General features: G+C 46.6%; 2 protein-coding genes and 1 long non-coding RNA gene across 7 annotated transcripts; 2 read left to right on the plus strand and 1 right to left on the minus strand.

The window, feature by feature from the left end:
* Positions 1 to 21,624: 21,624 nt before the first annotated feature.
* Positions 21,625 to 93,126, plus strand: SUMF1 (sulfatase modifying factor 1). Of its 3 annotated transcripts, XM_060180790.1 has the most exons (10): positions 21,625 to 21,935; positions 39,548 to 39,721; positions 41,386 to 41,460; positions 61,036 to 61,118; positions 63,062 to 63,184; positions 64,929 to 65,043; positions 71,142 to 71,255; positions 80,403 to 80,462; positions 86,094 to 86,157; positions 88,120 to 88,546. In XM_060180790.1, the coding sequence occupies exons 1-9, from the start codon at positions 21,648 to 21,650 to the stop codon at positions 86,145 to 86,147; spliced, it is 1,086 nt and encodes a 361-aa protein (XP_060036773.1). In that variant the 5' UTR covers positions 21,625 to 21,647; the 3' UTR covers positions 86,148 to 86,157; positions 88,120 to 88,546. The 3 variants fall into 3 exon arrangements, with proteins under 3 accessions (XP_060036773.1, XP_060036774.1, XP_016046686.1); XM_060180791.1 differs by lacking the exons at positions 86,094 to 86,157; positions 88,120 to 88,546 and adding an exon at positions 93,041 to 93,126; XM_016191200.2 differs by lacking the exon at positions 86,094 to 86,157.
* A 29,191-nt stretch (positions 93,127 to 122,317) lies between these two features.
* On the plus strand, positions 122,318 to 132,499 carry LOC132535308 (uncharacterized). 3 transcript variants are annotated; one of them, XR_009547103.1, is made up of 5 exons: positions 122,318 to 122,413; positions 124,816 to 124,956; positions 128,611 to 128,745; positions 129,925 to 129,979; positions 132,033 to 132,499. It is a non-coding gene; the product is annotated as an uncharacterized LOC132535308 (long non-coding RNA). The 3 variants fall into 3 exon arrangements; XR_009547102.1 differs by having other exon boundaries at positions 122,324 to 122,481; XR_009547101.1 differs by having other exon boundaries at positions 122,324 to 124,956; positions 132,033 to 132,497.
* Positions 125,621 to 138,480, minus strand: LOC103119863 (histone-lysine N-methyltransferase SETMAR). Its single transcript, XM_007530197.3, has 2 exons — positions 138,298 to 138,480; positions 125,621 to 127,195 (listed from the first exon to the last, which is right to left on the minus strand). Exons 1-2 carry the CDS (start codon positions 138,445 to 138,447, stop codon positions 126,338 to 126,340), a joined length of 1,008 nt encoding a protein of 335 aa, XP_007530259.1. The 5' UTR covers positions 138,448 to 138,480; the 3' UTR covers positions 125,621 to 126,337.
* Between the last annotated feature and the right edge of the window lie 4,191 nt (positions 138,481 to 142,671).

The raw sequence follows: 142,671 nt of genomic DNA on the forward strand, positions 1-142,671 counted from the left end.
TAGTGATGGAGCAGTGCTGCAGGTGTCTGTCTCTTTTCTCTCTCTCTCTGTCTTCCTCTGTCTCTCAACCTCAATGAAAAAGAAAGAACAACGTCTGTGGTGGGAAAAAAAGTGGTGGAGGGGTGAAGGTACTAAGCCCTCATGCCAAAGAAAGAAAGAGAGAAACATGTTTCTATGAAAACTTCCCACTCAGATAAAAAGCAAGGTCTACATATCTTTGTTTCTGCAAATACTATTTTGAGAAAACATTACATAAAGCCCAGTGAAAAGATCTCCATGTAGAAACAAGGAAGTCTGATCTTTCAAAAAAAATTCAGAGAAGAAATTGCTAGTTATGTTTAACTTGTGCGTTAGTGAACAATCGTTGGCTTTCAGGAAGAGCAAAATGTCCAAGTTCATTTGTCTTTGGAAAAGTTCACCAGGCTAGAGAAATAGAGTTAGGACATTCTATGTAGAAGACACTTATATTATAATAATGAGGGCAACAAAAGGGGGGGGGGATGGCCTCCAGGAGCAGTGGATTCATGGTGCAGGCACTGAGCCCCAGCAATAATCCTGGAGGCAAAAAAAAAAAAAAAAGACGCTTATATTAGAGTTACTGTCCTTGCTTTATTTTTGAAGTGTAGATTCTGACCTAAAATCAGCTTTAGAAATTAGGTTCTCAGATTAAAGTAGCCTTTATTTCTCTTCCACTTAACCTTTTTTTTCCAGAACATTATCACAAGGGAAGAGACACCAATATGAAAAAGGAAAGGCAGAGTTTTTTGTAATGCTAACCTACTTTGGAGCAGTGTTTTGAAATAGCTGAGTGGCCCTTGGTGACACCATCAGTCTGTATTACAAAATAAAGGAAGAAGACACTTCATGACTCCCTGTGTCTCTTGGAGTAAGTGTGTGCGTGTGTTTTGCCTCCAAAAGTTATATTGCTGGGGCTTGTGCTGGCACTACAAATCCACTGCTCCTGGCAGCTATTTTTTTCCATTTTTTTTAATTGAATAAGACCAAGAGAAATTGAGAGAGGAGGGGAAGATAGAGAGGAAGAGAGAAAGATAGACACCTGCAGACCTGCTTCAGTTGGGGAGCCTAGGGCTCAAACTGTGATCCTTGTGCCGGTCCTTGTGCTCCGTACTATGTGCGCTTAACCCAGTGCACCACTGCTCCAGCCCCAAGTTTATCATTCTCCACAGAGAAGAAGCCTGTTTGGAGACACTGCTCCTGAGGTCTCCTGAGGTGGGGGATGGAGTGGGTCCCTGTGAAAAATGGGTGTCTGGACAACCAGGGTCTGCATAAGGCACAGCAAAGAGGGTCGCCAAGCTTGGGTAGAATTTAGAAAGCACAGGTAGCTTTCAGAATGATTATCATTGCTTTGCCTTTTTGTTTTAAAGTTTTATTTGCAGGCAACATCCAGTAGAATGTACGTTACATGAGCAAGAACCCAGGATCAGTCCCCCAATTGCCACTTGCAGGGGCGACGCTTTCAAGAGTGGTGGAACAGTGCTGAAGCTCTCTCTCTCTCTCTGTGTATCTCCTCCCCTCTCAATTTTCCCTGTCTCTTATAAAAAGAAGAAGAGAAAAAAAAAAAAAAACAAAGGATACCAAGAGTGGTGGATTCATCATACAGGCACTGAGCCCCAGTGGTAACCCTGGTGGCAATAAAAACAAAAATCATTTGCTATGGAACAAAAATTTTAAAAAGAAAATTTTTAATTGAAAAAAAAATTAAGGGAGTTGGGTGGTAGTTCAGTGGGTTAACCACAGGTGGTGCAAAGTGCAAGAATCCGCATAAGGATCCTGGTTCGAGCCCCCGGCTCCCCACCTGCAGAGGAGTCCCTTCCCAGGCGGTCAAGTAGGTCTGCAGGTGTCTTTCTCTCCCCCTCTCTGTCTTCCCCTCCTCCCTCCATTTCTCTCTGTCCTATCCAACAATGACAACATTAATAACAATAATAACTACAACAACAATGAAAAACAAGGGCAACAAAAGGGAAAATAAATAAATTTAAAAATTAAAAAAATTAAATTAGAAAATCAAATTTAAGAGGGGGCTGGGCTGGACGGTGGCACACCCAGTTAAGCAGCATATATTACCAGGCACAAAGACTCGGGTTCGAGCCCCTGCTCCCACCTGCAATGGGGGATACTTCATGAGTAGTAAAGCAGGTCTGTAGGTGTCTCTCTTGTTCTCCCCTCCCCATTTTTCACCTCCTCTCTCAACTTCTCTCTGTCCTATTTAATAAAAATTAGGGGGAAAAGGGGGACTGCCAGGAGTGGTGAATTCAAAGTGTAGGCACAGAGCCCCAGTGTTAACCCTGGTGGAAATAATAATAATCACAAAAAATTAATTTAATTTTAATGAAAATGGAAATTAATACAATTTAAAATAAACAAAACACAAAAAACTATTTATTAACAAGTGCGAGCAAGGGCATTGCTCTGGTGTATTTGGTGCCAGGGCTCAAATTCAGGAGTTCATGTTTGCCTCCCACCCAGCCATGTGTTACCTCCTGGGCAGCAATGATCTTTTGTTCTGCTGTGGGATTCCGGGAGCCTCCAGCAGTGTCTCTAATGAAAAGACCCAGCCCCATCAGGTTGTTGCCCTCTGAGTTTCCCTGGATAAACTGGGGGAGAAGACTGAGAGTCTTAAATACTCTAGGTCACAGGGCTGAGGGGGTCTGTGGGACAAAGATCCAAGAGGGCTAAGACTGACTGTGGGGAACAAGGGGACTGGGAAGAGTGGCCAAGGGAGGAGGGACAGGCCAGGACAAAGTTGATGGTGGCCAATCTCCCTTGGTGAGATTGTGTCCACATCTCCCTTGTCCAGCCTGAGCTACCTGCCACCTGCCATATCCTACTACCATGGGCAGTGAGTGACCAAGTGCTCAAGGACATTGGGTATGTCACTTTCCAGGGACCCAGGACTCTGAGTTGGGAGACAGCCTGGGCCCCTGCTCACCACCAGCCAGCTCCATCAGCCCCTTTGCCCAGCAGTGAGTCACCTGCGATCTTGGTGTCTCTATACAGAGCTCCCTCTCCTGTTATCCTCGGGGCGGAGGGACAGAGGGGAGCTGGCACCCAAGGACTTAGCACCCAAGAGGTCTCAGTGAGCAGGAGGGCAGGGCCCTTATTTATATCACAGGCTTTACTGTCAGTGTAACCTCACTTCTTGTAAGCAAAGGCATGTGGTGAAATAGTTGACTCTATACATAGTTATGGACTGTGGAGCCCATGAGCAGAAAGATACACTGTAGGGCTGAGAGACAGTTCACCCAGAACAGCACAGGCCTCCCGTGTGTGAAGCCCTGGGTTCAAGCCCCGGCACCACAGGTGAGCTCCATGGACAACACTCAGGGAAATGTCAGAGACGATGTCTCTCCCTTCTGTATCTCCCTCTCCTCTTGCTCAGTCTCATTCACCTCTCTTTTGCTCTTCCTCTTTCTCCAAAAAAATACATAGAAAATTGTGCTGGGAGAGATTCTTGGTATATCCCACATGTGAAAGGTCTGGAGTTCATTCCGTGGGACTGCATGAAAGAGAGAAAAAGAGAAGGGGGCCCTAGTGATGGTTCATCTGGTAAAGCACACATGTTACCATGCAGAAGGACTCAGATTCAAGCCCCTGGTACCCAGCTGCAGGGAGGAAAGCTTCACAAGTGGTGAGGCAGATCGGCAGGAGACTCTCTCTCTCTACAACTTTATCTCTCTTTTCCCTCTCAACTTACCTCTGTCTCTATCCAATAAATAAATAAAGTGTTTTTAAAAAGAAAAGGAGAGGGAGTTGGGTGGTAGCACAGCAGGTTAAGCACACGTGGCGCAAAGCGCAAGGACCGGCATAAGAATCCCAGTTTGAGTCCCCGGCTTCCCACCTGCAGGGGAGGCGCTTCACAGGCGGTGAAGCAGGTCTGCAGGTGTCTGTCTTTCTCTCCCCCTCTGTCTTGCCCTCCTCTCTCCATTTCTCTCTGTCCTATCCAACGACGACAACATCAACAACAATAACTACAATAATAATAAAAAACAGCAAGGGCAACAAAAAGGAAAATAAATAACAGTAAAAAAGAAAAAAGAAAAAGAAAAGGAGAGATGGGGGGAGGACATGGACAGAATATTCACCACAGAAGAGATCCAAAAGGCCAAGAAACACATGAAAAAATGCCCCAAGTCTTTGATTGTCAGAGAAATGCAAATACAGACAATAATGAGATATCACTTCACTCCTGTGAGAATGTCAGACATCAGAAAAGGTAACAGCAGCAAATGCTGGAGAGGTTGTGGGGTCAAAGGAACCCTCCTGCACTGCTAGTGGGAATGTCAATTGGTCCAACCTCTGTGGAGAACAGTCTGGAGAACTCTCAGAAGGTTAGAAATGGACCTGCCCTCTGGTCCTGCAATTCCTCTCCTGGGGATATATGCTAAGGAACCCAACACACCCATCCAAAAAGATCTGTGTACACATATGTTCTTGGCAGCACAATTTGTAATAGCCAAAACCTGGAAGCAACCCAGGTGTCCAACAACAGACGAGTGGCTGAGCAAGTTGTGGTCTATACACACAATGGAATACTACTCAGCTATAAAAAATGGTGACTTTATCATTTTCAGCCAATCTTGGATGGACCTTGAAAAATTCATGTTAAGTGAAATAAGTCAAAAACAAAAGGATGAACATGGAATGATCTCACTCTCAGGCAGAAGTTGAAAAACAAGATCAGAAGAGAAAACACAAGCAGAACCTGAACTGGAATTGGTGTATTGCACCATAGTAAAAGACTCTGGGGTTTGTGGGGGTGGGGGAGAACACAGGTCCAAAAAGGATGATAAAGGACCTAGTGGGGATGTATAGTTATATGGGAAACTGGGGAATGCTATGCATGTACAAACTATTGTATTTACTGTTGAATGTAGAACATTAATTCCCCAATAAAGAAATTTTAAAAAAGAGAAAAGGAGAGAGAATCTGAAAAAGAGAAACAAGCATCTAGATGCTTAGCATAGAATAATAAGTACTCAGTGAAGGAGAGATTCCTAACCTAATTCATGTTACAATCTTCAAAAATGATTAATGTAACTTGATTCCTTGGAAGCAAAGACATGGAATGAAACAGCTCATTAAGGTTATGAAATCCTTTCTTTGAAAGGTAAGTTATTTGGAAGGACATGTGGGAGTGAAAATTTCAACAATGAGGGGCCGGGTAGTGGTGTGCATGGTAGAGTGCAGACATCATCATGAGCAAGGACCTGGGTTCAAGTCCCCAGTTTTTCACCTGCAGGGGAGAGAAGCTTCTGGAGAAGCACAGCAGTGGTGTAGATGTCTTCCCTTTCTCTCTCTCTCTCTCTCTCTCTCTCTCTCCTCTCTCTCTCTCTCTCTCTCTCTCTCTGTCATTTTCTATTTTAAAAAATGCTCCCAGGCATTGAGACATTGAGAGCTAGTAATAACCCTGGTAGCAAAAATAAATAAATAACTGAATAAATAAATAAATTAGAAAAAAGTGATCTCTGTCCTTTCTTTTGCTGATGAGTTCAGGGCCATCTAAGGGCTCTCAGTCTCTGTAGGTCACATAGCCCAGCAGAGGCTCACAGGGCACGGAAATCAGAGCCCCAAGCTCAGACCACAGGGACTGCACTTGCTAACTTGAATTAGCAAATGAAAGATTTATTTATGTTTACAACGGAGTGGGGAATGAGGCCAGAGCACTGCTCAGCTCTGGCATATGACAGTGCCAAGGATTGAACTTGGGACCTCTGGGGTTCTCAGTACTTTTTTTTTTTTTGAGATCTATTTATTTATTTTCTGCCACTGAGGGATTTGCTGGGACTTCACGTCTGCATGATTACAACCCACCAACAGACTCTCTATTTTAGATAAATGTGAGATAGAGGAAGAGACAGAGACAGAGGGAGAGGCACCCCAGCCCTGCTTCCATTCATGTAAGTTCCCCTTTGCATGGTGCTCCCTTGTGGTGGCTAGGGGCTCAAACTTTGGGCACCATCGAGCATGCACTATACTTGGTAAGCTCTCTCCTGGGCCCTGCCCACATACACTCTTACCCAGTTCTTTTATACTAGTTTGCTAAACAGAAGACTGCAGTGTTTTAATGATCCTGGCTTTTTTCCCCCCCTCTTTCATTATACAAATCATAGCAATTTAAATCTATTCTATTGCAGTGGGGTCATAGTCTATTGAGTTTTGGGCTTGTCCATCCGTAGGCCATGTTCTCCCATGAAAGAGAACTGTTTTTCCTAGAAGAATTACAGGAACATTTTGGCTTCCCAGTTATCTGACTTATTCTTCTATTGCTGTGCCACAGAGAATAAATGCCTCATAGAGGAAGGACAACAAAGTCATTCCAAAGGTAACTTTTCTTTTCACATGATGGCAATATCAATTATCCTAGAACTGGGAGGGGAAACACACACACACACACACACACACACACACACACACACAGAGAAACTTTCCTTTCTTGTCAGATTTCCCAGAGGAGTAAGCTGGGCACAGTTCCTTTTTTTTTCTGCAATTATTTCCAAATTAATTTTCTCCTGGCCCAGTTAATTTCTATTCTCTGACCTTGCATCACACCCAAAAATGAGCTTCCTCTTTCTATTGTTGGAGAAATTCTCTCCAAATATTTTAAAACTTTCTGCTTCCTCTGTGTTTCATTTTCTGGGTGAAATGCTGTGTTCAGACTTGATGTATTTTTTCCCCAGACCCTTGTTGACTGACAAGGTAGAATGTTGGCCTGTGGAAGTTGGGGGGTGGCTTTTTGACTGATAGAGTGACAGCGAGAGGTGACACTGTCTGTCTGCTGTTGGCTTCTTGTGCATTGTCTGCTGTGTCTTCTATGTCACCCCCGTAACTTGTCATCAACTATAACATAAAGCCCTTGTGATTAAATCCGATTACTGAGACCTTCCCGGGTGCTGAGGGCTTTGCTGGGCTTATTCTCCATAATCCCCAGCCTTGCTTTAAGAACCAGGTCTTATTAATCCATAGTTGATAGATCAAAGAATGTTAAGAATTCCAGATTCTGTGACTGGGAAAATTAGCTTCAAGGATAGAGCAGTGAATTTACCTGCCTAAGACCCCCATGTCTGCCCTTGGAACTGTGTGTACCTGAGTGATGCTCATGTCTCTCTCTCCATATAGACATATAGACATTCTCATCTGTAATAAATAAATAAAATACATCTTTTTAAAAGAGAACTCCATATTTTAAGTAAGCTTCCTGAGATTATTCATCTTGTTATTTACTTTTATTTTTTGCTATCAAGGTGATGCATAGTGAATCTACTGTTCCTGGTGCTCTTTCTTTCTTTTTCTTCCTTCCTTTCTTTCTTTCTTTCTTTCTTTCTTTCTTTCTTTCTTTCTTTCATTAGGACAGAAAGAAACTGAGAGTGAAGGGGGGAGATAGAGATAGAAAGAAAGAGAGGGAAGTCATGCGGTGGCGCAGCGGGTTAAGCACACGTGGCACAAAGCACAAGGACCGGAGTAAGGATCCCGGTTCAAGCCCCTGGCTCCCCACCTGCAGGGGAGTCGCTCCACAGTTGGTGAAGCAGGTCTGCAGGTGTCTGTCTTTCTCTTCCCCTCTCTGTCTTCCCCTCCTCTCTCCATGTCTCTCTGTCCTATCCAACAACGACGACATCAATAACAGCAATAACCACAACAATAAAACAACAAGGGCAACAAAAGGGAATAAATGAATAAAATTTTAAAAAGAAAGAAAGAAAGAGAGATACCTGAAGACCTGCTTCACCATTCTTGAAACTTTCCCCCTGTAGGAGAGGAGCGGGAACTCAAACCCTGGTTCTTGAGCCTGGTAATGTGTGTGCTCAACCGGTTGCACCACCTGTTTATTCAACTTGCTATTGACCCAGTGCACTGTGTATGTGGAAAGGCCCTGAAGGACCTCCTGTCCCTAATTTTTTTTTTGCCTCCAGCGTTATTGCTGGGAGTCGGTGCCTGCACTACGAGTCCACTGCTCCTAGAGCCTATTTCCCCCCTTTTGTTGCGCTTGTTGTTTATCATTGTTGTTGTTGCTGCTGTTGTTGCTGTGGTTGTTGTTGGATAGGACAGAGAGAAATGGAGAGAGGAGGGGAAGACAGAGGAGGGAGAGAAAGACAGACACCTGCAGACCTGCTTCACTGCTTGTGAAGCTAACTCCCTGCAGGTGGGGAGCTGGGGGCTTAAACGGGGATCCTTACACCGGTCCTTGCACTTTGTGCCATGTGTGTTTAACCTGCTGCACTACTGCCCAGTCCCCATTTCTTTCTTTTCTTTAAAGAAAGGAGAGAGAAAAGAGAACAAGAAAGGTGAGACATCCCAGGATGGCTCCATCATTCATGGAATGTTCTACTGGGTGAGCCCCACAGCCAGTGGTCTTGGAAGCAGCAGGACACCTGCTGCCATGCCCAGGGCTCTCACACAGTGGCCTCACAGCAGCAGCAGGACACCTGCTGCCATGCCCAGGGCTCTTACACAGTGGCCTCACAGCAGCAGTAGGACACCTGGAAATGCAAACCCCCAGCTGTGCTCTTGACCTACTGAGCCAGAACCTGGGGGAGGAGGCAGGCTCCTGCACTCTAAGCAGCCCCAGGGTGCCTGATGGGTCCTGACTTCAGGGCATGGGCCTCACACAAGTGTGCTTTCCAGGCATGAAAGCAGGGTACCTGTGAAGAGGGAATGGGGAACCTCTGTCAGGAAGTGACTCCAGGAACAGGCTGGGACCTGTGGCTTCCTGCCTCAGGGAGGGAGAAAAAGAGATTTCTCCCAGGTCCAACATCCTCCCCCACCTCTACTCTGTGATCTATCTGTGTCTCAGTCACAGCATGGCGGTAGACCCTGCAGAGGAACAGCTGCTGGCCTTCCCAGAGGTCAACCTGCACCTGGTGACCTGGAGGGACTGAGGGATGTACTTGTGTTAGCTTTTGATGGCTGCCAAAACAAAGGATCATAGTCTTAGTGGCTTCTGCTACCTTACAGTTCTGTAGGGCAGAAGTTCAATTGGGATCTCATTGATCCAACTGGGATCTCATTGAGGTCCAATCAAGATGTGAAGGGGCATGTTGTTAAAATTCGGAGGCTCTTGCTGGCCGGGCTGGCTTCACGGGTGGGTAACAGAGACGACCAGACACACGGCTGGGCAGGGAAGCTGTATTTCTTTATTCAGGAACAACGATTCATAAACTAAGACAAACTAATCACCAAACAGAACTCTGCTGTCTCTTTGCGGCGGCACAAGCACTCTCTCTTACTCTGCCACTCTGGAACCCTCGAACTCTGCAACTCTTCAACTCTGGAACTCTGGCGGGGTTCTCCTTGGGGCGGGGCCAAGCGGCCCGCGAAATTAGCAGGACTGATCCAATTATCTTGGCGGGGGAGAACTACCCAATGTAAAGCATACAACAGGGGCACTTTCCTGTTCCCTAGGTACTATGGAAGATTCTGTCTCCTTGTCTTCTCTAGCTCCCAGGGCTGCCTACATTCCTTGGCTTATGGCCCCTTCCTTCTCCTTCCACTTACCAACCTTGCATCTCTCTGGGCATTCTGCTGTAGGCCCCTCTCTCCATGACCAGGCCAGGATGTCCTCCTGCATTTCAAGACCTATGTGGGTCAACTGGGCCCATGCTGATGGTCCAGGGCAATCTCCCCAAGTCAAGGACTGTTACTTAGTCACATCTGCAAAGCCACCTTTGCCCTTTGAGTTTACCTGTTTGCTGGTTCTGAATCAGGACACAAACATTTTGGGGGCAGTAACTCTGTCAACTGGAGCCTTCTCTAGAAGCAGAGGGCAAACTTCTCTTCTAGAGATTATAGTAGCACATTTTAAACAATGTGGTGGAAAAGAAGATTAAGATTTATGTATCACTAGTGAATGTGTGTTTGTGTGCACGTGTGTGTGTGGTGGGTAGACTTGTGCAAGAACGATTTCCCATTTGCAGGTTGGCTTTCTGCATCTGGAGAGAGAGAGGAGAACAGCATGGGAGCTTCCTCTGGTGCCCTGGCAACTCCCTTGTGGTGTCAGGGCTCAAATCTCGGCTGTACCATGGTAAGGCCAAACACCCCACCCAGTAGCTATCATAGCCTCTACTATTTGCTAGCTAGAAAAATATGTAAAGCCCATTTCCTGGATTCTAAGTTCTATTGAGTAAAATGTGCACAATTGCTTTTAAACTATTGTTTTGAGTAAAAGGAAGCCCCACCACAGCGTAAATATCTGCAGCACAAAAAATACACCCAGATTTCAGACACAGTGTGTCTCAGAATCAAAGTGACATCATAGCAACACTGAGAAATGCTGTGTCTCCCCCCCCCCTTCTTTGTGAAAGGGGGAATAAATTTAGGGTCTTAAAAGCTCACAGTACCACAGAGCCACCTTCCTGGCCCAACTAAAATTATAATTATTATTACTACATTTATTTTTTACCAGACGCTGTTCAGGCCTAGGTTATGGTGGTGTATTAAACATGCAGAAGAATGAGGAAAACTCAGCTAATAAAAATGGTGATTTTACCTTCTTCACCCCATCTTGGATGGAGCTTGAAGAAATCATGTTGACATAAGTCAGAAACAAAAGGATGAATGTGGGATGATCTCACTCACAGACAGAAGTTGAAAAACAAGAACAGAAGAGAAAACACTAAGCAGAATTTGGACTGGAATTGGTGTATTGCACCAAAGTAAAAGACTCTGGGGTGGTGGGGGATGGGTTCAGGTCGTGGAATGTGATGGCAGAGGAGGACCTGAAAAAAAGAAAAGAAAAGAAGAAAAGAAAAGACAGATGAGGAGACACCATAGCACTGCCTCACCACTATTTGTCTTACTACTTTTGTCTGATAGATGGCGTATAAAGATCTTCTCCCATTCTGTAAGAAGTCTTTCTGTTTGGGTGGTGGTTTCTTTTGCTGTGCAGAAACGTTTCAATTTGATATAGTCCCAACCCCCTCCCGTCTCCCATCCTCCCGTATCTCCAAACTCAGTGGCCAGTCACCTAACTCAAGTTGGATGTGCTAAGATCGACCCAGTCTGGAAAAGAGAAATTTCCCATGAGTGGTCATCCCACTTCCGGTTATCTTGTCCATCTCCAAAACTCTCTCCCTTTACACTGTCTGAACTGGAAGACGCTTTGAAGAGGGTTAAACCAGGAACAGCTGCTGGCTATGATAACATCACCTCAGAACTCATTCTTAACCTGGGCCCCACGGCAAAGAAGTGGCTCACTTCATTCCTGTCCCACATCTTGGAATCTGAATCTATGCCCAAAATTTGGCGTCGTGCGAAGATAATAGCAGTTTTGAAACCAAAGAAAGACCCAACACTGGCTGCCAGCTATAGACCAATTTCTCTCCTCTCCGTGTGTTACAAACTCCTTGAGAGGCTGCTTCTGTCACGTATTTCTCCTCTTACAGAGAAATCCCTATCACCCGCCCAAGCTGGTTTCCGCCCAGGAAGATCTACCTGCAAACAAGTCCTGGCCCTCTCAACTTACATTGAAAAATGGATTCCAGAAGAATTTAAAGACGGGTGCTGTCTTTGTTGATCTCACAGCAGCCTATGACACAGTCTGGCACCGTGGTCTCCTAGTCAAGATCTCAAGATGCCTGCCTCCATGGGTGGCCAACACTATATCATTTCTTCTCCAAAACAGAAGATTCCGGGTGCATCTGGGTGACAAGTCTAGCAGACAAGGAGACTTGTCTCAAGTGGCCTCCCCCAGGGCTCTGTTCTGGCTCCTACGCTATTTAATATTTACATCAATGACCTCCCAGAAACTTCTTCAAGGAAGTTCATCTACGCCGATGACATCTGCTGTGCAACTCAGACATCAAAGTTCGAATCCTCGAGGAAACACTCACGAAAGACATGTCTCTGATATCTGATTACTGTAAAAAATGGCGACTAATCCCTAGCACTGCAAAAACGGTATCATCTGTTTTCCATCTACACCATGCCTCGGCCTCGCGTGAGCTTAATGTGCAGCTTGGCGATACGAGAATCTGGCATGAAGCCCAGCCAGTCTATCTTGGCGTTACTCTCGATCGCACTCTGTCATTTCACAAACATCTCATAAAAACTGCAGCAAAGGTGGGCGCGAGGAATAACATCATTGCAAGACTGGCCAGCTCCTCATGGGGCGCGAGCGCTTCCATTCTACAATCATCCTCTCTGGCATTATGCTATTCCACTGCAGAATACTGTGCCCCAGTATGGTTCCGTAGCCCCCATGTCCACTTGGTCGATTCCAAATTATATTCCTCCATGAGGATCATTTCTGGAACCATCCGTTCCACTCCGGTTCCATGGCTGCCAGTTCTTAGCAACATCGCCCTGCCAGATATTCGTCGGGATGCGGCATCATCTAAGTTCATTTCCCACGTCTTTGCTCGACCGGACCTGCCAATATACGCGGATATCTTTGCCCACCCTGTCCAACGCTTGACGTCTCGTCACCCAATCTGGTCCCCTACGCCTACACTGAACTTCTCTGTTCCAGACTCTTGGAAACAGAGTTGGCAGTCAGCTGAGGTAAAGAACAAACACCTCATCACAGACCCCTGCAAGCGTCAACCCGGCTTTGACCTAGCACGTTATGATTGGGCCCTCCTCAATCGCTATCGAACAGGCCATGGCCGGTGCGCCGCTATTCTCCATCGCTGGGGAGCCAGAGACAATCCGAACTGCCCCTGCGGCTACAGACAGACTATGACCCACATAGTCAACGACTGCCACCTCTCCAGATTCAAAGGAGGTCTTGAAACTTTACATCAGGCTCAACCTGACGCTGTTGACTGGCTATGGAGAAGGGCAAACACTAGAAGAAGAATTGTTGTTTTTATCTTCTTTGAGATTGTACTTGAGTCACTGAAGATGTCTATAAAATATAGATTGACGAGTGCTGCTAATATTTCCCTCTAAGTATTTGATAGTTTCTATTCTAACATCCAAGTCATTGATCCATTTAGAGTTAACTTTTGTGTGTGGTAAAATGGAGTGGTTCAGTTTCATTCTACTGCATGTTTCAACCCAATTTTCCCAGCACCAGGTCCTTGCACAAGGTAAGGTGTATATTCTACTAGCTGGGTTCTCTCTTTGCTCTCCTTTCTTCCTTTCTTCCTCCTCTTCCTCCTTTGAATTGTCCCCCCCCTCCAGGGTTACCACTGGGGCTCTGTGCCAGCACTATGAATCCACTGCTCCTGGTGGGTATTTTTCCACTTTATTTGACAGCACAGAGAGAAACTGAGAGGGGAGGTGGACATAGACAAGGACAGACCTGCTTCACCACTTGTGAAGCATCTCCCCTGCAGGTAGGGAGTGGGGGGGCCTAGAACCAGGATCCCTACTCTGGTCCTTGTGCTTAGTTCTATGAGTGCTTAGCCAGGTACACCACTACTCAGCCACCTCTTCTTTTTATGAGAGAAAGGCAGAAATACCAGAGTACTGCTCCTCTCTGGCATATGCAGTGAGGCTTGAATCTGGGCCTCAAGCCTGCAAGTCCAGTGCTCTGGCACTGAGTTAACTCCCTACCCTGACTGTGGTATCTTCTGTTGCTTCCCCTCCCTCTTTTGGCTTCTCTTTGCTCTAAATTTTTTTTTGAGGGGGCCACTCTGGCTTCTTCTCAGCCTTCTTTTCAATGGTGGTTGCTCTGAAGGAGGATAAAGGGGTGGTGGGACTGAGGCAGGGAAACACAGGGTGTCAGGCAGAGTGTGGGGTGGGGGCTCTACTTACTGGGGGTTGGGGAGTATCCTGCAGGGCACGTTCTGCTTCCCCATTTATACACTGTCCCCGTGAGCAACATTTTTGGAACTGTCCACAAATGTAGGTTCTTCACAGCTCAAGTCCTACTGAATCGGTTCAGAAATGGTCATTTATGGGGGCCAGGAGGTAGTGCACCAGGTTAACAATAGTGCTCATTGCAAGGATCTGGGTTCAAGCCCAACCTGCAGGGGAGTCGCTTCACAGGCGGTGAAGCAGGTCTGCAGGTGTCTATCTTTCTTTCCCCTTCTCTGTCTTACCCTCCTCTCTCCATTTCTCTCTGTCCTATCCAACAACAACAACAACAACAATACTAACAGCAACAACAATGGAAAAAAGATAGCCTCCAGGAGCAGTGGATTCATAATGCAGGTACTGAACCCCAGCAATAACCCTGGAGGAAAAAAAGAAAAAGAAAGAAAGAAATAAAAAAGAAATAGCTATTTATTTCATGATAGGGAGGGGAGAAGGAGAGGGAGAAGGAGAAGGAGGGGGAGAGGGAGAGGAGAGAGAGGGAAGAGAGAGAAAATGCGAGATGGGGGGAGAGACAGGAGTGCTTTGGCACATTCAGTGCCAGGGATTGAACCTGCAGCCTCAGACACTCAAGTCCTGCCCTCTATCTGCTGTGCCATTTCCCCAGTCACCCCACTAGATTTTGGGGAGCCTCCCTGCCCTGGCAGATGCCCTCACAGAGCTCAATGGTGCCTAGATGGGGTGGAAGCACAGGCCCACCACTGGCTGTGCTGTGGTCCAGGGGGCTTCCTCCTTGTGACAGTTGAGAGGAAATGGCCCCAATGAGTGAGTAGCAGCCCAGCCAGGGCTGAGGGGGGCCGGCGTGGGGGCCACTGAGGAAGGTCAGAGGAGGCGGAGACAGGAAGTACAGGGTGACTCAGCAGAGCTGGAAGGAAGGCCACTGCGGACCTTAGAGACAGCCCCACTGCCAACAGCCAGGGGAGACTGTGGGAAGCTGCTGGAGAGGGCTAAAGAGGGGCCTGAGGTAGAGCTCAAGGTCACTGCAAAAGGCAGAAACACCCTCCACCCCCCCCCCCAGCTGTTGCAGGTTCCCTAGGTTCTGACTCTGTTTGCAACAAGAATTTTACTCCGTTCTCAACAAGAGTTTCAGTTCCTTCTGAAACTGAAAAGCTGCCTGCAGCCCCTGGTGGGTGGCCTTAGAGTGACTCTCCCCTGCCCTTTCTTTAGGGGAGACTTTGTATTCCTGGAGGGCTTTTGAGGACAGAGAAAAGTAAGAAGAAACCATATCGGCAAAAAGAGTGGCATAAACCAACACAGAAGGAAGCTTCTGGCTGTGCGTGCATGTCTCCTCAGCTCAGCAGAGAAGCAAAACCAAAAGGCCCAAGGGAGCAGGGAGTGGGTTTGCCAATCTAGGTCTTTCATCAGCCAGAGAATGTCACACGGTTCCGCATGGCCTCTGTGACTTCTCATTTCTCTCTCTCTCTCTTTTAAATATTTATTTATTTATTTATTTCCTTTTGTTCTCCTTGTTTTTTATTGTTGTAGTTATTATTGATGTTGTTGTTGTTGGATAGGACAGAAAGAAATAGAGAGAGAAGGGGAAGACAGAGAGGAGGAGAGAAAGACAAACACCTGCAGACCTGCTTCTCCGCCTGTGAAGTGACTCCCTTGGAGTTGAGGAGCCAGGGGCTCAAACCAGGATCCTTACGCTGGTCCTTGCGCTTTGCATCACGTGCTCTTAACCCACTGTACTACCGCCTGACTCCCTCATTTCACTCTCAAAATACAGAGGAAAGTACCCTGTTGGGAGGCGGGGGGACCTTTAGAAACCCCAATCCAGATATTAAAGGAGTTGATCATTGTAATCATCATAATGAAAACTTCTTGGCTACGTCCCAGCTGTGTTCTAAATGGTCTGTGATGTAAATATCAAATGTCCACTCAGCCAGGCCCAGAGCTGCTAAGTGTTTTGCTTGCTGCTGTGCCCTTGGCACCTAGCCAGTGCCTGGATGTATTAAAGTGGATGAATTAAGACTGGGGGGGACAGCATAGTGGTGATGCAAAGAGACAATTCTGCCTGAGACTAAGGTCCTAAGTTCAATCCACAGCACCACCATCAGCTAGAGCTGAGCAGGGCTCTGGAAAAGGAGGAGATGGAGAAAGAGGAGGAGGAGGAGGAGGAGGAGGAGGAGGAGAGGAGGAGAAGAATAATAAAAGTGGATTCACAAGCTCTGGAGCAGAGAGAAGTGCCCTCGTAGCCACCTCCTTCCTGGCCCTTCTAAGGGTAGGATGACAAGGACAGGCTACATTTCCAGTGTCTACCCAATTGCCAGGCAGCTAGCTTCTATTGTGACAAAGATCCCGACCTCCAGAATTGGTCTCACTTTTTTTTTTTTTTTTTTTGCAGCCCCAGGACCTCACTCAGGTGTGACCCCACTGCCCCAGGCCAACTTTTTTATTCTTCTCATTTTAGACAGAAAGGGGGTGGCACCACAGCCCTGCTCCTCTCTCTGTGGAGCTCTTCCTGGTGTTGTGGTGCTCCCCTGTGGTGTCTGCTTTCAAACCCAGGGGATGCACTCTCCCTGGGGCGGTATCTCCTGGCCCCTCACCAATGTTTTGAGCTCTTTTGTTTGAGAATGCCAGTGATTCTACAGTCTTATCAGAGTCTGAAGTTGTTCATTCTTCTTCTCCTTCTCCTCCTCCTCCTCCTTCTTCTTTTTCTTCTTTTCCTTCTCCTTCTTCTCCTCCTTCTGGGCCAGGCCAGAGCTCCAGGCTCCACCCTCTAATGGGCACCCTTGGCTCCAGAGCACCCCTTGGACTGGCCTGTGCGGCACCTCACACCTGTGTGTGCATGTGTGTTCATTCATGTAGGTATCCACCTGCCTACTATTGAGTACCTCTTCATCAGCCTAATGAGGTCATCCATCACAGGGAGCTGCCATCTGCATTTTTTTTTTTTTGGCCACTTAGGTTATCATTGGGGCTCAATGCCTACACAAAAAGTCCACTACTCCTGGTGGACAGTTTCCCTTTCTCTCTTTTCTTTTTTTTAAAAAGACACCTTTTTTTGCCTGCAGGGTTATTGCTGGGGCTCAGTGCCTGCACCATGAATCCACAGCTCCTGGAGGCCACTTTCCCCCCTTTTGTTGCCCTTGTTGTTGTAGCCTTGTTGTGGTTATTATTGTTATTGTTGATGTCGTTCGTTGTTGGATAGGACAGAGAGAAATGGAGAGAGGAGGGGAAGACAGAAAGGGAGAGAGAAAGACAGACACCTGCAGACCTGCTTCACCGCCTGTGAAGTGACTCCCCTGCAGGTGGTAAGCTGTGGGCTCAGACCAGGATCCTTACACCGGTCCTTGAGCTTTGCGCAACGTGCGCTTAACCCACTGCGCTACCACCCGACCCCCAAGACATCTTATTTTTAATTAATTAATTTTGCCTCCAGGGTATCTCTGGGGCTTGGTGCTGGCACTATAAATTCACTGCTCCTGGTGGCCATTTTTCCATTTTATTGGAATGAATAGAGAGAAATTGAGAGAGGAGGGGGAGATAGAGAAGGAGAGAGAAAGACACCTGCAGACCTGCTTCACTGCTTGTGAAGCATCCCTCCTGCAGGTGGCGAGTGGGGGGCTCGAAGTGCAAGAACCTTACACGGGTTCTTGCACTTTGTACTATGTGTGCTTAACTGGGTGTACCACTGCCTGTCCCCCCATCTTAGTTTTTTGATAGGACAAAAGAAACTGAGAAGGGAGAAAGAGAGACATCTGCAGCACTGTTTCACCACTTGGAAGCTTCTCCCCCTGTAGGTGAGGGGCTGCCGGGCTCCATATGAGATTCTTGAGAATGAAATCTCAGCATCTGCCACCTATAGGTTGGAGACCCAGGAAAGTTGGAGTGTGTCACTCAGACCAGCATCAGGAGAGTGATGGAGGTGATCCCAGTTCAACCCAGGAGCTCAGAGAGCAGAAGGGCAGAGCTGATCTCCCTTCATTCCTGGAGGACTGGAGTCCCCATATTGGGGAGCAGCCCTCTGCTTTTTCAGTCCTCCAAATCAAATGCTCTTCTCCTCCAGATATACCCTGAAAGAATGTCCCAGAAGGAATGTGGGCACCTGTGGCCCATCAAGTGGGCACAGCTCTCCATGCTAAGCTGTAGACCCGAGGCTCTGCCCACCAGGTTTCTAGCCGTCTTCCTCAGGCTCAGGTGTGGCTGTGCTGTGGTCAGGCTGGCCTGCCCACTCCTCATCAGCCACCGGGAGTCTCAGCGACATTTACCTGGCAGGTTTTGAGTCCTGAGTGTATTTGGCTCTGGGCCTAAAGAACTACACTCATGGGAGTCAGGGCAGTAGCACAGCGGGTTAAGTGCACATGGCACAAAGTGTAAGGACCGGTGTAAGGATCCCGGTTCAAGCCCCCGGCTCCCCACCTGCAGGGGATTCGTTTCACAAGCAGTGAAGCAGGTCTGCAGGTGTCTATCTTTCTCTCCCCCTCTCTGTCTTCCCCTCCTCTCTCCATTTCTCTCTGTCCTATCCAACAACAATGACATCAATAACAACAATAATAGCAACAACAACAATAACAAAAAACAAGGACAACAAAAGGGAAAATAAATAAATAAATAAATAACAAAAAGAACTGCACTCATGCAGGTGAAACAGGTGGACAGAGTGCCTAGACCAACTTCTTGCTGACACAGAGGAGGAGGGGGATGAGGTAGCTGACTTGAGGATCCCAGCTTTGTGAAGCAAATGGTAAGGATGGCCCCTGACTGATCACAATTCCTGGTGGGTGAGGAAACTTGTCAGTGTCCACTTGAAAGGGAACATGAGACATGGCAGATTCCAGAATTTGAAGACAAAAATGCATGGGAAAGGGAGTGTTTATTGTTAAAATAGAGAGAAAGTGAAGGATTGTAACTGCTCAAATATACTCAAAGTCCTCACAATGTAGTTGGTAAGTTTTTAGAAACTATGAGTTTCAGTGAAGCAGGATTTGAGGAAATTGATTTAACTACAGGCTAATGGATAAGAGCTAAGTTCCTAAGCAGATTACTCTCTCTTTCCATTTCTTCATTTCCCTCTTTTCTTCCTCCTCCTCTCCCTCTCCCTCTCCCTCCTCCCCTTTTTCCATGCAGTGCTACAGAATGAACCCAGGGCCTTCCAATTATGCAGTACAGCCTTCTGTTCCCAGCCCTAATATTTTTATTCTATATAAATACTTAGCTGGGAAGAGGGGACAGAAGAAAGGGAAAGACACCACAGCACCGTTACACCAAACATATAATTCCCTTGGTGCTGTTCATGGTGCTGGGGACCAAACACAGGACCTCATGCATGGTAAAACATGAGCTCTACCCACTGAACTATCTTTCGGTCATAGGAAGGGATTTTTTTTTTTTTTTTTTTTTTTTTTTTTTTTGCTTCCAGGGTTATTGCTGGGGCTTGTGCCTGCACTACGAATCCACTGCTCCTGGAAGCCACTTTTTCCCTTTTGTTGCCCTTGTAGTTTATCGTCATTATTATTATTATTGTTAGTGCTGTCCTTGTTGTTGGATAGGACAAAGAGAAAATGAGAGAGGAGGGGAAGACTGAGAGGGGGAGAGAAAGACACCTGCAGCCCCCCCACCCCCGCAGATGGCCAGTTGGGGACTGGAACCGGGATCCTTGCGCGGGTTATTGTGCTTTGCTGCCACGTGCGCTTGACCCTCTAGTCCCCAGGAAGGGATTCTTTTAAAGAACATAAATATAAGGGCTGGATGGTAGCTCACCCAGTGGAGTGCACGTGGGACTGTGTACAAGGACCTGGACACAAGCTCCTGGTTCCTACATGCAGGATGTCGTTCCTTCTCTGTATGTCTTTTTTATCCTCAAGAAAAGAGAAAAGAAAAAAAGAAAAATGACTTGTGGGGAATGGTTGAATGATAACCTTGGTGGCAAAACAAAAACAAAAGCGAAAAAACATGAACATAAACACCATCACCTCTTTAAAAATAACTAAAAACAAAATGGGTAGTCTTTGTTTAATTTAATAAAAATAATAAGATCTGGGAGGTGGTTCAGTGGACAAAAACCTGGACCCTCAAGCATGAGATCCCGAATTCAATCCCTGGCAGCTCATGTACCAGAGTAATGCCTGGTTCTTTCTCTCTCTCCTCCTGCTCTTCCTGTCTTTCTCACCTATAAATAAATAAAATGTTAAAAAATAAACATGATAATTTGATTTTGTGCTATTTCCCTAATTATCTCCAACACTTTAAGACCACTTTTAAAAATATTTATTCATTTATTCCATTTTGTTACCCTTGTTTTATTGTTGTAGTTATTGTTGTTGTTGGATAGGACAGAGAGAAATGGAGAGAAGAGGAGAAGACAGAGAGGGGGAGAGAAAGATAGACACCTGCAGACCTGCTTCACCGCTTGTGAAGTGACTCCCCTGCCGGTAGGGAGCCGGGGCTGGAACCGGGATCCTTATGCCAGTCCTTGCATTTAGCGCCAAGTGTGATTAACACGCCATGTTACCACCCGACTCCCTTAAGACCACTTTTTTTGAATATGCATTTAGATCAAGTACATTTATTACATTTTTCTGAGATAACTTTAAATCTGTAAGTTTCTGTCTCATTTTTTATCTTCTTGGTTTGTTTTGCATTTTGTTTTTGCTGAAGAAACAGCATTCTGAGGGTTGAGGGGACAGCATAATTATTATGCAAAAAGACTTTCAAGCCTGAGGCTCTGAGTTCCTAAATTCAATCTACAGCACCACTATAACTAGAGTTGAACTGGTGAGAAAAACAAAAACAAACAAACGAAAAGCAAACCCTTAGCCTGGGAGCCCTGTGGTTTTCAAACTTTACTTTGTGTCAACATGTGTTAGAATAGTGTGGCGAACATGTTTAAAAAAAAAAAAAAGAGGAGTTGAAGTACAAGGATCCATACAAGGATCCCAGTTCAAGCCCCTGGCTCCCCACCTGTAAGGGGGTCGCTTCACAGGCTGTGAAGCAGGTCTGCAGGTGTCTTTCTCTCTCCCTATCTTCTCCCCTTTCAACTTCTCTCTTCCCTACCCAATAAAATGGGGGGGGGGAATGGCCTCCAGAAGCAGTGGATTGTAGTGCAGGCACAGAGCTCCAGCGATAGATAACCCTGGAGGCAAAACAAACAAAAAACAAAGAAACAAACAAAAAAACACTAACGTGTCCTCTTCCTAGCATTTCTGGTTTAGTACTGCACTTTTTCCATTTCTCTTCCCCTCTCCTCTCCTCTCCTTTCCTCTCTCCCCTCCCCTCCCCTCTCCTCTCCTCTCTCCGGCACCCCTTTTAGCTCTGCTTTTTGGTGATGCTGGGGGTTGAATCTGAGACTTCTGGAGCCTTAAACACGAAAGCCTTTTTGCATAACCATTATGCTATCTCCTCCAACTCTGTACTACTTTTCTAAATTTCCAGGTGACCTGAGGTGCAGTCCCTACAATCTGGACCTCCCAGCCTGCACCCCAATGCTGCAGTCCTCCCCACTCCCCATTAAGAAAAGTTTACTTAACTGGCTTAGTAATGCGTAGGTGTTAAAACTCTGGCTTTGGAGTTAGCTGTCTGGTTTTAAAGCTCCTTTTTGATGCTTATTGGCCATGTGCCTTTGAGCAGGTCATTCCCTGCTGTAGTATTCTGTATTCCTGGTGAGAATTCAGGAATTGCGGTCCCTGGTACCTAGCAAATGCTCAATACATTTAAATGCATTTTTCCCCCACCCAGGAAATAAGTAAGGAGTGCACAATCTGCTGGCAGGCCTTGACTTTTGCATGATTTGGAGCATTATGACTTCAGCCCAGTCCGGGAGTTGTCAGGCTAGAAGAGGACGGGTATCTCTCACGGGTACTTTCCAGATGCCGCTCCTTTAAGGAGGTTGGGTCACGTGACGGGCTGGGCCATGTGACTGCAGGGCCAATATGGCTGCGCCCGCTCGCGGACCGACTGGTGGGAGCCGCGCGGGGCTTAGGCTGGTCCTCGTGCTGCAGCTGCTGCTGCTGCTGCGGCCTCGCGGGGCGGCGGCGGGGGGCGACGAGACCGGAGTGGCGACCCCCACGGGCGCCTGCGGCTGCGGCACCCCTCAGCGGCCCGGGGCTCAGGGCAGCACGGCGGCTGCTCACCGCTACTCCTGGGAGGCGAATGCCCCGGGCCCCGACCCTGACCCCGGCCCCGACCCGAGCCCAGACCCTCGGCCGCAGCCTGCCAAGGTGCGCCCGGGTCCCCTGAGGCGGGTGGGGGCTCCGGGCGCTGGGCGGGCTCGGGACGGCGAGCAAACATGAGCGCCCAAAGTTCCTAGTGGAAATCCTCCTCCTCTTCCTCTTCCTTTCCTTCTTTCCCTCCTCCCCTCTTCTCTTTCCCTTCTCCTCTTCCTCCTCCTCTTCCTCCCTTTTCCTTTTTTCTTCCTCCTCTGCTGCCCCATATCCTGTAGGACGTCCGAGTTTGGGGAGGGGGCAAGTTGGTGCCCGGGTACAATCTGAGGACATCCCCCTCAATCTCCTTTTCTTGTCCCTAACTCCCTGTTTCCTCCTTCCACTCTGTTTTCTTGAAGAGTTTCTCAGAATTTTTAAGGCAGACAAACTCCTGTTTATTTAAGTCTTGGTTTCCCTCCTTCCTGGCAGAGGAGGAGTCAGGATATTCGATCTCTGTCACTTAACACAGTTGTGCACCCATCTCTTTTAAGAGTCTTGGCTCTCTAGTACAGAAGAAGGACACAGGTTAGGGCAGGATTTGTTATTATTATTTATCTGTGTTTCTCACAGTGCTCCGATGTGTTAGAAGCAGTATCATTAAGAGCTACGACGACATTGTTCATTCTGTCAGGTACTTTGACAGGTACTTTGCTATGTCTGTGGAGACTATTGGTGGGACTAAAACCCAGGCCTCCTGATCCCTAAGGTACTGCTTCTTCACCCAGAGGCAGTATATACTTTCTTGTTCTTGGGACCTCCTCCTCTACCTCTTCGTTTAGTATTCCTATATGCTGCTACGGTAGTCAGGTTTACTTGAACATAAATCGTGTTTGGTGTTCTCTCTGGGCTCAGCTGAATTGATTCTAAGAGGTTCGAGATGGGTGTGTGTGTGACAGGAGCTCTTTGTTTTGCGTTTTTATTATTATCCTGAATTTATTTATTTATTTACCGGAGCACTGCTCAGCTCTGGCTTATGGCAGTGCCGGGGATTGAATTTGGGACTTTGGAGCCTCAGGTATGAGAGTCTGTTTGTATAACCATTATGCTATCTACTCCCACCCTGTTTTGCGTTTTTTAGTTGGCAACTGATGTGGTGGTCTGGTGTGCTCCTGTGCTCACTCACTTATCCAGCAGTTTTTGGTATAATCACATGCTGTCTCTTCCAGGAGGTAGTTAGTTTTCCAGCCTTAAAATTTCCCATGTCATTCGTGGCCATGTGTCACTTTCTTTAAACAGTGCTATTGTTCTCTGATGTCTACATGGCTGGTTTTCAGACCTGTTTTAATCTCTACACCTCCCCCCCCCCAACACAAACATATACCACACACACTGGGCACTGGGCATTCTGCTGCAAGTTCTTAATCTGTTACCTGGTTTCAGTGAGCACAATAGTGAAATGATACCTCAGGGGGAATAAAGGATATCTGACATTTTCTTTTCCTTCCTTCCTTCCTTCCTTCCTTCCTTCCTTCCTTCCTCTCTTTCCCCCTTTCTCTCTTTTGAGGAAGAGAGACAGAAGCAGAGGTTAAAGAGATAGGAGAGACACCTGTAGCACTGTCCCAATGCTGGTGAGACTTCTCTCCCTGTAGGTGAGGACTAGGATCTTGAACTCTGTGCATAGTAACTCATATGCTCTGTAGGTGAGCCGTCACCTGGCCCCATATCTGATTCTTTTACAGGAAAAACTGTTGTGAAATCCTCCTGTGTTGCCACTTGTCTTCCCAGCCACCCTGTGAGGGATGTTATATCTCATTTTAAAGACGACTTCTGAGGCTTACTAGAATCTTAAGTCTCAGGACTTGAAGGTATCTGAGTGAGGTTCCATCTGTGACTTGTGCAGGAGGGAGGGGGAGAGAACCATGGAGGGGGAGAAGCCTTGTCAGGTGGATGGGTGGGGCAGCCTTTGGGAGCAGACCCAGAAAACGCACTTCTTGAGCTGATAGCTTTTTGTATTAGTTTTTTTTTTTAATTTAATTTGCCAACAGGGTTATCACTGGAGTTTGGTGCCTGCACTATGAATCCACTGCTCCTGGCAGCCTTTTTATGTTTTTTTTTTCTTTCTTTCTTTCTTTCTATTTTTCTTAGATAGGACAGATAGAAACTGAGAGGGGAAGGGAAGATAGAGAGGGAGAGAGACAGAGAGACACTTGCAAACCTGCTTCACTTGTGAAGCATACCTCTTCAGGCAGGGAGTGGGGGCTTGAACCTGGGTCCTTGAGCATGGTAATATGCATCTTTAACTGTTACCATGCTCAAGGACTTGAGTTTGAGCTTCTGTTCCTTACCTTTATGGGGGAAGCTTCCCAAGTGAAGCAGTGATGCAGGTATCTCCCTCTCTCTCTCCTCCACTTCCCCTTGATTTCTATTTGTCCCTATCTTATAAATACAATTAATAAAATAATTTTTAAAACAATAACACTCGTCTTTTTATTTTTTCCTCCAGGGTTATTGGCTGGGCTCGGTGCCTGCACCATGAATCCACTGCTCCTGGAGGCCATTTTTTCCCCTTTTTGTTGCCCTAGTTGTTGCAGCCTTGTTGCGGTTATTATTGCCATTGTTGACGTTGCTTTGTTGTTGGATAGGACAGAGAAAAATGGAGAGAGGAGGGGAAGACAGAGAGAGAGGGGAGAGAAAGATAGACACCTGCAGACCTGCTTCACCGCCCATGAAGTGACTCCCCTGCAGGTGGGGAGCTGGGGGCTCGAACCGGGATCCTTACGCCGGTCCTTCCGCTTTGCACCACGTGCGCTTAACCCACTGCACCACCGCCCAACTCCCAATAACACTAGTCTTAAAAAAGGCTTCTTGGAGCAGTGGATTCACTGTGCTGCCATCAAGTCTCCGTGATAACCCTTCTTCTTCTAGCGTTTGCTCTTCTTCCGTAGCCAGTCAACAGCGTCAGGTTGAGCCTGATGTAAAGTTTCGAGACCTCCTTTGAATCTGGAGAGGTGGCAGTCGTTGACTATGTGGGTCATAGTCTATCTGTAGCCACAGGGGCAGTTCGGGTCGTCTCTGGCTCCCCAGCGGTGGAACATAGCGGCGCACCGGCCATGGCATGTTCGATAGCGATTGAGGAGGGCCCAATCATAACGTGCTAGGTCAAAGCCGGGTTGACGCTTGCAGGGGTCTGTGATGAGATGTTTGTTCTTTACCTCAGCTGACTGCCATCTCTGTTTCCAAGAGTCTGGAACAGAGAAGTTCAGTGTAGGCGTAGGGGACCAGATTGGGTGACGAGACGTCAAGCGTTGGACAGGGTGGGCAAAGATATCCGCGTATATTGGCAGGTCTGGTCGAGCAAAGATGTGGGAAATGAACTTAGATGATGCCGCATCCCGACGAATATCTGGCAGGGCGATGTTGCTAAGAACTGGCAGCCATGGAACTGGGGTGGAACGGATGGTTCCAGAAATTATCCTCATGGAGGAATATAATTTGGAATCGACCAAGTGGACACCATACTGGGGCACAGTATTCTGCAGTGGAATAGCATAATGCCAGAGATGATGATCGTAGTGTGGAAGCGCTCGCGCCCCATGAGGAGCTGGCCAGTCTTGCAATGATGTTATTCCTCGCGCCCACCTTTGCTGCAGTTTTTATGAGATGTTCGTGAAATGACAGAGTGCGATCGAGAGTAACGCCAAGATAGACTGGCTGGGCTTCATGCTGGATTCTCGTATTGTCAAGTTGTACGTTAAGCTCACGCGAGGCCGAGGCATGGTGTAGATGGAAAACAGATGATACAGCTTTTGCAGTGCTGGGGATTAGTCGCCATTTTTTACAGTAATCAGATATCAGAGACATGTCTTTCGTGAGTGTTTCCTCGAGGATGTCGAACTTGGATGCCTGAGTTGCACAGCAGATGTCATCGGCGTAGATGAACTTCCTTGAAGAAGTTTCTGGGAGGTCATTGATGTAAATATTAAATAGCGTAGGAGCCAGAACAGAGCCCTGGGGGAGGCCACTTGAGACAAGTCTCCATCTGCTAGACTTGTCACCCAGATGCACCCGGAATCTTCTGTTTTGGAGAAGAAACGATATAGTGTTGGCCACCCATGGAGGCAGGCATCTTGAGATCTTGACTAGGAGACCACGGTGCCAGACCGTGTCATAGGCTGCTGTGAGATCAACAAAGACAGCACCCGTCTTTAAATTCTTCTGGAATCCATTTTCAATGTAAGTTGAGAGGGCCAGGGCTTGTTCGCAGGTAGATCTTCCTGGGCGGAAACCAGCTTGGGCGGGTGATAGGGATTTCTCTGTAAGAGGAGAAATACGTGACAGAAGCAGCCTCTCAAGGAGTTTGTAACACACGGAGAGGAGAGAAATTGGTCTATAACCCTGGTAGCAATTAAAAAGAATATATGCATGTGATGTGCCAGGGAATGAACACAGGGCCTCGTGTGTGTACAACGTCAATTGAGTAGTCCCTGGCTCTTTTCTTCCTTCCTCTCCTCTCCCCTCCCCTTCAGTCTCCTCCCCTTCTCTCCTCTCCTCTTTTCTTTTCTCTTTTACTAGAGCACTGCTCAGCTCTGGCTTATGGTGGTGTGGGGCGTTGAACCCAGGACCTTAGAGCCTCAAACATGAAAATCTGTTTGCATGACCCTTATACTGTATCCTCCCCTTTTTTTCCTTCTCCCTCTCTCTCCCCCTTCCTTCCTCTCTCTTTCTTTTATGTAATAGTTCATGCCCGAGGCTCTAAATTCCCAGCTTCAGTCCCCAGTACCACCGTTAATTGGATCTGAATAGTACTCTGGTCTCTCTCCCTCTCTCTCTTTCTCTTTATCGCTCTTTCATTAATGCATAGATTTTTTTTTTCCTCCTCCAGGGTTATTGCTGGGCTCGGTGCCTGCACCATGAATCCACCGCTCCTGGAGGCCATTTTTTCCCCCTTTTGTTGCCCTTGTTGTAGCTTAGTTGTGGCTATTATTATTGCCCTTGTTGACGCAATTCGTTGTTGGATAGGACAGAGAGAAATGGAGAGAGGAGGGGAAGACAGAGAGGAGGAGAGAAAGATAGACACACCTGCAGACCTGCTTCACCGCCTGTGAAGCGACTCCCCTGCAGGTGGGGAGCCGGGGGCTCGAACCGGGATCCTTACGCCGGTCCCTGCGCTTTGCGCCACATGCGCTTTAACCCACTGCGCCACCGCCCGACCCCCTAATGCATAGATTTTAAAGCTGTTTTATTTAAGAGAACCAGAGTATCACTCTGGTGCATATGATGCTGGGAAATGAACTTAGGACCTTCTGTTTCAGAGATCCACTGTGCCAGCTGGCCCATTTTTAAAAACTATTTGTTTTTATTTATTGATGCATCTTTGCCACCAGGATTTTTGCCGGGGTTCTTTACTTGCATGATGAATCCATTGCTCCTGGTGGCCCTTTTTCTTTCCTTTAAAAATATATATATAATTTATTTGTTTATTTATCTATTTTTTTTGTTTATTTGCTTGTTTATTTTTACCAGAGCACTGCTCAGCTCTGGCTCCTTTTTCTTTTCTTTTTCCTCCCTCCCTCTCTCCCTCCCTTCCTTCCTTCCTTTCATAGGACAGAGAGGAAAAGGGGAGATAGAGAGGGAGAGAGAGAGAAAGAGAGATCTGCAGACCTGCTTCACCACTTGTTCATTCTCCCCCTGCAGATGGGGAGCTGGGGTTTAAACCTGGGTCCTTGTTCACTGGAATGTGTGTGCTCGACTGGCTGTGTCACTGCCCACCCCCTACCCTCCCCCCCACCTCTCTATATGTCTCTCACCCTCTCTAAGAAAAAAATAAAAGAAATGGTTGCTTGGTCCAGTGGAGTCATGCAGGCCCTGAGCCTCATGATAGCTCTGATGGGAGTGGGTATGCCTGTTCTCCCTGTACTTGGCTGAGCCACCTGAGCTGGCTCCTGTCCTGCCCCATTCCAGGCAGAGCTGGATTCGTCCCCCTGGCATTGCAGGAGGTTCAGGCTGGGTTTCTAGCTTGGAAGGAAGGAAGGAAGGAAGGATGGAATGGGACATTAATGGCTGAGAGAGGAGTGAGAAGGGGAGGAAGCAGGAGGTACAAAAGGGACCTTTTGGGAGGCCCCTGTTTGGGACAGAAGAGAGGCAAAGGCCAGGGGGTACAAGGCAGGCAAACCAGTGGTCTCTGCCATCAACATTCTGGAGGCCGGTGTGAGCTCGTGGACTGGCAATGGCACTGGAACCTTCTCCCAGCCCATGTCGCGGCTGGACAGAACTCTGCTTTCACTGGGAGACCTGGCACTTCCTAGGCTGGGGAGGGAAAGCGGGGAGCAGTGACCCGCCACCCCCCCCCCCGGGCTGCTGTCAGCTTGTCTGGCTGTCTCTCCTTCTTGCTCTGGCTACCTTAAAGCCACGTTCTTTCTTTTCTGTCCTGCTCCTTGTCTCTCTCTGGCTTCCGCTGCTGTCCCTCTCTTCACTTGGACCCTTGTTTGTACAGATCAGAGATGATTTCTAGGCTACCGAGAAGCTCCGAGTGGATTCATCCCTCTGATGAGAAAGTGTGTCCTTGTGTGCACAGACGGTGCTTCTCTGGTGGTCTGATGGTCCTCTTTTGTTGAAAATACTGAGATAGGAATGTCATCTCGTGGAAGTCACCCCAGGGGCCCTGAGGAGCCTCCTCTTTGTTGGGGTTCAGGATGTTCAGGCCTGAATCCTGTCTTCATCACCGGCTCCACCTATGCTGCTCTGCTCTCTTGTAAGAGTAAATTTTAAAAAATCACCCCTTGAAAGTATCCAGTTTAGTTTAGTGGGTTTTAAATTTTTTTTTTTTTTTTAGGAAAGGATTGAGATAAGAATTCCTTTTGGGGGGCAGTGTGGTTGTGTATATCACCATGCTCAATGACCTGGGTTCAAGCCCCCTGCTCCCCATCTCCATGAAGAGAAGCTTTTGTTTTCTCTCTCTCCTTCTCTCTCTTCCTTCTCAGTTTCTGTCTCTATCAAAAAAAGAAGGAAAACAAAAGTGACTGTCAGGAGCAATAAATTTGTTGTGCAGGCATTGAAATCTAGTAATAACTCTGGAGGGAGGGGAGATCCTTGAAAGATAGTGAGAGGGACAAATAATTCATTTGTTTCTTTTGTTTTCTCTTTCTTTCTTCTTCTTGTTCTTTGTTTTTTACCAGAGTTTTTGCTAGGACTTAACAGACATACAATTCCATTGCTCTACGAAATCTCTTCTTTTTTCTTATCTTTTTTGGTTTTTTGGATAGAGGGTGAAAAACAGAGGAGAGAGAGAGAAAGAGAGAGAGAGAGAAAGAGAGAGAGAGAGAGAGAGGAGTTAACATATCACTCCACTACTGTGAAGCTCCCTTTCTCACTCCTGTATCCTGCACGCTAACTTATTACACCACTGGAGCTCCTCCTTTCTCACTCCTGTTGGTACTCTTACGTGATTGGTTAGGGGCTCTGTGTCTTCAGTCCTGGTAACATGTGTGCACTACCAGGAAAGCCATCTCCTTACTGTCCAATTTCTTCTTAAATGTTGACTTTTAGTCAGTAGACATATCAATAGAGTTGGTAGAAAAATGGCTTCATTGGCTGGGGAGGTGGAATAGCTGGTAGAGTGTAGGACTTGCATGCTTGAGACCCATTGGTACTAACTAAGCGTTATGTGTGCTCTAGTATGACCTTTCATCCCTTTATTTCATTAAATATGTACGTATATAAAAAAAGAAAAATGTGTTCAGAGTGGTATGCATTGGAGACAAAACTTTGGAAGAGTAGTTGAGTAACATGTTGAAAGGATTTTAAAAAGTTCATTTTTTAAAATTGATCTACCTCTTACATTAAATTCCAATAGCATTTGGTCACTTGATAATCCAATGGAAATATTTTATAGTATAATTTTTTTAAATAATTTATTTCTTTATTGGGGAATTAATGTTTTACATTCAACAGTAAATACAATAGTTTGTACATGCATAACATTCCCCAGTTTCCCATTTAACAATACAACCCCCACTATGTCATTCATCATCTTTCATGGACCTGTATTCTCCCCACGCACCCACCCAGAGTCTTTTACTTTGGTGTAATACACAAATTTCATTTCAGGTTCGACTTGTGTTTTCTTTTCTAATCTTGTTTTTCAACTTCTGCCTGAGAGTGAGATCATCCCATATTCATCCTTCAGTCTTTGACTTATTTCACTCAACATGAATTTTTCAAGGTCCATCCAAGATCGGCTGAAAACGGTGAAGTCACCATTTTTTACAGCTGAGTAGTATTCCATTGTGTATATATACCACAACTTGCTCAGCCACTCATCTGTTGTTGGACACCTGGGTTGCTTCCAGGTTTTGGCTATTACAAATTGTGCTGCCAAGAACATATGTGTACACAGATCTTTTTGGATGGATGTGTTGGGTTCCTTAGGATATATCCCCAGGAAAGGAATTGCAGGGTCATAGGGTAGATCCATTTCTAGCCTTCTGAGAGTTCTCCAGACTGTTCTCCACAGAGGTTGGACCAATTGACATTCCCACCAGCAGTGCAGGAGGGTTCCTTTGACCCCACACCCTCTCCAGCATTTGCTGTTGTTCCCTTTTCTGATGTATGACATTCTCACAGGAGTGAAGTGATATCTCATTGTTGTCTTGATTTGCATTTCTCTGACAATCAGAGACTTGGAGCATTTTTTCATGTGTTTCTCGGCCTTTTGGATCTCTTCTGTGGTGAATATTCTGTCCAAGTTCTCCCCCCATTTTTGGATGGGGTTATTTGTTGTCTTGTTGTTGAGTCTGGCAAGCTCTTTATATATGTTGGTTATTAAACTCTTATCTGATGTATGGCATGTAAAGATCTTCTCCCATTCTGTGAGGGGTCTCTTGGTTTGGGTAGTGGTTTCTTTTGCTGTGAAGAAGCTTTTTAATTTGATGTAGTCCCATAGGTTTATACTTGCCTTAGTCTTCCTTGTAATTGGATTTGTTTCATTGAAAATGTCTTTAAAATTTATGTGGAAAAGAGTTCTGCCAATATTTTCCTCTAAGTATCTGATAGTTTCTGGTCTCACATCCAAGTCCTTGATCCACTTGGAATTTACTTTTGTATTTGGTGAAATACAGTGATTCAGTTTCATTCTTCTGCATGTTTCAACCCATTGTTTCCAACACCATTTGTTGAAGAGACTCTGCTTTCCCCATGTAATAGTCTGGGCCCCTTTGTCAAAGATTAGATGTCCATACGTGTGGGGCCTCATTTCTGGGCTCTCAATTCTATTCCACTGGTCAGTATGTCTGTTCATGTTCCAGTACCAAGCAGTTTTGATGACAATGGCCCTATAATACAGTTTGAGATCTGGGAGTGTGATGCCTCCGGTTCTGTTCTTTTTTCTCAAGATTGTTTTGGCAATTCTAGGTCTTTTCTGGTTCCAGATAAACATTTGTAGCATTTTTTCTATTCTCCTAAAAAATGTGCTTGGGATCTTGATGGGGATAGCATTAAATTTGTAGATGGCTCTGGGTAATATATTCATTTTGATGATGTTAATTCTTCCAACCCATGAACATGGAATATCTTTCCACTTCTTTGTGTCTTTTTCAATTTCTTTGAGTAGTGAGTCATAATTTTCAGTATACAAGTCTTTCACTTCTTTGGTTAGGTTTACTCCTAGATATTTTATTGTTTTTGTTGCTATAGAAAAAGGAACTGATTTCTGGATTTCAATTTCTTCTAACTTAGTGTTTGCATAGAGGAATGCCACTGACTTTTGAATGTTAATTTTATAGCCTGACACCTTACTGTATTGCCTGATGATTTCCAAAAGCTTTTTGCTGGATTCCTTAGGTTTTTCCCTGTATACCATCATGTCATCTGCAAATAAGGAGAGTTTGACTTCTTCTCTTCTAATCTGTATGCCTTTAATTCCTTGCTCCTGCCTGATTGCTATGGCAAGAACATCCAACACTATGTTGAATAGTAATGGTGATAGTGGTCATCCCTGTCTAGTACCTGATCTGAGTGGAAATGCTTCCAGTTTTTCACCATTGAGTATGATGTTGGCTGTAGGTTTGCTATATATAGACTCCACTATCTTGAGGAATTTTCCATCTATTCCCATTTTTTGTAGTGTTTTGATCATAAAGGGATGTTGTATTTTGTCAAAGGCTTTCTCTGCATCTATTGATATGACCATGTGGTTTTTGGTCTTGCTTTTGTTGATGTGGTGGATCACATTGATTGATTTACGTATATTAAACCAACCTTGCATGGCTGGGATAAACCTCACTTGGTCATGATGAACAATCTTTTTGATATACTGCTGTATCTGGTTGGCTAGAATTTTGTTCAATATTTTCGCATCTATGTTCATCAGAGATATTGGTCTGTAGTTTTCTTTTTTGGTTGTGTCCCTGTCTGCTTTTGGTATCAGGGTGATGTTGGCTTCATAGAAGCTGGCAGGGAGTATTCCAGTGTCTTCAATCTTCTGGAAGACTTTTAAAAGTAGAGGTATTAGTTCTTCTTTGAAAGTTTTGTAGAATTCATTTGTAAAACCATCTGGTCCAGGACTTTTATTTTTGGGAAGATTTTTGATAACTGTTTCAATTTCATTAGCTGTGATGGGCCTGTTCATGTTATCCACTTCCTCTTTACTCAGTTTTGGAAGTTGGTAGGTATCTAGGAAATCATTCATTTCTTCCAGGTTCTCTAGCTTGGTGGCATATAGTTGTTCATAGAAGCCTCGCACGATATGTTGAATTTCTGCAGTGTCTGTTGTGATATCTCCTCTTTCATTTACTATCCGATTTATTTGGGTCTTCTCCCTTTTTTGTTTTGTGAGTCTGGCTAAAGGTTTGTCGATTTTGTTTACTCTTTCGAAGAACCAACATTTACTTTCATTGATCTTGTGTATGGTTTTCCTATTCTCAATGTTATTTATTTCTGCCCTAACTTTAGTGATTTCTGTCCTTCTGGTTGCTTTAGGATTCCTTTGTTGTTCTTCTTCCAGGTCTTTAAGATGTGCAATCAGGCTGTTTACTTGTGCTTTTTCTTGTTTCCTAATGTGTGCTTGTATAGCTATGAACTTCCCTCTTAGGACTGCTTTAGCTGTGTCCCAAATATTTTGATAGCTTGTGCCTTCATTTTCATTGAACTCTCGAAACATTTTGATTTCTTCCTTGATTTCCTCTTTGACCCAGAAGTTGTTAAGAAGTGTACTGTTGAGCTTCCACATTTTGGGACTGTTACTTATCTTTTGTTGATTGTTAAGTGTTAGTTTAATTCCACTGTGGTCTGAGAAGATGCTTGGGATGATTTCAGTGCTCTTGAATTGGCTGATGCTGTCTTTGTGGCCTAACATATGGTCTATCCTTGAGAATGATCCATGTGGATTTGAGTAAAATGTGTATTCCAGCTTCTTGGGATGAATGGCTCTGAAAATGTCCAATAGTTCTAGTTTATCTATCTCTTCTTTTAGCTCCCTTATGTCTTTACTGATTCTCTGCCTGGATGATCTGTCAAGTTGAGACAGTGGGGTGTTGAAGTCCCCTACTATGATTGTGTTACTGTTAATATATTGCTGTAGCTCTTTCAGTAGAAGTTTGATGTATTTAGATGGCTTCTCATTGGGTGCATAGATATTAATAATTGTTAAGTCCTCTTGATTGACTGATCCTCTGAGCATTAAGTAGTGTCCATTCCTATCTTTTTTAATCTTATCTATTTTCAGGTCTATCATGTCAGATATGAGAATAGCTGTTCCTGCCCTTTTTTGTGGGCCATTGGCTTGTATGATAGTTTTCCATCCTTTCAGTTTAAGTCTGTGTTTGTCTTGTTGAGTTAGGTGAGTTTCCTGTAGACAACATATTGTTGGGTTGTCTTTTCTGACCCATCTTCCTACTCTGTGTCTTTAAATAGGTGAATTCAGGCCATTGACATTTGTTGATATCAAAGATTGAAGATATTTTAACGCCATTCTTGTAGAGTTTTAGAGTGTTTTGATATATGTCCTATTTGTGGTGGTCTGGTTGTTTATAGGAGACCTTTCAGAACTTCTTTCAGGGCAGGCTTGGTGATGGTTGATTCCTTCAACTGTTGCTTGTCTGAGAAGGTTTTGATGCTTCCATCTAGTCTGAATGACAGTCTAGCAGGATATAGTATTCTTGGCTGAAAGCCTTTCTCATTGAGCACTCGATAGATATCTTGCCATTCTCTTCTGGCCTGTAGTGTTTGTATGGAGAAGTCTGCTGCTAATCTTATGGGTTTTCCTTTGTAGGTGACTCTTTGTTTTTCTCTTGCAGCCTTGAGGATCCTTTCTTTATCCTTATTCCTTTCCATTCTAAGTATGACATGTCTTGGTGTCTTTAGGTCTGGGTTAATTCTGTTTGGGACCCTCTGGGCTTCTTGAATCTTTATGTCTTTGGTGTTGTCTAGACTAGAGAAATTTTCAGCTATTATGGCCTGGAGAATGCTTTCTTCCTCTCCTTCTCTTTCTTCCTCTGATAAGCCAATAATGCGTATGTTGTTTCTTTTGAAGTCATCCCATAGGATTCTGTTGTTGTTTTCAGCATCTCTTAATCTCTTTTTGAGATCTCTTACTTCTTTTTTAGTTGTCTCTAATTCATCCTCAATCTTGCTAATTCTGTCTTCAGCCTCATAGATTCTATTCTCTCTGCCCTCTACTGCTTTCTGGAGTTCATCTATTTTGTTGCCCTGCTCTGATACTGTTTTAGCTTGTTCAGCTAGTTGCCTTCTTAGCTCAGCGATTTCAGCTTTCAGCTCTCTAATAACCATGAGATTATTAGAATTTTCTTCATATTCTCATTTGTTGTTCCTGCATTTCTGATTACAATTTTTTCAAATTCTTTACTCACTCCAGTTATTATTTCCTTAGCTAATGTTTGGATGTTGAACTCGTTGTTTGTGCTTCACCCTCTGGAGGACTTTTACCTGGACTCTTGTCCTGGTTCGAGTCTCCAATATTTTTTTGTTGTTTTAACCATTTTGTATATTATGTTATGAGTTCCCTTTATCAGTACTTTTCAAATTATTGATCACTATTGCCTGGATTGACTTGTGTCTAAGTAATTTAATTAAAGGTTTTACCGTGGTGAAAGTTAATAGTTTTTTCAATCCCTGAGTTGGAGCTCAGTGGTATAAAAGCCTCTTTTTTTTCTTCCCTGTAGGCTATGGGAGCCTGAGGGCTTTTAAACTATCAATAGGCTTTTTAGCTTAATCACTGACTCCTGACCAAGAGATAAAGCAGGGTGTGGCAGAGATAATCCAGTGGTTATGCAAAGAGACTTTCACAGCCCCTCAGCAATGCCACCGAGGTATAGGTCTTCTCCTGAGTTTCCCAGTTAGATCTCTGTCCCCTGGTGTCCCTCCCTGTTGCTGCTCCAGATTCTGCGGGTAGTAGCAATGGAGACTCAGAGTTGCACTTGGTGAGTCTCTGGGGAGTCCTTTCCTCCCTTCAGCTGTCCCCTTGTTGTGGAGCAGACTGGAGGTGGTGTCTCCACTGATAAACTGTTGAACTGTTAGCAGTCACTTAATCTCTCCTTAGGGCCCTCTCTCCTCTCTGTCACCAGCCACGCATGTTTGTACTCACGGGTGATTTACTGGGTTCCTGTGGTCATTCTAGTCCTGTCTTGTTTCGGTCCGGGTGGTCTCCTTTGGTATTCCTAGTTGATCCGGGAGAGGAGAGGAGAGGAGAGAAAGCGATCTGCTGCTAGTAGCTCCGCCTCCAGAAGTCGAATCTAAATTTTTTTTTAATTATCTTTATTTATTGGATAGAGATAGCCAGAAATAAAGAGGGAAGGGGGTGGTAGATAGGGAGAGAGACAGAGGGAGACACCTGCAGCCCTGCTTCACCACTCATGAAGCTTTCCCCCTGCAGGTGGGGGCCAGGGGCTAGTGTTTTTTTTTTAATTAATTTTTAGTACAGTTACAACAAGGAAGGCTTTTACAACCACCACCGCTAACTCTCGAACATCCTGTCACCCTAGAAAGAAACCCACTAGCAATCCTTGCTCATTCCCACCCTCCTCCAGCCTCACTAAATTGTCTTTTTCTGTTTTCTTTTATTTTTTTACTATTATCTTTATTTGTTTATTGAATAGAGACAGCCAGAAATTGAGAGGAAGGGAGAGATAAGAGAGAGAGACACTTGCAACCTTGCTTCACCACTCGCAAAGCTTCCTTCTGCGGGGTGGGTACAGGGGGCTTGAACCCAAGTCCTTACGCATTGTAACGTGCGCTCAACGAGTTGCACCACCGCTCGGCCCTGTGTCTTTTTCTTTCTGTTTTAAGACCTATTTATTTTTTTGCCTTTGTCTCCAGGGTTATCTCTGGGGCACGGTGCCTGCACTAGGAATCCACTGCTCCTAGCAGCCATTTTTTTTTGTCCATTTTTGTTTTTGTTGGATACAGAGAGAAATTGAGAGAAGAGGGGAGACAGAGGAGGAGAGAAAGACAGACACCTGCAGACCTGCTTTGCTGCCTGTAAAGTGACTCTCCTGCTGGTGGGAAGCCAGGGCTCGAACCGGGATCCGGGAACCACGCTGGTCCTTGCGCTTTGTACTCTGTGCTTAACCTGCTGTGCTACTGCCCAGCCCCCTTAAGATTCATTTATTATTTGCTACCATGGTTATTGCTGGGTTTCTGAGCCTGAACAATTCTACCTCCTTTGGTGAACTTTTTTTTTTTTTTTTAATTTCCTTATTGGGAAGTTAATGTTTTACATTCTACAGTAAATACAATAGTTTGTACTTGCATCACATTTGCCAGTTTTCCATATAACAATACAACCCCCACTAGGTCCTCTGAATACAGGTCCTCTTTGGACCTGTATTCTCCCCGCCCCCACCCCAGAGTCTTTTACTTTGGTGCAATACGCCAATTCCAGTTCAGGTTCTACTTGTGTTTATAACAGAGAGAGAAACAGGAGGAGAGACACTACAGTATCGCTCTGCTGCTTGTGATGTCCTCACATGGTGGCTGGGGGCTCAAACCTGGGTCCTCATGCATAGTAATATGTGAACTAAACTGGGTGAGCTGTCTTCTGGCAAGAGACAGAAAGAGAGACCAAGAGAGAGGCCAGAGCATTGCTCTGAGTCATGTGGGTTCTGGGATTGAACCAGGGATCCTGCGCATGCAAGCCTGATGCTTTACCAGCTGAACTATCTCCCTGAACATCCCATGGATCTTCTTTCTGTCTCTTTGGATCTACCTGCTCTAGGTAGATTGTCTGACTGGACTTGTCAATCTAACGGGTGAACGGATGGTCTCAGGGAGCATTATAGTCAAGGTGGGGGGGGCCTCCTTTCTCTTTTATTTATTTAGGTTTTTATTGTCACCAGGGTTATTGCTGGGGCTCAGTGCTGGCACTATAAATTCACCACTCCTGGCAGCCTTTTTAAAAAATTTTAAAACTTTCCTTCCTATTCTACTTGATAAGACAAAGAGAAATGCAGAGGGGAGGGGCTGATAGAGCGGTAGAGAGACAGAGAGACACTTGCAGCCCTGCTTCACCACCTCTGAAGCTTTCCCCCCAGCAGGTGGGGGGCAGGGCCTTGAACCCTGATCTTTGTACACTGTAACTAGTGAGCTCTACCAGATGCACCACCGCCTGGCCCTGGTCCACATTTTACCTAGCCTGAACCTTGTGACATGTAAGCAGTGAAAGTGAAGTGGCCCTCACCACCACTTTGCTCCCCCCCCCCCCAAGAACTCCTGGACCCCAGGCCTGGAGCATGGATTCTGCCTGTGTCAAGTGGACATTGTGCTCAGGGCTGGGGACACAGGCATGGGGAAGCTGGTCTCTGTCTCCCCGGAGTCTGCAGCTATATGGGACAGGAGGGAGGGAGGGAGCCGCTGCAGTGAGGATTCTATCAAGGAACTCATTAAGGACAAGGACGGAATCAGGACAGGACACAGTCCCTGATATGTCCCCTCAGATTTTCCATTTCTGTGGTGGAAGTCCTTTTCCATTATCACTGGAGGTCAAGATTCATTCCATGGGCTTTATCTTTATTTTGCTTTTCTCCCCCCCCCCTTTATATTTTTTGGAATGAGGAGAACAAGAGATAGAGACAGAGCAAAGCACTGCTCCAGGGTTCTCCTTGCTGCTTCCGTGTGGTACTGAGAATCAAACCCAGAGCCTCACATGTGGGTGAGGGGTGCTTCACTGCTGAGCCACTGCCCTGCCCTCAATGAGTCTTTTTTATTAAAAAAAAAAAAAAGCAATTTTTTTATTGCCTTCAGGGTTATCTCTGGGGCTCAGTGCCTGCACTACAAATCCACTGCTCCTGTTGGCCGTTCCCCCCCCCCATTTTTGTTGCCCTTGTTGTTATTGCTATTGTTGCTGTTGGATGGAAGAGAAATTGAGAGAGGAGGGGAAGACAGAGAGGGGGGAGAGAAAGATAGACACCTGCAGACCTGCTTCACCGCTTGTGAAGCGACCCCTGTGCAGATGAGGAGTCCGGGGCTCGAGCTGGGATCCTTGCACCAGTCCTTGCGAGTCACACCAAGTGCACTTAACACGCTGTTCTACTGCCTGGGCCCCTAAAAAACTTTTTAAAAATTTATTTTCAAGTGGCAGCAAAAAATGACCTAGGGAATCTTACATATGCACCCAGTGCTGAGCCGCCTCCTGGTCCAGGTTTTCATTCCATTTGTATTGTTGTTATTATTTTCCCACCATGGTGCTTGGTGCCAGTACTCTGAATCCACTGCTCCCAGCAGCTGCTTTTTCTTTTCTTTTCTCTATATGTTCTACTTGCTAGAACAGAGAAATTGAGAGGGGGAGGGGGAATTGAGAGGGAGACAGAGGGACACCTGCAGACCTGCTTCACCTGATGCATGTGAAACATGCCCTCTTTAGGTGAGGAGCAGGGACTTGAACCCAGACCCTTATGCATGGTAAAGTGGGTTCTCAATCAGGTGCACCATGACCTGGCCCCATATTTTATTTATTTTTTTCCAGAGCATTGCTTAGCTCTGGCTTATGGTGGGGAGGGAGATTGAAGCTGGGACTTTGGAGCCTGAGGCATGAGAGTCTCCTTGGATAACCATCATGCTCTCAGCCCCATTTCTTTCTTTTTTTCTTTCTTTCTTTCTTTCTTTCTTTCTTTCTTTCTTTCTTTCTTTCTTTCTTTCTTTCCTTCCTTCCTTCCTTCCTTCCTTCCTTCTTTCTTTCTTTCTTTCTTTCTTTCTTTCTGAGAGAGGTTGTGAGAGAGATAGAGGTGACACCACAACATCTCTGCACCTTTCGTGGTGTTCCCACCATGGACCTGGTACCAGGACTTGAGCCTAGGATCTTAAGCACGGGAGGGTATGCTTTCTGTGGGTGAACAATCTCCTAGCCCCTTTCCCTGACCCATGTTTTTTTTTTTCCACATTTTTCACTACTAAGGTAATTCAAAGGAAATGACCTTATTCCAGGAAGAATGTAACCCATGTAGAATGAGGCGACACTTCCTGACCCTGCACCCCACAGCAGGGCAGGTGGCAGTTGTGTCCCCCCTCTTGCTGTGCCCTCCCCTCGGGGAGCAGTCTGAGTAAAGAGTCTGTAGTCCCCAGATCCCTTCTGTGTGGGGTGTGGGGTGTGGGGTATGCCCCCCGATCGGCCTGGGTTTCCAGGGCCCAGGGCACAAGCCCTTTGCTCTGCCAGCTCCAGTGCCTGCATGTCCCTCTCCCTGCAGATGGTGCCCCTCCCCGCGGGCCTCTTCACCATGGGCACAGACGAGCCGCAGATCCGGCAGGATGGGGAGGCGCCTGCCCGAAGGGTGGCTGTGGACGCCTTCTACATGGATGCCTTCGAGGTCAGCAACGCAGACTTCCAGAAGTTTGTGAACGCCACAGGCTATGTGACAGAGGTGAGCAGGGCAGATGCCAGGGCATGTGTAATGGAGGTGAGGAGGGCAGTAAACTCCAGGGCCTCTGTGATGGAGGTGAGCAGAGCATGCACAGTACTACTGAGCTTCCTCCCTGGCCCAATATTTATTCATTGGGAGAGAAGAGACTGAGAGGGACAGAGAGGAGAGACACCATGGCCTCTCTCCACCATCCATGGAGCTCCCCTTTGCCATCTGCGGTGCTCTCATGTGGTGCCAGGGCTCAAACCCAGGGCCTCCAGAACAGAAAGACATGTGCTTCAGCTGCTGAGCTCAACTCTGTGGAGCAAATGTATGCCTGAACATCAACACTGAAGCCATGGGAGTCGCTTCTCTTTTTTGTCTTCCAAGGTGCCAGCACTATGAATCCACCACCCCTGGCAGCCATTTTTTTCCCCTTCTTTCTTTCTTTTCTTTTTTTTTTTTTAAATAATTTTTTCCTCATATTTATTTATTACCTTTTGTTGCCCTAGTTGTTTTTTATTGTTATAGTTATTGTTATTGATGTCCTCGTTGTTGGATAGAACAGAGAGAAATGGACAGAGGAGGGGAAGACAGAGAGGGGAGAGAAAGACAGACACCTGCAGACCTGCTTTCACCGCCTGTGTAGCGACTCCCCTGCAGGTGGGGAGCCGGGGGCTCGAACTGGGATCCTTATGCCGGTCCTACCACGTGCACTTAACCCGCTGCGCTACCGCCCGACTCCCATCCTTCTCTTTCTTTATTTGACAGGACAGAGAGACATTGAGAAGGGGGAGGGAGACAGAGAGATAAAGATAGACACCTGTACACCTGCTTCACCACACGAGGCATCTTCCCTGCAGGTGGAAACTGAGGCTCGAATCTGGATCCTTGCACATGGTGATATGTGTGCTTAACTAGGTGTGCCATCTCCTGGACCCTCCTTTATTATTTTTTTTTAAACATGGTGCCAGGACCTCATGCCTACATGGAGCCACCATTCTGTGGCCTTCCCTGGGCCAGTTTTCTCAGTCATTTATTTTTTAGAGTCCGGAAAGAGAAGGAAGGGGAAGAAACAGAGAGGAGAGACTCAAGGGCACCCCCGCCCACCATCTGTGGGCTCCCTGGTGCTGTCCATGGTGCTCCTGTGTGATGCCAGCCTCATACTAGCCAGGTGTGTGTCCTACTGAGTGAGCCCCTTCCTGCCCTCCACTCCCCCTTCTAAATTCTTTGAGGAGATCCCAGAGTGGACGGGGCAGGGTCCCAGCCTGAGAGGTGATTCATCAGACAGAGTGTCTGACTCTCAAACACAGGCTTCTGAGTTTGATCCTTGGCATCGCATGTGCCAGAGTGATGCGCTCTCTCTCTCTCTCTCTCATGTTAATTACACATGCACCTGGTTGAGTGCACGTGTTACCATGCACAGAGAACTGAGTTTGAGCCCCGGCTCCCCACCTGCAGGGAGCAAGCTTCTCGAATGGTGAAGCAGGGCTGAAGGTTTCTTTCTTTCTCTCTCCTTCTCTACTCCCCTCTCTTCTCAATTTCTCTCCGTCCTGTCCAGTAAATAAAAGAGAATCTGGTGTTCATTTGGACAAGCAGCACCGTGTGGGCTGAGGGCACAGATGCCTGTGGGTCTCCCCCTCCTCGGCCCGCTCTGCAGCTCACATTTTCCTCTATCCTTCCAGGCAGAGAAGTTTGGCGACTCCTTTGTCTTCGAGGGCATGCTGAGTGAGCATGTGAAGATGGGCATCAACCAGGCCGTAAGTGACCATAGCCGCGACCCTCCTTCCTCTGCTGCTTCCCTCCGTGCCCCTGCCCAGCTGTCCTGTGTAGCCGGCCCCTGTTCTGTGTCTGAGCTGGTATGGGTGCTGGCTGAGCCCCATCCGCCTGGGCATGGCAGGTGCCGGTGCTCTGAAGAGTTCTGTGGGCTCTCGCCTGTCCAGGTCTGGCGTACCGGGCATTTGCAGGGTGCAGGGCTCAGCATGCATGCCTGCACTTCTTTCTTGGTTTCTTGATTTAATCAGGTGGGTTTGAGCAGGTCTGCGCATCTGAATGTCTGCAGAAAGGTCATCTGGGAGGGGCAGAGGGCAGCTGAAGGGTGCTTGGGGTATGGAGAACTGTGATGGGCAGAGAGGAGAGGAAGTGGACCAGAGACTTGGGGAGATAGGTGCAGATAGACAGGGAAGGCAGGACTCCACCCTTTTCTGCTGGAGGCTCCCTGTAGCTGGGAACTGGGCAGGTGCTGAGCTTAGTCTGTCTGTGTTAATGTCGCTGAGCTTTTCTCTTGGGAGAGCAGGGGCAGAAATATTGAAACACTGAGTTGGGGTTCACTGGATGCCAGGGAGCAGAATTTTGTTCACATCTCAGGGTTGAGAAATATACTTTATTACACCCATTAGTCGCAAGAGAAAAGAGGGAGTGTGTGTGTGTGTGTGTGTATGTTTTCTTTTTTAAATTATCCTTATTTATTAGATAAGGACAGCCAGAAGTCGAGACTGAAGGAGGAGATGAGGGAGAGAGACAACCTGCAGCACTGCTTTACCACTTGTGAAGCTTTCCCTCAGCAAGTGGGAACTGGCGCCTTGAGCCTGGGTCCTTGCGCATAGTAACATGTAAACCACCATCTGACCCCTATATATTTTTAATAAGAAATGAAGTATCTCTCTATTTCTGACACTCAGTCAGCTATTTCCTTCCAAGATACGACTGGCAATTTTTTGTGTACGCTTTTAGCAATGGTCTAGCAATTACCAACACGTGTGTGTGTGCACACGCACACACGCACACACACACACACACACACACACACACACACACACACACACACACACACATTTTTTATCTGTTCAGTAGCTAGAATAATGCCTGATACCTAATAGCTACTGCACAGATAATACTTTGGTGAATAAAAGTAATACTATATGTTGTTTCCATCTTTTCCTTTTATTCAAATATACCCTAAAAATAGTCCATCTGGGGTGGCCCCACGATGGTTCGCCTGGGAGGCTGCCTGCTTTGCCATGTGTGTGACCCAGGTTCCAGCCCAGCCCACACCACACTGAGGGAAACTTTGGTGCTGTAGTGTCTTCTCCTCCAAAAAAGAGGGGGATAGTGAGTGGGGGGCTCGTGGTGTACACGAGGTTCTAAGTGTGTCCTGCAGTTGCTTTCCTCTCTAACCTCCCGTGTGTGTGTGTGTGTGTGTGTGTGTGTGTGTGTGTGTGTGTTCAGCTATGCCAAGTATAAACATCTTAAAAGTATAACAGACATAAACAGCTGAAGGTCATGTGATTGGATGATCTTTCTCCTAGTATGTAGACCACTCTGTATCTGGCTTATTACCTCCAATTCTAGAGACTATATCAGATTCTATACTACTGTGCAAATCCTGACCTTCCCCTGAGGATGCAGGCATAATTCAGGGATATCAGATAGAGCCTCTGTCAGTCTGAAGGCCTTTAAACCTGTTACCTGTGTTGACCCTGATATTAGCCAAACACTATGGAAGCTGGAGACAGAACTACAGAGATAGTAAAGAATTTCTAACATGTCTGGTATGATACATAGCTGTTATTAATTAAGAAAAAATAGCCCAGCAGAGAAATAATAGGCATTATCATTCAGGGGTCTATCAAATCAGGGGTTTTCCAACACAAAAAGCCCCAGTGGCCACGTTCCAAGTTTCTCTCTTTCTCTTTTAGCCAATACAGCAGAGCTTGCCAGGGAAGGGCGGTGAAGGCTGACTTGCTCTCCACTCCTTCCTGGGAGAATCAGTCGCACCATCTGAATTTCAGTTTTTGGGTCAAAGAGATAGCTGGTCAGGTGGGGTGCAGGCCCGATAGTAGACCCATCCAGGTCCGAGTGCCAGCAGCACACGGGAGCATGCTACTGCACTGGGGGGAGCTCCAGTGCTGTGCTGAGTCTCTTGTCTTTGTTGTGCACAAAGGAAAGAGAGGAGGAGGGGCGCTCAGCAACCCTCCCCTCCCTGCCCCCGGGAAGAGCAGCACTGCTGTGTACTCTGATAGACCCGCAGTGTTTGGGGGCTGTGGGGTACGCTGTCCTGGGGTTGATGGCTGGGAGTGAGCCTTGCTGAGAGACCTCAGGTGCCTGGCAGGTGCTGGGCAGGTGCTGGCCACTCGGGAGCATCAGAGTGTGTGATTGCTGGGCCCCCAGGCTCCGGTTGCCAGGATGGACTGGAGTGGCTCTCAGCGGGTCCTTGACTGTCACCTCCCTAAGTGCCCCTGATGGAAAAGCAAACGGCATATGGCGTGCGCCCGGTGCGGGGGCAGGTAGGGGACTGCACAGTGTTTGCTCTCACCTTCACCCATCGGGCAGAGGGCAGCAGGCAGGTGTGTGGACCTGGGCCTGCTGACTCAGCGGGGAGGGGCCACTGTGGGGTCTCTCTTAAGACCCAGTTAAATGTAGGAGCTAGTCTCACTGGGTGGGTGGGGGGTGGCACCGTCATGCCACAGATGACGCATGTCAGCCTCCTTTTTATTTAATTTTTTTAGTTGCCACCATGGCTATTACTGGGGCTCTGCACAGGCACTACAAATACACTGCTCCTAGCAGCCATATTTACCTTGTTGTTGTTGTTGTTTCCCTTTGAGAGAAATTGAGAGGGGGGTATTTCATAGAGAGGAAGAGAGACAGAGAGAGATCTGCACAACAGCTTCACTGCTCACGAAGCTCCCATCCTGTAGGTGCGGAGTGGGGGTTCAAACCCAGGTCCTTGTGTATGGTGATGTATGCACTACTGCCCTGCCTGTGTCATTATTTTAAATGTGATTGTTTTCTAAGTTGTTGACTCTAATGAAATGTGTTCATTTGTTACTACTACCATGACTACTGCTACTACTATTACTGTGTGATGCTGGGGCCTTGTGCACAGTATGATTTCAGTGCTCCCAGGCCACATTTTTCAGAGAGGTAGGGAGGGAGGGAGGGAGAGAGAGAGAGAGAGAGGGAGAGATTGATTGATTGATTGATTGGGGGCTAGCTCACATGAACATATAGGAACTTCCCCCATATTGCAGTAGCACTCCTATGTGGTGCTGGGGTTTGAACCCTGGGCCACACACTTAGTAAGGCATACACTTTCAGGACTCCCCCGAATAGGGCCCCAGCTGATGGAGTGAGCTGATAGTGACTAAAGAGTCATCATTAAAGTATGCCAGTCTCTTGCCCTTATTCAGCTTTTGCAGTCCTTGCTTTGCTAAGGTTAGCTTTGTAGTGAGTGAGAGGACTAATAAGAAGCAGGTGAGGAGGGCATCTAAGTCTAAGTAGATACTATTTCATTAGGAACTTTATACTGACTCACTGCAGACTATTGTGCACTTTTGCTTTCAGGTATATATTTCCACACAATTCCCACCATCAAAACTCCATATCCCATCCCCTCCCTTGAAAGCTTTCCTATTCTTTAACCCTCTGGGAGTTTGGACCCAGGATCATTATGGGGTACAGAAGGTTGAAGATCTGGCTTCTATAATTCCCTGTTTTCCGCACCCCTGTGCCACCTAGCCCAGGGCCACAGCCAGGAGACTATCACCCCCCACACACACACACTGGCCTTTGTCTGCTTCATCAGTTTTGTGTGTGTGCTTCAGTTTTGTGCTACCCTTATCTCCAGTGTCAATTTGTGCCGTCATCAGGTTTGAAAAGAATTCATGAGTCAATTTTTTTCTGTTTTTGGATGTTGGGTACCTTTTTAAGTTTCTTATGAGTCCTCTCTTTTCCTCTTTCTAAATCAGTTTTGTTGATATGTGTGTATTGTAAAATCTCCCACTTTAAGTATACATTTTTTTGTATTTACATAACCATCACCACAACCCCATTTTACTATTATTATTGTTATTGTTTTTATTGGGTTAGGGATTGAATTGAGGGTCTCACACATGCACAACAGTGCTGAGTTGTCTCCTGGGCCCAATAATTGTTGTTGTTATTATTATTGCTATTGTGATGACTATTATTTGCCAGAGCACTGCTCAGCTATGGTTTATGGTGGTACTGGGCATTGACCCTGGGACTTTGGAGCCTCAGGCAGGAGAGTTTCTTTACATAACCATTATGCTGCTCCCCTCACTCTGCATCCAGTTTTTAATATCAATGTACTTATGAGCGAGCAAGACAAAGGGAGCAGGAGACAGAGACAGGTAAGAAATGGAGGGAGGCGGGAGTCGGGCTGTAGCGCAGCGGGTTAAGCGCAGGTGGCGCAAAGCACAAGGACCGGCATAAGGATCCCGGTTCGAACCCCGGCTCCCCACCTGCAGGGGAGTCGCTTCACAGGCGGTGAAGCAGGTCTGCAGGTGTCTATCTTTCTCTCCTCCTCTCTGTCTTCCCCTCCTCTCTCCATTTCTCTCTGTCTTATCCAACAACGACAACAACAATAATAACTACAACAATAAAACAACAAGGGCAACAAAAGGAAATAAATAAAATAAATATTAAAAAAAAAAAAGAAAGAAATGGAGGAAGGGCTACAGCACTGCCCCACTCTGTAGAGAGCTTCCCGGTGCTGTGCTGGGTGCTGACCCTGGGGCTCCTGTGCAGTGCTGGGGCTGGGACCCACGGCCTCGCATGGCCTAATGTGCATTTGCTCTCTCCTCACCTCCCTCCCTGAATTATTTTTCAGACAAAACCATCATTCCAGACAGACCCCACGTACCACCTTCAGACACTTCCTCTCCCCCTTCACCTTAGAGGGTTTCAGGCAAGTCCTGAGCTTGACTGGAAGGTTCGAGTCCTTCAGGGTTCCGAGTCCTTGGGGGTTCTACCAGGTGAGCTGTCTGCCTTCCCTCTTCAGTCTTCATTCGTGAAGGTCCTTCTCACTGGACACAGCCCTGGGCTGGTGCTCATTTTCTGTCATCTCTTTGCAAATGCCTCTGCCCTCCTCTCTGGTGTGGTCCCTCCCTGAGTTGGTCATTTCATCTCTGTCACTTGGCAGAATCATGTTATTATTTTCCAGCTTTTTTTCAAGGTTTCTAAACATATTTATTTGTTTATTAGGTAGAGACAGAGAGACATCTGCAACCCTGCTTCACCACTTGCAAAGTTTACCCCTGTAGATGGTGACCGGGGTCTTGAACCTGGGTCCTTGTGCACTGTAATGTGTGTGCTTAACCAAGTGTGTCCGCATATTATAGCCCCAGCATCTTTATTTTTTCCCCTTCTCTCCAGGGTTATCACTGGGGCTTGGTGCCTGAACTATGAATCCATTGCTCCTGGAGGCCATTTTCCCCATTTTGTTGCCCTTGTTGTTATTATTGTTATTGTTGTTGTTGGATATATATATATATATATATATCCATTTTTATTCACTTCTATGGTTTTACCTTCACATCCTTTCTTTTTATCAAAAAAAACATGCATTATAAGCTCTCATGCAGACATACACTTTTTTTAAAAAAAGATTTTATTTATTAATGAGAAAGGTAGGAGAGAGTGAGAGAACCAGACATCATTCTGGTACATGTGCTGCTGGGAATTGAACTCAGGACCTCATGCTTGAGAATCCAATGCTTTATTTATTGCACCACCTTCCAGACCACACACTTCCTTTATTTTAAAAAAAAAATAAAGGGTGGTAGTATAGCATAATGGTTATGCAAAGAGACTTTCATGCTTGAAGCTCTCAAGTTCTAGGTTCCATCCCCCACACTGCCATAAGCCAGAGCTGAGCAGTGCTCTGGTAAAAAAAAAAAAAAAAATTATGGGCCAGGAGGTGGCATACCTAGTTGAGTGTACATGTTACAGTGCACAGGGACCTGGGTTTGAGCCCCCGGTCCTCATTTGCTAGGGGAAAGTTTTGTGAGTGGTGAAGCAGGGCTGCAGGTGTCTCTCTGTCTCTTTTCCTTCCTATCACCCCCTTCCCTCTCAATTTCTGGCTGTCACTATTCAATAAATAAATAAAGATAAAAAATTAAATATTTATTTTATTTTTATTATATTTGCTAGAACAGAGAGAAATTGAGAGGGGAGGGGAGATAGAGAAGGAGAAAGAGACACCTGCAGACCCGCCTCACTGCTAATGAAGCTTACCCTCTGCAGGCAAGAACTGGAGCCTTGAACCCAGTTCCTTGTGCATTGGATCGTGTGCACTCAGCCAGGTGCACCACCATCTGCCACACATACACCTATTACTACTTTCGAGTGTCCTTCCTTTTTCCTCTTCTCTCTCTTGGATAAGCTGAACAGTACCTGGCTTCATCTGGTGTTTTCCAGACTCTCTTCCCTCTCAGTGATGTTATAAAAACAAAAGTTCCTACCCTCCTGCACTGCTGGTGGGAATGTAAATTGGTCCAACCCCAGTGGAGAGCAGTCTGGAGAACTCTCAGAAGGCTAGAAGTGGACCTGCCCTATGGCCCTGCAATTCCTCTCCTGGGGATATATCCTAAGGAACCCCCCCCTCCAAAAACAAACAAAAAAAAAGATCTGTGTTCACCTATGTTCATAGCAGCACAATTTGTAATAGCCCAAACCTGGAAACAACCCAGGTGTCCAACAACAGACGAGTGGCTGAGTAAGTTGTGGTCTGTATACACAATGGAATACTACTCAGCTATTAAAAATGGTGACTTCACCTTCACCCCATCTTGGATGGAGCATGAAGATAAGTCAGAAACAAAAGGGTGATATGGGGTGATCGCACTCATAGACAGAAGTTGAAAAACAAGATCAGAAGGGAAAACACTAAGCAGAACTCGGACTGGAGTTGTTGTACTGCACCAAAGTAAAGGACTCTGGGGTGGGCAGTGGGGAGGGTTCAGGTCCTGGAACAGGCTGGCAGAGGAGGACCTGGTGGGGGCTGTATTGTTATGTGGGAATGTTATACATGTACAAACTATTGTATTTTACTGTCGACTGTAAACCATTAATTCCCCAATAAAGAAATTAATAGTAATTTAAAAAGAACAGTGGTCCGGGAGGTGGCACAGTAGATAAAGTGTTGGACTCTCAAGCATGAGGTCCTGATTCAGTTCCCGGCAGCACATGTACTGGAGTGGTGTCTGGTTCTTTCTCTCTCTCCTCCTATCCCTCTCATTAAGAAATAAATAAAATATTTTTAAAAAATAAATAAAAAGAACAAGGAAGAATCTGTATTATTCATAGATTTAAAGTAATTCTAAGGAATACTTTTCTTGTAAGTTATATTAGCCTATTTCTCTTATTATTTCAGTTCATCCCTGGATAGGGTGTGTACAGTAAGGACTTTAAACACTATATATTAGTTAAAGAAATAACAGTATCAGGAGTTGGGCGGTAGCGCAGCAGGTTAAGCGCAGGTGGCGCAAAGCGCAAGGACCCGTGTAAGGATCCGGGTTTGAGCCCCCGGCTCCCCACCTGCAGGGGAGTCACTTCACAAGCGGTGAAGCAGGTCTGCAGGTGTCTTATCTTTCTCTCCCCTCTCTGTCTTCCCCTCCTCTCTCCATTTCTCTCTGTCCTATCCAACAACGACGACATCAACAACAATAAGAACTACAACAATAAGAAAAAACAAGGACAACAAAAGGGAATAAATAAATAGATATTTTTAAAAAAGAAAGAAAAGAAAAAGAAATAATATCAAATTTGCCAGTGGCTTCTATGAATTGTGGATGAACATGTTTTTAATGTGTTTGAAAGAATCCTGAGAATGTTTATACTCACATATGTGAAACCATTAGGCACTTTTTGTTTCGGGGAATAAACATCCTTCCTCAAATTGCTTGAAATGTTAAAACTCAAACAACTGAGGGAAACTCAGAAAGGTGAGATTTACACAGGAGTTAAGAAGGAAAAATATGGAGACAAACTGCCTTATTCTTTGAGGTTCAGTTTTTATTAGCTTTTCTAATGGGTTCAGCAACTAATAGCAACTTTCATGAATTAGACAACAGATTTCCCAAGTGGAATTTACCATGACAATAGGGTGTAACAGATAGTGTGGACACAATTCTAAGGCTGAGGTTCTCTTGGGAGAAGGCTGGAAAACTTGGTCTTACGTGTGCCTCTTGAATAAAACGGTAGAGTGCAAGAGAGCAAGAGGACCTGAGGAACCAACTGGAAAGATTTCTGTCACGAAATAACTCTAAGATTGGATGACCAGTCTTGTGCAGAGACATGGTCTCAGAAACCTGTGTTATCCCAGTCAGAACTGAGAGAAGAAAGCCTTTTATTAGGAGCTGCCTTTTCCCATAGGCTCTTGTTCCTTAGAATCTGTTGGCAGTGAATACCTTAGTCATTCTAAGTTTGACCAACAAACCAGGTCTGTGCTGAATTTCTAGAAGGCTATGTTAAGGACCAGACAGATTTTACATCCTGAGTGAACTTTCCTCTGAGGACCAGTTTGTCTTGGCTTGCTAGAACTGGCCCTCTGAGTGGAGCCCACAGGGTGTGAACGTCAAGAAAAGAGTTCACGAAATCTAGATAGACTGTGTGAAACTCTTAGCTCTGAGCTTCAGCATCTCCATAAGCAAAATGGATCTGACAGGAGTGCTTTCATAGGCTCGTTGTGAAGATAAGTCACGAATACAATGGGGACAACTCACACAAAGCAAACTAGGTAGAAATACAGCAATCTACACTGTTACAAAAACTTCTTTACAGTTGGTGGTAGAGAATACAAGTCTTACAGAAATAGGTGAGACAAGTCTAGCAGATGGAGACTTGTCTCAAGTGACCTTCCCCACGGCTCTGTTCTGGCTCCTACGCTATTTAATATTTACATCAATGACCTCCCAGAAACTTCTTCAAGGAAGTTCATCTACGCCGATGACATCTGCTGTGCAACTCAGGCATCCAAGTTCGACATCCTCGAGGAAACACTCACGAAAGACATGTCTCTGATATCTGATGACTGTAAAAAATGGCGACTAATCCCTAGCACTGCAAAAACGGTATCATCTGTTTTCCATCTACACCATGCCTCGGCCTCGCGTGAACTTAATGTGCAGCTTGGCGATACGAGAATCCGGCATGAAGCCCAGCCAGTCTATCTTGGCGTTACTCTCGATCGCACTCTGTCATTTCACAAACATCTCATAAAAACTGCAGCAAAGGTGGGCGCGAGGAATAACATCATTGCAAGACTGGCCAGCTCCTCATGGGGCGCGAGCGCTTCCACACTACGATCATCATCTCTGGCATTATGCTATTCCACTGCAGAATACTGTGCCCCAGTATGGTTCCGTAGCCCCCATGTCCACTTGGTCGATTCCAAATTATATTCCTCCATGAGGATAATTTCTGGAACCATCCATTCCACCCCGGTTCCATGGCTGCCAGTTCTTAGCAACATCGCCCCGCCAGATATTCGTCGGGATGCGGCATCATCTAAGTTCATTTCCCACATCTACGCTCGACCGGACCTGCCAATATACGCGGATATCTTCGCCCACCCTGTTCAACGCTTGACGTCTCGTCACCCAATCTGGTCCCCTACGCCTACACTGAACTTCTCTGTTCCAGTCTCTTGGAAACAGAGCTGGCAGTCAGCTGAGGTAAAGAACAAACACCTCATCACAGACCCCTGCAAGCGTCAACCCGGCTTTGACCTAGCACGTTATGATTGGGCTCTCCTCAATTGCTATCGAACAGGCCATGGCCGTTGCACCGCTATGTTCCACCGCTGGGGAGCCAGAGACGACCCGAACTGCCCCTGCGGCTACAGACAGACTATGACCCACATAGTCAACGACTGCCACCTCTCCAGTTTCAAAGGAGGTCTTGAAACTTTACATCAGGCTCAACCTGATGCTGTTGACTGGCTACGGAAGAAGGGCAAACGCTAGAAGAAGAAGAACAGAAATCGGGACCACAATTCTTAGGGTGCAGACAGTGGGAGTTCTGGCTTCTGTTCTGGCTTCTCCACTGTAGGTAGATGTTAGCTAGCCTGTCTGTCTTTCCCTAGCAGGGTAGGCTGAGCCCAAGTCGTGCCTCTCTTCTGCAGGTGAAGATGCTTGAGGCTCTCCCCATGTGCTCGCTGGTCAGCAGAGCCCTGACGTTACTGTTTCCCCTGGAGATTGGCCTTTCAATCAGCAGTGCATCCCAGGTGGGGCCATGGGAAAGACCAACTCAAATGGCATGAGCAGAACCATTCTCAGTAGATCCAAAAGCCTTCCCAGCCTATTTCCTGGATGGACTGGGTGTCCCTGCCTGGCCACCATAACCACCTGCCCCCCTGATCCTCTTGGCTACAGTACTTAACTCTGGCTTGAACCCCCTGCCTACTTGTCACTCTGCTTGGATCCAGTGCTTGGTGCCTGCACTCACCCCCAGGACTAGTTGCCCCAGGTGCCTCTCAGATGTTTGCTGGATGAGGGAATGGTAGGAAGATCCTTTAGATTTCCTGTACTGTGCCACAGCCTGTCTGCCAAGTGCTCAGCCAGCTAAACCTGCCCCACACCCCTGGGAGGTGACTTCTCTTACAGGACCTACTGGTCTCACCAGTTGAGAGCCGAGGCCCAGAGAGGTTTAGGAACTTGTCCAGTGTCACACAGCAAGTCAGTCCTGGGAGAGCAGAATTGGAACCCCGAGTTCTTAACTAACAGGCTCAAATGCATAAAGTTCCTTAAACCAGATGGAACCACAAGGAACACCGCTTTGCTTTTTAACGTTTTATTATTTATTGGCTAGAGACTGAGAAATCGAGGAGGGGTGAGGAGAGACACCTGCAGCACTGCCTCACCCTCCCACCTCCCAGAGATAACAACCAGAGTTCTCACAAAGGGGCCCCACCTGTTTGCATTGCCACTAGCACTGTAGCAGAGTTCCCTGTGCTCCACAACCTCGCCAACACCTGTCATTTGCTGGTTTGTTGATGGAAGCCATTCTCTCAGGTGTGAGATGGAATCTCAGTGTGGTTTCAATTTGCATGTCTCTAATGATAAGTGGAGAATTTCTTGCTGTGTCTGTGGGCCATGTGCCTCTCTTTAGATCACTATTGTTGCAGAGAGAGGGAGAGAAAAGAGGTGCCACAGCACTGCCTCCACCATTCACAGAGCTCCCTGTTGGAGGTGGGGATTGAACCCAGGGCCCAAAGCCTGGGAAGGGGCATGCTCGCCTGCAGAACCCGCTGGCACTCGTTCCTGGGGAACCAAGTGTGCCCTCTACTGGGTGAGCTGGCACCTGTCACCCCCCCCCCCAAGTAATTTTTCCAATTATTTTTTAGCAAGAGCTGTGAAGTACCCTGATGCCACTTGTGGACACTGAGCAGAAACAAAAATAAAATAATAAATAAAAGTGAGGATGTTGGAGGCAGCTCAGTGTTTTTTTATCTACAGTAGTAAAAAAAAAAAAAAAAAAAAAAAGCTCCCTGTGTAAGGATCCTGGTTCAAGCCCCCAGCTCCCCACCTACAGGGGAGTTGTTTCACAAGTGGTAAAGCAGGTCTGCAGGTGTCTCTCTTTCTCTCCCCCTCTCTGTCTTCCCCTCCTCTCTCCATTTCTCTCTGTCCTATCCAACAACGACAGCAATGACAACAGTAATAACAACAACAACAATAAACGACAAGGGCAACAAAAATGGGAAAAAATGGCCTCCTGGAGCAATGGATTCATGGTTCAGGCACCGAGCCCCAGCAATAACCCTGGAGGCAAAAAAAAAAAAAATCAGTAATCCAGGGTTTCGTGGTAGCCATGCCTGATAAAATACACACATTACAGTGTGCAAGGCCCTGTTCTTCCCTGCAGGGAGGAAGCTTCAGGAATGGTGGAGCAGTGCTGTGGGTTTCCCTCCTTCCTCCCTCTCTCCCTCCCCTTCTCAACTTCTCTCCATGTCTATGTGAGGGGGACAACCCACATCCTCCTCTCTCTCTCTCTCTCTCCCCCTCTCTCCCTCATCCCTCTCTCCCTCTCTCTCTTTCTCTCTTTCTCTTTCCCTCCCTCCCTCTTTCTCTCTCATTAGGAGTAAAATAAAAGAAGGCCTCAGGGCCAGGTGGTTGAGTGCACTCATTATCATGTGCAAGGATTCTGGTTTCAGCCTCTGCTGCCCACCTGCAGGGGAAAGCTGCACAGTGGTAAGGCAGAGCTGCTAGTGTCTCTTTTTCTCTGCCGCCTCTTTGACATGTCTCTGTCCAGTAAGAAAAGAAAGCCTCAGGGAGTCGGGCTGTAGCGCAGCGGGTTAAGCGCAGGTGGCACGTGAAGCGCAAGGACCGGCATAAGGATCCCAGTTCGAGCCCCAGGCTCCCCACCTGCAGGGAAGTCACTTCACAAGCGGTGAAGCAGATCTGCAGGTGTCTGTCTCTTCTCCTCTCTTGTCTTCCCCTCTTTCCATTTCTTTCTGTCCTATCCAACAAGGATGACATCATCAACAACAACTACAACAACAATAAAAAACAACAAAGGCAACAAAAGAAACAAGAAAGAAGGAAGGAAGGAAGGAAGGAAGGAAGGAAGGGAGGAAGGAAGGAAGGAAGAAGAGAAAAGAAAGCCTCGGACCCACTTTCAGGTCTCATCTGCCGGCGGGTGGACTGAATCACCCTCAGGGCCCTTGAACTTGAGGATGCGGGGCCATTCCTCATTCATTGTCCTCTCTGGAGGGTCTGTAGGGAGTGGGTGCTTTCTGTGTTCGCAAAGATGTGCCCTCTGGCCGGAGGAGCTGCACCGGAAACTGAAGCAGGCAGTGTCGAAAATGCCAGCTTTGCCTTCAGTGCCGCCACTGCCTGTACTCTCTCTGGAAAAGCAGCTGGCTGCTTCTCCCCTCCCCTGCTTCCTGCTTCTCCCCTCCCCTGCTTCCTTGCTTTTGACACAGGACCTTGGGGCCTCAGCAGAAAGGCTTTTTGCAGAACCATTATGCTGCCTCCTTAATCCCTCCTCCCTGCAGTCAGGGACCTGGTTCAGGCTAGGGTTTGAGGTGAGCTGGCAGGTTGCTTGTCTGTCTGCTTTAATGGTAACTTGCTCTCTCTGCTCATTCTGGTCTAGTTCTCTGAAAACTGATAAAAGAAAGCTTTCCTAGCTGGGTGCTTCCGGCTCCCCACCCCGACTCCTGCTCTGAACCCCCTCTAGCTATATGCACAGGTCAGGAATCCCAGCAGATCTGCAGTTTCTCCTTGTCCCTGGGTGCCAGGAGAGGGGTTCTCCCCACAGGCTGTTTTTAGGGGGTTGGGGGCAGGGTTGTGCTGTGTTTCAAGGACACCCACTTTTAAAAAAGAAAATACCACATCTTAATTTTTATGATTATTATATTACTCCTCTTTGAAAAGTTATTTTACTTATTTCTTAGAGACAGATATTGAGAGGAAAGGGGAAGATAGAGAGACACCTGCAGACCTGCTTTACTACATGTGAAGCTTCCCTTCTGTAGGCAGGGACTGGGGACTTGAACCCAGGTCCTTGTGCATGGTAACATGTGCACTCAACCGGGTGCACCGCTGCCCAGTTAATTTTATTATTTAAAATACTTTTAATATTTATTTATTTTCCCTTTTGTTGCTCTTGTTTTTCATGGTTGTTGTAGTTATTGTTGTGGTTATTGATGTTGTTATTGTTGGGTAGGACAGAGATGGAGAGAAGAGGGGAAGACAGAGTGGGGGAGAGAAAGACACCTGCAGACCTGCTTCACCACCTGTGAAGCGACCCCCCCCCCCCCAGATGGGGAGCTGGAGGTGAACCTGGATCCTTATACCAATCTTGCGCTTTGTGCCACCTGCACTTAACCTGCTGTGCTACTGCCCGACACTCTGTTTTTTAAATTTTATTTTATGCATTTGTTACTGGCCAGAGACAGAGAGAAATCAAGGAAGGAGGCAATAGAGAGGGAGAAAGACAGGGAGACATACCTGCAGCCCTGCTTCATCCCTCAAGTTTCCCCTCTGCAGGTGGAAAGAGACCAGGGGCTTGAACACGTGTCCTAGCGCATAACAACATGCACTCAACTGGGAGTGCCACTGCCTGGCCCCATCTGGTGTCGGTACACTTCACGTTTTGTCGAGAGCCACTGGAAAGCCGTCAACCTGCCGTGTCTGCGTCTGGATCTGCACAGTCGCTCAGCCCTCTTGTCTGCTCCCCATGTGTAGGGACTGTTCTGTGTGTCTAAGAGATGTGACCTCTGGAGGCAACTCAGCCGCCTCTTGTGGGGGGGAGGGTCACCATTCCTTTCCCTTGAGCTGACATCCCCCTCACCTCCCAGGGAAGGTTGGGAAAGGACCCTCGGGATGGTCGCTTCTCAAGGGGCCAGATCATACAGCTGTTTCAGCTTAAGACCAGACAGTTGCTATGGAGATGGCTGGCCAGAAATAGGTCATGGCAGAGTCCTGTCCCGGAAAGTGGGGAGTATGTGCTGCTCGAAGGCACCCCATTTGAACCAGAAACCTGCGAGGGGGCAAACGCATGTCCCTGGCTGCTCTTCTCTCGGGATGAGGGTTGCTCTGGGGAACACACCTGCAGGTGGGATGGGGAGGTGTCTTAGCGGTGCATGACTGTGGCTAGTTCACCATCTGGGACTCTTTTTTAAAAAATTTTATTTATTTATTTTCCCTTTTGTTGCCCTTGTTTTTTATTGTTGTAGTTATTGTTGTTATTGATGTTGCCATTGTTAGGACAGAGAGAAATGGAGAGAGGAGGGGATGACAGAGAGGGGGAGGGAAAGATAAAACACCTGCAGACCTGCTTCACCGCCTGTGAAGTGATTTCCCTGCAGGTGGGGGCTCGAACCGGGGTCCTTCGTACCACCTGCGCTTAACCCGCTGCACTACCACCCGACTCCCCACCATCTGGGACTCTTGATGGGAAAAGAGAAGTGTCTGTTTGCAGGACAGCACCAGGGGTTCTGGAATGTGCTTTTTTGAGAACACAGAGTTAGGACAGGGTGATGCCGGGAGAAGGAAGTTGGGCTGCCTCAGCGGCTGTGTGTGTGTGTGTGTGTGTGGGGGGGGTGCTGTCCTACCCTCTGTCATGGGGGGTGGAGTGGGTTAGTGTCCTACTCCTCTGTCTGTCTGTCTTCCCTTGTCACATGGGGGTGGCTCCTAGCCCTGCCTCTGACCATCACAGAGACTTCCGGTCTTTCTCATGAATAGACTTGTGTGATGGGGACCTTCCAGTCTGAGCTTTGTGGATTCCATCTACATTCCTTTTTGTTTTTTCTCACAAATAATTATTTTTATTTAATTAGTTAACTAATTAATTAATTTTACCAGAGCGCTGCTCAGCTCTGGTTTATAGTGGTGCTGGGGATTGGACCTGGGACCTTTGAGCCTCAGGCATGAGAGTCTCTTTGCATAACTATTATGTTATCTACTCCCCCCCCCCCAATTTTATTTATTTCTTTGTGAATGTGGCCCTGGGCTTTCTGTATGCACAATACCCTCGACCCCAGGCTTTTTTTTTTTTTTTGTCAGAGATAAGAGAAAGGGAGAGATAGGCACAGGAAGAAATAGCACAGTTTCCCTCTGCTATCCATAGAACTTCCTGAATGCTATCACGGCCCTGCCATATGGTGCCAGATACTGAACCCAGGACCCCATACTTGGGAAGGTGAGCCGTGACTGCCTGCCCCTTCACCTGCCTGTAACTCACAGTCTCTGGAGAGTTCTTTAGGGACAACCCTGCTCTGACACTTCTTGGCTCAGCCTCAGGGTCAGCTGCAAGGGGGGGATGGGGATGGCTCAGACTGAGGAAGGCCCAGGGGCTGGTTCCCAGCAGCTGGTGGTGAGAGTTTTAAGAGGACATTTGAGCAGTCACAGAGGTGATAGTAGTAACAGTGGACCCTGTGTAACTTTTTTTCTTTCTTGATTCTTTTTTTGCAATTCCTTGGAGTGAACTCAGGCCTGTGTAACCAATACTGCAGATTCCTTTGCCCAGTTCCCCCACTCTTTGCTTCAGAGGGAGAGTATCGAGGGAGGAGAGAGGGAGAGGTACCACAGCATTGCTCTACCCTCCATGATGCTCCCATGTGGTACTGTGGCTTGAACCCAGGACTCACATATGCTGAAGCATCCATGGCCACGGGTGAGCTTTCCCCAGCCCCTGACCCCACCAGGCCCAGCCAAGCTCTGTGTGTACATCTCCTTTTATTTTTTTTTTAACGTAAATACTTTATTTTTGCCTTCCTACATTGGATTCCAGGTCTACAGCAGTGGACTTCGGTGCAATAGCATTGGCTTTCTTCCCTTTCTTTGTCTGAACCTTGTGGTGATGGGTGTCCAACCTTTAAAATACAGACTTGCATTTAATGATTCATTCTCCAGCCCCCTTGGGTTACACAGACAGACTGTGCTGCTTCTGACTGTAGCTCCTCCTGTGCATTCTCCCTTGCCCCCTTGCCTGTCCTTTCAACATGTGTCCCATGAACCGCAACGACTTCAGTGGCGTCACTTCCTAGAGATGAAGATGATCATGCCCTACTTTAGGGCCCTAGACCCAGTAAGTCATAATCTTCAGTTTAAGAAGATCCCTAAGTGTTCTGTAGGCAGGCCTACCAGAAACGCCAAGCCTGGACAATAGCTATCTTTGCCTACATCTCCTAATTTAATCCCACAAGAACGAGGAAGTAGATTGTGGTGTTCTGATCCCCAGTGTAGATGGGGAAACTGAGGCCTGGCGGGCTAGGTGCACAGGCAGGCAGCTGATCACAGGCGGTGCCATCTTTAAAACTCGGGTGGGTGGGGTGGGTGGCCTGGCTCCAAGGTGAATGTCCTCATCGCTTTCCACTGTCCACTGACATTTGTGTTGTTTTTTTTTTTAGTTTTTTAATATATTTTTAAATATTTATTTATTCCCTTTTGTTGACCTTGTTGTTTTATTGTTGTTGTTGTTGGATAGGACAGAGAGAAATGGAGAGAGGAGGGGAAGACAGGGGGAGAGAAAGATAGACACCTGCAGTCCTGCTTCACCTCTTGTGAAGCCAGTCCCCTGCAGGTGGGGAGCCGGGCTCGTGTGCTGGGATAGCCTGAGGCACCGGTGCTTCTTCCCGAGCAAGTGGGATCAGGAACTCGTGCCGTGCTGAGCTAACGTCGAGCTGGAAAGCAATTCCAAGTGTTTTTACTCAGAAAAGCAGCTTGTATATATACTAACCAAGTAGGGTGAAAACAGGGTGTGAGTGACGTAGAGAGGGTGGAGCGAAAAAAGAGATTGGTGAAAATCAGGGTGTGACAAGGAGAGGGGGCGGAGCAAAAAGACATCGTGAACCAGTGGGATTAAACCAATGCCCTGGAGGGAGGGTGGTGCTTAGTTAACAGTGGTTTATGTAAATAGACTGCAGCTTTAAGTGGGATCAAACCAATGCCCTGCAGGCATGCCAGTGCTTAGTTAAGCCGGGGGAATTGGCATACTACCCAACAGTCTTGAACCAGGATTCTTCCGCTGGTCCCTGCGCTTTGTGCCATGTGCACTTAACCCGCTGCGCTACCCCCCGACTTACTAACCTTTTTTTTTTTTAATTTACTTTTTATTTAAGAAAGGATAAGTTAACAAAACCATAGGGTAGGAGGGGTACAACTCCACACAATTCCCACCACCCAATCTCCATATCCCATCCCCTCCCCTGATAGCTTTCCCATTCTCTATCCCTCTGGGAGCATGGACCCAGGGTCGTTGTGGGTTGCAGAAGGTGGAACGTCTGGCTTCTGTAATTGCTTCCCCCTTGCTAACCTTTTTTTAAAAAAATTATTTATTTATTCCCTTTTGTTGTCCTTGTAAGTAGTTATTATTGTTGTTGTTATTGATGTTGTCATTGTTGGATAGGACAGAGAGAAATGGAGAGAGGAGGGGAAGACAGAGAGAGAGAGAGAGATAGACACCTGCAGACCTGCTTCACTGCTTGTGAAGCGACTTCCCTGCAGGTGGGGAGCTGGGGGCTCGAACCGGGATCCTTATGCCGGTCCTTGAGCTTTGCACCATGTGTGCTTAACCTGCTGCGCTACCACCCGACTCCCCCAACATTTGTTTTTTAATGTGACTCTGGGGAGCGAACTCAGAGACTCATGCCTCAGCACAGAGACAGAGAATGAGGGGAGACCTCACAGCACCACCTCACTATCCATGGAGCTTCCCCAGTGTTGCCTGTGATGCTCCCATGTGGGAAAACCAGGGCATTGTGCACAAGGGAGATCTTATATCTCTGCTTCCTGCACCCACCTTCCTTCCTTCCTTCCTTCCTTCCTTCCTTCCTTCCTTCCTTCCTCCCTCCCTCCCTCCCTCCCTTTCTTCCTCTCTCTCTCTCTCTTCTTCCAGTCTTTTCTGAGGCTTCACTGTCCCATGCCAACTTTTTCTAATAGGAATCCAGGTAGAGGGAGAGACACCACAGTGCTGAAGCTGAGGGTCAGGTTAGAACCTCGATCGCATGTGGCTATGCGTAGCACACTGTCCAGGTCAGCTGTCTTGCTGAGCATCTCTTATTTTTTCTGCTTATTTTAATGCTAAGAGTTTGATCCCAGGGAGCTGGCCTGTGGCACACCTGGTTAAGTGCACATGTCATCAAGCACAAGAACCCAGGTTCAAGCCCCCACCTCCCACCTGCAGGGGGAATGATTCACAATTGGTAAAACAGTGCTGCAGGTCTCGTCTTTTCCCATCACTATCCCCCTTTCCTCTCAATTTTTCTGTATTCTATCAAAAATAAATAAGAAAATTTATTTAAAAAGATAAAAAAAAAAAAAAAGAGTTTGATACCACCAAGACCCTCCCCTGTTCTCATGTCTCCAGAATCTTATCTGGGCTGACACTGGGGGAAATCTTGCTGCCCTTAGACGTGCTCATTCTTTATTTTATTTTATTACTATGTCTTATTTATTTTTCCTTTTATTTGCTAGGACAGAGAAATTGAGGGGGGAAGAGGAGGTAGGGAGACAGAAAAAGAAACACCTGAAGCCTCACTACTTGTGAAGCTCCCCCTCTGCAGGTAGAGAGTGGGGGCTTGAACCTGGGTCCTTGTGCAAGGTATCATGTGCACTCTACTGGGTGTGTGCCCCCTATACATGCCCATTCATGAAAGACTCTGCCCCTGCCCAGTGCATGATGGCTCTGCAGGCCTTTCCCTGTGGTGTCCTGTCTCGTGTCCAGTGTCTGAGCCTCTGACTGTGTTGTGGATGCCGGTGGTCTTGTACCCTGGCTGCTATGGCAGCATGGATGCCAGAGCTCTGGAATGAGAAGCAGTGTTTGCGCCTGCACAGGGAAATGGAGCGAGAGATGGTGCCAGGGTTGTGCCAGGTGGTTGTGGGGACCCAGCGATTTGAATTTGAGAATTTTCCTGTTTTTTAATGCAGCACCAGGGAATGAACTCAGGGCCTTCCCACCCCAATTTCTTATTTTTTTATTGGAGGTTGGGATGGAGAGAGATGGGGGGGGGGGGAGAAACACGTGTGCCAACTCAGCAGTGTTTTTCTGCCCTTGCCACTAACCTCACCTGTTTTGTCTTCTTTGAGGTCGCAGCTGCTCCCTGGTGGTTACCTGTGAAAGGTGCTAATTGGAGGCACCCTGAAGGTCCCGACTCCACTGTCCTGCACAGGTGAGGGGCTGACTCTGCATGGGTGAGGGGCTGACCTGCACAGATGTGGGGTTTACCTGCACAGGTGAAAGCTGGCCCTGCACAGCCTTCTCTTATGATTTGAACACCTCTCCCTCCTGTTTTATTTATTTATGGCCTTACTTCAACACCAGGGTCTGATGCATGCAGGAGTCTGCCATTTCCAGCTCAGTTTTAAAAATTCTTTTTCTTTCAGATACAGGGAATGAGGGGAAGAGAGGTAGGGAGAGAGAAAGAAAGAGACACCACAGCACACATCTCTACCTGTAGCACTCCTCCCGGTGCTCTGGGCTCCCGTGTGGTGCTGGGACTTGAACCTGGGTCTTATGCATAGTAAGGCACAGTGCCCTTCCAGCTGAACAGTCTCCTGATCCTGATATATTACTTTTAAAGACTTAGTTTATTCATTTCATAGGAAAGAGAAGCCTCTCTAGTGCATGCCTCACTGGGATTGAAGCTGGAACTTCAGACATGCCAGTCCTGGGCTCTACCGGCTGCTGTTTAATTAATTTTAATTTTTACTTTTTGGAGAGTTTCAGGGGAATGAACTCAGGACGTCACACACTAGCAACACCCCTAACTGGACTCCTTAGCATGATTTTTTTCATTCTTTGTCAGAGGTGGGAAAGAAGAGAGATAGAAAGAGGAGTGACCCCCCCCCCCCAGCACTGTTCTACCATCCATGGGGCTCCGTGGGCCCTGTCCATGGTGCTGAGACAGGAGATGCCCTCCCCCCAGCCCTGCTCTACCCTCCATAGGGCTCCCTGGGTGCTGTCCATGGTGCTGAGACAGGAGATACCCCCCAACCCTGCTCTACCCTCCATAGGGCTCCCTGGGTGCTGTCCATGGTGCTGAGACAGGAGATACCCTCCCAACCCTGCTCTACCCTCCATAGGGCTCCCTGGGCATTGTCCATGGTGCTGAGATAGGAGAGACCTCCCCCCCACACACACACACACACACTGCCCTGCTCTACCCTCCATCCCTCCATGGTGGGCCTCCATGGTGGGCCTCCATGGTGCTCCTTTGTGGTGCCAGGGCTTGCACCTAGGACCCTGCACAGAGCAGAAAGTGCTCTGAGTCTGTTTTCAAATACAGTCCCCTGCACATGGGGAGCCAAGGGTTCAAACCAAGATCCTTACACCAGTTCTTGTGCTTTGCGCCACGTGTGCTTAACCCGCTGTGCTACCACCTGAACCCCTCTGCTCTAGTTCCTTGAGTTCTGCCCATGAGTGAGGTCATCCCACATTCAACCTTCTCTTTCTGGCTGATCTCACTAAACATGCTTCCTTCAAGCTCCATCCAAGAGGAGGTAAAGAATGTGATCTCTTTGAATTGATTTTCTCTGAAAATTTATTTTTATGTTTTTATTGGAGGGATTTATGGTTTACAGTAAATACAGTTGTTGGTACATGTGTAGAATTTCTCAGTTTTCTGCAAAACACTCTCTTCCCAAGCCTAGGGCCTCCTCCACCATCAGGCACCAGGACCTAAAAGCCCCTCTTTCACTCCCATCCCCCAGAGTCCTTTACCTTGGTGCAACGCACCCAGCTCAGTCCAGAGTACTACTCAGCTGTTAAGAATGATGAAGTCACCTTCATCTCATCTTGAATGGAGCTTGAAGGAATCATGTGAAGTAAGAGAAGCCAGAAAGAGAAGGATGAACATGGGATGATCTCACTCATGGACAGAAGTTGAGAAATAAGAGAGAAATAACAGAGAAGGGAAACACAAAGTAGAACTTCCTCATTCTTCACAGCTGAGTAGTATTCCACACCTGTGGTTGGACACATAGGCCCCAAGTGCAGTTCAGACCCACACAGGAGTGGAGGTGTGGGGTTCTAGGTGAGGGGAGTTGGGTAGGGGGTACTGAGTGGAGGAGCTACAGACCCTAGCCCCCATACTCATAGCTACTCCCTCCTCAGGCTGGACCACCCGGTGCTCCACGTGTCGTGGAACGATGCCGTGGCCTACTGCACATGGGCAGGGAAGCGGCTGCCCACCGAGGCTGAGTGGGAATACGCCTGCCGCGGAGGCCTGGAGAACAGGTGTGTTCCTGCCGTCCCCGCCCAGAGGAATGATGTCATATCTTGGGGGGCCAGGCCCAGCATGTCACTTCCAGGGCCTGGTTTGGGCAAGCATGGGACGAAAGTGAAGGGCAGCTCCTGTGAGACTGGGCTTCTGTACAGACCTCTGAGGCTTTAGGACTGGGGCCCTCCTCACGGTCAGCGTGTCCTCGGGCTGCCGCCACTGTGCTCAGAACCAGAACCTTCCAGACCCCTCCCATTGCATCTCTTCTTTTCTACTTCTTAAAATCCTTTTCTGTAAAAAAAATAAAAAATATATATATATATATTTATTAGATTAAGATGGAGAGGGGAAAGGGAGGTAGAGAAAGAGAGAAAGAGACCTACAGACTTGCATCACCACTCATGAAAATACCCCCTGCAGGTGGGGAGCAGGGACTCAAACTCAGGTCCTTGTGCATGATAAGGTGTGTGCTCAACCAGGTGTACCACGGCCCAGCCCCTTTTTTAAATCTTTACATTTATTTATTTATTTGGTGTGTTAGGGTTGTATACCTGCATGGTTCCACTGCTGTTTTTCAGACTTTTTCCTCCTCCCTTCCTGCCTTCCCTCCTTTCTTTTTAATTAATTATTATTTTCATTATTATTATTATTTTTGTATTGCCACCAGGGTTACTGCTGGGGCTTGGGGCTGGCACTACAAATATACCCCTCCTTGCACTAAGTCTTTCTTTCTCTCTTTATTTCATTTTTCCCCCCTTTTCCCTTCTTTTTTCTTTCTATGCTTTTTAAAAAAATTACTGGACAGGACAGAGAGAAATTGAGAGAGGGAAATAGAGAGAAAGAGACCCCTGCAGACCCTTCACCATTCAGAAACTGTCCCCCTGCAGGTGGGAAGTGGGTGCTGAAACCCAGGTCCTTGTGGATGGTGTGTAACCAGGTGTGCCACCATCTCCCCTCATTATTCTAAATAAGAGATGGAGAGAGGGAGAGACTTCACAATACCTGCTGTACATGTTCTCCCAAGCAGTGTCAGGGGCTCAAACCCAGGTCTTTGTGCATGGTGAAGTGGTGAGATGAGCCACTCCTGATACCCTCTGTGCCCCTTCACCGGGCAGTTCTTCTGTGTTCTCTGTTGTATCCTTTATTGAGTAATAATACTGTGGGTGTGAAGATAGCAGAGATCACCGTGTAGCCCCAGTCACTGTTCTTCCTCCTGGGCTTCTGGAAGCCACTCCACACAGGCCATCAGCCTCTCTCAGCCCCCACAGTCCAGCTCTGGTCTGTGAGGGTCCCCTGTGGCTCCCCATCCCCCTTGGAAGCCCTGCAGGGTGGCCATCACTCAGAGTCTCCTGCTTGCTGCCCTGATCTGAGCGTTCCTGTCCTCCCATCCAGAGGCCCCTGGGAGCCTGGGCCCTGGCCTGCTGGCCTGAGATTTGCACAAGTCAAGCCTGAGTCCTTGATGAAACTCTTTCTTTGTATATTAGAAGCGAAGCTTGCTCCTGCCCACTCCTGCTCTCAGCCCCCACAGTCCAGCTCTGGTCTTGAGGGCCTCCTGTGGCTCCCTATCCCCCTTGGAACCCCTGCCCTCCCCTCCCCTCCCCTCTCTTCCTCTTCCTTCCTCTCCTCTTCTCTCTCTCCTCTCCTGCCCTCCCTTCCTGTCCCCTCCCCTCCCCTCCCCTCCCCTCCCCTCTCCTCTCCTCTCCTGCCCACCCTCTTCCTGGTGCCCTGCAGGCACCAGGCTGAGCCTCATCTTCCCCACAGGCTCTTCCCCTGGGGCAACAAGCTACAGCCGAGGGGCCAGCACTATGCCAATCTCTGGCAGGGCAAGTTCCCAGCCTCCAACACTGGTGAAGATGGCTTCCGGGGGACTGCACCTGTGAGTAGCCCAAGGTGGGGGGACAGGTGGTCATCTGGGGAACCTATGTCAGAGGTGCTGCCCTTACTTCAACCAGCACTGTCAAGGAATGAACCCAGAGTTATGCAGGCACATTCCTGCCAAGTGCCGCCTGATCCAGAGTTTTCCCACTTTTTAATTTGGATATAGGGAGAGTGTAGAGAGTGGAGGGTTGACTAGAAAGAGGAGGGACACCATGGCACTGCTCCAGCCTCCATGGAGCTCCCTGGGTGCTGTCCATGGTGCTGAGAGAGGAGAGACCCCCCCCCCCCCCTACCATCCATGGGGCTCAGCCTTCTGCATGAACACCTCACAGCACACCAGCTCTGCTGAAGGGGAAGGACGAAGGTCCCTTTTCCAGGAGAGAATTCTGAGCACAGAGAGTGTAACCCACTTGTTGAGGTTGCATGGCGCAAGGCAGCACAGCTGGGCCAGGCCTGCTCTGCCCGTCCTGCACGCCCTCACGTGTGTTGCTGGTGCGTGAGTCCCAGTCCCTGGTCAGTCTGTCGGTGTATGTCTTCTGTACTCCCTTCGGGGCACATGCTAAACATGTCACCATGGTGAGAGGAGCAGTTCTGCCCAGACCCCCGTTGTTTCTTAGCCGGGCAGGCTGTCATACAGTGAATCATGCTGTATTGGACCTCTTAATGTTGTCAATGTTGGTTATTTTTAGTGCCTTTTAAAAAATTTTTGCTAAACAGTTTGCTATGTTTTTTTTTGCTAACAATGCAACATTGAACATTAAAACTTAAAAAAAAAATTTTTAATATTTATTTATTTTCCCTTTTGTTGCCCTTTTTTATTGTTGTTGTAGTTATTATTGATGTCATCATTGTTAGGACAGAGAAAAATGGAGAGAGATGGAGAAGACAGAGAGGGGGAGAAAAAGAGAGACACCTGTAGACCTGCTTCACTGCCTGTGAAGCAACTTCCCTGCAGGTGGGGAGCCGGGGGCTCAATCTGGGATCCTTACACTGGTCCATGCGCTTTGTGCCACATGCGCTTAACCCGCTGTACCACCCCCCGACTCCCAAAAAAGCTTTTTAATGCTTTATTTTTATCTTCTTATGCTTGATAGGCAGAGAAATTAAGAGGGGAGGGAAGAGATAGAGAAGGAGAGATATCTGCAGCCCTGCTTCACCACTTGTGAAGTTTCCCACCTGCTTGTGGGGACTGGGGGCTTGAACCCAGACCCTTGTGCACAGTAATGTTTGTGCTCAACCAAGTGCACCACTGCCCAGCTCCCAACAGTGAACATAAATTGTTTTTCTTAATGTGTGTATGTGTGTCTGTTACTGTGGAATGAACCATGTCCTTGCCCTAGTTTTTTTTTTTTTTTTTTTATTCATTTTAGAGAAAGGTCCACAGAGGACAGAAGACAGAGAGAGGACAGCCACCTCAGCACCACCCCACCCTCCATGGAGTTCCCTTGGGTGCTGTGCCTGGTGTTCCCATACAGTACTGAGGCTCACACCCAGGTCCTCTAGACCTCCCAACCATCTAAAGAATTTTTTTCTTTCCTCTTTTTTAAAATTAATTTTTACTTGATAAGACAGAGAAAAATTGAGAGTAGAGGGAGAAGGTAGAAAGGGAAAGAGGGAATCGGGCGGTAGCGCCGCGGGTTAAGCACACATGGCGCAAAGCCCAAGGACCAGTGTAAGGATCCTGGTTTGAGCCTGTGGCTCCCCACCTGCAGGGGAGTCGCTTCACAGGCGGTGAAGCAGGTCTGCAGGTGTCTGTCTTTCTCTCCCCCTCTCTGCCTTCCCCTCCTCTCTCCATTTCTCTCTGTCCTACCCAACAACGACAACATCAATAACAACAACAATTAAAAAACAAGGGCAACAAAGAGGGAAAATAAATAAATATTTTTAAAAAAAGGGAAAGAAAGAGACAGCTGTAGCCCTGCTTGCAAAAGAGATGCAGAACTTCCCCTCCTGCAGGTGGGAACCAGGGGCTTGAACTTGGGTCCTTGCATGTGATGACATGTGCACTCCGCCAGGTGGGCCACCACCTGGCCCCCTCCTCGGAAGAATTTTTTAGAAGTGGATTTCCTAGCAGTGAAGTTAAAGAGTTGTAACTGTGGCAAGGCCCAAGTGTTCTCAGAGCACGCGGGTGCCTTCTCCTCGGGCGTGGTGAAGTTCTCTGCTGTCGCCTGGCTGCTTCTCCACTGGCAGAGGTCTCCCCTGAGGCAGCCCTGGCGCTGTTTCTTCTTCAGACAGCAAGGCGGGGAAATCACACCTTACGGGGCTTCTTGTTACCCAGAATACTCTCCTTTCAACAGTCTTTCAAACAGTTGTCATTTTTCTAAGCGCCTGTGCTTTTGTTTCACGCAAAGATCGTTCTTCCAAAGTGTATCTGTCAGTGTGACACAGACACTTTATTGAGAACATGACCAATTTGTGCCAGAATTTCAACTGAAGTCACTAGTGAGAAAGAAATGCCAAGGCGTCTTTGAAAAAGATGGAAAGTGAGGAGATGACTGGACCTACTAGGAATTCGAACATGGTCTGAGCTGTAATAGTTGCCATAAGCAAAGCATCACAGACTTTTAACATAACTTAAGGTTTATTTTTCTTTTAATTTTCAAACTTTATTTATTATATTTGATAGGACAGAGATAAATTGAGAAGAAAGGGGGATAGAGAGAGAAAGAGAGACAGCTGCAGCACTGCCCCACAGCTTGTGAAGCTTCCCCCATGCAGCTGGAGACTGGGGGCTTGAACCTGGGTCCCCACATGGAAACTTAATCGGGTGTGCTGCCGCCCAGTCCCCAAGGTTTATTTTGTTATTAAAGATTTTTAAAAATTATCTTTATTTATTTATTGCATAGAGACTGCCAGAAACTTAGAAGGTAGGGCGAGATAGAAAGGAAGAGAGAAAGAGAGACATCTGTAGCCACTCTCAAAGGTTTCCGCCTGCATGTGGGGACCGGGGCTTGAACCTTGGCCTTGTCTATTCTTTTTGGAGGAGCTGCACAGCTTCGGTTGGAGCATCCAAAAACTGGCCAAGGATTAGAAGCCCCAGTGTAATTCACACAGCCCTCAATTGGAAGCCAGATGGAAATGCAGTCGGTCACACTTCATTATGTGGGAAAAAAGAAATTCCATGAATTCACAAGGTTAAGAAAAGGAACAAAATGATTTGAGTGTCTTCAAAAAGGAAGTTGTCTTTGAAAATCTCTTCTTAAGCAAAGGCTAGAAGAGTTTGGAAGCCACTGAGAGAACTAAGTCACTGCTGTGCTTCCTGTCATTTAGTGGACTTATCTGCTCTGCGTCCCCTCCTCCCCAGCTTGGCTCCCCTGCTTTGCGAAAGCTTTGCACCCTGGTTCTGTCTGTGGCAGTCTTGTGTAGCAGACTGTCTGAACTACTTTGAAATGTGATGTGGTCGGGAAGAGCCTGCAGGGTCGCCTCACGCCACCCTCTGCAGCAAACATTCTTGTGATGTGTGTTTCCCTTCCTTCCTTCCTTCCTTCCTTCCTTCCTTCCTTCCTTCCTTCCTTCCTCCCTCCCTCCCTCCCTCCCTCCCTCCCTTCCTTCTTTCTGCCGCCAGGATTATTGCTGGGGCTTGGTGCCAACGAATCTACTGCTCCCAGCGGCTATATTTTCCTCTTTTTAAATTCCCCTTTCTATTTTATTTGATAGGACAGAGAGAAATTAAGAGGGGAGAGGGAGATTGAGTGGGAGAGAGAAAGAAAATAGAGGGTTACGGGGGGTGGGTGTGGGTGCACCAGTCAAGTGCACATATCACCATGTACAAGGACTTGGGTTCAAGCCTCTGACCCCCACCTGTAGGGGCTCACTTCACAAGTGGTGAAGCAGGTGTGCAGGTCTTTATTTTTCTCCCTTCCTTTCTGTCTTCCCTCTCTTCTCAATTTCTCTCTGTCCTGTCAAATTAAATAAAATGGGGAAAAAATGGCCTCTGGGAGCAGTGTATTTATAATGCTGGTACCAAGCCTCAGCCATTAACCTTGGTGGTAATAAAACAATAAAAATAATAAATACATAAATGAATAGCTAGAGAAACTAGAAGGTTACTTAACTATAGGAGGGGTAATTAGCTGATAAGGTAAAGTTAGTATCTCTGGTGAGTAGGTATTAAATAGGAAAGACAATGAAAAGAAAAAGAAAGGGAAATAGAAGACACAGTTGTGGAAAAGATCATGAAAGTGTAGGTATTCCTTACTAGTGTAACATGTGCTCACCCAGGTGTGCCACTGCCCAGCCCCGTGCATGGTTTTCTTTTTTTAATATTTATTTATTTCCCTTTGATGCCCTTGTTTTTTTTTATTGTTGTAGTTATTACTGTTGTTGTTATTGATGTCATCGTTGTTGGATAGGACAGAGAGAAATGGAGAGAGGGGGAGAGAAAGGTAGACAACTGCAGACCTGCTTCACCGCCTGTGAAGCGACTCCCCTGCAGGTAGGGAGCCGGGGGCTCGAACCGGGATCCTTACGCCGGCCCTTGCGCTTTGTGCCATGTGCGCTTAACCCGCTGCACCACCGCTCAACTCCCCGCATGGTTTTCTTACAAAAGTACATCCCCCTGCTGGGTCAATAGTGACTGGGGCTGAAGATGAGGTGGGCGTGGGAGCCAGTGGGCAGGACCGACTTGCCCTGGGTTCTCCTGTGCAGAAGAACACAGTGCTGGCTGGAAGAGAGTTTGCCTAGTACAGCACACACTTGAGGGTACCTGAGGGCCTGGGTTCCAGCCATGGCACCACATGAGAGCACCATGGGCAGCCCTGAAGGGGGGCGAAGCTGCCTCTATGGTGGAGTGGTGCTGTGATGTCTCTCCTTTGAAAGTAAATAATAGGCTAAGGAGATAGCACAGAGGTAGTAGCACATCAGATTTGCATGCCTCAAGGTTGCAAAGGCCACAGGTTCAATGCCAGGCACCACCGTCAGCCAGAGCTGATCAGGGCAGTGGCTTACAAGTAAATAATAGGGAGTCGGGTGGTAGCGTAGCAGGTTAAGTGCAGCTGGCGCAAAGTGCAAGGACCTGGGTAAGGATCCCAGTTCTAGTCCCCGGCTTCCCACCTGCTTCACAAGCAGGTCTGCAGGTATCTATCTTTCTCTCCCCCTGTCTGTCTTCCCCTCCTCTCTCCATTTCTCTCTGTCCTATCCAACAACATCAATAACAACGACAATAGTTAACTACAACAATAAAGCAACAAGGGCAACAAAGGGGGATAAATAAATAAATAAATATTTTTTAAAGTAAATAATAACAACAATAATAAGATGGAATACTACTTAGCTATTAAGAATATTGAAGTCACCTTCTTCACCTCATCTTGGTTGGAGATTGAAGGAATCGTGTGAAGTGATGATAAGCCAGAAAGAAGGATGAATATGAATGATCTCACTAATGGACAGAAATTGAGAAATAAGAGCAGAAGGGGAAACAAAAAGTTGAATTTGGACTGGGTTTGGTGTGTTGCACCAAAGTTAAGGACTCTGGGGAAGGAGTGAGGTTCAGGTCCTGGTGCAGGATAGGGGTGAGAGTGTTTGGCAGAAAACTGAGAAATCTTTTTTTTTTTTTTTTTTAATATCTTTATTGGGAACTGAGAAATCTTACACATGTACAAAAAAACTGTATTTAATGGAAGCCGTTAATCCCCCAATAAAAAAAGTTTAAAAATCATATATCTGTGTGTGTGTGTGTGTGTGTGTGTGTGTGTGTGTGTGTGTGTGTGTGTGTGTGTGTGAAAACCCACACTGGTAGACCTTGAAGCTGCAGAAGCATAACTAAGTGAATGAAATGAAATGAGAGCTGCTTGTGGCCTGCTGTGCTCAGCTCCAGGGACAGAACTGCTAGTGCTAAGCCGAGCCTGATGGTCCTGTTGGCATGTGGAGAGCCCACTCCCAGCTGCCCCAGCCCGTCCTCCAGTCCCAGCTTTCAGCCATGGTCACTGTATTTCTGTCGGGAATGATTTGCTGAATTTCACAGCAGATGCTCCGGACTTGCCCTTGGTTTCTAGTCCCCTCAGAGTCTTCTCCATCTCTGGAGGCCTGGGCTCACAGTGAAGCCAGTGCTCAGCTCCAAGAGCACTTTTCCTGAATGTTCCTGCTTGGTTTCAGGTGGACGCCTTCCCTCCCAATGCCTATGGCTTGTACAACATGGTGGGCAATGCCTGGGAGTGGACCTGGGACTGGTGGGCTGTGCACCACTCGACCGAGGAGACACTGAACCCGGTAAGTCCCCAGCATTGGACCTGGAAAGGGGACTCCCTGCCCCCAGTACCCTGCCCTCTGGGAAGTCCCTGCCTAGGTGCTTAGCTGTCCCTCCCCTCTGCCAAGTGCCCCCCGTGCATTTTCTGAGCTGCAGGCTTGCTCACTGGTTAAGAGAACCTGCCTCAGCTTCAGAAATTCTTTCTGGTCTCCCTAATCCGATCAGAGCGAGGTATATAAATAGCCAGGCGGAGTTCATTAACGTTTTTATTAATAACTAGCTCCCTAGGGTGTTTATCAGGCAAGCTAACTGGGCTGCCTGGGTCAAAATTGCCAGTTGAAATTCTGGTTTGAGAACATTCTTTGGTGGTGCATCTGGTTGAGCACACATATTATAATGCGCAAAGACCTGGGTTCAAGCCCCTGGCCCCCATCTGTGGGGAGGGGGTGCTTCATGAGTGGTGAAGCAGCACCATAGGTCTCTCTCTACTCTCCCTCGCCCTTTCCTCTCGATTTCTGTCTCTTATCAAATAAATAAAAATTTAAAAAGGAAAAAGTGCTAAAAAGCATTATAAAAAAAGTAAGATAGTACACTTCTTTTTCTTTTTTACTGGGGGCCTTGGCACTTTGTGGGGGAATGCTGAGTGATTGAGTGAGTACTCCCTGAACTAGGGGTATGTTGGCTGAGTGCACTCAAACCTTGGAGGTCTGCCGTGACAGTGTTTATCTAAGTTCTACCTGGATTTGTTTTGTTTTTTGCCTCCAGGCCCAGCACTACGAACCCACTGTTCCTGATGGCCGTTTTTAAAATGTTTTATTGGATAGGACAGAGAGAATGGGGGCTCAAACCTGGATCCTTGCATGGGTTCTTGTGCAGAGTACTGTGTGTGCTTTACCAGGTGCGCCACTGCCTGGCCCCCAGCTGTACCTATTGGGGACATGCTGTCATCTCCTCTCTCCTAAACCAAGCTCTGGGGAAAGCACTGTCTTTAAGAAGAAGGTTACTGGGGGTGGGGGTGGGGGCTGGGTGGGGGTGCACCTGGTAGAGTATAGATGTTACCATGCCTAAGGACCTGGGTTCAAGCCTCTGCTCCCCACTTGTAGGAGAGAAGCTTCACAAGCAGTACTGCACGTGTCTCTCTTTATTGTTATCTCCTCCTTCCCTCTCAGTTTCCCTCTGTCTCTATCCAAATAAATAAATAAAAATAAAACTTTTAAAAAATCTTTTCTGTTGTACAAGCAGATTGAAGGCAAATAATGCATGAACATCTTCTGACAAGACTGGGGACTAATACACTGAATTATATTTTTAAAAATATTTTATTCTAGGGAGTCAGGCGGTAGCACAGCAGGCTAAGCGCATGTGGCGCCAAGCGCAGGGACCGGTGTAAGGATCCTGGTTCAAGCCCCTGGCTCCCCACCTGCAGGGAATAGGAGTCGCTTCACAGGATACAAAGCAGGTCTGCAGGTGTCTGTCTTTCTCTCCCCATCTCTGTCTTCCCCTCCTCTCTCCATTTCTCTCTGTCCTCTAACAGTGACATCAATGACAGCAACAGTGATAACTACAATAACAATTAAAAAACAAGGGCAACAAAAGGGAAAATAAATAAATAAAAATATATTTTATTTTAATGAGAGAAAGATACAGAGAGAGACCAGAGCACTGCTCAGCTCTGACTTCTGGTGGTGCTGGAAATTGAACCTGGAACCTTAGAGCCTCAGGCGTGAGAGTCTTCTGTACAGCTCTCTTGCTGTCTCCCTAGCCCTACGCTGAATTTTAAGCTATTGCCCTCTGAATAGCAGAAAGATAATGTGAAAGGTGCCAGGTGGTGGTGCACCTGGTGAAGTGCATATATTATCAGGTACAAGGACCCAAGTTCAACCCCCTGCTCCTCACTTGCAGGGGGGACTCTTCACGAGTGGTAAAACAGGTTTGCAGGTGTCTGCCTCTGTCCTATCTAATAAAATAGGAAGAAAAGAAAAAAAGAGAGACAGAAAGAGAAGGAAGGCTTCTTAGTGGAGGGTTAGGCAGCTCAGGGTAGTTGAGGAAATTGCCAGATTCCATGCCTCAGGCCGTGCTCGGAAGCAGAGATGGATTTGTGTGAAGCGTAGGATTTTCCCTCCCAGAGGAGCTCGTGGGCTGCTGGTGCCTGATCTGGAGACTCGGACCGCCTTCCCTGGGTGCTGATGGGAAGGCCGGGCTCTTCAGGGACTGTGCTCACCCTCTTTCCCCACTGGCTTGGGCATCGGGGCTGATAGAAGTGGCCATTCAGCCCCTCTCTTTCAGGGGTGCCCTGCTAAGGGCTGGTGGGGAGGCACCGATCCCTCTTGGCAGGGGGATAGGGCTTGGCGTTCGCTGTCAGAATAGGAATAGAATTTCTCTTCCGTTCAGCTCTGAGCATCTGCAAGTTTGGAAGGGGGGTGTGTGCCAGGCGGCAGAGTCCTGGCAGTCTGTGAATGCATTCGCCTTACCATCTGTCCTGGAGCCGGGTGCTGATTGGCGCTCAGTTTTTTAGAATCACTTGGGTTTCTAAGGATTCACAGGAATATTCACATTGTCTCCTCACCCAACACTTCCAGGCTTCACCTGGGCCGAGGTCCTTGCTCTGTGGATTGCCCTCCTTTGAGGAGTCTCTCTGGCCCAGTGGTTTCCTTTTCTTCCGGGTTGGGTTGGGTTAAAATGTAACCATTTTGAGAAACAGACCTCAATGTTGTAGAAAACTCCCATTCTGTTGGGGGCCGGGCAGTAGCACACATAATGTGAAGCTCAAGGATCCTGGTTCAAGTCCTCAGCTCCCCCACCTGCAAGCAGTGTGTAGGTGTCGATCTTTCTCTCCCCCTCTGTCTTCCCCTCCTCTTTCGATTTCTCTCTGGCCTGTCCAACAACAACAGTAACATCAACAATGGAAACAAAAAGATGGCCTCTGGGAGCAGTGGATTCATGGAGTAGTCACGGAGCCCCAGAGATAACCCTGGAGGCAAAAAAAAAAAAGAAAGAAAGAAAGAAAAAAAAACCCTCCCATTCCTCCGTCATCCGGCCTTGCTCCGTCATCCGGCCTTGACGTGGTTTTCCTTGTTCTGATCCCCATGGACAGTCACAGCTGGCTCCTTGTGGGCCGTGCACTGCCTCCCCACTGGGACTGCCTTTTCCCACTTGCTTGGTTAGGGCAGAGGATCACAGAGCAGAGATGGCTGCTGGAGACTGAGGAAAGAGAGAGAGAGAGACTCGGAAATGGCCCTCACTTCCTCCCCCTGAAGTCTGCAGCCTGCCCCCCTTGCTGACACCTCTCAGCCCTGCCTGTGACAGAAAGCCTGCGTGCGCTTTGCAGCTGAATGGAGTCCAGTCTTCCAAGAAACACTCCTGCTCTGAGCAGCTGAGTCCCTGCTGCCCGCCAGCCTTCAGAGCCAGAGCGTCTGCCTGTTGCTTTTGGTTGGCACGTTGGCTCTTATGGCACCAGGGAGAATGTGCTCCTTTCCTCCACTCTACACTGACGGTGGACTTCACCAGGGCACCTGAGCACCCCCCACCCCGTCTGTCCTCCCTGCTCTGCCGCTTCACGAGGCCACGCCTTGTCCTGCAGGGTACAGCAGTTGAACTTGGGGTGCAGCCAGTCCCCTGGCCTGAGGTCACCACAGAAGGTTGCTGGCAGGGACTGAACTTGATTGGGTCTGGGTCTTGTGTCCATTGTCTGTTCATCACCTAAACACCATACTGTGACAGTCATGCAAGAAAGGACAGTGTCAGTCTCATGCCTGGTGGCTTGGTCAGCAGCCCTGACCACTCAGCAGAACCGCCAGGCTCCTGGCTCACACTGAGAGAGTGATGAGAACCCTCTGTGGCCCCTCTCCTCTCCTCCCTCTCCTCCCTCTCCTTCCTCTCCCCCCTCTCCTCTCCTCTCTTATCCTCCCCTCCCCTCCCCTCCCCTCCATTCTCCTCTTCTCACTTCCTCTCTTCTCCCTTCCCAGCTACATGCTGGGGTCACTGAAATCTCCATCTCACAGCCAGAAAGAAGGTCACCATGTGGCCTCTGGCAGCAAGCTCCCCAGAACCAGAAGGGATGATGGTGTCCTCACAGGCAGCTGAGGAGGCTGAGTGAGGGCCAGGGGACATTCCCTGGTTTGTCAAGTGAGAAGGTGGCAGAGCCAGGAAGCGGAACTCAGCTCCCAAACTGCACAATTCTGGCCTCTGGACAGCGTGCTGGTCCCCCTCCCACTCACAAGCAACACTTTTTATGTGACACACTTTCAGCAGAGCCAGGCAGTGGTGCACCTGATTGAGTGCACGTTATCATGCACAAGGACCTGGATTCAAGGCCCTGGTCCCCACCTGCAAGAGGGAAGGTTTACAAGTGGTAAAACAGGTCTGCAGGTCTTACTCTCTGTATCTTCCCCTCCACTCTCAGTTTCTTTCAGTCTCTACCTGATAAATAAATAAATATGCTTTTTCAAAGACGAAACTATACCCCCTAACTCTTATGATCCTACCAGTCACTGTTAAATCACTAATAAAAACTATTATGTTCAGAAAAATCACCAGCATAACCCAGTGGAAAAGGGTTGGTTTTCCTGTCTTACCATTCTCTTCCCAACAGCAAGGCTTTTACTTCCAGATCTTGGGGAAGAACACGTGAGCCATGCACCACACCTCAGACATTTGCTCTGAAAGGAGGAAGGTGACAGGGCTGCAGGCAGGGACTAGGGGACCCTCCTTCAGACCCCCATCTCAGTGTCCTCACCAGAGGACAGCACTCTTCCCCTGCAGAGCTGACAGTGGAGACACTGAGCCCTTGTCTACTGTCCAGGCATCGGGGCAGCCCTGGGGGAATCCTGCTCAACTCAAAATAGCCTTTGGCGAGAGCTGATGGCTTCACTCCTCAGCACCTGCTCATGTGTTGTCACGGAGGAATGCACAAGATACCCAGCTCATTTTGGGAGGTGAGAAGCGTGGCCCTGGGGAAGGCCAGATAGCGAAACCATTTCTCACTCCCTGCGGGGCTGAGTGACGCTGTCCCCCATTCCCTGAGTCAGGACCAGAGAGCACAAATTGCACAATTTGGTCTCAATGCCTCCACAGAGTGGTCTTTGACTAGATTAAACTTTGAATATATTAAACCTATATATATTTTTTTCAGGAGGTTGCCTGGACCCCCAGCTCATCATTCTGGAATTAGATGGATAGAAGAGTCAAGAATTCTGTCCTTATTGTTAGTTCTGTTGGTTTCTGAGCCCTCGGGTCCCTTTCTTTAGGATGACACTTTAATATATATATATGACTAATGATTTAATAGTGATTTACAATGGGGTATAATTCCACACCCCTCCCACCAGCAAAGTCCTGTTACCCTGCCTTCTCCAACGGTAGCCACCATCATTCTCCCAAGATCATAGAAATGGGCTGACTATAGACACATGATTTTTTTCTTTTTTTAAGTTCATGTGCTTCAATTTTCTGTATTTCATGTACAAGTGAAATTATCCTGTAGATTCATTTCTCCCCTTCTTTCCTTCCTTCCTTCCTTCCTTCCTTCCTTCCCTCCCTCCCTCCGTCCCTCCCTCCCTAGGCATAAGCCCTGCCAGTAGGACAGCACTCTTTGTGTCACTGAAAAAACTTTAAATATATTAAACCCCTAAGTTTATCAGGAGGTTTCCTGGACCCCCAGTTCATTATTCTGGAATTAGATGGATAAAGAGTCAAGAATTCTGCCCTGTTTTTTGTGTGTTTGTTTGTTTTAGGTAGTGAAACCATTGAGGGGAACACTCTTTTTAAATTACCTATTGACTTTATTTATTCCCTTTTGTTGCCCTTATTGTTTTATTGTTGTAGTCATTATTGTTGTTGTTGGACAGGACAGAGAGAAATGGAGAGAGGAGGGGAAGACAGAGAGGGGGAGAGAAAGATAAACACCTGCAGACCTGCTTCACCGCCTGTGAAGCGATTCCCCTGCAGGTAGGGAACCAGAGGCTTGAACCAGGATCCTTACACCAGTCCTTGTGCTTTGTGCCACCTGTGTTTAACCCACTGCGCTACCGCCCAACTCCCAGCTATTGACTTCTCATCTACTTAACATTGGTTTATGATCATGTAAGACTTGAAGAGAACCACTGCACACTGGTACACACACGGCCATGGAGCTCCCTTCACACTGGCCATGAGGCTCTCCTGTGGCGCGCTGGTTAAAACTCTAGGCCTTGGACCCAGCAGATGACATGCTGTACCTGGTGTGCTCTCAGCCTTGTTTTTTCCCCACATTGATTTAAAGTTGGCTTGCAATCACATATAATTTCAGGAGTATGGGCCCAGATCTGTGTGTGTGTGTATGTGTGTGTGTGAGACCACACTTACCACCCATGTTCCATTGCCGTCACACCAAAGACACCTCCCTGCCCCCACAACATCCCTCTACCCATTTTCCTCCAGCAGCCACCACTTTTCACAGTCTAAAAAGAATTCACTGTTTTAGACACCCAGTTTTATGCATATGTCTTCTTTTTATATATGGCTTCTCAAGAATTGCTGCCATGGGCCCAGGCCCTCCAAGGGACCGTCTCCAATGAGAAAGAAAGCCATCCACGGCGTGAGCCAGTGGAAACCCATTTAGAAGTGTCCCTGTGTGTGTTAACCGAGCGTGGGTGAAATGCACAGCTGGAGGAAATGAGTGTTTTCATTCATTCTTCTAACGGGATAATCACCATGCTGGGCTGCTTCCTGGAGGAAGGAACGTGGGGTGTTCCTTGCTTTGAGAGTTTAACATTCAGGTCTCCCTCTCTCTCTCTCTCTCTGACCTCTGGCGGTTTATTTTCTGCCCACCACCTTGTTTTTCCTCTCTGCGTGGCCAGGCCTGTCCTAAGCTCCTCTCCATGTTCCCGGGGCTGGGGACAGTGACGCTTCACTGGAAAGGCTTTCTGGGGTGGCAGGTGGCTCACCTGCTGGAGCTCATGCCTTACTCTGCACTGGCCTCGGGTGTGAGCCCTGGCACTGCAGGTAACAGCACAGACAGCACTGAGGGAGCTCATGGGTGGTGGAGCGGTGCTTTGTAGGGTTTTTTTTGTTTGTTTTTGTTATTGCCTCCAGGATTATTGCTATGGCTTGGCACCAGCACTATGAATCTACTGCTCCTGGAGGCCATTTTTTCTATTTTTTTTGTAGGACAGGACATGGAGAAATTGAGAGAGATGGGGAAGAGAAAGAAGGAGAGAGAGAGAGATAGACACCTGAAGACTTGCTTCACCACTTGTGAGGCAACCCTCCTGCAGATGGAGAGCTGGGGGCTCAAACCGGGATCCTTGTGCGGGGTCCTTGCACTTAGTACTGTGTACTCTTAACCCGGTGCACCACCACCTGGCCCCCCAAAGCAGCTTCTTCATTGATGAATGCATGAGGTCTTTAAAAAGATTCTCTAAAGTCTTGAACAATTTCAGCACCTCCCATGTCTATTTTCTCAGTTCCAGAGAACTCTGATGATAGGGAACTTCCAGGTTAATGTATCTCGCCATCTGTCTGCCTATCTTATCTATCTTCTATCTATCTCCCTGTACCCTCTCAATTTCTGGCTGTCTCTAAACAGTAAGGAAAGATAATAATGAATTATATACACACACACACACATATATAATATAGTCAACCCATATCTGTGACCCAGTAGAGAACTATAGTGGTTGCCATGAGTTGGGGCATAGAACTCTGGTGGTAGGAGTGGTATGGAATTATACCTCTATTATCTTTTTTAAAAATTTTCTTTATTGGGGGATTCATGTTTTACAGTTGACAGTAAATACAATAGTTTGTACATGCATAACATTTCCCAGTATATAACAATATAACCCCTACTAGGTTCTCCTCTGCCATCCTGTTCTTAGACCTGAACCCTCCCCACCACCCACCCCAGAGTCTTTTACTTTGGTGCAGTACACCAACTCCAGTCCAAGTTCTGCTTTGCATTTTCCCTTCTGTTCTTATTTCTTAACTTCTGTCCATGAGTGAGATCATCCCATATTCATCCTTCTCTTTTCTGGCTCACCTCATTTAACATGATTCCTTCAAGCTCCGTCCAAGATGGGGTGAAGAAGGTGAATTCACCATTTTTAATAGTTGAGTAGTATTCTGTTGTGTATATAGACCACAACTTGCTCAGCCACTCATCTGTTGTTGGATACCTGAGTTGCTTCTAGGTTTTGGCTATTATAAATTGTGCTGCTATGAACATATGTGTACACAGATCTTTTTGGATGGGTGTGTTGGATTCCTTAGGATATATCCCCAGGAGAGGAATTGCAGGGTCATAGGGAAGGTCCACTTCTAGCCTTCTGAAAGTTCTCCAGACTGCTTTCCACAGGGGTTGGAACCAATTTGCATTTCCAATAGCAGTGTAGAAGGGTTCATTTGTCCCCACAACCTCTCCAGCATTTGTTGCTGCTACATTTTCTGATGTATGACATTCTCACAGGAGTGAAGTGATATCTCATTGATCAAATGAGTGGTACATTTTAATCCAAGTCATGGGACCTAGAGCTTTATTTACATTTATTTACATTTCTCTGACAATCAGTGACTTGGAACTTTTTTTTTTAATGTTTGTTGGCCTTTTGGATTTCTTCTTTGGTGAATATTCTGTTCACATCCTCTCCCCATTTTTGGATGGGGTTCTGTTATCTTATAATCTTATAAATCACTAATAAAAATATATTTCAAGGGGGCTAGGCAGTGGTGCACTGGTTCAACCTGCATGGTTCAGCCATACACGGGATCTGGGTTCGAGCCCCTTTATCTGCAGCAGGGAGGCTTCATGAGCAGTGAAGTAGGACTGCAGGTATCTCTGTGTTTCTCTCCATCTCTGTCTTCCCCTCTCCTCTCAGTTTCTTTTTCTATCCAATAAATTTTTTTAAAAAGTCATGGGGCCTGTTAGGAATGAATATTTGATTCTGGGTCTGGTTGAATGACTCAGCACTTGTCAGATCTCATCGTAAGTGGGCATTTAGGTCCCGGGAGACAGCTCACCCGGAGGCATGTGCACCGTAACCAAGCCCAAGGCTCTGGGCTAGATGCCCAGCACCACACCGGCATCTGTGAAGGCCCAGGGGAAGGGGTGGTGGGGGTGGGGCTGCAAGTTAGCACTGTTGGGAGAACAGGCAAGGTCACAGTGGACTAATGTGCTCTCTTCTCTCCACCCCCAGAAAGGGCCCCCTTCTGGGAAGGACCGTGTGAAGAAAGGAGGCTCTTACATGTGCCACAAGGTAAGGCTGTGTCCCAGCTCCTGTCTGCTTTTCTGCAAAGAAAGGTTTCTGGAGGAGCAGAGAGGGTTCTCCAGACTTGGCGGAAATGACCCACCATGTCATCTGTGGTTCTCATTAGGATAGAGGTAGTCCACTGGAAACGGTACCCCCTCCCACAGATGTCCCATCCAGCCCTGCTGATGGAAGCACATCCCCAGCAAAGCCAGAGAAAAAACACGTCATCTGTCTCAGACAAGGGCTGAGTGGCCCAGGGAGCTGGGGTTGTCGGTGCTTGTTGGCAGCCCAGCTCCACCCAGTGCCTTAACTGCCTGACTGGAGTGTCTCGAGAGGACCCTGGGTGTTCCATGAGCCAGGTGGGCCTGGCCCCTTTCCTGGCACTGAGTCCCGAGCATTCTGTGGATTCCTGGCTCTCAGTTGAGACTGGATTTGTGTGCTGGGAAGGAAGCCGTTCTTGTGTCCTGGGAACTGACTGGGCTTCCGGGGTCAGCACCAGGTTCACAGGGTGTCTGCTTTTGGGCCAGAGGTTCCCGTATCAGAGGTGCTGTGATTGTCAACCAGGCTTGGGGTTTGTGAGAAGGAACCTTTAAGAGGAATTTGGAAGCAGAATACTACCTCTTCTCCTCTCCACTTTTCTCTCTTCCTTTCTTTCTCCTTTTCTTTCTTTCCTTCCTCTCCCTCTTTTCCTTCTTCCCTCCTCCCACCCCCCACTCTCCCCTCAGATCATGTTTTTAGTGCCCCTGATGCCCTCCCCCCCACTCCCATCCCCACGCAGAGATGCCCTTTTGCAGATGATAATTGTAGGCGTGTAATCCAGTCAGTCTCGGGGGCTAGAGACTTAAAGCCACCTCTAATGGCTCCAAATTAAGTTACTAATTTGGTCACCGAGGCACCGGCAGGCTTTGCCCTACAATAGTGGCCTTGTAGAACTCTTGTGGATGAGAAGCCATTGGGATCTCCACCAGACTCGAGTGCCGCTCTCTGGGGTGTAGTGTGTGCGGGCATCAGCAGTCTGGAGGTCTCCAGTGAGAATAACAGAGAGCTGGGGCCTGAGAGAATCTCCTGAGTGTGGGTCTGTGGCTGTGCCCTAGGCACGCTCATGGTGTCCTGTGCTCATGCAGCACCAGTGAGAGAACTGAGGGTATTGGGTGTGCACAGTCCTGCTGAGTGACCTCCCTCACCCACGTTTTAAAAATGCTTCATGTCTGGGGGCTCTGAGCTCCCAGGTTCACTCTCCAGCACCACCATAAGCCAGAGTGGAGCAATGCTCTGATAAAATAAGCAAATAAACAAATAGATAGATAGATAGATCGATAGATAAAAATTTGGAGGCCAGGTGGTGGCACACCTAACTAAGCGCACATACTACAGTGTGCAAGGACCCGGGTTCAAGCCCCTGGTCCCCACCTGCAGGAGGAAAGCTTCACATGTGGTAAAGCAGGGCTGCAGGGGTCTCTCTGTCTCTCTCTTCCCTTTCAATCTCCCCCTCCCCTTTCAGTTTCTCTTTGTCTCTATCCAATAGTAAGAATATTTTAAAAATAAATAAATAATTTATAAGTCTGGGGAAACCAGGAGGTGGTGCACATGGTTGAGTACACACATACCAGGTGCAAGGACCCAGGTTTGAGCCCCTGCTCCCCACCTGCCTGGGGGAAGCTTCACAAATAGTGAGGCAGATATGTAGGTGTCTCTCTCTCCCTGTCTGTCTCCTCCTCCCCTCTCAATTTCTCTCTGCCACATCAAACAGAGAAATAGATCCTTTTAAATTCTACAAGCCTAAGAGAGAGGCTTTGCTTTGGTCCAGTCCAGCACAGCCAGCCAGAGTTTCACTTTATATTTTCCCTCACTGTCCTCGTATCCTAAGTCCCACCAGTGAGTGAGATCATTTGGTATTGGTCCTTCTCTTTGTGATTTATCGTACGCAATGTGACACCTTTAAGTTCTGTCAAAGATATTGCAAGGGAAGTGACTTTGTCATTTTAAACAGGTGCATAGTATTCCATTATGTGGGTATATAACACAACTTTCTCAGCCACTCATTTGTCACTGGGCATCTGAGTTGCTTCCAGATTTGGGCTGTTACAACTTGTGCTGCTAGGAGCAGACATGCATGGGTCTCTTTGGATAAGTGTCCTTTAGGTAAATCCCCAGGAGAAGAATTGCTAGGTCACTGGATACGTCCGTTTCTCTGGTTCTGGTGAGTCTCCAGACTGGTTTCCATGGTAGTAGGACCAACTTATGTTCCCACCTGCAATGTAGGAGAGTGCCCCTCCACAGCTTCTCCAGCAATCAGTCTTTCCACCTTTTCTGATGAGTGACGTTGATATTCTCTTTATTTATTTTTTAATATTATATTTATTAATGAGAAATATAGGAGGGGAGAGAGAGAGAGAGAGAAAGAACCAGACATTACTCTGGTACATGTGCTGCTGAGGATTGAACTCAGAACCTCATGTTTGAGAGTCCAGTGCTTTAGCCACTTTAACACCTCCCAGACCACTTCTCTGTATTTTTTTAAAAGAATTTTTAAAAATATTTATTTATTTATTGGATAGAGACATCTAGAAATTGAGAGGGCAGGGGGCAACAGAGAGGGAGAGAGACAGAGATACCTGTAGCCCTGCTTCACCATTCACAAAGCTTTCCCCCTGCAGGTGAGCACTGGAGGCTCGAACCCAGGATCTTGCACACTGTAATATGTACACCGCCACTGAGCCCTGATATTCTCTCTATATATAATTTTACTTTTATTAGCTATTTAATATGGGTTTACAAAATCTAAAATGATGGGTATATTTCCACACCGTTCCTACCACCAGAGTTCTGTGATGTGTGACATTCTCACGGGTGTAAAGTGGCATCTCATTGTCTTTATTTGCATTTCCCTGATCATCAATGACTTTGAGCTTCCTTCCTTTCTTTCTTTCTTCCTTCCTTCCTTCCTTCCTTCCTTCCTTCCTTCCTCCCTCCCTCCCTCCCTTCCTTCCTTTCTTTCTTTCTTTATTCCCTTTCGTTGCTCTTGTTTTTTATTGTTGTTGTTGTTGGACAGGACAGAGAAAAATGGAGAGAGGAGGGGAAGACAGAGAGGGGTAGAGAAAGATAGACACCTACAGACCTGCTTCACCGCCTGTGAAGCAACTTCCTTGCAGGTGGGGAGCCGGGGGGGCTCGAACCGGGATCCTTACGCTGGTCCTTGGGCTTTGCGCCATGTGCGCTTAACCCACTATGCTACCACCCCACTCCCTAGCATTCTTTATGCTACCACCCCACTCCCTAGCATTCTTTTCATATTATCTATTGGCCATGGGATTTTGCCCTTGTCCTCCCCCCATTTTTGACTGAGGTCATTTGTTTTGTTATTGTTGAGTTTGGTGAATCCTTTGTATGTTTTGGATATTATTAGCTCTTTGTGTGATGCATGGCATATAAACATTTTCTCCCAGTCTGTGGGAAGTCTCTGTTTCAGTGGTAATTCCTTTTGCTGTGTAGAAGCTTTTCAGTTTGATACAATTCCACTGAAAATTATGTTTTTAATTGTAAATTAAAAGCAGTCCCCTAGTTCATTTCTGCACCTGTTGGGGTTCACAGACACACCACCAATCTGTGGTCACAGACTGAAACTATTCAAGCTGTTGCCACAGCAGCACTGAATTTTACTGCTGGAAAGTCAGGCCTCCCTGGAAAAACACATGATTCTCCCCTGATCTTTTTAGGGTTGTGTCTCAGACCCTCACATTAGCCCTTTCTTCCAAGAGGTCAGGAGAGCCCCCTCCCCACAGGCTGGCAGGGAGCTGCTTGCAGAGTGCTTAGCCACACTGTAACTGGATGATTCAGACATGGAGTTGGAGTTGGGTCTGGGCAGACTGCCTGTGCCTTGCTGGGTGGTGAGCCTCAGCTTTCACATCTGTCCTTCACTTACAGCTACACCAACTGCAGATTTCCCATGGGAAGAGACCCACAGTGTTAGAGCACTTGACACAGCACCCAGCTCATTGGGAAACTCAGTAACAGGAGCTGCTGTGGTACCATCCTCCTTAATCATCATCTCTGTTATAATGGGACTGGGACTGTGTCATCTCTCTCTTACTCTCTCTTTCTCTCTCTCTCAAGTATTTATTCCTTTTTGAGTAAGGAACCAACTAACGAATTTCTAGCTAGATAGGCAAAATACTGTAAATAATGCCCTGACACATGAAAATCAACTGGAAACACACACACACACACACAGAGAGAGAGAGAGAGAGACCAGGGAAATATCCCAGTGGTTCTGCAAAAGACTTTCCTCCCTAAAGCATCAGAGGTTTCAGGCTCAAGCCCCAGCACCACTATAAGTCAGAACTGAACAGTACTCTAGTGAAATATAAAAAGTTGGGGTGATTGGAGGGACATAGCTCAGCTGGTAGCACACATGCCTTCCTCGCATGAGGCCCTAGGTGCAAGCCCCAGCATGATGTGGGAGCACCATGGACAGCACTGGGGGGAGAGGAGCTCCATAGGGCCTCAGGCATCATTGAGAGTCTTTCCATCACGTTATGTTGTCTCCCCAGACTGAGAGAGCATTTACAGAAGTGGGGTGATGCCCCAGAAGAATGTTGGTCCATACTCCCAGAGGAGGGAACTGTTAGGGGAAGATGACCAGAGAGCTCTCACTCAACCCCAGTTCCACCAGGACCCAGAACATTTGTGACCAGGGACCTTTGTTTTTATACCGTCACCGAGAAGGAAGAGAATCTGGAAAACACCAGAGGAAGTCAGGTCCTATTTCATTTATCTGAGAGGGAAAAGGAAGTATATGTGGAAGTGTAGGTGTGGCTTAGAAAGGAAGTGTAGGCAGGGCCATAGAAATGAATAAAAACTGGAATATATATGGTCAACCTTGGGCGAACTATGACAGTTTCTGCTAGAGGAGGATGAGGACACAGAATTCTGGTGGTGGGAATGGTGTGGAATTATACCTCTATTATCTTAAAATTTTCTGATTCAGTATTTATATCACTAATAAAAGGTTATAGAAATGAAGCACAGGGCTGGAGAGCAGCACCTTGGTCACAGGGCAAGCAAGGTTTGAGCAGCCATCAGACTCTGTTGCCTCCTGAGCATCCTGCTAGACCAAGGCTATAATTGGTCTTTGATTATTCTTGATTCTCTTTAAAAGGGCACAAGCCAGCAGAGCAGGGAACAGCTGGTGATGAGAGTCCCTGATACCTGTCCTGTGATTTTCCGAGTCCAGTTTTATTAGCATGTTAATAACTGGCATAACACTGACAGCTAATCTTCCCCAAGTTTATCAGTCTCAGGCCAGCCCTGAACCAAGGCCATATCAGGCCACCCTGTCGTTTGAAGCTGGGGATGGTCCTGCTGGCTCCTCATAGGATTACAGAGAGGATTAAGTGAGTTCTCTCATGTGATGGTCCTTAGAACAGTTACTTCACTCCACACTCAATAAACCTTAGCCTTTGTGCTTGATTGCTGCGAGATTAAGAAATCTTCCTTGTTGTCTTTGAATGTTGTCAGATTAAGTTATCTCTCCTAATGTTTTTAAATGTCGTTAATCTTCTTAAATCTCTCCCTTTAGCCAGCCCTCACCATAGTAGGAATACTTCACCCTTCTTCCATTTCCTCTCAACTTACTAGGAAAGTCAGTTGATGTGGAGTCAGAAAGGGTGGCTGGGAAATGGAAAGACATGAGTTCTAGTATGTGAGTTTCTATAATAATCATTTTTTCATTATGAGACTACAGTTTCCTTACAGCTTGCCTTTTCCCCTAAAAGTCTTCTCTCATAAAAACCATGTCACTATCCCGCTGGACTCCAGAGCCCCAAGGCTGGTAAATGATTGTCTTAGCACAGAGAACAAGCTCAGGTTCACATGGTAATTAGCTATTTTGGTGAAGTAGGGCTGCACCATGTCCTATCTACTACCCCTGTTCTTAATTAATAGAATGACCCACATTCCAGCCACTTAGAAGACCTAACCTCATTAATAACCACCTTTCAGTGCTAAAAATAGAATTGGGGAGGGGGAAGAGCAATGAGGACGTTTATAATCAGGTCACTCCTTAGTGACAGATTTGTTAGTCACTCATTATTGGAATTTAAAATGAATTCTCAACCAGTGTTTGCCTAGTGAATGAGCATATGGAAAATGGAAGGAGAGTGTGAATTGATGGTTTTCTCCTAAGATGGGTCCAACTTCCCAGCACTAACTTGCTTTTTAACTTAATTTAATTAATTTTTTTGCTAGGACTGGGCGTCAGCCTAACTCCACTGTTCTGGTGATCATGGTTTTTTTTTGTTGTTGTTGTTGTTTTTTGACAGAGAGTGAGAGATGGAGGTGGGGGAGAAGGAGAGACACCTGCAGTACTGCCCAACCACTTGTGAAGCTTCCTCCACCCCCACCCCCACAGTTGGGGACTGGAGACTTGATCCCTAGTCTTCTAACATGGTAGCCCTTAGAGTTGCATTTTAGGGTTGAGTTCTTTATGGCTTTGTAGACTAAAGGAAGAAAACGCTAGCTCTTTTCATTGTCACCATGGACTGAATTCTTGTTATGCAAACAAAGCATTTGCTTTGCATAAAGATTAGCAAATAAATAAGCAGAAAAATGAAAGTAGAAACCATCCTTCTTATTCCCTAAAGAAAACTTTTGAGGCCCTGCAGATATTACGCAATAGTCTTCCAGGTGGCGAAGCCAGAACTGGGCAGTGCTCTGGCCAAAAACAAAACAAATTGGCAACAGAAAACAGTGTCTTTGGTAAGAGGGAGTCTAGCGGCTAAATCTCCAGACTTGTAAACTTGAGGTCTTGAATTCAACCCCTGGCATTACATATAGAGTGATACTCTGATTCTTCCATTCTCTCATAAATAAACAAATATTTTTAAAAGAAAAAGAAAACTATTGATACTGATCTACTAAATTAGTATATATTTTTACTTTTTCTTACTGCAATGAGTTACTCATTTTTAAATGAGGCATTGCAAGCTTTATATTCTTTGATTTTGGAGAGGGAAGGAGAAAGAGAGGGAGGCGGGGGGGAGAGAAGGAGAGAGAGAGAGGAAGATAAAGCATAGTACTATTCTACTTACATGGAACTCCACTAGTACTATCCATGACTTTCAAGATTATCCGATAGCAGAGTATAATTCCACACCACTCCCACCACCAGAGTTCTGTGCCCCCCACCCCCCTTCCAGTGGTAACCACCATAATTCTCCCAAGGTCATCAATGATAGGTTGACTATATATATATATATATAACATTTTCTACCCTTTTTTCAAGTTCATGTTTTTCAGTGCTCTATATTTCACAGATGAGTGAAATCGTCCCATAGTTGTCCCTTCCTCCCTCCCTCCCTTCCTTCCTTCCTTCCTTCCTTCCTTCCTTCCTTCCTTCCTTCCTTCTAAGCATAATCACTGCCAGTCCTATCTGTTTAGTCCGGAAGGACACATAGTAGTCTTATTAACTGCTGAGTAGCAAGCACTCCATTAAGTCTCATGACTTCTTTTTATTTATTTTTTTATTTGTATGACTCCAATTAGTTATTTTTAGTCCACTGTTAAAGGTTCCCCCCCCCCACACACACACCTAGGGGAGCTTTTGTGGCGGGGGAGGCAGGAGCCCTGGGGCAGGGAGAGCCTCACCCTGCATTTCTCCCCTCAGTCCTACTGCTACAGGTACCGCTGTGCCGCCCGCAGCCAGAACACTCCGGACAGCTCCGCCTCCAACCTGGGCTTCCGCTGCGCAGCTGACCTCCTGCCAGGTGCTGGCTGAGCTGGAGCGCCCCAGCGCCCCTCCACGCCAAACACCCTCATGCAGACTCCCTCCCTTGCTTGCCCCATGGCCAGAGAACCTACCTCCTCGTGGGGACCAGAGCGAGTCAGCTGCCCTGGGGTGGAGGTTGGGGGGTGCCTCGGCCACCCTCATCTCCGGCTCCCTCTTTTCAAAGTGGCTGGAGTGGGTGGTGCCCCCAGAACAAGGATTACAGATTCCCGGGGTCCCCTGTGTCCTGGTGTGTGGGTGATGCTGTGCCCCTCACTCCGAGGCCCCAGTCTCCTCCCACCCTGTGAGTAAACAGATAGTATGGTGATTGTATAGTGAGAATTTATGACAGATGACCCTTTCGCTATTTTTCCCCCAACGTGTGACCCCTGGGCACCAAGAATCATGTGAACTAGGCGCTGACTTCCCCCGTGGTTTCCGGTAAGGGTGGGGCGCGGGGATGAGTCATTTGCTTTATACTCTTGTTGCACTTTGCTTTCTCAAGGTTAGTGGCTTTGGCTTGGTCGGGCTATACCCCGGGTGCTGCACAGGGGCTCTGCTGTGCTGTCCCTTCTAAGATTAAGTGCCTTTGGTCCAGGGGGCAGTCCTCAGCCTTCTCCCCCTCTTCGCAAAGCTGCCTGTGAATGTGCACTGTGTCTCTTTTGAAAATCCACTCTTTGGGCCAGAGGACGGAGAATCCCCAGGGGACAGGGTCTCTGGGGCAGCGTCAGAGGGAGGCAGGGGTGTCCCCTCGACTGCAGGTGAGACGCTTCGAATCATGCTCCATGTCAAATAAACCTGCGGCCTTCACCTCACTGTCTCCTTCTTCGTTTTTCTCTGTCGTGTTTTTCTTTAAAAAAAAAAAAAGGAAGGAAGGAAGAAAAGAAAAGAAAAGAGAAAAGAAAAAATTGTGTGTTTGTATTTCATGAGCTAAAAAGCTCGTTTGAAGTCCTGAGTTTAGAGCCCTGGAAAGTGCAGAGCTCTGCTGGATTCATGCTTCCAGTAGCTAGTTGCTAACTTTGACATGGGAGTAGTTTGGAGGATTTGTTATTTATTTATTTTTGCCACCAGGGCTTTTTGGAACCTATGGGGTTTTACTGCCTCCAGCAGGCTCCTTTTTCCCCCTTTGAATATCTCAGAAGAGAAGGAGAGAGACGAGAAACACCATAGCACCACTTTGTTTTTTCTTTGCCATCAGGGTTATCCCTGGACTTGAGGCTGGGCCCTCACGAGGCAGGGTATAGTGTGCCTGCTACCAGGTGGCCGATCACCTTGCCCGGTTGGGGGGAACTTCTTATGCAGTGTTGGGGAATGACCCCAGGGCCTTGTCCATATGTAATACAGTGGCTGAGCAGCCTCCCTAGCCCAATGTGTTTATGACTTATTCTCTGAAAAGAGAGGGGGAGAAGGGCAGGAGAGACACAGCAAAGAGAGACACTACAGCACTGCCGTACATTCACGAAGCTCTGCCTTCCAGTGCCATCCATTGTGCTTCCATGTGGCGCTAGGTCTGAAACCCAGGGCGTCACCCCTCCTGGGTGATCTCTTTTCCAAACCTCTAATTTTTACTCTATATTTTCAGAGAAGAGGAAGAAACTGAAGGGGAGAGAGAAGACCCCCTCCCCCAGCCCTGCCCCACCCTCCATGGGGCTCCCTGGGTGCTGTGCATGGTGCTGAGAGAGGAGAGACCCCACAGCCCTGCCCCACTGTCTATGGGGCTCCCTGGGTGCTGTGCATGGTGCTGAGAGAGGAGAGACACCACAGCCCTGCCCACCCTCCATGGGGCTCCCTGGGTGCTGTGCATGGTGCAGAGAGATGAGAGACCCCCACAGCCCTGCCCACCCTCCATGGGGTTCCCTGGGTGCTGTGCATGGTGCTGAGAGAGGAGAGACCCCACAGCCCTGTCCCACCCTCCATGGGGCTCCCTGAGTGCTGTGCATGGTGCTGAGAGACCCCACAGCCCTGCTCCACCCTCCATGGGGCTCCCTGAGTGCTATGCATGGTGCTTAGAGAGGAGAGACCCCACAGCCCTGCCCCACCCTCCATGGGGCTCCCTGGGTGCTGTGCATGGTGCTGAGAGAGGAGAGACCCCACAGCCCTGCCCACCCTCCATGGGGCTCCCTGGGTGCTGTGCATGGTGCTGAGAGAGGAGAGACCCCACAGCCCTGCCCCACCCTCCATGGGGCTCCCTGGGTGCTGTGCATGGTGCAGAGAGATGAGAGACCCCCACAGCCCTGCCCACCCTCCATGGGGTTCCCTGGGTGCTGTGCATGGTGCTGAGAGAGGAGAGACCCCACAGCCCTGCCCCACCCTCCATGGGGCTCCCTGGGTGCTGTCTATGGTGCTGAGAGAGGAGAAACTCCACAGCCCTGCTCTCCCCTCCATGGGGCTCCCTGAGTGCTGTGCATGGTGCTGAGAAACAAGAGACCCCATAGCCCTGCCCCACTGTCCAAGGAGCTCCCCCAGTGTTCTTGATGGTGCTTCCCTTTGGTGTTGGCTCAAACCCAGAACCTCCTGTCCACGTGGGCATGTACTTTACCAAGGGACTAGCTTTCATATCCCCAGACTCATGGTTTGTAGGAAGGCTTGAGAACCTTCCACTGGCCACTATCTTTGTATCTCAGTGATGAAACAAAGCACAGGTATCTGCTTTGGGTCGAGCCCCTCCAGGGCCACATGGACTGGTACCTGTTTGAGAGAGCTGACTGCCACCTGGATGCCATCCTGCATCCCCAGATGGAAGGAGCCCTGAGACATTACTCACAGCTAATTTGAAACAACCACCTCATCGGTTTTTAAAACTTTTAATTTTGAGTAGCTGGGTGGTGGCTTACTAGGTTGAACACACATGTTATTTAAGTTACTTAAAGACCCAGGTTCAAACCCCCAGTCCCCACATGTGGGGGTCTAGTTTTATGAGTGGTGAAGCAGTGCTGCAGATCTCTCTCTCTTGCTCTCCTTCCCTCTCTGTTTCCCTTTCCATATCAATTTCTCTCTGTTCTATCAAATAAAAAGAAAAAAAAAATTTAAAGGTAGATGGGAGTTGTGGGTTCATCTTGCAGAATTGAGCTTCAGCAGTAACCCTAGTGGCAATTAAAAATAAACAGTGAAAACTCATTTTGAGAGATGATATTTATCTTGTGAGAGAGACCGAAGCGGTCTCAGCTACTCAGCTCTGGCATCAGGAGGATTGAATCAGGCCTGAGAGGCTATCGCTCTATCACCGAACTATCTCCCTGGCCTGAGAGAGGAGTCCCCTCGATGCTGGCCATTTAGAACATCAGTTAGACACTCCTTCCGAGAGCAGCCGACATTCCCTGGCTGCGTTCAAGCACAGTTTCCCAATTCCACCTCCTTTATCCTGAGAAGGTGATGTGTGCCTGCGTTGTCTAGCTGCATTTATTCTTCATCTGTTACTTTGTGGATCTAAAATGTTTCTTGTCATACTGTCACCCATTAGTGATGAACTCCAGGCAAAATACACCCCCTACCCCAAAGAACATTCCCTTCATGGAGGGGAAAACAAAGCTACTGAGGGAAATAAGGTACTTGAATGCCACCGCCACCACCAAGCGCAGTTTTTGTTTTTACTCGCTACCTCCCACCTGCTGATACATAATTTTTTTTTTTTTTTTTGGCATGGTGATATTTTTAGTGTATATTTTGAACGCTTCTCTTGTTAATTAATGTTATATGGCATAAATATTTTCGGGTGTGTTTTGGCTTAGTCTTCAGAATCTCACTTTCAGTAGCAAGCAGCCTGAGAGTGGAAAGCATTGTAGATGGAATTCTAGCAAACCCTTTGCTGAAGGGCCATATTTCTTGACCACCAAGCAAAGCGCATGTGGAGCTGTGGGCAGCCATAGCCATGGCTCTTGACACAGCTGCATTTTGCTGTGTGACAGGCCAGGCAACAGCGTGGCTTCAGCACTGACCCCCAGGAGGCTCTCCGTCTGCAAAACTGAGGTGTCCAAGGGGAAAGGGGGCTGGGGTAGACACTCAGCTCAAGGAGGCTGATCACAGAAGCAGGAGCTTTCCAGTAACACAGTGACGCGGTAAGTCTCCAGTGGCCAGTCCTCACTGTTGGCACCAGGTCCCTTCTTTCCTTCTCCAAGATGGAAGTCCATGAAGGGTTTGGCTGTTATTTATTTTAGATATATTTACTATCAGTGAGAGAATAAGACAGAGAAAGAGAGAGAAAAGAGGGAATGTGAGAGAACAGGGCTCAGCTCTGGCCTAAGGGGGCCTCAGGGATTGAACCTACAGCCTGTGGGTTCTCGGGCCTGCAAATACAAGTTGATGCTCTAACACACAGAGCCATCTCCCCAGCTCTGAAGGTTTTTGCTTTTAGTCGAGTCTGCGCCCATCCCAAGGCACAGACTCACCAGGATGCAGGCTTCTTCATCCATCAGCTTCTTTTTTTTTCCTTTTCTGCCACCAGGATTGTCAATGGGGTTCAGTGCTGACACTATGAATCCATGGCTCCTGGTGGCCTTTTTTTTCTTTCCAATTTTTTATTAGATAGGACAGAGAAATTGAGAGAGAAGGGGAAGATAAGGAGAGGAAGATAGATACCGGCAGACCTGCTTCATCACCTGTGAAGCATCCTCCCTGCAGGTGGGGGGGGGTTGGGGGGCTCAAACCCGGGTCCTTGCACTTGGTAATATGTGTGCTGTGCTTAATCAAGTGTACCCATCAGCTTTTATGTATTTCCTTTTTTACAGGGCTCTAAGGAATTATCCCAGATAATGCAGGATATCACCAGTGAGCGACATCCCTGACCAATATTCTCATTTCTTGTTTCTTTTTTGTTTGTTTCCAGGGTTATTGCTGGGGCTTGGTGCCTGGACCATGAATCCACTGCTCCTGGAGGCTATTTTTTCCCCTTTTGTTGCCCTTGTTGTTTTATCATTGTTGTGGTTATTATTATTATTGTTATAGATGTCATTGTTGGATAGGACAGAGGAAAATGGAGAGAGGAGGGGAAGACAGAGAGGGGAAGAGAAAGACAGACACCTGCAGACCTGCTTCACTGCTCGTGAAGCGTCCCCCCCCCCCCGCAGGTAGGGAGCCGGGGGCTTGAACCAGGATCCTTATGCCATGTGCACATAACTCCCTGTGCTGCCGACCCCCTGTTTTTTGTTTCTTTGAAGGAGACAGGTGGACAGAGACGGAGAAGAGACACACCATCCATGGAACTCCAGGTGCCATCCATGGTGCTCCCAAGAGGCGGCAGGTCTTGAACCCAGGGCTTTTGTGCACATCCAGGCAAGCCTTCATCAACCATATGACTCGTGACTTTGCAGCAACTTTTCCTGCACTCAGCTTTTCAGGGTTTGTCAGCGGTGAAGGGTCTCACTTTCTAAGCCATTAAACAGACAACTGCAAGCACTCCCATAGGGCTGGGAATTCCCTCTGGAAGCCTGCATACACTGACTGAAAGGGTTTCCTCTGACACTAGAAGAATGCCCCCCTGGCTCTTTAAAAACACATCTTAGAATGCACCTGCCTCATTCTGTTGAGGAGTCACTCATGAGTTTTTCTCTTTAGAGAGATATGGTAGCAGGATTTGGCTGGTGTGCCGATGCCAGCATAGGGCATCTGTTCTTTTCCACTTCCTCCTCCTCCTCTTTTTAAAATTTTATTTCTCTAAGAGAGAAAGAGACAGGTAATGTTAAAGAGAGAAAAGTACAGAGAGCATGAGACCGTAGAATGCTTAGCTCTAGATGATGATTGTGCAGGGGATTGAACCTGGGACCTCAGAGTCTCAGGCAGGAGAGTCTTTTGAACTCTTCTTGTTGGATCACTTCTAGGAATGCTGAGAGGAATCTGAGGTTTGTTCTCAGATGTGCTTTGTTCCCAAGCCCTGGACCACCATCACTTCTCTTGGGGGTGTATGTGACGGGCTGAGTGGGAGGCCAGCTCTCCAGTCTTCCTGGAAGCCCTATCAATGTGACTAATTGGGGTGTCAAGAGTGACATCCAGTTCTGCCGGTGACTCAGACTTTGCAGGTTCAGCCTACAGCTGAAAACTGAACAGAGATCTGTGAAGGCATTTTTTTTTTCTTCCTCTCCAACCCCTACCCTCCCAACTCTTTTTAAATGAAACATCTGTTGTCCAAATGACCCTTTAGGGAAAAAAGAAATGGGAGCTGCTCTTTATTTAGTAAGCATTGACTTGGGTGAGTGTATCCAGACTGTAAGACTGGTAGGTTCTCTTTTCATATTTTATTTAATATGGGGCGGGGGGAGAACCAACTGAGACCACAGAACTGTTCAGCTCTGACTTATGCTGGTGCTGGGGTTGAACCTGTGGCCTCTGGCGTCCCAGGCATGAAAGTTCCTTTGCAGAACCATTATGCTATCTCCCCAGCCCCTCCCAAGTTCTCTTTTCTATAGCTGTCTTTACTGAGATGCCTTTTCTCCCCCCTTTCTTCTCCAGGGCCTCACACATGCATGATTCCATTGCTCTGGGGCCATACTCTTCATCCCTTTTATTTCAGATAGAGACAGGCACACCCAGAGAAAGAGACCCCACAATACTGTTCCACCTCCATGAAGCTTCCCTCAGAGCTAAGTTCAACCCAAGGCCTCCCATACAGCAAGGGCTGGTTGGCTATCTCCAAGGCTCCCTTTTTTTCTTTTGAGATTTTGTTAACGTAAGAAAAGGGGGGAGGGCTTTTTACCATGAGAATCTCAGAATGCTAGTCTTCCTATTAATGTTCTTTTCCAGGATAAGTTATATTTTCAAAAGATCCTTAAAATCCATAGTAAAAGAGTGTTTTGAGGGACAAAAAACAAAACAAAACAAAACACCTAGAGGGTAGATAGTATAATGGTTATGTAAACAGACCAAAAAAAAAAAAAAAAAAACCTAGAGGGTAGATAGTATAATGGTTATGTAAACAGACTCTCAGGCCTGAGGCTCCAGAAGGCCCAGGCTCAATCCCCTGCATCACCATAAACGAGCTGAGCAGAGCCATAGGTGTCCCCACACCTATGGACATCTAATCTTTGACAAAGGGGCCCAGACTATTAAATGGGGAAAGCAGAGTCTCTTCAACAAATGGTGTTGCAAACAATGGGTTGAAACATGCAGAAGAATGAAACTGAACCACTGTATTTCACCAAATACAAAAGTAAATTGCAAGTGGATCAAGGACTTGGATGTTAGACCACAAACTATTAGATACTTAGAGGAAAATATTGGCAGAACTCTTTTCTGCATACATTTTAAAGACATCTTCAATGAAACAAACCCAATTACAAAGAAGACTAAGGCAAGTATAAACCTATGGGACTACATCAAATTAAAAAGCTTCTTCACAGCAAAAGAAACCACTACCCAAACCAAGAGACCCCTCACAGAATGGGAGAAGATCTTTACATGCCATACATCAGATAAGAGTTTAATAACCAGCTTATATAAAGAGCTTGCCAAACTCAACAGCAAGACAACAAATAACCCAATCCAAAAATGGGGGGAGGACATGGACAGAATATTAACCACAGAAGAGATCCAAAAGGCCGAGAAACACATGAAAAAATGCTCCAAGTCTCTGATTGTCAGAGAAATGCAAATACAGACAATAATGAGATACCATTTCACTCCTGTGAGAATGTCATACATCAGAAAAGGTAACAGCAGCAAATGCTGGAGAGGGTGTGGGGTCAAAGGAACCCTCCTGCACTGCTGGTGGGAATGTCAATTGGTCCAACCTCTGTGGAGAACAGTCTGGAGAACTCTCAGAAGGCTAGAAATGGACCTACCCTATGACCCTGCAATTCCTCTCCTGGGGATATATCCTAAGGAACCCAACACATCCATCCAAAAAGATCTGTGTACACATATGTTCTTGGCAGCACAATTTGTAATAGCCAAAACCTGGAAGCAACCCAGGTGTCCAACAACAGATGAGTGGCTGAGCAAGTTGTGGTATACATACACAATGGAATACTACTCATTTGTAAAAAATGGTGACTTCACCGTTTTCAGCCGATCTTGGATGGACCTTGAAAAATTCATGTTAAGTGAAATAAGTCAGAAATAGAAGGATGAATATGGGATGATCTCACTCTCAGGCAGAAGTTGAAAAACAAGATCAGAAAAGAAAACACAAGTAGAACCTGAAATGGAATTGGCATATTGCACCCAAGTAAAAGACTCTGGGGTGGGTGGGTAGGGAGAATACAGGTCCATGAAGGATGATAAATGACATAGTGGAGGTTGTATTGTTAAATGGAAAACTGTGGAATATTATGCATGTACAAACTATTGTATTTACTGTTGAATGTAAAGCATTAATTCCCCAATAAAGAAATAAATTAAAAAATAAAATAAAATAAGAAAAACAAGATCAGAAAAAAAAAAGTAGAACCTGAAATGGAATTGGCATATAGCACTAAAGTAAAAGATCCATGAAGGATGACAGAGGACCTAGTGGGGGTTGTATTGTTATATGGGAAACTGCAGAATATTATGCATATACAAACTATTGTATTTACTGTTGAATGTAAAACATTAATTCCCCAATAAAGAAATAAAATAAAAATTTTTAAAAAAGGAAAGAAGAAAAGAAAAAAAATTACCTAAAAATACGATTTTTTTGTTTTGTTCTGAGACTTCAGAAATTTCATCAAATGACTGGGGTGAAATTTAGTTGTTTTTTTTTTTTTCTTTTTTCTGTGGTGCTGTTGAGGTCAGGGAATAGATGGGAGAGGCTTGGAGCACAGACACTTTGCTGCACCACGTCTGCACATGTGTAATGGGAATTAGAGCACAGGAATATATCACGTACACATGTAAGCTGGGAACGTGAGATTCGACTTCCGGAGGCGGAGCTACGAGCAGCAGATCACTTTCTCTCCTCTCCTCTCCTCTCCTCTCCCGGATCAACTAGGAATACCAAAGGAGACCACCCGGACCGAAACAAGACAGGACTAGAATGACCACAGAAACCCAGTAAATCACCCGTGAGTACAAACACGCGTGGCTGGTGACAGAGAGGAGAGAGAGGGGCCTAAGGAGAGATTAAGTGACTGCTAACAGTTCGACAGTTTGTCAGTGGAGACACCACCTTCAGTCTGCTCCGCCAACAAGGGGACAGCTGAAGGGAGGAAAGGACTCCCCAGAGACTCACCAAGTGCAACTCTGAGTCTCCATTGCTACTACCCTCAGAATCTGGAGCAGCAACAGGGAGGGACACCAGGGTACAGAGATCTAACCGGGAAACTCAGGAGAAGACCTATACCTCGGTGGCATAGCTGAGGGGCTGTGAAAGTCTCTTTGCATAACCACTGGATTATCTCTGCCACACCCTGCTTTATCTCTTGGTCAGGAGTCAGTGATTAAGCTAAGAAGCCTATTGATAGTTTAAAAGCCCTCAGGCTCCCATAGCCTACAGGGGGAAAAAAAAAAAGGCTTTTACACCACTGAACTCCAACTCAGGGATTGAAAAAACTGTTAACTTATTTAAAATGGTTAAAACAACAAGAAAAAATATTGGAGACTCGAACCAGAACAAGAGTCCAGCTAAAAGTCCTCCAGAGGGTGAAGCACAAAACAACGAGTTCAACATCCAAACATTAGCTAAGGAAATAATAACAGGAGTGAGTAAAGAATTTGAAAAAATTGTAATCAGAAATGCAGGAACAACAAATGAGAATATGGAAGAAAATTCTAATTATCTCATGGTTATTAGAGAGCTGAAAGCTGAAATCGCTGAGCTAAGAAGGCAACTAGCTGAACAAGCTAAAACAGTATCACAGCAGGGCAACAAAATAGATGAACTCCAGAAAGCAGTAGAGGGCAGAGAGAATAGAATCAATGAGGCTGAAGACAGAATTAGCAAGATTGAGGATGAATTAGAGACAACTAAAAAAGAAGTAAGAGATCTCAAAAAGAGATTAAGAGATGCTGAAAACAACAACAGAGTCCTATGGGATGACTTCAAAAGAAACAATATACGCATTATTGGCTTACCAGAGGAAGAAAGAGAAGGGGAGGAAGAAAGCGTTCTCCAGGCCATAATAGCTGAAAATTTCTCTAGTCTAGACAACACCAAAGACATAAAGATTCAAGAAGCCCAGAGGGTCCCAAACAGAATTAACCCAGACCTAAAGACACCAAGACATGTCATACTTAGATTGGAAAGGAATAAGGATAAAGAAAGGATCCTCAAGGCTGCAAGAGAAAAACAAAGAGTCACCTACAAAGGAAAACCCATAAGATTAGCAGCAGACTTCTCCATACAAACACTACAGGCCAGAAGAGAATGGCAAGATATCTATCGAGTGCTCAATGAGAAAGGCTTTCAGCCAAGAATACTATATCCTGCTAGATTGTCATTCAGACTAGATGGAAGCATCAAAACCTTCTCAGACAAGCAACAGTTGAAGGAAGCAACCATCACCAAGCCTGCCCTGAAAGAAGTTCTGAAAGGTCTCCTATAAACAGTCAGACCACCACAAATAGGACATATATCAAAACACTCTAAAACTCTACAAGAATGGCGTTAAAATATCTTCAATCTTTGATATCAATAAATGTCAATGACCTGAATTCACCTATTAAAAGACACAGGGTAGGAAGATGGATCAGAAAACACAACCCAACAATATGTTGTCTACAGGAAACTCACCTAACTCAACAAGACAAACACAGACTTAAAGTGAAAGGATGGAAAACTATCATTCAAGCCAATGGCCCACAAAAAAGGGCAGGAACAGCTATTCTCATATCTGACATGATAGACTTTAAAATAGATAAGATTAAAAAAGATAGGAATGGACACTACTTAATGCTCAGAGGATCAGTCAATCAAGAGGACTTAACAATTATTAATATCTATGCACCCAATGAGAAGCCATCTAAATACATCAAACTTCTACTGAAAGAGCTACAACAATATATTAACAGTAACACAATCATAGTAGGGGACTTCAACACCCCACTATCTCAACTTGACAGATCATCCAGGCAGAAAATCAGTAAAGACATAAGGGAGCTAAATGAAGAGATAGATAAACTAGAACTATTGGACATTTTCAGAGTCATTCATCCCAAGAAACTGGAATACACATTTTACTCAAATCCACATGGATCATTCTCAAGGATAGACCATACGTTAGGCCACAAAGACAGCATCAGCCTATTCAAGAGCACTGAAATCATCCCAAGCATCTTCTCAGACCACAGTGGAATTAAACTAACATTTAACAATCAACAAAAGATTAGTAACTGCCAAAATGTGGAAGCTCAACAGTACACTTCTTAACAACTTCTGGGTCAAAGAGGAAATCAAGGAAGAAATCAAAATGTTTCGAGAGTTCAATGAAAATGAAGACACAAGCTATCAAAATATTTGGGACACAGCTAAAGCAGTCCTAAGAGGGAAGTTCATAGCTATACAAGCACACATTAGGAAACAAGAAAAGGCACAAATAAACAGCCTGATTTCACATCTCAAAGACCTAGAAGAAGAACAACAAAGGAATCCTAAAGCAACCAGAAGGACAGAAATTACTAAAGTTAGGGCAGAAATAAATAACATTGAGAATAGGAAAACCATACAAAAGATCAATGAAAGTAAATGTTGGTTCTTCGAAAGAGTAAACAAAATCGACAAACCTTTAGCCAGACTCACAAAACAAAAAAGGGAGAAGACCCAAATTAATCGGATAGTAAATGAAAGAGGAGAAATCACAACAGACACTGCAGAAATTCAACATATCATGCGAGGCTTCTATGAACAACTATATGCCACCAAGCTAGAGAACCTGGAAGAAATGGATGATTTCCTAGATACCTACCAACTTCCAAAACTGAGTAAAGAGGAAGTGGATAACATGAACAGGCCCATCACAGCTAATGAAATTGAAACAGTTATCAAAAATCTTCCCAAAAATAAAAGTCCTGGACCAGATGGTCTTACAAATGAATTCTACAAAACTTTCAAAGAAGAACTAATACCTCTACTTTTAAAAGTCTTCCAGAATATTGAAGACACTGGAATTCTCCCTCCCAGCTTCTATGAAGCCAACATCACCCTAATACCAAAAGCAGACAGGGACACAACCAAAAAAGAAAACTACAGACCAATATCTCTGATGAACATAGATGCGAAAATATTGAACAAAATTCTAGCCAACCGGATACAGCAGTATATCAAAAAAATTGTTCATCATGACCAAGTGGGGTTTATCCCAGGCATGCAAGGTTGGTTTAATATACGTAAGTCAATCAATGTGATCCACCACATCAACAAAAGCAAGACCAAAAACCACATGGTCATATCAATCGATGCAGAGAAAGCCTTTGACAAAATACAACATCCCTTTATGATCAAAACATTACAAAAAATAGGAATAGATGGAAAATTCCTGAAGATAGTGGAGTCTATATATAGCAAACCTACAGCCAACATCATACTCAATGGTGAAAAACTGGAAGCATTTCCCCTCAGATCAGGTACTAGACAGGGCTGCCCACTATCACCATTACTATTCAACATAGTGTTGGAAGTTCTTGCCATAGCAATCAGGCAGGAGCAAGGAATTAAAGGCATACAGATTGGAAGAGAAGAAGTCAAACTCTCCTTATTTGCAGATGACATGATAGTATACATGGAAAAACCTAAGGAATCCATCAAGAAGCTTTTGGAAATCATCAGGCAATACAGTAATGTGTCAGGCTATAAAATTAACATTCAAAAGTCAGTGGCATTCCTCTATGCAAACACTAAGTTAGAAGAAATTGAAATCCAGAAATCAATTCCTTTTACTACAGCAACAAAAACAATAAAATATCTAGGAGTAAATCTAACCAAGGAAGTGAAAGACTTGTATACTGAAAATTATGAGTCACTACTCAAAGAAATTGAAAAAGACACAAAGAAGTGGAAAGATATTCCATGTTCATGGGTTGCAAGAATTAACATCATCAAAATGAATATATTACCCAGAGCCATCTACAAATTTAATGCTATCCCCATCAAGATCCCAAGCACATTTTTTAGGAGAATAGAAAAAATGCTACAAATGTTTATCTGGAACCAGAAAAGACCTAGAATTGCCAAAACGATCTTGAGAAAAAAGAACAGAACCGGAGGCATCACACTGCCAGATCTCAAACTGTATTATAGGGCCATTGTCATCAAAACTGCTTGGTACTGGAACATGAACAGACACACTGACCAGTGGAATAGAATTGAGAGCCCAGAAATGAGGCCCCACACGTATGGACATCTAATCTTTGACAAAGGGGCCCAGACTATTATATGGGGGAAGCAGAGTCTCTTCAACAAATGGTGTTGGAAACAATGGGTTGAAACATGCAGAAGAATGAAACTGAATCACTGTATTTCACCAAATACAAAAGTAAATTCCAGGTGCATCAAGGACTTGGATGTTAGACCAGAAACTATCAGATACTTAGAGGAAAATATTGGCAGAACTTTTTTCCGCATAAATTTTAAAGACATTTTCAATGAAACGAATCCAATTACAAGGAAGACTAAGGCAAGTATAAACCTATGGGACTACATCAAATTAAAAAGCTTCTTCACAGCAAAAGAAACCACTACCCAAATCAAGAGACCCCTCACAGAATGGGAGAAGATCTTTACATGCCATACATCAGATAAGAGTTTAATAACGAACATATATAAAGAGCTTGCCAGACTCAACAACAAGACAACAAATAACCCCATCCAAAAATGGGGGGAGAACTTGGACAGAATATTCACCACAGAAGAGATCCAAAAGGCCAAGAAACACATGAAAAAATGCTCCAAGTCTCTGATTGTCAGAGAAATGCAAATCAAGACAACAATGAGATATCACTTCACTCCTGTGAGAATGTCACACATCAGAAAAGGTAACAAATGCTGGAGAGGGTGTGGGGTCAAAGGAACCCTCCTGCACTGCTGGTGTGAATGTCAATTGGTCCAACCTCTGTGGAGAACAGTTTGGAGAACTCTCAGAAGGCTAGAAATGGACCTACCCTATGACCCTGCAATTCCCCTCCTGGGGATATATCCTAAGGAACCCAAAACAGCTATCCAAAAAGATCTGTGTACACATATGTTCTTGGCAGCACAATTTGTAATAGCCAAAACCTGGAAGCAACCCAGGTGTCCAACAACAGATGAGTGGCTGAGCAAGTTGTGGTATATATACACAATGGAATACTACTCAGCTGTAAAAAATGGTGACTTCACCGTTTTCAGCCGATCTTGGATGGACCTTGAAAAAATCATGTTGAGTGAAATAAGTCAGAAACAGAAGGATGAATACGGGATGATCTCACTCTCAGGCCGAAGTTGAAAAACAAGATGAGAAAAGAAAACAAGTTGAACCTGAAATGGAATTGGAGTATTACACCAAAGTAAAAGACTCTGGGGTGGGTGGGTGGGTGGGGAGAATACAGGTCCATGAAAAATGATGAATGAAATAGTGGGGGTTGTATTGTTAAATGGGAATCTGGGGAATGTTATGCATGTTAAAAAAAAAAAAGAAAGAAGTAGAAACGCAAAGCAAAAAAAAAAAAGTGAATTGAGTGAATATTGAACTATATAATTACTAATATTAAAAAAAAAAAAAAAAGCTGGGAACTTGAGCACAGAGGATGCCTTTGCACGCTGTGGAGGAGTTTGTGGAGGTAACCACACCTGGCTATTCCAGCAGGCCAGTGGGAAGCTGGTCCAGGTGTGACATGTGTTGGGGGGGGGGGCTTAACAAGGAGAGTACATCCTCCAGGAGAGGCCTCTCAGAAGTCTTTAAAATTTTTTTTAATCCTTTAATTTTCTATTATTGGATAGAGTCAGAGAGAAATTGAGAGGGGAGGGGGAAACAGGGAGGGAGAGAGACAGAGAGACACCTGCAGCCCTGCTTCATCACTCATGAAGTTTTCCCCCTGTAGATGGGGACCAGGGGGTTGAACCCTGATCCTTGTGCACTGTAATGTGAGCACTTAACCAGGGGCACCACCACCTCACCTCTTTTAGGAGTCTTTCCAGACCATTGAGGACTCTATCTCCTGAGCTTCTCTTCATTCTGACTTCACTTTTGCACTATTTCTACCTCATAAGTTAATAAAAGAAGATTGGAACCCACATATGGGTCACGAGTGTTATCTTGCAATTCTTTCAAGAGGCTCGGTGGTGAACCCAAAGGAGAGGGAGCTGGGGAAGGCCCCAGGTAACCTCTCCCCTCCCTCAACAGGGCCAGCAGCTGAACCCAGGACTTCACACGTGGATGATATAAGGGAACAGTAAGGGGGCCGGTTGGTGGCGTACCTGGGTGAGCACACGTCACAGTGCACAAGGACCTGGGTTTGAGCCCCCATTCCTCACCTGCCGGGGGATAGCTCTGTGAGTGGTGAAGCAGTGCTACAGGTCTCTCTGTCTTTCTCCCTCTCTATCTCCTCCCCTCTCTGTCTCTATTCAATAAATAAATAAAGATTTCTGACTGATTTCTGATTGTCTCTATTCAATAAATAAATAAAGATTAAAAAAAACACTTGGGGGCCGAGCAGTGGGGCACCCGGTTAAGTGCATATAGTACTAAGTGCAAGGACCCACTCAAGGGTCCAGATTCAAGCCCCCACCCCCCACCTGTAGAGGGTCCACTTCACAAGCAGTGGAGCAGGTCTGCAGGTGTCTCCCTCCCCCTCCTCTCTCAATTTCTCTCTGTTCTATCCAATAAAATGGAAAAATTGGCCACCAGGAGCAGTAGATTTGTAGTGCTAGTACCAAGCCCCAGCAATAATCCTAGAGAGTAAAAAAAAAAAAAGGAGCAGTATCCCTGAGCCAGTATTTTTACATTGTTATTCCTAGGCAGCCAGAAAGAGAAGACAGCATAGCACCTCTCTTCCAGCCTTGAGCTCCCCCTGGTGCTGTCATGGTGTTCCCATGTGGTGCTGGGGCTTGAACTCAGGGCCTCATGCTTGGTGAGGTATGTGTTTTTCCTTCTGTTTCCCCAAAGGTAGAGCACCTGCATGCCAACTGTGAGGAGGACAGGAGACAGGGATCAGGCCACGTGGGGGCATGCCCGTTCTAGAGGGTTGCCATAACCACCTTTACCCCAGCCACCCAGCAGGAACATGAGCCCAGAGGTGCTCAGCTGTCCAGTCTCCAGAGGAACCAGGAAGTGGTGTTTCCACTTGACACTCTTAAGTTCTGAAAGCTAGGTTTCAAATGCTGGAAAGACCAGTCATGAAAAATGGACTTACTTCATGGAGCCAGGGCCTCAGGCATCGCCACATAAGAGGACCTGGTGGCCTTAACTGGGTGCTGGGAGGGAGGGGTGTGCAGGCACGAGAAAGGACCCCCAATTGGAGACCTTGGGAGCCCTGGCTCCCCAGCCCCCACAGGGCATCTCAGGAATTCAGCACTTACTGCTCTGCCTGGGGAAGCAGACCCACCCCTGGCTTGAGCTCTTGGTTGCTTGTCCTCTGCCCCAACATGGTTCTCCGTGCTGCAGGCCTGTTGTAGGCTGGCCAGGACCAGTGGGGCCACCAGTGCCAGCCGGCCTGTGCTGCTTCCAGTACCCTGGAAATGATTAACTGGGAGCCCCGAGAGCCAGAGAAGGAGGGAGAGAGGGCCTTTAACTGGATGAAGCCCAGGTCCAGTGGAGTGGCTGTAACTGGAGCTGTGCCTCTCTGCAATGCTCACCCTATTTAGGACTGGAAAGTGCAAGGATTAGCAAGGCTACTTTTTCAGCTTCCAGCAGATTCTAATCTGCCCCCACAGGGACATCACCCCCGGTGCACCAGCATGGTTGGATTGGGTTGCTGGGGGGGGGGGGGGTTTGCGCCTGGTCTCCCAACTGCCTGTTTTCTTTGCCAAGGAGATGGGAGACTGATCAGAGCCACTCTGCTCTCAGGCCTGTGGGATTGGCACCTCAGCCTGGAAACCTGAGAAGCTACAAATCAGCCCCAAGGGTGGGGGTGGGGAAACAGCTCCCCACCTCTGCCTCCCCTCTGGGGAGAAGTCAGCACTCCCGCCAGCCACCCATATAATTTGGGGGCCTGTGTGATTGCTTCATTCCTAACTATGTTTGGAAATCTCTAACTTTTAAAAATATTTTATTTATTTATTTATTTATTTATTGGATAGAAACGGGAATTGAGAGGGAAGGGGAAATTAGGGGGAGAGGAAGAGACACCTGCAGCACTGCTTCACCACTCTTGGAAGCTTCCCCCTAGAGATGGAGACTGGGGACTTGAACCTGAGTTCTTGCACATGGTAACCTGTGTGTTCAACCTGGTGTGCCACAGTCCCGCCCCAAATTTATTTATTCATTCATTTATTTATTTCTCCCTTCCTTCCTTCCTTTTTTTCTCTTTCTCCCTTTCTTTCTCTCTCTCTTTCTTTCTTTCTTTCTTTCTTTCTTTCTTTCTTTCTAACCAGGGTTTTGCGCTTACATGATTCCACTACTTCTGGCAGAATTTGCCCTCCCACACTTTTTTGTTGTTGTTGTTGTTGCCAAGGTTATTGCTGGGGCTAGGGGCTAGCACTATGAATCCATTGTTCCTGGCAGCGATTTTCCCCTTTTTATTGGGTAGGACAGAGAGAAATTGAGAGAAGGGGGAGGGGGGAGACAGAGGGGGAGAAAAAGACACAACTGCAGGCCTGCTTTACCACTTGTAAAGCTTCTCCCTGCAGGTGGGGAGCTGGGGGCTTGAATGGATCCTTGCGAAGGTCCTTGTGCTTAGTACTATGTGCACTTAACTGGGTATGCCACCTCCAGGCCCCCTTCCCCTTTTAATTTCAGAGGGAAGGAGGGAGAGACTCCACAGCACTGTCCCAGCATTCATGAAGCTTTCCCTTAGTGCCATGCACGGTGCTCCCTGTGTTTCTGGGGCTCAGACCTAGGTCACCGAGCATGGTCTGAGCCCCTGGCGTGTGCTCTGCCAGGTGACCTGTCTCCTGAGTCCTCTGGGTTGGTTGTCATCTCTGGGGCTTCACTGCTCAAGGCTGACTTGTTCAGATAGAGAAAGAGAAAGAAAGAAAAGAGGATCTGGGGAGAGAATACTGGTTTTGCAAAAAGACTCTCATGCTTGAGACCCTGAAGTCCCTGGTTCAGTCCCCAGAATCACCGTAGACCAGAGCTGAGCAGTGCTCCTCTGTCTCTCTCTCTCTGTCTCCTTAAAGAAAATGTGTGTGTGTATGTGTGTGTGTGTGTGTGTGTGTGTGTGTGTGTGTGAGAGAGAGAGAGAGAGAGAGAGAGAGCCACACACTGAAGCTTCCTTCAGTGTTGTGAAGCACAGACGCTAACCTGGGTTGCACACGTGGCAAAGCAGTGAACTATCCAAGTGAGCTACTTTGTTAAGAATATCTAATGAGGGAGAGGGAGAGGATGCACCGCATCTCAAGGCCTTACAGCTTTAAGTCCTTTGTTCCACCACCAAGATGCCTCAGGGTCTGCTGTGGTTGCTTTAAAAAAAATTTTTTTTTTAAATTTATTTATGAGAGAGAGAAAACCAGAACATCACTCTGGAACACTCAATGCCTGGGATGGAACTAGGGACTTTACTGCTTGATAATCTAGTGCTTCACCCATTGTACCACCCCTGCTTTTTAAAAGTCCATGCTGGTGGTGCACCCAGTTAAATGCACATAATACTATATGCAAGGACCCGGGTTCAAGCCCCCACTCCCTACCTGCAGGGGAGGAAGCTTCCTGAGTAGTGAATCAGGTCTGTAGATATGTCTCTTACCCTCTCTATCTCCCCTTCCCCCTCTCAATTTCTCTCTGTCCTATCCAGTAAATAAAGTTAAAAAATAGATAAGTAAAGGAAAAAAAATGCCTGCTGGGAGCAGTAGATTCATAGTGCTGGCACCAGGCCACAACAACAACCCTGGTGGCAATTTAAAAAAAATAATAAAAGTCCATACTTGTGTGGGGTCTGGGGAGATAGCTCTCCCATGTCTCACAGTCTCTCTTCCTACCTGAAAAGTTGGCTCAGATCTGAAAAGTCCTGGTACCAACAACAGTAACTAGGGCTTGGGGAGACAGTGGTTCTGCTAAAAAAAAAAAAAAAAAAAAGTCTGCCTGAGACTCTGAGGTCTCAGGATCAATCCCCAGCACCACCATCAACCACAGCTGAGCAGGGCTCTTATCTCTCCCTCTCCCTCTCCCTCTCCCTCTCCCTCTCCCTCTCCGTCTCCCTCTCTCTCTCCAGGATTATTATGGGGGCTCTGTGCCTAACACTGTAAATCCACTGCTCCTGTGACCATTTTTTGTTGTTGTTGTTGATAGGACAGAGAAATTGAGAGGGGAGGGGAAGACAAAGGGAGGAGAGAAAGACAGACACCCACTGACCTGCTTCACCGCTTATGAATCGACCCCCCTGCAGGTGGAGAGTCGGGGGCTGGACCCGGATCCTTGCTCTGATCCTTGAGCTTCATACTAGGCGCACTTAACCTGGTGCGCCACTGCCCGGCCCCCTATCTCCCACTCTCTCTTTCTCTGTGTGTATCTTTCTCTCATTAAAAATACAGATATTTAAAAAGAAACAACAGCAAATAAAATACATGCTTGTCCTCAGTTCCTTTTTCTCAGGTGACATTTATTGTTGTTATTATTACTATTATTACCATCTGCATTATCACTGGGACACTGTGAATTCACTGTTCCCAATGGCCATTTTTTCCCCCTTTCTATTTTATATAACAGGACAGAGGAAAATTAAGAAGGGACAGGGAGATAGGGAGAGGGAGAGAAAGAAAGGCCTGCTGACCTGCTTCACCAGTTGTGAAGCGCCCCCTGCAGGTGGGGAGCAGGGGCCGAACCTGGGTTGTTGCACGTAGTAACATGTACGCTTAACCCAGGCCATCAGTGCCCAGCCCCACCAGGTGACATTTTATTTGTTCACTGGTAAATGGTAGGAAGGCTGCTCCTTGCACTGCTCTGTGCCTGTGTTTACAGGGCAGCTTAGCGTGAGGTTCGAGCTAGCAGGAGGGAGGGGGTGTAGCTGGCTTCCTGCTCACCCACGCTCAGTAGGACCACCTTCCGGCAAGGCAGACCTGCTGAGGTAGACTGGGCAGTGACAGGCCTACCTCCTGGGTTTGGGCAGAGCAAGAACCATATAAAACTAGAGTGCTGAGTGCACGGTGCCTGGCACTTATTCCTGCTTGGTGGCGGTGGTGGGGTTACTCTAAACTGAGGAGAGGCACAGTGCTGCCATGTGTTCTTGGGCAGCCCCAGGTCACAGCAGATATGGACCAATGCAGGCTAAGGCAAGGAGAGCTGATGGGGTTACACAGAGACTCCTGTCTCGGTCAAATAAAACAACTGACTTATCCCCAAGCCTGACAGCACTTGTGTCTGAGGAAGCCCCAGTACTCCGTTCTCACTGAAGGAGGAACCTCACCTGCTGCACCTGCTGTGGAATCCTATAGCTTCCAGCACCTCCTCTCTACCATCCTCTAGCAGGGTCACGACCACTGGTGGCATCATTCCAGGTCACAACCTTGGTCAGGAGGCGACAGAGATGGCATGGGCGGGGTGGCCCTCTACGGTGACGAGTCTGTGAACATTTTCTGTGGGGGTTTCGGTGTTCCCTGCACTTGAACTCTGGAGATTAGCTCTTTAAAAAAATTTTTTTTAATTTTTTTCTTTATTTTTTAAAATTTTATTTATTTTGAATAGAGAAAGAAATTGAAGCATACATATCACCAAGCTCAAGGACCTGGGTTCAACCCTTGTTCCCCAGCTGCAGCGGGGATGCTTCAAGAGCAGTGAAACAGGTCTGCAGGTGTCTATCTTTCTCTCCCTCTACCTCCCCATTCTTCCTCTCTCAATTTTTCCTTGTCTTACCTAATAAAAATTAGAAAGAAAAAAAAAAAAAGGAAAAAATGGCCACCAGGAGCAGATTCATTGTACTGGCACTGAGCCCCAGAGAGAACCCTAGCGCCAACAATAACAGGGGCAGGGGAAGTTAAGAGGAATGGGAAAGAGAGAAGGAGAGAGACACCTGTAGTCCTGTTCCACCACTTATGAAGCTTCCCCCACTGCAGGTGCATAACCTGGTCCTTATGCACTGTGACGTGTGCACTCTACTGGGTGTGCTAGGAAAAAGAGGAAGAAGGAAAGAGAGGAAGGAAGGAAGCAAGGAAGGAAGGGAGGAAAGAAGGAAGGGAGGAAGAGAAAACTAAATGGCACGTCTAAAAAAGGTAGAATAGAGGCAGGAGGGATTTGGATACTCTGCCCCTGGCGATCTGCTGTCAAACTTTGGCCTGCTTTACCTCCTTCCCAGACTCTGAAGGGCAGTGTCCACACAAACAGAAGAAAGCCAAGGTTAAGAGCACTGCACGGTTTCACAAGGCAAGCTTTCATCACACCCTCTCTCCCTCCCCGGAACCTGCTTCTTCTGTTTACAGAATCATCATGTTCCCACAAGGAAGTGGGTTCTTTTTTTAGGAGAGGAGGTAGACGATTATGTGGAAATCATTCAAGCTCTAGAAATAATTTAATAGATCAAAAGGTGCTTTATCAGCTCCCCAGCCAACTCAAATCCAGGAGAGAGCCCTTCAGCTGATAAAGATGCCTGAAGAATGAAAGAGGAAGCTTCAAGTCTCCTTAAAGAGCCTTTTGTGAAGTCCTCTTGGGGGGGGGGGGAGATCCTGATAGCATCCAGTCCCCTGAGCTCTGGGGAATTTGGCTGGAGCTCCTGGTTTCTTACACTAGACTCTGCTGCTGGCCTGAAACTGGGCTTGTGTCCTTAACACACTGGTGGGGGCTATTTCCAATGCAGCAGTGTTGATTTGCATGCTCTGTCCTCAGAACATGTGTAAGCATTCAGTTCCCCACCGAGGGGACAGTCCTCACGGATATGGGAACCAGGCTCCTTAGTACCCAGTGACACAGCCTTTTGCTCCAGGATGTCATGGGCACATCGAGGCAGGATAATGGCCTGTCTCTCAGGGCTCTTATCCGGGGGCGGGCCCAGCGGTGGGACTGAGCGCTTTGCTGTGATGTGGCAGCTTGAAGTGGTTTTGCGTATAATGTGCGCCCTCTACGGGCCAGTTGGCTTCTGCTTTTGTACAAATTTGGAGAGCCTTCTAGATACACGAAGGGGTTCTGTGGTACTAGAGGGGCTGGGGGAAGGGATTCAAAGAAGGGATGTAAACCTTTGTCTCATAGAATACACAGTTTTAAAGTATCTGTCCTTTTAAATCTCTTATTTTTTTTAATGTGGTGTCAGGGAATGAACCTACGGGCCTCATGCATGACACTTACAAGTGATCTCCTGAATTCATTTTTTTAAAAACTGTGTACTTAGAGAGAGAGAGATGTCCTAGCAAGTAAAAAAAAAAAAAAGGCCACTAGGAGTGGTGAATTTTTCATGCAGGTACCAAGCCCTAGTAGTAACCCTTATGGCTATATATATGAAAGAGAGAGAGAGAGAGAGAGAGAGATGAAAAAGCATTGCTCCACCATCCGTGGAGCCTCTTCCATCCATGTTGCTCCCATGTGGTTCCAGGAACTCCTACTCAGGGCTTCACTCACCGGATGCTGTTGAATGTCCTGTCCCCCAACTCTAGCTTTTTAGATATTTATTTATTTTCCCTTTTGTAATTGATGTCGTTGTTGTTGGATAGGACAGAGAGAAATGGAGAGAGGAGGGGAAGACAGAGACGGGTAGAGAAAGAGAGACACCCACAGACCTGCTTCACCGCCTGTGAAGCGACTCCCCTGCAGGTGGGGAGCCGGAGCTCAAACCAGGATCCATCCTTGTGCCGGTCCTTGCACTTCGGGCCATGTGCATTTAACCCACTGCGCTACCACCTGACTCCCCAACTCTTTTTAAAGGGGATGGGAAAGCTTACTTGGTAGAGTGCACACGTTACCACGAGGACCTGCACTCAAGGCCCTGGTTCCTCCCTTCACGAGAGGTACTGAAGAAGTCTCTCCTGTCTCTTCCTCTCCCTTTTCAAAAAACTGGCTTCTAGCAAGAAGGGGGGCATATAGGCACCTCACCCAGTGACAACACTGGTGGCATAAAAAAAGAAGAGGAAGACAAATAAATGGAGGGGATGGGAGAGACTGAGAATGTGACTGAGGCAGGGAGAGGGAAGAGAGGCTCTTCTTTTTTACTCTGAAAAATAAGTTTTCTTTCTGATGCTCTGTTGGCTTTATGAATCATCTGTTGGCTTTATGAATCATCTTATTGATGATTATCCATGACATTTGGTCAGGAAAAGATTTTTTTTTTTTTAATTACAGGAACAATAAAACTCAGAGTGAAGTTAGAAATGCTAAGGAAAAAAAGGGGGGGCAAAGTCTTCAGAAGTCCTTTGTTCTCTCTCCCATCTCTGTGCCAGCAGTGAGCAGTGAACAGGATAGTTGCTACTTTTGTGTACTGAGAACAGATGATATATAATTCCATACACACACACACACACACACACACAGACGCCACCTACAACACAATCAGCTTATATATGGTTCTTCTTTTTTTTAAAATTTATTTTATTTATTCCCTTTTGTTGCCCTTGTAGTTGTAGCCTTGTGATTATTGTTACTGACGTCGTTTGTTGTTGGATAGGACAGAGATAAATGGAGAGAGGAGGGGAAGAAAGAGAGGGGGAGAGAAAGACACCTGCCGACCTGCTTCACCGCCTGTGAAGCGACTCCCCTGCAGGTGGGGAGCCGGGGGCTCGAACCGGGATCCTTGCTCCGGTCCTTGCGCTTTGCGCCACGTGCGCTTAACCCGCTGCGCTACCTCCCGACTCCCTATGTGGTTCTTCTAAAGGTGGAATCATACTAGAAATTCTATCCATTTAGTGTATTTGATATACCTCATGAAAGCTGTGTATGTTCAGGTCTGGCAGAACTGCTGCAGGGGCTGTGAGAGAACTCTCCAGGGTTGGCATGTGTGAAGACCTGGGTGTGAGTCCCCAGTCACCACATGGGAAAAGCATCATGCAATGGGGAACCTTATGAATGGCAGACCCGCTTTGTGGTGTCTCTCCTCCATCTGTCCTTGTCTTTCCCTCTCTTTGTTCACCCAGCCTCTGGGGGAAAAAAAAAAAAGATTATGCCAAGAACTGTAGAATGTGTAAACAGGAAGCCCCAGTGAACAAGAAAAGAAAGGAAAGACTCAGAACAGTCAAGGAGATTAGCACAAAGGATAGAATATGGGACCAGTGTGTATGAGGCTGCATGTTCAACCCCTGGTACTGCTTGTACCACAGCAGTCCTTCCTCTCCCTCTCTTTCTTTTGCTTTCTCCCTTCCTCCTTTGTTCAATAAATAAGCAAATCTTTAAAAGGTAGCTGCATTGATTAAATAAACTCACTTAATGAGCCTTCCTAATGGCGAATATGTGAATTATTTTCCATTATTATTGCTAGAACGCACCCAGCAAATCTGCTTGCCAATTGGCGCAGCCTTTTTTGGAAGACTGTGTAAAGAGTCTGTAAACAAATAAAATTGAAATTACCTTATGATCCAGCAATCCCACCCTTAGGCATTTATCCAGTGGACACTCAGACACTAATTCAAAGGACATATGTACACCTATGTTCATAGCTGCCTTGTTGACAGTGGACAAAGAGTGGAAGCAGCCTAACTGTCCATCATCAGATGACTGGCTAAAGAAGTTATGGGATATTTCCTCCATGGAGTACTACTCTGCAGTCAAAGAAGATGATATTGTGTTCTTTGGGACAAAACGGATGGAACTGGAAGTGATTATGCTTAGTGAAATAAGTAAAGAGATGAAAGACAGCTGCCGGATGGTTTCACTCAGATGTGGAATTTAGAGATCTTGTTTACGTACATTGCCAAAAATAAATTAAAATAAATAAATAAGTAAATAAATAAATACCAAGGGACCAGGGGGTGGTACACCTGGTTAAGTAAAAGACAAAAGATTTGTATGATCTGAAGAGAAACCAGAGTGCTCACATTATGGTGCACAAGGACCCAGGTTCGAGCCCCTGATCCCCACCTGCAAGGGGAAAGCTTTACGAGTGGTGAAGCAGGGCTGCATTTGTCTCTCTTTCTCCCTCTCTGTCTTCTCCACTCACAATTGCTGTCTCTATCCACTAATAAATAAAATTAAAAAAAAAATAAAAATCAAATCAAAACCAAAGAAACAGAAGCAAGCAAACTGTAAAACTTGTGAGAACTATAGTTATCTTTGGGAGGGTGAGAACACAGAACTTTGGTGGTGGGTGTAGTGTGGGACTATAAATTGTAATCGTAATGATCTTGTAACATACTATTGATAACAAATTTTAAAAAGTTAAAGAAAAAAACCCCTGCTTGCATTTACTTCTCTCTTTGCAGATATTTCTGTCTGCTGAATTCCTGGGAGCTTAACTCCTGTATCAAACAGCCTGTGGTTATTTTAAATTGGGCTGCGTATTGACAGCTCTCCAGAGAGCCTGTGAATCTGCTGCCTGCGAGTCCCACGCACAGTGGATCCACGGTTTCTCGGTGCCTCTCCCCTCCTGCCCCTCTTCACAGAAGCTCAGCTCCTGGTGTTCCTTCAGGAAGAGCTGTCAGGACAGATGTCGCAATTAAAGTCAAGTCTTCATCCAGCTCCAGAGCCGTCCCTGCACCCTGCCCCAAAGAAATCCCCTGGGACGCTGGTGGGTCGCATCTAGATTGCAGTGACTTGGGACTCCCTGCTCATGCAGTGCCTCCCCTTGTCTGAAGTAGCCTCCTCACTGTCTCATGTGGTGCTGTGGCCTGTTAGTTCCTGCCTGCAATTCAGAGATCTGGAGTCTCCCTCCCCAAAGTTCCAGAGTTATGCATCCATGTGGCTCGTCTGGGGGTGTTCCTGACCTCAGGTGCTCTGAAAGTTAAAGACTCCTGATCTGGGAGTACCTGGCCTCCCTCACCCCTCCTCCTCCTGTCTCATGCCCTCAGAGCTGGGCCGTGGGAGGAGGGCTTGGGAGGCAGCTCACTTCACAGAGCCCACACTGTACTATGCACAAGGTCCTGGGTGTGAGTCCTGGCACCACATGGGAGCTCCATGGATGGTGGAGCAGTGCTATGGTGTCTCTTCTTTCTGTCTGTCCATCTTGTCTCTCCTCTCTAAAATAGATGATGGGGGGGATCAGCTGGTGGCACACCTGGTGAAGCACATATGTTACCGTGTGCAAGGAACCTGGTTCGAGCCCTCGCTCCCCACCTGCAGGGAGGATGCTTCATGAATGTTGAAGAAAGTACTACATATTTCTCTACCTCTCTATCTCTCCTTCCCCTCTCAATTCAATAAATATCTGTCCTATCAAATAAAGAAGAGGGGGGAAAAATGGCAGCTAGCCACTGGGAGCAGTGGGTTTGTAGTGCAGGCAGCGATCCCTAATAATAACCCTGGTGATAATAAAATAAGTATGTAAGTAAATAAAATAGTGTAGGGAGAGGTTGACCCTGGGATATGACTTCTTGGTGATTGTGCATGCCTGAGGCCCTGGGTTCACTCCCCAGTGCTATCTTTAAAAGGGAAAGAAAGGGGACTGGAGGAGAGCTTACCTGGTAGGGCACATGCCCTCCCCTATGTACATCCTGGGATTGAACTCCTGTTGGTACGCTTCTGGTTCTGCTTCTGGGACCCCTTCTGTTACATTGCTTGACGTTGTGGTCTATTTACATGGTCATTCTGTTACATTGGTTTGGTCTCGCTCCCCCTGCCTCCGGGAGATTTTGGTTTAGTCCTTGCTGGTTTGCGCTCTTTTCCCTCTCCCCAGCCCTGATGGTAGGTAATCCCCTTTGGTTCCTGACGCTGCCACCGGAGGAGAAGGGTGCAGGACAGAATAGGGTTGTGATTAGATTAGATTAGTTTTTTGAACCATATCCCCGCTCGCTCGTGAATAAAGAAATACTGCTTCTCCGCTCAGCCATGAGTCTCTGGTCGTCTCTGTCTTCCGCCCGCAAAGCCAGCCCTGCGAAAACAACAAACTCCAACACTGCAGCTGTTCCTGAGTCTTCCCCTTGAAGAGTGGGTGTGGCTAACATGAGGCTGGAGGTTTTACAGGTTTCCTAGGTCCCTGCTCTCAGCCCAAACTCTGGGGCCTCTTACCTGAGGATGTCAGTTATATTACTAACACTGTCTCTGAAAGGAGAGCCTGACCTTTCCAGCTGTCCTGTAGAGGAGAGGAAGATAGCAAAGCTATGGAGAAAAGTCTGCCTGGGAGCCCCAAGATGAGGACTGGTCCAGGAGTCTATCCCTTTGCCCCTTGGCGGCTGTGTTTCTGGGAGCATCTATAAGTGCTTCTTGTGTGTTCAGCTCTTTAGCTCATTTCTGGGATGGCACAGAAGCAGTCAGAAGGGAGGCAGTGTGTGTGCCTTGCTTGGCTCCGACCCACGACAGACTCCTCATCCCTTTTTCCCTGTGGAAATCTGTCACCTGGGGTTTGTTGGTGAAGTGACACTAAAGGCAAAACCGTTGCACTGGCTGCCTGGAAGCTAATACTCAAAAGACAAGAATTGCTGAGAGGAAAAGCAGGTTTATTCAAAGACCAGCAACCCTGGGAAGATGGCATACTCCCATCTCCAAATACCATCTCCACATCTCAGGTAGGGAGTTGGGCTCTGAAAGGTGAAGAGGAAGGCTCTGCAAGTGGACAAAGTGTGTGAACGCTAGTGTCTGGCCACTGGTGGTCTGACGGATCTGTGGGTTTGTCAGGACTCCCTCAGCCTTCTGAGGAAACCTCTCTCTGTTCTGAAGATAAGGTTCTGTGAACAAGCGGGAACTCTTGCAGTGAGCTGGCCCACAGAACCTCAGAGCAGGCCTGCCCAAAATAAACCTGCCAGTGTCCTCAGAGCCAACTGCTGAATTTCTTAAACAAGCTAGATCCTTCTTCTGCAAGTTAAACATGATTCGAACTGTCACAAGTTACAACAAAAATCAGCATTCATAGTTAAGTGCAAGCTGCCAAGCTGAAGCTTTTGTTACAAAGAAAGAGCTCTTCACTGTTCTGACTGGTTACAGAACCAGTCAGCATCAAACCCAGGGTTGACTTGACTGTATGTGACTTTATAAAGCAAAACATCTGAAGTTGAGCCAGTGCCACTGCCTGATGTCACGGAAGGACTCACACTGTCCTGTGAGCTTCTGCATGGAGGGAAAAGACTTAATTGTTACTTGAACCCACAATGAAGGCTAGTGTTATTACACAAATTAACCCCCCCCCCAGCCTCTAAGGAGAAAGACTTTTTAATTAAAAAAAATATTTTATTTGCTTATTTATTTTGGATAGAGACAGAGAAAATGAGAGAGAGAGAGAGAGTCCTCCACCCTGGTTCACCAGTCCTGAAGCTTTCTCCCTACAGGTGGGGACCAGGGGCTTGTATGCACTCAACCAGGAATGCCACTACCTGGCTCTGAGAAAGACTTTTATATAATCTTCTGGATAGACTGCAGTCCTGTCCCTCCCCCTTTCTCTTTCTTGGATAGAGACAGAAAAATCAAGAGGAAATGGAAAAACAGGGAGAGACAAAGAGAGACACTCTGCAGGTGGGGACTAGGGGCTTGAACCCTGGTCCTTGAGCACTGTAATGTGCACTCAACTGACACACTACCACCTGATTCCTGGACCATGGTTTCTCAAACTTCCTCCTAGAACCAAGCCTATAGTCACTGTTAACTATTCTCTATTATTTTGAAGAGAGAAGCTGGCAGGAATGGGGTGGGGGTGTCTGAGATGCCCGTAGCTGTTCTTTTGTTTTCCAGATTTGGATTGAGCACACTAACTGCTGGAGCTAAATTCAACCCAGTTTTTCAGTCTGGGTTGCTCTCCCCCAAGAGCATATAGGTCGGCCTGGTCTTTTCTTTTGGGAGGTGGCGGGATGGGGGGTGGGGGGGGCTCTGCTTTCTTACTGTTCACAGACAGCATTGGCAGCGCCACACCTGCTGATACAAGGATCACAGCTGACAGCTGACCACGGGACTGAGTGACTTACACTTGTGGCACCTGTGAGGATTAAGGACCTAGAGTTGACCTCTCAATGGTGGATGCTCTTGAGCTGCCACCCGTCCATTGGCACTGGTGGCTCTTACAATATGAATTGAGGTTTGGAAATCTTGTGACTCATAATGTTGGGGACTCTGAGTCCTTTCACTTCTTGTCTCCGGCGGGGAGACAGCCCAGCAGCAGACTTTTGGTTGGGTGGCTTTAAAGGCCTTTCCAGGGGTCGAGTGGTGGTGCACCTGGTAGAGCGCACATGCTACAATGTGCAAGGACCAGGGTTCAAGCCCCAGGGAGGGAAGCTTCATAAGCAGTGAAGCAGGTTTGCAGGTGTCTCTCTTTCTCTGTCTCAATCTCCCCATCTCAATTTCTCTTTGTCCTGTCCAGTAAAATAGAAAATAATAATGGCCACTGGGAGCAGTGGATTTGTAGTGCTGGCACCGAACCCCAGTGATAATCCTGGTGGCAATAAAAAAACAAACAGGGAGTCGGGCAGTAGCGCAGCAGGTTAAGCACACGTGGCGCAAAGCACAAGGACCGGAGCAAGGATCCCAGTTCGAGCCCCCGGCTCCCCACCTCCAGGGGAGTCGCTTCACAGGCGGTGAAGCAGGTCTGCAGGTGTCTGTCTTTCTCTCCTTCTCTCTGTCTTCCCCTCCTCTCTCCATTTCTCTCTGTCCTAACAATGACACCATCAATAACTACAACAATAATAAGTACAACAACAATAAAAAAACAAGGGCAACAAAAGTAAAAAAAAAAAAAAAAAAGGAAATTGAAAATTAAAAACAAAAAGATTGATTTCGTTCCAGCATATGTGGTATGGGGGCGTGAACTTGGGGCCTCCTGTGTTCATATTCTCTACCTCTCAGCCACCAGCCCAGCACTTGATTCTTTGTTCTTTATTTTGAAACATGTAAAAATTGATAGTGAGAATCCTTTAGCTCTCTTATCAGGTGCAAATGCCTAATTGTTGAGGGACAGGAGATACCTGGAGGGTACGGCCCAGGAAATGGGAGTGATGATGACAGGTGTGGCTTGGAAAAGTGGAGGCAGGGCTTGAGAGTTATAAGCTACACCTGTGAGTGACTCTCTGTCTGCCCAGGTCCACATGTGAGTAGTAGTTTTCAGGGGGTTCTCTTTCTCTCTCTTTTTCTCTCTTTCTCTCTCTACTTACGTGAGCCTCCCATCAAAATGTGAGTAGGGGGCTTCTGTGTCTGTCTAGGTCACCATGTGAGTAGGGTGTTTTTTGGGCTCCCTTCCTCTCTCTTATCCTCTCCCCCTCCCCAGGCTCCCAGCCCTAGGTGAGCGCCCCATGAACATGTGAGTAAGAGAGCTCCAGGGGGGCTTCTCCCTCTCTCTCTGTCTTTCCCCTCTCTCTGTCTTTCCCCTTTCTCTGTCCCCCCCATTCCTACTTTCCCTCGCTTTCTCTCTTTCTCTCTCTGCCTAACATGTGAATGTTCTCAATTTTCCTGAATCAAGTTTAAAGTTCCTGAAAATAATGCTCTCTCCTCAATTCTTTGTTGAGATAATGCTTGATGGAATTTTTTAATGTTAGGGAAACAAGCGTGGGTCCTCTCCCCCCAGTATATAATGAATGGCTCTTACACCTTAAGCCTTTTCAAATGACCAGCACCCAAAAGTCTCCTTGCTTGTAGTCTTGTGTCTCCTAAATTTCTGAAAATTGAAAAACAACAACAAATAATAAACATGTTTACTTGGTGTCATAATGAAGACAATGGGGGGAAGGGAAAGGCCTACAAAGTTAAAAGCCTAATGGTTATGTGAAGAGACCCGCATGCCAGAGGTTCTAAAGCCCCAGGCTCACCCCCTTGCACCACCATAAACTAGAGCTGAGCAATGCTATGATTTAAAGAAGAAACTCAAAAGCCCAGGGCTGGGGAGATAACATAGTGGTTATGCAAAAGGCCTTTCATGCCTGAGGCCCAGATTCAATCCCTAGCACCACCTTAAGGCAGAGTTGAGCAATGCTCTGGTAGGAAAAAAGAAGAAAGAAAGAAAGAAAGAAAGAAAGAAAGAAAGAAAGAAAGAAAGAAAGAAAGAAAGAAAGAAAGAAAGCCCAGGGTTAGAAAATGAATATATCCCGGGATCTCCTGCCCAGCACAGTAATTATAGAGACAGTGGCATATGACACATTTCAGAGTTGCTAAGAGACTGGATTGTCAACCTTCTCGCCACAAGAAAAGGTAGTCACGTGATATGACGGAGGCGGCAGTGAATGCTAAGAGGTCATTGTTTTGCAATATAAGTGTCTCAGTACCTTGCACACCTTAGATTTTCACCGCGTTAGATGTCAGTCTGAAGGTGAGCAGAGAGGGATGTGAGCCTGCACCTAAAGGTGCTGGGGGTGTCCCTTCTGTTTCCGCAGTGCTTACAGGCTGGTGCAGGCTCCTCAGCATGGCCACTAGAGTGCCTTCCCTCACATATGAGTATTACGATTAAGACTAGAAAGATCCATGTGACAACGGTCTTGCAAACCTTTATGTCCCTAATAAGACATTTTTTAAAAGGGGGGTGGGTGGTAGCACACTGGGTTAAGCACACATAGCAGGGACCAACATAAGGATCCCGGTTCAAGCCCCCAGCTCCACACCTGCAGGGGGGCTGCCTCACAAGTAGTGAAGTGGGTCTGAAGGTGTCTTTCTTTCTCTCTCCCTCTCTATCTTCCCCTCCCCTCTCAATTTCTCTCTGTCCTATCTAAAAACAAACAAACAAAAAATCGAAAAATTGGCCACAGGAGCAGTGGATTCGTAGTGCAGGCACCAAGCCCCAGCCATAATCCTGGAGGAAAAAAAAAAACCAAAAAACTAACTAGCTCACTTGGATACTGTGCAGCTTTGCCATGTGTGCGACTCAGGTTCAAGCCTGGCCTCACTGCGCTGAAGGAAGCTTCAGTGCTATGTTCTTTTTCTCTCAAAGAAGTAACTAAGATAGATGACAACAATTAAACTAATAGAAATAAAGCTGATATAAATAGAAAAGTAACATGATGGTGGAGGAGGACCTAAGTGGGGGAATTAAGATTGTTATGAGGAAAACTGAGAAATGTTACACATGTACACACTACTGTATTTCACTGTCAACTATAAACCATTAGTCCTCCCAATAAAGAAAAGAATAGAAAAATAATACTGAAAGTGACTGACAATGGGAAACATTTTCCTTTTCAAAAGCCCAAATGCTCTGACAGTCCAGAAGCATCCTTTCATTCTGAGAGCTGGCTGTGTTGCTTGAAGTGACCTGGCCTGGGCCTGTGTCCCTCCCTCTCTCCTCCGTTGTTCTCCTTTTTAAGTTGTCATCAGGGTGTCGGGGCTGGTGGGAGGTAGGAGCACACATTTGGTGAGTGAGTTGCGATGTACTTGCTGGCAGTGAGGAAGACAACACCTTGGGGGAGGGGATTTGCACAAGGACCGGCGTAAGGATCCCGGTTCGAGCCCCCAGCTCCCCACCTGCAGAGGGGCCACTTCACAAGCGGTGAAGCAGGTCTGCAGGTGTCTGTCTTTCTCTCCCCCTCTCTGTCTTCCCCTCCTCTCTCCATTTCTGTCTGTCCTATCCAACAACAATGGCATCACTAACAACAACAGTAATAACCACAACAATAAAACAAGGGCAACAAAAGGGAATGAATAAATAAATATTAAAAAAAATTAAAAAATAAGTTATGAGGTAGAAATAGTGCAGCAATGAAGCTAAAGTGAAGAGAGAGCACACACAGAGAGAGTCACCCAAGGCCTGCAGAAATCCCAAAAGGCTTTTCATGTGAACCTCCCTTCCTCTTCAACCCTATGTTACACCTGAACCAGCTTCTCTGCTGAAATTGCCATGTGTGGCTACCTTACTAAACTCCTTCCACAGTGTGCACAGGTATCCTTTGAGCTCTAGTTCCCACTTCCTGTGCGTGTGTAATATTCTTGTGCCCTAATTCCCATGTCCAGAGTATCTGTGCTTCCGGGCTCTCCCTGATTCCCTGACCTCAACAGACACACACGACAGCTGTGAGGACCGTATCATCCTGGGGAGACTGCAGACAGTTGTGGGGTGAAAGAAACTCCAAGGATGGGTCAGCTTTGCTTTAAAGTTTCCACACATGATGGGAGACAGGCATCCTTTGATATACACGATTAATAGACCTGGGAGCTGATTCGAATCCTGCCACAATAGCAACCAGCAAGGTAGACCTAGTGTTCTGCGGAATCTAAGTGAATCTTGATGTAACCTCGCACTTTCTGTGATGAAATGTTCTGTATTCTATTCTGAGCAGTGCAATGTCAACCCGGAAATGTGCCGTAATGGTAGCTAATGTTTTTCTCTTTTATTGATTTAATAATGATTGACAAGACCATAGGACAAGAGGGTTAGAAATGGACCTACTCTATGACCTTGCAGTTCCTCTCCTGGGGATATATCCTAAGGAACCAAGCACACCCATGCAAAAAGATCTGTGTATACCTATGTTTGTAGCAATACAATTTGTAATAGCCCAAACCTGGAAGCAGCCCAGGTATCCAAAAACAGATGAGTGGCTGAGTGGTCCAAATACACTATGGAATGCTGTTCACCTAGTAAGAATGATGAATTCACTTTCTTCACCTCATCTTGGATGGAACTTGAAGAAATCATGTTAAGCAAGATAAGCCAGAGAGAGATGAATTTCACTTATGGACAGAAGTTGAGAACTACAAACAGAAGGGGAAACACAAAGGAAAACACAGACTGGGTTTGGTGTATTGCACCAAAGTAAAGGACTCTGGGTAGGGGGCTCTCAGGTCCTGGTGAATGATGGTGAAGGAGAACCTAGGCTGGGAGTGAGAGTGTTTTTCAGAAAATTGAGAAATTTTACACATAGACCAACAACTATATTTATTGTTGACTGTAACCCCCTCTCCATAAAAATTTTTTAAAAGTTAAAAACAAACAAACAAACAAAAAAACCCGAGTGTGTTCATGACTACCTACACACAGTCCTAAGAGTCTGCACTTATGGAGGGACCACGTGGCATGATACTTCCTGCTGCAGGCTGTTCTGGTCAAGCGTCTGGCTCCGGACTGTGCTGTCGGACAGAGCGAGGGCATAAGGAAGCAGCCAGGGAACCTGCAGAGCAGTGAGTGAGCCCGTCACTTCTCCAGGATCAGAATGTTCTTGGCTGCAAGCAGTGGCTCAGCTATTAGGAGAAGCCCTTTTGGAGCAAGAGCATGGACAGTCTCACAGAAAGCAGGACCGCTTCGGAGAATCCAGCCAGAGTGGAAGGTGGGCAGGAAGGGAGTGTGTTGTTTGGAGGGAGGTTTTGTTTTGTTTCAGACATCACCCATTTGTAGGTATGGAGCATTTTATGAATACCAAAACTTTCTTCTGTCCGCAATAAAACCGTTTCTGATGATATTATAGGTGAATGAGAACCTTATATACTTATTTCAGCAGTTTTGAGATATGATTCACATGCTGTACACTTTGCTCATTAAAAGTATACAATTATTTGTGGTCCAGGAGGTGGCGCAGTGGTAAAGCTTTGGACTCTCAAGCATGAGGTCCTGAGTTTGATCCCTGGCACCACGTGTGCCAGAATGATGTCTGGTTCTTTCTCTCTCCTCCTATCTTTCTCATAAATAAAATCTTTAAAAAAAAGTATACCATTATTTATGATGACATATGGGAGTCATGTGTTATAAATAACGTTTAAAGTATGCAAACTCCTGAAGTAGAGTTTATTTATTTTATTTTATGTTCCTCCAGGGCTATCGTTAGGGCTTGGTGCTGGCACTAGGAATCCACTGCTTCTGGTGGCCATTTGTCCACTTTTCTTTTTAAATTGGATAGGACAGAGAGAAATTGAGAGAGGAGGGGGAGATAGAGAGGGAAAGAGATAGACACCTGCAGACCTGCTTCACCACTTGTGAAGCATCCCCCCTGCAGGTGGGGAGTGGGAACTTGAACCTGGATCCTTGCACATGGTGATATGCGTACTTAACCAGGTGCACCACCACCCAGCCCCTGAATATAAATGTACTAAAGAAATTAATTTATCTTATTAATTTTAAAAAATTGCCCCCAGGTTTATCTCTGGGGCTTGGTGTCTCTGTGCCAGTTTTCCTTTTAAAAATTATTTTATTTGCTGGAACAGAGAGAAATTGAGAGGGAAGGGGGAAACAGAAAGTGAGAAGATCAGAGAGACACCTGTAGATTCACAGCTTGTGAAACTTCCCCTCCTCTCCCCCTACCCCTGCAGGTGGGGACCAGGGGCTTGAGCCTGGATCCTTTTGCATGATGAGTTGTGTGTGTAACCAGGCATACACTGCTTGGTCCACTAAACTTATTAAGTAGTATTATTTTAGTTTTCAAAGTAAAACTGATAAGCCTCTATAGTAACTTTGAGTAGCATCTCTTCTTTAAGGAAAAAAAAAAGTGAGAGATGCCCACTTCTCTAGAAGTAGAAATGGAATTATAAAGCTCCCACTCCCCTCTGTGGTGATGGCAGGGTTATTTTCATGTCATCAATCCATAAATGAATGAGGATACTGAAGTTTAGAAGTATGAATTAATGAGGTTCTATACATGTATAGTGAATATTTTTTGATGCATTTCTTTTTTAAAGTTTTTTTATATTTATTTTCCCTGTTGTTGCCCTTGTTTTTCTTTTTTATTGTTGTTGTTGTTATTGATGTCGTCGTCGTTGTTGGATAGGACAGAGAGAAATGGAGAGAGGAGGGGAAGACAGAGAGGGGGAGAGTCACCTGTGAAGCAACTCCCCTGCAGGTGGGGAGCCAGGGGCTTGAATCGGGATGCTTATGCCGGTTCTTTTGATGCATTTTTATATTTTTTGCTGTCATCACTGGGCTTCACTGTTCTGAGATAACTTTTTCAGATAGAAAGACACAGACAGAGGCGGCCAGGTAGTAGTGCAGCAGGTTAAGCACACATGGTGCAAAGTGCAAGGACTGGCATAAGGATCCAGGTTCCAGCCCCTGCAGGAGGGTCACTTCACTATCTGTTTTTCCCTTTTTCGATTTCTCGCTGTCCTATTTAACAACAATAACCAAAAAAAAAAAAAAAAAGGGCAACAAAATGGGAAAAATGGCCTCTATGAGCAGTGGATTCACAGTGCAGACACTGAGCCCCAGCAATAACCCTGCAGGTAAAACAAACCAGAATGGAAGATACCATCCCAGCACTAACACTTCCTCCAGTGCAGTGGAGACTCAGTTCAACATGTGACAAAGCAGGTTCACTAAGTGAGCTGTTTTGATGGCTATGAAGGTTTTATAATTGGTGTATGTATGTGACTTTCAGTTATAAGTAAGGAAGCCCTTTTCATGGTAATATTTTGTTGGTGGTGATAATTAGGTTTTTCTGAAGGTGATAATCTTGCCCCTTCTCCTGGATTCAAACTTCGAAGCAGTTGAGAAAGAACTAGGCTGCCAGAAACTGAACTATCAGCTTTATTACAGGTAAGACTGATGGCAGCCCCAGAGTTTTTTTTTTTTTTTTGTATTATTATTCTGATTAATTTCAGTGCCAGGGCTGGAACACTCAAAAGCCTCATGTTCACAGATGAGGGAGGCCAGAGGGTGCTCGACCTGGAATGTTCCACAGCACTGGGAATTCCGAGTCCTTTCAGTGTTGTCGATTTGCTAATGTGCGTTTTCCTTTTCCAGGGTCATTTTGGAGCACAGAATAGATGCTCCAGCTCCAGCCATCACACCTACATTCTAGCCAATGAAAAGGAAGAGGGCATAGGGACACATCACCATTTGCCTGCTTTCACTAGCTCACTTGACCACCTCTGGCTAGTAAGGGTGAGTGCTCTGGGCAGTCAGGAGCCCAGCTGAAGGGCAGGTGCCATCAGGGAGGAGAGAAGGGCATTACCCAGTAGCTGGTGGTCTTTGTTCTTTTCTTGAGTTGAACACACAGTTAGGCAGAGGAGAGCTGGAAACTGCCCCCCACGCCCACCCCCCGAGCATCAGGGACTGCTTGCGGGAGGGGACCCTAGATAGAGACTGAGCTAGAACCTGCTGGTTCCTTCTGGTCTCTGTCCCTGGGAGATGCAGCTATCCTGGGGTCTGGGCTTTCCATCATGAATGGATAGAATGCATTACTTCACATGATCACTGTTGGTGAGAGCAGGATCTGGAGTGGGGGACAGTATACCTCTGGAGATGGGGCTTTAGTGAGTAATGTGTGTGAGGGGGGCTGGCCATCCATCTTTCTTTTTTTTTCTTTTCCTGCCATCATATTCAGGACCTGAACCCCCCTCCCCCCCAGAGTCTTTTACTTTGGTGCAATACACCAATTCCAGTCCAAGTTCTGCTTAATGTTTTCTAATCTTGTTTTTCAACTTCTGCCTGTGAGATCATCCCATATTCATGCTTCTGTTTCTGACTTATCTCACTGAACATGCTTTTTTCAAGGTCCATTCAAGATGGGCTGAAAACGATGAAATCATGATTTTTAACAGCTGAGTAGTATTCCATTGTATATTTATACTACAACTTGCTCAGCCACTCATCTGTTGTTGGACACCTGGGTTGCTTCCAGGTTTTGGCTATTACAAATTGTTCTGCTATGAACATAGGAATACACAAATTTTTTTGGATGAGTGTGTTGGGTTCCTTAGGATATATCCCCAGGGGAGGAATTGCAGGGTCATAAGGTAGGCCCATTTCTAGCCTTCTGAGAGTTCTCCAGACTGTTCTCCACAGGGATTGGACCCATTGACATTCCCACCAACAGTGCAGGAAGGTTCCTTTGCCCCCACAACCTCTCTAGCATTTGTTACTGCTGGTCCTCTGTCTTTTTATTGAGTATATGCACATATAGCGATAACAAGTATAAACATCTTAGGGAAATACAAACATATTAGGGGAGTATGTATTTGAATAATATCTCTCCTTAGTATGTAAACCACTCTTTATCAGATTTGTTATCTCCAATTCCAATGATCACATCAAAATTTTGTGTTCACTTTGTAACTTCTGACCTTTCCCCAAGGATGCTGGCAGAGCTCAGGGATATAAGATAAGGCTTCTTTTGCCTGTAAGACCTTTTGACTTGTTATCTGTGTTTGCCCCTTGTTGGCCAAACACCGCTGGAGGCTGGAGCTAGGAACAGCAAGAGAAAGCAAAGGCTTTCTATTATGACTGGTTCTAACACATAGCGCTTAATAATTAGAGAAACAGATCACATATTCCATAAGTCACAGGGTCTTGGACTCGGTGGGCTCTCCCCTATGCTTCTTCCTCCTTCGTCAGGGATGGGGGGCTTTAGGGAGGATGGGTACAGGGAGCTGTCGTAGGGCAGGAAGGCAGTACAGGAGACAGTTCCACAGTAGCAGGGCTTCCTGGGCATCCCGGGCTCCAGCCTTTCTTCTTCCTCAGCGCCGGGGCCATTCCGGAACCTTCCTGAGTAGTCATAGGAGAGCTCCTCCCCGGGCAGGATGTCCCTGGCGGCAAACAGAGCCAGCCTGGGCACCATGGAGTGGACACGCACGGGGAGCATGAGCAGGTTGGGCTCGCAGGAGTGGTTCAGGAACCTGCCCACGTTCCCCACTCGGGCGGGGTCCACGAAGGTCTCCAGCACTTGCCCACCACTCGCGTGTTCCCGCACAGCCTGGATGTAGTTGGGGTCCCGGAGGCCCTGTAGCCCGCTCCTCCTCTGGGCCTCGGCCGAGCCCAGCAGCTCCCCGGCATATTCACAGATGAAGCGGCCACGGGGGATGGGGTCCAGTGTGCGTAGCCCCCAGCCTTTGGCGTCGGTCTGGAACACCTGCAGCTGCACCTGCAGCCCCCGCTGGACCAGCCTGTTCCTGCAGTCCTCGCCGCACGGGCACAGGGCGTGGCATTCAAACACCGGCCTGGCACACGTGGCCCCTGTGGAGTCCAGGTCCAGGAGGCACAGATTGTCATCATAGTTGTCCCCGTGTCGCAGGCAGGAGCAGGAGCCCGGGAGACAGGGTCTTTCCAAACACTCGCACCCTGGGAAGGAGAGCTGGGAGGGGTCCGAGTCTGCCCCTGGCCCTGCCACGAGGTCCGGTGAATACTGCAAAACAGAGAGCGAGATCAGCCTGTACCACTGGCCTCAGGGGGCAGAAGTTTCAAGCGGTGGCGGCAACTGGGCAGTGGCACACCTAGTGGACCGCAGGTATCGCAGGCTTGCAGGGGGTGGGGGCACAGACACTTCACTAGTGGTGGAACAGGTCTGCAGGTGTAGGTGTTTATCTTTCTCTTTTTCTCTCACCCCCCATTTGTCTCTCTCTCCTACCATGTGGAAAAGAAAGAAAGAGAAAGAAAGGCAGAAAGAAAAGAAAGAAAGGAAAGTATGGCCACTGGGAGTGGTGGATTTGAAGTGCCAGCATGGAGCCTCAGTAATAACCTGGTGGCACTGAAAAAATGTTTAGGGTGGGGGAGCTAGCATAATGGATATGTACACAGACTCTCATGCCCGAGGCTCCAAGGTTCCAGGTTCAATCCCCAGCACCACCCCACCATAAGTCAGAGCTGAGCAGGGCTCTGGTAATAAATAAATAAATAAATATGAAATATGTTTAAGAGGGGGCCAGGCAGTGGCACAGACACAAGAACTGTGGGATTCAAGTTCCTGGTCCCCACCTGTAGTGGGGAAGCTTCACCAGTGGTGAAGCAGGGCTGCAGGTGCTTTTCTGTAGCTCTCCCTCCCTACTTCTCCCTCCCTTCTCAATTTCTTTCTGTCTCTGTCCAGTAATAAATAAGTAAAAATATTAAAAAATATGTTTAAGAAAAAAAGTTTCAATGGCACCAGGCAGTGGAGCACCTGGTTATATGTACACATTAGGGAGTTGGGCAGTAGCACAGAGGGTTAAGTGCACGTGGCGGCGGAGTTTAAGGATCGGCGTAAGGACCCGGGTTCGAGCCCCCGGCTCCCCACCTTCAGGGCAGTTGCTTCACAAGCAGTGAAGCAGGTCTGCAGGTGTCTATCTTCCTCTCCTTCTGTCTTTCCCTCCTATCTCCATTTCTCTCTGTCCTATCTAACAACGACAACATCAATAACAACAACAATAACTACAACAGTAAAAACAACAAGGGCAACAAAAAGGAAAATACAAAAACTGTATATATATAGATATATATAAAAAAAAAGCACACATTAGTGTGCAAGGAGCCAGGTTCAAGCCCTTCGTCCCCACCTGCAGGGGAAAACTTCATGAGTGGTGAAGTAGGGCTGCAGGTTTCTCTTCCTCTTTATCTCCCTCTAAATTTCGCTTTGTCTCTATCCAATAATTAATAAATAAAATTAAAAAATGAAAAATATAAAGAAAAAGTTTCAAGTAACTCTGGCTGAGACTCCCACTCCCTTCATATATAAGAGCCAACAAGGACAAACACAATCTGCTGAAATGCCTGAGGAGGGGCTGGGAGATAGTACAGTGGGCAGAGTGAGGTTTTTTTTTTTTTTTTTTTTCCCTTTCCCTGTGTGAGGTCCTAGGTTCACTCTCGGCACCACATGGAGACAAAGGGAGTTCTGTGGATGGTGGAATGGTGCTTTCGTGTCTCTCCCTCTAAGTATACACAACGGAAAAGCCAAGTCAGGGAGGCCACTTAGCAGAATCACATGTGAGTGGGGTCTTGGTTTGTTCTCTTGTGTCTCCTGAAAAGCTTGGGCACTGGGTGGTGGTGCAGCTGGTTCAGCACACACGTTACCATGCTCAGGGACCCAGGCTTGAGCCCCTGCTCCTCCCCTGCTCCTCTTCCTTGGGGAAGCTTCACGAGTGCTGAAGCAGTTCTGCAGGGGTCTATTTTTTTCTCCCTCTCTGTCTCCTCTATCCCTCTTAATTTTCTAGGAAAGGGGATTTGTCATGCTGACACCGAGCCCCAGCAATAGCCCTGGTGACAAAAAAAAAAAAAAAAAAAGATTATAGGGAATCCAGTGAGAGCTAAAAAAAAACTTATTCTGCAGTTTATTCTTATTATTCTGCAGTCCAATCTACGATCCCTTAGAGAATTAGATTACAACTGATCTCTGATTCTAAAAGAGCTACAGACACCTTGTCAAGGCTAACAGATTTCCAGATGGACTTCTTGCTTTAAGAGAATCTTCCCCTTGATGGATGTAATCATTGTCCCAAGTACCAATAAGCATCACAAATTACTTTATTTCCATTTTCTCCTCTATCCAAGGTCAACAAAGCAGCATGTAAACACACAGGTATTTTACTGAGTTAGAAAAATGATGATACAATTATAATCATTTGAAGACTATGGTTTAATTAAGGCTTTTCTGATTTTCTATTTTGTCCAGGTATCTAATAGCATATTGAAAAATAATTCTCTTGGGAGACAGGTGGTAATTAAGGCTTTTCTGATTTTCTATTTTGTCCAGGTATCTAATAGCATATTGAAAAATAATTCTCTTGGGAGATAGGTGGTGGTGCATGCAACCTTGTGTACATTACGGTGCACAAGGACCCTGGCTCGGCCCCTGCCCCCCCCCCCCCAGGGAAAAAGCTTCAAAAGTGGTGAAGCAGGGCTGCAGGTGTCTCTCTGTCTCTTTCCCTCTCTACTTCGACCTCCCTTCTCAATTTCTCTGTCTCTACTAATAAATTAATAAGTAAATAAGTAAGAAAAATCATTCTTTTTAGACATATTCTGGTGTCTGAGCTGACATTTTGTTCAAGTGATTTTATCCCACACAACCTGTTAAAACCTGAGTGTCTGAAGGCTAACTTTGGGGGTATGAATGGGGAGTTTGCTGACTTGTGCTTAAATCCTCACAGTCTGTGACACTCTTTCCAGGATCTGTGGCCTCTGTTCTGCTCCATAGCCCAGGACCACAAACATTAAAACAAAAGTAAATGGGGGTCGGGCGGTGGCGCAGTGGGTTAAGCGCATGTGGCGCAAAGCGCAGGGACAGGCGTAAGGATCCCGATTCGAGCCCCCGGCTCCCCACCTGCAGGGGAGTCGCTTCACAGGCGGTGAAGCAGGTCTGCAGGTGTCTATCTTTCTCTCCCCTTCTCTGTCTTCCCCTCCTCTCTCTATTTCTCTCTGTCCTATCCAACAATGAATTGTGTCAACAAGGGCAATAATAATAACCACAACGAAGCTACAACAAGGGCAACAAAAGGGGGAAAAAACGGCCTCCAGGAGCGGTGGATTCATGGTGCAGGCACCGAGCCCAGCAATAACCCTGGAGGAGGAAAAAAAAAAAAAAAGTAAATAAAGGTGTGACAGACAAGAGATAGGGAGAGAAAATATATGCATGCACAGATCCTAAGCCAAGAGCTCAAGCCTGGGGGGTGCTTGTTTCAGTTTATTCCTTTTCTTTTTTTCTGATGACAGCGGTGACTTTCCAGGAGACAGACAGACAGACAGACAGACACACAGACACACACACCTCTGAGTGGTTCAGAACACCATCTGCTCTTTCCAGCTGCCTTTGGTTCATGGCTGGCACAGGCCCTAAAGCAGACAGGTGAGATGGGATTCTGCCACTTCTGCCGCAGGGGTGGTGGGGATGGTGGGGGTGGTGAAGGCTGCTAAGCCCTTGGGTGTTCACCAGGCCCTCTCAGTTCAATCACCCTGCTGACACCTGCCGTACGTGTATCCAGGGAACAAGGGCATATGACGGTGGGGGATAGAGAAGGGTCTGAGGTCAAGGCCAGAGTTTTAGGGTCCAGACATGGCCACCATTATTACCTCCCCAGGACTCTTTTGTTACGGCAGAAAGCTCCTGCTCGGCTCTGCTCGAGTCAGATCATGTAGCACTTATGTTTCTTCCAAGTAGGCAAGTCTCAACTGCTACACCCAGGGTGGAAGCTGAGGATGGCTCCAGGAGGTGACTGAGAAGTTTAGTCAAAGCCACACACAGCCAAAGACTTAATGATGTTTCTATCTGGGAGGTGACACTGGAGGGATGTATGCGGGAGGTCAGACAGGAAGGCCCTAGAGCTTTGGTTTAAAAGAAGAATAATTCCTATATGAGGGCAGAGTAGAGCAGTGACTAGGATGCTCATGACATATATTTTAATAATACAGATATATTTAAAAATATTTAGAGAAATTGAGGAGGGAGGGAGGCATAGAGAAGGAGAGAGAGACACTTGCAGCACTGTTTCACTGCTTCTGAAGCTCCCCCCCCCAGCAGTAGGGCTTGAACCTGCATCCTTGTGGATTGTAATACATGTACTCAACCAGGTGTGTCATCACTTGGTCCCCAGCCATTTGAGTGAAATAACATCGTAAATAGTGTTTGGTACAAAATATTAGCTTCCAGGGGTCGGGCAGTGGTGCAGTGGGTTAAGCACACATGGCGCAAAGTGCAAGGACTGATGTAGGGGTCCAAGTTCAAGTCCCTGGCTCCCCACCTGCAGGGGAGTCTGCACAGGCGGTGAAGCAGGTCTGCAGGTGTCTATCTTTCTCTCCCTCTCTCTGTCTTCCCCTCCTCTCTTGATTTCTCTCTGTCCTGTCCAACAACGAACAACACCAACAGCAACAATAACCACAAGGCTACAACAAGGGCAACAAAAGGGGAAAAAAATGGCCTCCAGGAGCAGTGGATTCATGGTGCAGGCACTGAGCCCCAGCAATAACCCTGGAGGCAAAAAAAAAAAAAAATTAGCTTCCTTAACTTCTTCTAGATGTCATTTCTAGATTTTATAGTATTTATTTACTTTTTAAGACATTGGCACATAGCTTTGGAATATGTGGTGCTGGGTTTCACGCACCCAAGTCCTGACTCTATCTGCTGAACCACCTCTCTCTGGATGCTCAGATCAGTTTGCATGCTTTACCTTTGGTTCATGACAATTTGGGAGTGTAGCTTCACCTTCGATTTTAGATGTACAGCAGACTGTATCTCTGGCACCTCCCTTAATCTCTCTAAATAGTTCTGCTCTATTATTTAGGTAGCTGTGAAGAAAAGATGAGAAGATCCAGTAAAAAGTGAACTCTGGCTGCTGACATCTCAGTGTTCAGTGTGGACTATGCAGGCTACCTCAGTGGGTGGTGAGAAAGAGAGCTTCTGCAGGCCCCACACCTATGGACATCTAATCTTTGACAAAGGTGCCCATACTATTAGGTGGGGAAAGCAGAGTCCCTTCAACAAATGGTGTTGGAAACAATGGGTTGAAACATGCAGAAGAATGAAACTGAATCACTGTATTTCACCAAACACAAAAGTAAATTCCAAGTGGATCAAGGACTTGGATGTGAGACCACAAACTATCAGATACTTAGAGGAAAATATTGGTAGAACCCTTTTCCGCATAAATTTTAAAGACATTTTCAATGAAATGAATCCAATTACAAAGAAGACTAAGGCAAGTATAGACCTATGGGACTACATCAAATTAAAAAGCTTTTTCACAGCAAAAGAAACCACTACCCAAGCCAAGAGACCCCTCACAGAATGGGAGAAGATCTTTACATGCCATACATCAGATAAGAGTTTAATAACCAGCTTATATTAAGAGCTTGCCAGACTCAACAAGACAACAAATAACCCCATCCAAAAATGGGGGGAGGACTTGGACAGAATATTCACCACAGAAGAGATCCAAAAGGCCGAGAAACACATGAAAAAATGCTCCAAGTCTCTGATTGTCAGAGAAATGCAAATCAAGACAACAATAGTGAGATATCACTTCACTCCTGTGAGAATGTCATACATCAGAAAAGGTAACAGCAGCAAATGCTGGAGAGGGTGTGGGGTCAAAGGAACCCTCCTGCACTGCTGGTGGGAATGTAAATTGGTCCAACCTCTGTGGAGAACAGTCTGAAGAACTCTCAGAAGGCTAGAAATGGACCTACCCTATGACCCTGCAATTCCTCTCCTGGGGATAGATCCTAAGGAACCCAACACATCCATCCAAAAAGATCTGTGTACACATATGTTCTTGGCAGCACAATTTGTAAGAGCCAAAACCTGGAAGCAACCCAGGTGTCCAACAACAGATGAGTGGCTGAGCAAGTTGTGGTATATATACACAATGGAATACTACTCATTTGTAAAAAATGGTGACTTCACCGTTTTTAGCTGATCTTGGATGGACCTTGAAAAATTCATGTTAAGTGAAATAAGTCAGAAATAGAAGGATGAATATGGGATGATCTCACTCTCAGGCAGAAGTTGAAAAACAAGATCAGAAAAGAAAACACAAGTAGAACCTGAAATGGAATTGGCATATTGCACCCAAGTAAAAGACTCTGGGGTGGGTGGGTGGGGAGAATACAGGTCCATGAAGGATGATAAATGACATAGTGGGGGTTGTATTGTTAAATGGGAAACTGGGGAATGTTATGCATGTACAAACTATTGTATTTACTGTTGAATGTAAAACATTAATTCCCCAATAAAGAAATAAATTTAAAAAAAGAGAGCTTCTGCAGTTGAACTTCCTGGTTTCAACTGTCCCCAGGTCACAGTCACACTGAAGGGACTGTGTCATCATTTTCCTACCTGTCATTGCTTTTCTCTCTCAAGGCAGGTGAACAAAAGCTGAGCTACACAGATTTTCCCTCTGTCAGTAGTCTTCTTCTTGTGCCCACTACAGTGTCTGTGGGGACTTAGAAAGGACCACTCAGGAAAATATAAGGGTGCAGTGAGAAGGGGATTATTATTTTTTGGTGGTGTTGTGGCATAAGCTTTAATTTTTTTTTTTCTCAGGTCTGTAAGCAAAGTGCCAAAAAGTTGTTTTAATGGCAGATTTATTTTGAGGAATGGGGGCTTGAACCCCGGTCCTTTTGCACTGTAATGTGTGCACACTGGAAACCAGAGTCTTAGAGAACTCGGTGGAGATTTCAAGCTTTTTAACAGGAAACTTAATTTTTTAAACTTATTTACTTTTTCACTGTGACTTAACAGGGGTGCAATTCTTCACCATCCCCACTATCAGAGTTCTGTATCCCCATTCCCTCCATTGGAAAAATGCAATGGTTCTCCCAAGGTCACAGATATGGGTTATCTATCTATCTACCTATCTATCTATCAATCTATCTGCCCATTTTTCCCCTATGGTCCTGCTGTCTCTTCCTTTTTTAAATTAAATTAAATTAAATTAATTATTGGATAGAGACAGAAACTGAGAGGAGAGGGGGAAATAGAGGAGAGAGACAGAGAGACAACTGCAGCCCTGATTCACCACTTGTGAAGCTTTCCCCCTGCAGGTGGGGAACAGGGGCTCGAACCTGGGTCCTTGCGCACTGTAGTGTATGTGCTTAATCAGGTGCACCACCACCTGGTCCCTGTCTCTTCCTTTTTAAGTCACTCTTACACCTATTACTACTTCTGAATGTCTTTCCTCCTTTTTTCTTCTCTCTCAAGGTCTTGATGGAAATGGGTTTCAGAGCCCTATGGTCATTTTCCCATGACATTTCTCTGACTCTGGGAATATGGATAAAAATTATTTTTGGGGTGCAGAAGGTAGGAGTTCTGGCTTTTGTAATTACTTTTTCACTGGACATGAGTGTTGGTGGGTCTATCCGTACCTCCCAGCCTGAGGAAACCAAATGTGATGACCCAAGAAGCAATAGTAGCAACAAGAGGGTACATGCTAAAGAATGAAAACTCCCTCTCTCTCTCTCTCATCTTTTTCCTCACCCCCAGTTTCTCTCTTCTTGAGTTAGACTTGCACGCATTCATAATATGAATTCTCGGATCTAAAAGCATGAAGTGCAGAGCCCTCTAGTTGTCCTCAATATGTAGATCTTATCTTTCTTTTTTTATTGTTGTCATTGCTGTCGTCGTTGTTGGATAGGACAGAGAGAAATGGAGCAAGGAGGGGGAGATAGTGAGGAGGAGAGAAAGGTAGACACCTGTAGATCTGCTTCACCACGTGTGAAGCGACCCACCTGCAGGTGGGGAGCCGGGGGCTCGAACTGGGATCCTTACGCTGGTCCTTGTGCTTCACATCATGTGTACTTAACTTACTGTACTACTCTTTCTAACACACATCTTGAGGAAAGGCCAGGCCATGAGATCTGGAGTGTGGTGTGGTGAGGGGGACAGGGTCCTCTCTTTAGTATGGAGCACAGAGCAGGTGGCTCAAGAAATATAGTTTTTTTCTAAGGTTCTGGGGAAGCCAGGGCCCCATGCAAGGAAAGTATGCACTTGATAGTTGAGCCACTATCTGGGCCCTAGGAAATATATATTTAACATTATGTGGTGCTAGGGAATAACCAGAGGGCATTATGCAGGTGTTGTATGCAGGGTGGCTTCCCTGGTCCAATTAAAAAATAAAAATTAACACTATATATATATATATGGAGAGAGAGAGGGAGAGGGAGAGGGAGAGGGAGAGAGAGAAGTACTTTTCCATCCATGGAGCTCCATGTGGTGCTGGTTGTCCACAGTGCTCCCATGTGTGATTAGGGATTGAACTCAGGGTACCACATATAGGAAGGCATGATTCTCTCTGTTCATCTATCTCCCAGTCTTGGGAAATATATTTTTAACCACTTGATTGCCACTCTAGATACCTTTAGATTGGAAGTCTGACTTCCAATTTTTGAGTCACATTCTGTACCATGGCACCAGGAAACGAAGACTGATCTTGTGTAGTCTGCTGAGCCTGAAACTAGAGGCCTTGGTTCTGAATTTTAAGGAAGTGCTGTGAAAAATCTTCATTCCTTTTTTGGCTGTTTTAAAAACACAGAAGAATCTTTGTTCTTGGCCTGGCGCCCTCTGAGTTTTTTCTTTCTTTCTTTTTTTTCCAAGCAGCTATTAGGAGGCTGTGAGCCAGATACTTCTCTTCAAGGTCAAGTTGAAACCTTAAAAAGAATGTTTGAAGCTAGTCTTAGAGGCCCTGAAAAAAAGGAGTTGAATCCAACTCTGAGTGCAATAAATTCAAGTATTTCACTTTCTACTTGGCATCAACACTGACGGCATTAGGGTATGCTTGTTGCCAGTCTGAGCATTTGGATGTTCTTTTTGCCTTTTCTGCACAGTGCCTGCCCCAAAGCACACTAGACTCAGCTATTTTTTGATCCAAGTTTCTCATGCCTTAGTTCTTCTGTGCACATGCACCTTTGAAGGCAGGCTTTGGTGTGAGCGAGCTAGCTGTTTTGACTGTTCATAAGGAAGGCTTTGTGTCCCCTATATAGATGGAAGCTAGCTAATTGCAGGCACTTTAAGCTTGTCATTTAAAGGTTTCAAGCACATTATCTTCTTGGTGAGATTATAAACTCTTGTTGCCATCTTTTTGCAACTTTGAACTCTGCATGTAGCTGGGTAGCTAAGAATGCTGAAGGACTGAGTCTTTTATGCCTGGTTTTCACTTATGCCCATCAACTGTGGGCATAAGGGTCATTTACAAAGGTTCCCTACTCCCCTTCGTCCCTTATAGCAAACAAGGGCTTCCCAAATGCTTTTGTAAGCTTAAACATAATAATGAAGAGTTGTCACCATTTTCACTCTATGCCTAGATTAAAATGCAGTCTGGCACACTGTAGAAACTCAATTCTTATTGGAAAATGAAAACACACAGTGTTTTGGACCAGGCACTTAGCTGCGTTTGGTCTGGAATAAGCTTCTAGGGATCAATGTTTGATATGGGTTCAGCCAACAACTATTAGGAATAATAACCATTTCTGACAAAAATTTCCTGTTGTATCCTGATTTTTTCCATCATCTTTGAAAATTGTTATTGAATCGATTTTCTGATTTGAGTCTCACAATCACCATAGGTGGGAACAGACAGGCAGATGTGATGTTGATAATGGATGTGACAGGAACTATTCACTTTTATATATTTTCAGTGTGTAGAAGAAACTCAGGCTCTTGGGAGCAGTTAAATGTTAAGTCTTGAAATTTGCTTCCCTAGCTGCAATTCCAGTGATTTTTCCCAATCCATAAAAAAAAAAAAAAAATTTTTTTTGTCATACCTTAGGTAATATGTAGACTAAGTTCAGGTAGAGAGAAACAACAAAGCTTTGGGGTAATAATAGTGAATATTTACTGAATTCTTTCAGAGAACCAGAGGTTGTAATTATAATTCTCAGAGCAATCCTGGAAAGAGATAATATATTTCTATTGTACTCAGGAGGACTCTAAGGCTTAGCTGTTTATTTGTGCTAAATTGTGGCTGGTTTTAATTGAGGTTAACTTTTTAATCAGGGCCTTGGGGTGAGATCCGAGGTCCACGGGGACAGAACCAGGGCCAAAAGCCAGGATATTAAGACTCCTTCCCCTAAGGGACCTAACACACCCTCTGGTTTTGCCTTTCAGAATGTGAGCAGAGAAGAGAACACTCCTCTAACACAAGGCAGGGGGAAAGTACTTGGTTACTAGAGCCTGAGGCTCCCTGACATTCTAGGTAGGTGTGTGGCAAGTCGCACTCTGGCTTCTCTCGCAAGTGAGAACGCTCTCTCACATAGGAATTAAAATAATCCTTTCATATCGCACCAAAGTAAAAGACTCTGGGTTGGGTGGGTGGGGAGAATACAGGTCCATGAAGGATGATAAATGACATAGTGGGGGTTGTATTGTTATATGGGAAACTGGGGAATGTTATGCATGTACAAACTATTGTATTTACTGTTGAATGTAAAACATTAATTCCCCAATAAAGAAATAAAAAAAAAAGAAAAAAAGAAATCCTTTAAAAACTTACTAGGATTGAAGAGACAGCCCAATTTGCAAGCCTGGGATAATAGAGGTCCCAGGTCCAATCCTCAACACCACCTAGTGCCAGAGTTGAGCAGCGCTCATCTTTGTCATTCTCTCCCATGAAACTAAATCTTTATAAAGGCAAAAACCTGTGCATTTCGGAGCTATTCCGGGGTTCAAAAAGTCGTGAGATGAGCCAAGAAAAAGGTGGAGAAATCTGGAGAGCCCCAGTAGGAGTACCACCCCGGAAAGCCATCCACATGATGTTTACCTATCCCCTTAGCTCCGCCCACTACCTTAGAGGGCTCCGGACACGCCCCCTAGCTGGACACTTTTAGCCCCACCCACACCAGGACGGACCACGCCCCCGTACAATAGGCCCCGCCCAAAGGAGAGCTCTCCCTAGTCTAGGCTTAGTGAGAGACTCCGCCCATGCCGCATGTTGACTCAGCCTCGAAGGTAAGCCCCGCCCACATAGTAATAGCCACGCCCGACAGTAAGCCCCGCCCACACCACATGGCCCCGCCCCTGGCAATAAGCTCCCCGGACCACTCCCCCCCTCCTACCTGGAAGGGCTCTGGCCACGCCCCCGGTGGCCAGGCGCTCACGGGCACATTCTCCAGGCCTCGCGCGATGTCGAATTTCAGCCTCTCGGCCGGAGCTTCTGGCCCCTCCCCAGAATCTTCTGTTTCGCGGCGCTGACGCCCGGCCGACATGGCCTGCCGCCTCTCCAAGCCCCTCGCGGAGCATGCCGGGATGTGGCCGCGGCGCCTTCTGGGAGTTGTAGTTTGCGCCCGGCCGGAAGGTAGGCTCACGCACACGTGTTCCTGACTTATCGGTCGGGGAGCGCAGGTGTGGGCCTGAGGTAGAGAACTAGGCAGGTACGCACGGTGCCGCGGGCGCCGGCTAGGGCGTTAGTGTGGCCTGCGGGGTTGGCAGGAGCGTGAGCAGAAGTGTAAGAAGAAAAGTGTGTGTGGGGTCAGGTGAGGTGCCTCGTGGCGCCCAGGAAGGTGCAGGTCAGCTTGCTCTCTACCCCCTCCCCCCCCAAAAAAAAACCCCCAAACCAAACAACAACAATCAAACCCGCTGAGGCCCCAGAGAACCCCGACACGGCCGAGTCCAGTGGCTACTTAATGGTTTTTAGTGAGGCTCGAACCCAGGGCCTCCACATGGAAGAAAGGCACCCCCGAGCTGGAGGGGTGGTCCCGGGGGACCCCCAGCCCGCCTCCCTGGTCCCCCCCGCCCCGTGTGGAAGGGCTGTGGGGCTCGAGCGACAGCCGGATGGGTGTCTCGGTGCTGGGGGACTTCCGCTCAGGGTGGCCCGCAGGTCGGCAACACCGGCCCCCTGGACACCCGACCTGTGCCCTGCAGGGCCCTCACTGATCCTCAACATTTTTTAACATTTTCTACATTATTTAATTAATTTTTTTCCTGAGCACTGCTCACCTCTACCTTCGGGTGGCGGCGGTGCTGGGGATTGAACATGGGACCTTTGGTGCCTCAGGCATGAGAGTCTTTCTGGGTAATCGTTATGCCCCCCCCCCACCCCCAGCCATCATTATCATCACTGGTGCCTCAGGCATGAGAATCTTTTTTTGCATTACCGTTATGCTCCCTCCCCAGCCATTCTTATTATTATTATTATATTATTATTTTAAATTTACAAGAGAACAGCCCAGCTCTCGCTTATGGTGGAGCCAGGGATTGAACCTGGGATCTTGGAGCTTCAGGCAGGAAAGTCTGTTGCCATAGCTGCCGTGCTGTGCTATCTCTCTAGCTCATTTTTGAACTTTAAAAAAATATATATATTTTTGTTGTCATCTAGCCACATAATCCAATTTTACTTTCCAACTCAATTTTTTAAAATTAATCTTATTTATTTTGGATAGAAACAGAGAAATCAAGAGGGCTGGGGAAGAGTAGACAGGCAGAGGGAGAGAAAGAGATACCTGCAGCCCTGCTTTACCACTTATGAAGCTTCCCCGGTGCAGGTGGGGACTGGGGGGCTTGAACCCGGATCCTTGTGCTCTGTAATGTGTGCTCTTAAGCAGCTGCACTGCCAAATAACTGGCTCCTGCTTTTTAATTTTGGTTGAGAGTTCATGACACCCTCAGCCATAACAGATGTTGGTCCTGACTGGAACTCAGGGCCCCTGGGCCTCAGCCTGCAAGTCCTGCACTCCACTGCTGCAGTGCTGACTTGGCCCTATTGTAGGAGGTCTGCGTTGCTCTGTGGACCTCCACCAGGACATAGGGCCCTAGAGAGAAAACAGAGGTGGCTTGTTGATTTCAGGCATTTGTCAGTGCCCAGAACTCCCATTTACACACACGGCACTGGGACTTGAACCCGGGGCCCCAGACTTGCACACAGAGGCGGTGTGCTGTGTTGCAGAGCTGCCTCCCCTTCTCTTGTGAAACAGCTGGGGGCAAAGTATCCATCTCCCACCTCCTCCACAGCCATTGTGCTCCCCCCATCAGCAGCTTCCCCTGACCTTTTACTCCCTGAGCCCTCCAAAGCATGGAATGTTCTGGAAGGATCTTGAAGATTCTGTCTACCCTTCACATAGCTTCCCTCTTTGCTTCTTCTGAGTCCAAGGCTGTTGTCTCTGAGGTATTTGAAGTTCATGTGTTCCTATCAGACACTCTCCAGCTCCCCTAGCTGCTGTCACAACAATCTTTAAACTCCCCCCCCACACTTTATTGGGGGACAAATAGTTATAGTACAGTTGTTAACACCTGGGAATAGCTTCTTATTTCTGTGGCGTAGGTGTCTGCAGAACACTCTGATCCCCAACTTTGGATCTTTTTCATCATCATACATCAAGATGCCAAGACATTCCTCATCACTCCCAACCCTCCCTTTCCAGAGGCTTTTACTTTGGTACAAAACACTTATTTATTTATTATCTAATAGGATGCAAACTGAGAGGGGAGGGGATGATAAGGAGAAAGAGAGACACCTGCAGCTCTGTGTTACTACTCCTGAAGCTCTCTCTCTGCAGTTGGATGACCGAGGGCTTGAACCCAGGTCCTTGAGCATGGTAACATGTGCACTTGACCAGGTGTGCCATTGCCTTGGCCCCAATGATCTTTTTTAAAGTGGATTATTTTTTTTCTTAGCATATATAAAAAACTTTATTTTCCCTTTGATGGATTTAATATGGCTCACAGTAGAGTTCCATACATCCTTAAATGTGAACACGGCCCACCCCAGCCACCACGCAAATCACATTGCTGCTCTGGGGACACCCCTCTACTGACACCCCTTTCTCCTCCCTGTGTCCCCGACAGCCTCCACAGTCTTGACAGAGCTTAACGGTTAGTTTGTTGGTTATTACGTTTGCAAGTTCATCTGCTTTGCTTATGTAGAGTTCACATGTGTGAAATCCACACATTCATGGAGTGAAGCCCTCTGTTCATGAAAGGTGAAACTGTCACTTCCCAGCATCCATCTTGTCCTGAGTGAGGCGATGTCTTCTTTTGAATGGCCGAGTAATGTCCTGTGGACTACTACCTCCTACAGCTTTTTCATCCAGTCATCTGCAGCTGGACAGCTAGGCTGGCTCCATGCTTTAAGTTGTTGTGAACCGTGCTGATGTAAATGGAGGGGTGCAGATACCCTTTTGAATTCGTGTTTTCATATCCTTGGGATAGATGTTTAGGAATGTTGCTAGTTGTGAGGTATTTCCATTATTATTATTATTTTTTTGAAGGACTCTCTACACCATTTTCCACAGGGGCTTCGCTAGTTTGCATTCTTATCAACACTGTACCAGGATTCCTTTTTCTCCACATCTTCACCAGCACTTGTCTACATGAGTGTGAAGTAAGGTCTTTATTTAAGACTTAATTACTTGCTTATGACAGACATAAGACACTACTTGGCCATCTGTGGTGGTGTGGATCAAGCCTGGGGCATGTGAGGTGTGCTCTCGATGCTTGGGCCACCTCCCTGACATATGATCTTAAGAATATGTACATCCAATAACTATATTTGATGGCTTAAAATTTGGTATTCTGTGTTTCTCTCAAAGCCCATCTGTTGTGTCATGGCTTAGAAGACTTTTGAGGATTCAGACCTTACTTGTTTCTTGGTTTCTGATTTGAACCCTTTGTTCTGTGGATTGTCGGAAAAGCCATAATACATTTTTGCATAGAAAAACAAAAATACCTCAAGAGTTTTTTTAGTTATTTAATAATTACTGACAAGACTGTAGGATAAGAGGGGTGCAATTCCACACAATTCCCACCACCAGAGTTCCATATCCTATTCCCTCCATTGGAAGTTTTCCTATTCTTTTAAAAATATTTATTTATTAATATTTTATTTATTAATGAGGGATAGGAGAGAAAGAATCAGACATCACTCTGGCACATGTGCTGTTGGGGATTGAACTCAGGACCTCATGCTTGAGAGCCCAGAACTTTATCCACTGTGCCACCTCCTGGACCACAGCTTTCCTATTCTTTATCCCTCTGGGAGCATGGACCCAGGATCATTATGGGGTGCAGAAGATGGAAGGTCTGGCTTTTGTAATTGCTTTTTTGCTGGATATGGGCATTGACAGGTCGATCCATACTCCCAGCCTGTTTCTAGGCATATATTTGGGGAGACATTGTCTTTCAGACAGTTATCACCAGGAGAGGTTGTACCTATGTCAACAAGTGAATTGTAAACCTTTTTTATTTTATTTTTTTATTTTCCCCACTTTATTTGGGGTTTAATGGTTTACAATGGTCTAGGCCCATCATGTCTGTGTGGGAATCTCAGGACTCCCCAAATAGGGCCCCAGATGATGGAATGGCCTGATAGTGACTAAAGAGTCATCTTTAAAGTATGCCAGTCTCTTGCCCTTATTCAGCTTTTGTAGTCCTTGCTTTGATAAGGATAGCTTGGGAGTGAGTGAGGGACGTGTAATAGGAGGTAGGTGAGGAGGGTAT

Source organism: Erinaceus europaeus, chromosome 21 (assembly GCF_950295315.1).
Source record: "Erinaceus europaeus chromosome 21, mEriEur2.1, whole genome shotgun sequence".
Lineage (NCBI taxonomy): Eukaryota > Metazoa > Chordata > Mammalia > Eulipotyphla > Erinaceidae > Erinaceus > Erinaceus europaeus.

Bases quoted from the DNA above. Each gene is read 5' to 3' on its own strand.
- SUMF1 (XM_016191200.2), top strand. From the start codon at position 21,648: ATGGCTGCGCCCGCTCGCGGACCGACTGGTGGGAGCCGCGCGGGGCTT. The intron at 21,936-39,547 runs GTGCGCCCGGGT...CTCTCCCTGCAG, and splicing joins CTCGGCCGCAGCCTGCCAAG to ATGGTGCCCCTCCCCGCGGG. The intron at 80,463-88,119 runs GTAAGGCTGTGT...TTCTCCCCTCAG, and splicing joins GCTCTTACATGTGCCACAAG to TCCTACTGCTACAGGTACCG.
- LOC103119863 (XM_007530197.3), bottom strand. From the start codon at position 138,447: ATGTCGGCCGGGCGTCAGCGCCGCGAAACAGAAGATTCTGGGGAGGGG. The intron at 127,196-138,297 runs GTAGGAGGGGGG...TCTGTTTTGCAG, and splicing joins CGTGGCCAGAGCCCTTCCAG to TATTCACCGGACCTCGTGGC.